Raw genomic sequence first — 144,179 nt, 5'->3', positions numbered from 1 at the left:
ATGTTGATACCGCAGGTCTCATGGAATTATATATGTTGGATAATTTGTGCGTGTATGGGGTTGGGGAGGTGCAGCTAGTTCAACATTATCTAGATGTAAGGATGGAGGGAGTGGGAGTCAAGAAAAGGCCATGCTAAAATTGTGATGAATGATTTAAAGATTGTAAATCTATTATTTTGTTTGTTTCCACGTTAATAAAACTGTGGCCGAGATTTATTCCACTTTATGTTCTGCGACTATTATTTTGGTAGTATTTTGAGTGAGTGTCCAGTCCAGTCCACTGTTATGTGTAATTGACTTGATGTACCTCTCGAGATGTGTTTTTTTTTTTGCTTCTTTTTTTGTTAAATTATTACTTAAGAGTAATGTTAGGAAATTATTTTTTCACAGAGAGGGTGGTGGATACCTGGAATGCCCTCCCAAGGAAGATGGTAGAGAGAAAAACTGTGATGGAATTCAAAAAAGCATGGAATATACACAGAAGATCACTGATTAGAATATGAATGGGCAAACTTTCATGGTCTGAATCCCGCAAAGGATACGCTGGAGCAAGCTTCAATGGCAACTCCTGTAGCTGGAACTTAAGGAAAGTACCAAATAGACTTCTAAGGTCTATGGCTCAGAAATAACAAAGGAAAAAATACATTTTAATTTAATTGTGAGATTTTTAAAACATGTGATTACAGAACAGGCTGGATGGACCATTCAGATCTTTATCTGCAGTCATTTACTATATTACTACGTATAAATATAAAGCAGCACTAACCAGAGTCACACCCAGATTTTCAGCCACTGAAAATTCCTGCATTGTTAAATCAGCTTTTATTTTAATTGATTGATTCACAAAGGATACATTCTTTTAAGGCGTTTTTTGACCCACTTACATGAAAACATTCTTTTAAACTCTCTTATTATTTCTATGAGGTAAACTGGATTATTGTAACTCTTTACAATGGTTTACCTGGGTATCAATGGTATAGATTAAAGATAGGTCAAAATGTCACGATTAAGCTATTTACAGGGAAAGAAAAAAATGATGATAAACCTTACACTGTATAATAGAAATCAACAGAAAAGGTGAGGTAACACTAATGCAAAAACATTTTTTAAGAAAATAATTTTATGAAATTTTTTTACATTACATTACATTGGTGTCTTCTATCCCGCCAATACCTTTCAGTTCTTGGCAGTTTACGACAAGAGTTGGCCTGGGCATTTCCAGGGAGAATACATGGTTAATAGATGTGCATTGGGATCTGTGGAGGGTCGATCAGGTTTAGTTAGATCATTTATTGAATAGAAAAGTTTTAAGTTCTTTCCTGAATGTTTTGTAGTTGGGCATCATAGTCAGCAGATTGGAGAGGTGGCGGACTAGTTTTGCAGCTCTAGTGGCTAATAGTCCATCATATATGTTTTTTTGCTTTGTATACCTTTGATTGGGGGGGGGGGGGGGTTAAAGTGTGCATGAGTTCTCCTTAGTCTGGATGTGTTTTTCCTGATTAGTCGGTTGCTCAGATAGCTTGGCCCGTTTCCATTTAGGGCTTTGAATAGGGTGCAGTAGAATTTGTAATGTATGCGTGCTTGTACTGGGAGCCAGTGTGAATCTCGGAAAGCGGTGATAATGTGGTCATATTTTTTCAGCGAGTAAATCGGTCTAAGAGCTGTATTTTGGACTGTTTGTAATTGTTTTAGCATGTTGGTTGGGCATGACAGGTATAGGATGTTACAGTAGTCCAAAAGTCCTAGGATTAGCACTTGTACCAAGAGTTTGAATTGTTCATTGTTGAAGTATTTTCAGATTTGCCTTAGGTTGCGCATGGTTGCAAATGTCTTCTGGATCATTTTGTTGATTTGAAGTTGCATGGTGCAGCCTTTGTCTATCATTATTCCCAGCAGTTTTAGATTGAGTTACATGGGGTATGTGATGGAGTCTATTTCTAGGTTTGTTATGGTTGGGTTTTTATTTTTTTTTCTAGAAGAAAGAAATTGGGTTTGTCTTGATTCTGCTTTAATTTGTGGTCTCTCATCAATTTTGACATTGTTTCTAGTGCAGTGTGTAGTTTATTCATTGTGTTGGGGTTAGTTTGGTCGAAAGGCAGGAGGATTGTGATGTCATCTGCATAGCTGTATTTTTAACTATTCATATATTCATTGCTGACTAAACATGTCCTTAAAGGAGAAAAAAGACCTCAGATTCCTTTCCAACTTTCTCAAAATTGACTATAAAAGCCTATTGAGTGGGAAATCTTCAATCATCGGTCAACAAATCTTATGATATTAATTTTCAAAAAGAGAATAATGTGACTTTTTAAAAAATAATTTTTATTAAATATTTTCAAAAAGTTCAAACATATACAGCAAAATATTATTTAAGCAAACTAAAAATTCAACACAATACAAAGTCATAATATCCCCATATCAAGTTTCAAGTTTCAAGTTTATTAGATTTTAATATACCGACCATCAAACAAATATCTGGCCGGTTTACATTAAAAATAAAAAAATTAAAGAAAAAGAAATTGAAATAATAAATATTTAGAAGTGCATATAGTGAACATTAAAGACATTAACAAGACAAACTTGACAGTGAGGATAAAAGGGAATGGGAGGGTAAAGTTACAATGTAGAGAGAAAAGGGGAATTTGGAATAAAACATATTGGGTGGGGAAGGTTCTTTAAGAAAAAAATAGGGTTAAAAAAAAAAAAAGGTAGAAAGTAATGTGAATGAAATAAGAGAGGGGAGTAGGATCTAATCAGAAGAGAATGCGTTGCAAAATAAAAAAGTCTTCAGGCTTTTCTTAAATTTATCTAGATGTTGTTTATCTCGAAGAGGTTCTGGTAGAGAATTCCACAAAGTTGGGGCAGATACAGCAAAATTTATTTTTCGTGTATAATAGAACTCTTTTATGGAGGGAATTAATAGGAGTTTTTGATTTGTTGATCTCAAAGTTCGAGGAGAACATTGAGGAATGAGGAGTTTATGAAGGTATGATGGCTGATGAGAAGATTTTATTTTGAAGGTCAAGAGGATGATTTCGCAATCCCCCCATCCCCTCCCTTCTAAGCCTGCATAAAACAATACTATAAAAATATCAAGACTTATTAATTAAAACACGACTGCATGCAATAGTGGTTAGAGTATCTAAAAATGGATGCCAAAGGGTTAGCAACACTCGTTCCTGTTGAGTATCCCAATAAAATAACAACATGCTTTCCATAAGGAAAAGATGAAGTATACATGAACGCCAATGGCTATAAGTAGGACATAAAGATCCTATCCAAAGGGAAAGGATAACTTTCATTCCAGATAGCACCACTTTTTTCAAAAAAACTCTTAAGACCACCGGGGATAGGATGTAGAATGTCAAATAGCCAAAATAAGCTATAACTATTACAGTGCCATATAGTACTCCACATACAGCCAACTTTGCAAAAAAATGACAGTCCAAAGGCACTAGACAGTACTAGAGGACATGTCCAAAACATATGGGACAATGTAGCTTTAGAGTGACCACATTTAGGATAAGACCCTTCAGAGACGAGTGTTGCAAGATAAGCATGCCAAGGCGCTATATATAATCTACATATAAATTTACTCCATTTCAAAATAAGAAATATCTGGAAATATACCATGCAACAATTTCAAAAAACAATGTATTTGAGATCCCTGCAACTTAATCTTTAACTCCACACTCCAAGCCTGAGTCACCTGTGCATAGTCCAAAGAAGGATAAAATTTTAAGAGTATGTCGGGAATTATCTTAATTATCAGTTCAATAGAAATAGGAACTTCTTCCTTATTTCAGCTCCTTATTTGAGTTCTGAGTGGTGACGCTGAGGGCCTAATAATTGACTGAACAGGTTGCTAGCTGAAATAAGGAAGAAGTTCCTATTTCTATTGAACTGGGAATTATCTTAATGGCACAATCAATTGAGCATTCAGTCAATATACTTTCGACAAGAATTCATAAACAGGAAGCATTAACGTCAAGGTAGGCAAGGAAATAATATAATGTTTGAGTTTTAAATAAGAAAAAATATCCAAATTTAGCCAACCAGAAGTAGTACGCAATTGAGAATAACTCAGGAGAGTATCCAAAACAGTGAGAAATTGATAAAGATAATAAATATTACGCCTTCTGGCCTGAAATCCAACAGATGTCATTCCTGGCAAAAAAGATCTATTACCACAGGTAATAGAGGTATAATTCTATAATCCAGATGTAACTGAACATGTGACTTACCTTAAAGGGTCCTGATTCCAGCGGGACCAGTTTCACATCAAGCTTCCTCAGGGGATCAGAAAATATAACTCACTATTCTAAAAAGCCATCCATCCATTCAATGCATTATCCAAATTACAGGCATGGAGGGGCATAATAAAAAAAAAAAAACGTCTAAGTCACTTTTTGGCCTAAGGCGCTAGGGGGTTCATAATTTAAAAAAAAAAAAAAATCTAAAAAGTGTCCTAAATGGCTACTTGGACGATCAAAAAGCCTGATCGTCCAAGTACCCATAATCAAAGCTGGTTTTAGATGTATCTAAAACCAGCTTAGGCCTTTTCCCTGCCACTAAACGCACAGAGACAAAAGAGGCGTGTTTAGAGGAGGGGAAAGGGTGGGCAGTGTGCGGAGGTGGGCCGACCTATACCTAGGCGTGCAGCAGGTATAACCAAAACCTTAGGCAGGTTGCCTAGTTGGCACTTATACGTTTTTGATTTAGACAAAGTCAAAACAGGTCTAAGTGCCGAAAAAGGGGCCGCTGAGTAGATGGTGGCTGCTGCGATCAGCTCAGCGGCCCAAGCAACCTGCCTACCCCCTACAGCAATGAACGCGGCAGGAGAGATGCCTCATCTCCCCTACCGCGATGCTATCACTCCTCTATCCGAACTGCCGCGACCTGTGGCAGGAGAGATGTCCTATCTCTCCTGCTGTGGGTCACGGCAGTTCGAGTAGAGGAGTGATGGCATCGCGGTAGTGGAGATGAGGCATCTCTCCTGCCGCGATACATCACACCCCACACACAACATCGGGGCAAGAGGGAGCCCAAGCCCTCTTGCCCTGCAGCACCCGCGGCACTCCCCAATTACGTTCGGGGCAAGAGGGAGCCCAAGCCCTCTTGCCCCGCAGCACCTGCGGCACCTCCCGATTACGTTCCGGGCAAGAGGGAGCCCAAGCCCTCTTGCCCCGCCGACTCCCCGACAGCATCGGGGCAAGAGGGAGCCCAAGCACTCTTACCCCGCGGCACCCGTGGCACCCCCTGATTACAATCAGGCCAGGAGGGAACCCTAACCCCATACCCAATCGGGCAGAAGGGAGCCCAACCCCTCCTGCCCTCGACACAACCCCCCCAACGACCGCCCCTCGAACCCCTGATCGTCCCCCCCCCCACTGATCCACGACTCCCCGCCGACCCCACGATCTCTCCACCCCCAATCCCACCCCCATACCTGTAGAATGTTGGCCGGACAGACAGGTGCCAAACCCGCCCATCTGGCAGGCCAGCCGGCTGCAGAATGGGGCCAGATTGGCCCAGGCATCTGAAACCCCGCCCACAGTTGGGGCCTAAGGCACCTGGGCCAACCAGAATAGGCCCGGGAGTCATAGGCCCCTCCTGTGGGCGGGGCCTTAAGCACATGGGTCGGGTTCTATTCTGGTTGGCCCAGGCCCCTTAGGCCCCACCTGTGGGCGGGGTTTCAGATGCCTGGGCCAATCCGGCCCCATTCTGCAGCCGGCTGGCCTGCTGGATGGGCAGGTTTGGTCACCTGCGCTTCCATCCTCCTCAGCTTCTCACCCAGGGCTCCAAAGTCTTCAGATATGTTCTCCGTGGTTTTCTTGGCAGTGTCGTTCATTCCGACATGGATGAGAAGCAAGGGGAAGTGGTCATGGGGCTTGATAAGTCTGTCTAGGCAGGCAGTTACATCGCGGATCCTGGCTCCTGGCAGACAGCAAACCTCTCTTGGTCCCTCGGTGCCCCTCAGCAGGGAATCCCCAATGACTACCACACTGCGCTTCTTAGGGGGCTACAGTCCAATTAGATGCACCAATTGGACTGTAGCCATTCTATTGTAAGCAAGATCCTAGTTTTGCTGCTCTCAGACTCTCCAACACTTGAAGAAAACCCCCCATTTTTTGTCTTCATTATTTTTGTTAATTTTTATAGAACATGGTAATCTCTTTCAGGCATGCTTGAACTCATTTTCATTTGTAATTTGATTTATAATTGTAAAAACTTGGACAGAAATTCTTCCATGAACTGCATCAGATCAGTGTCCTCACACATATTATGGCAGATTTGGTTGCCTGCATCTTCCATGGTTTCCTGCAGCTTTTATGTCATCTTGTTTGTTTTTTTATCATAAGTCTGCTGCATCCTCAAGGGCACCCATTCATTGTTCCAGTACTTCTAAATAAGTTTCAAAAGCAGATAACTTCATATTCAGTTGTGATACCTCAGCTTTGGTCTCTTTTAATATTAGTAGTAATTTAGTAATTTGTTGGAACTGTTTTATGAGACTTATTAGGACTTACTAGGAGCTGGCAGGTTTTATTTTGCTGTCTTAGCTCACAAACTGCCTTTGTTTTAGTAGATTTGTAGAAGATTTGTTATGGTGGCAAAAAAAAAAGAAAAGAATAAAAAAAGTCTCATGGCTATAAAATAAATATTTGTGGAATGCTGTGGGAATTTCTCCCAAATGCAATTTTCATTTTTTGAGCTCTAAAGCCCCCAAACAATACCTTTCCTGATAGTACGGAATGAAAACATATTTCAGCTGATATTCAGTCTATATGAGTCACCATTTTTGAGAGTGCTGACTGATGAATTAGACCTGGACATTCAATGCCAATATTGATCCTAGTATCAACACTGAATATCTGGGTGTTTGATGGCACCTAGGAGTTATTTGAGCATGGCTGATTAGTTAGGGTCACCATATGGCTCCAGGATACGGACAGATTGAGACATCAAGTTTTACTTCCACTGAAAGCAATGGTAGTAAAATCTGGATGTCTCAATCCATCCTTTTATCTGGAGCCATATGGTAACCCTATATTTAGTGCCATACCCAGAGAGCTGAGCATAGTTAGGTCTTCATTGTACCTGGTTCATCTTGCCCAGTTAATTACCTAGGCACTAACATTGAACATCTGGAGTAGTGACCCAGTGGTCAGAACTGCTGCCTCAGCACACTGAGTATGATCCAAGCACTGTTCAATGTGATTCTGGGCAAGTCTCTTAACCCTCCATTGTCCCAGGTACCTTAACTTGATTTTAAACCCTCTGGAGAGGATAGGGAAAATACTTAGAGAGGCATAATCAAAAAAAACATCTAAGTCCCCTTTTGGCCTAAGGCCTTAAACATTGAAAGTAGAAGCAGGGAAAATGTCCATTATCAAAAAAAAAAGATCAAAAAGAGGGTTTTTTTTTATAATGGCCTGCCTCTACGTTCAGCTGTTTAAACGCCCAGACCTAAAAAAAGCCTAAGTCCCAAACGCCCAAAACTAGGGCTTTTAGGCGAAGGAGGCGCCAGTCCTTCACCTAAAAGCTGGATTCTGTAACCGGTGTCTGTCAAAAACAACACCACTTTACAAAATCCACACCCCCCTGCAACAATCTGGGCAGGAGGGAGCCCAAGCCCTCTTGCCCTGGTGAGCCGCGACCCTCACCCCCCCCCCCCACTGACATTGGGCCAGGAGGGAGCCCAAGCCCTCCTGTCCCCGCCGACAATGATCAGGGCAAGAGGGAGCCCAAACCGTCCTGCACCGCTGACAACGATCGGGCCAGGAGAGAGCCCAAGCCCTCCTGGCCCTGTCGACAATGATCAGGACAAGAGGGAGCCCAAGCCTTCTTGCCCTGGTAAGCTGCGACCCCCCCCCTCCCCCGCCGACATCGAGCCAGGAGGGAGCCCAAGCCCTCCTGGTCATGCGACCCCCCCCTACAAGATCGGGCCAGAAGGGAGCCCAAGCCCTCCTGGCCACATAACACCCCCCTACAAGATCGGGCAGGAGGGAGCCCAATCCCTTCTGCCCAGGCAACCACCTTATCCCCCACTATGATCCGGGCAGGAGGGATCCCAGGCCCTCCTGCCCCGATGCAACCCCCCCGACCACCCCCCAAAACCCCGATTGGCCCGCTGAAAACCTCCCCTACCCGCCAACCCGTGAGACCCCCCCCACTGACCCCACGACTCCACCCCTCACTCCGACCCCCGTATCTGAAAAACATTGGCCGGATAGACAGGTGTCAAGCCCGTCTGTCCGGCAGGCCAGCCATCCCTTGAATGGCTGGCCTTAGGGCCTGATTGGTCCAGGCACTCAAACCCCGCCCACAGGTGGGGCCTGAGGCACCTGGGCCAACCGGAATAGGCCCAGTAGCCTTAGGCCCCTCCTCTCAGTTCAGCAGGTGAGGGGAGGCTTTTGGCGGGCCGATCGGGGGCTCGGGGGCAGTCGTGGGGGGGTTGTGTTGGGGCAGGAGGGCCTGGGATCCCTCCTGCCCAGATCTTAGTGGGGGTGGGGGATAGGGTGGTCACCTGGGCAGAAGGGCTTGGGCTCCACCCTGCCTGATCTAGTGAGGGGGTCGTGTGGCCAGGAGGGCTTGGGCTCCCTCCTTGCCTGATCGTAATCGGCGGGACCAGGAGGGCTTGAGTTCCCTCCTGGCCTGATCTTGTAGAGGTGGGAGTCGCATGGCCAGGAGGGCTTGGGCTCCCACCTGGCCCGATGTCAGCGGGGGGGGGGGGGTGTCGTGACTCACCAGGGCAAGAGGTCTTGGGTTCTCTCTTGCCCCAATCATTGTCGGCAGGGCTAGGAAGGCTTGGGCTCTCCCCTGGCTCGATTGGATCAAGGGGAGGGGTGGATCTCAGCAGGAGAGATGGGTAGGATGCCGGGCTGCTGAGCTGATCGCGCCAGCCGCCATCAAATCAGCGGCCCCTTTTTCGGCAGTTATACCTGTTTTGACTTGGTCTAAGTCAAAACGTATAAGTGCCAACTAGACAACCTGCCTAAACTTTTGGTTATACCTGCTGTACGCCTATGTCTAGGTCGGCCCACCTCCCGCCGTTTCCCCTCCTCTAAAAATGCCTCTTTTCGCTCTATGCTTTTAGAAGCAGGGGAAAGGCCTAAGCTGGTTTTAGATATGTCTAAAACCAGCTTTGATTATGGGTACTTGGATGATTAGGCTTTTTGATTGTCCAAGTACCCATTTAGGCCACTTTTTAGACATTTTTTAAATTATTATTATGAGCCCCTTAGAATATGTGATTTTAAAAATTGATGTGCACTGCCTTTGGTGAATCACTTCATAAATGTCTACTTTGATTTCATTGCTGGATCCCCAGGCACTACCGTATTTTCGCGGATATAACGCGCACCATTGTAAAACGCGCACAGGGGTATAGCGCGCAGAAATCACGATGATATGTACAAAAACTTTTCTATACCGCGCTCAGGCATATAACGCGCATGCTGCCCGACTCTCCTCTGGCCACCCCGACTCTCCTTTCGCTCTCCCCGACTCTCCTCTGGCCACCCCGACTCTCCTTTCGCCCTCCCCGACTCTCATCTGGTTGCCCCGACTCACCCTGACTTTCGGTGCACTGCCCCGACTCTCCTCTGGTTGCCCCGACTCACCGTTCACCCGCCCTGACTTTCGGTGCACTGCCCCGCCTCTCCGTGCCTGTCCCCCTTGAAGTCCTGTCCCCCCTTGAAGGTCTGCCTGTCCCCCCTTGAAGGTCTGCCTGTCCCCCCTTGAAGTCCTGTCCCCCTTGAAGGTCTGCCTGTCCCCCTTGAAGATCTGCCTGTCCCCCCTTGAAGTCCTGTCCCCATCCTGAAAGCCTGATGCCCCCCCTCGACGTCCGATTCTTCTCCCCCCTCGGCAGGACCACTCGCATCCCCACCCCGAAGGACCGCCGACTCCCCGACAATATTGGGCCAGGAGGGAGCCCAAACCCTCCTGGCCACGGCGACCCCCTAACCCCACCCCGCACTACATTACGGGCAGGAGGGATCCCAGGCCCTCCTGCCCTCGACGCAAACCCCCTCCCCCCAACGACCGCCCCCCCCAAGAACCTCCGCCCGTCCCCCAGCCGACCCGCAACCCCCCTGGCCGACCCCCACGACACCCCCACCCGCCTTCCCCGTACTTTGTGTAGTTGGGCCAGAAGGGAGCCCAAACCCTCCTGGCCACGGCGACCCCCTAACCCCACCCCGCACTACATTACGGGCAGGAGGGATCCCAGGCCCTCCTGCCCTCGACGCAAACCCCCCTCCCTCCAACGACCCCCCAGCCGACCCGCGACCCCCCTGGCCGACCCCCCCCGACCCCCCCACCCCCCTTCCCCGTACCTTTGGAAGTTGGCCGGACAGACGGGAGCCAAACCCGCCTGTCCGGCAGGCAGCCAACGAAGGAATGAGGCCGGATTGGCCCATCTGTCCTAAAGCTCCGCCTACTGGTGGGGCCTAAGGCGCGTGGGCCAATCAGAATAGGCCCTGGAGCCTTAGGTCCCACCTGGGGGCGCGGCCTGAGACACATGGTCGGGTTTGGCCCATGTGCCTCAGGCCGCGCCCCCAGGTGGGACCTAAGGCTCCAGGGCCTATTCTGATTGGCCCACGCGCCTTAGGCCCCACCAGTAGGCGGAGCTTTAGGACGGATGGGCCAATCCGGCCTCATTCCTTCGTTGGCTGCCTGCCGGACAGGCGGGTTTGGCTCCCGTCTGTCCGGCCAACTTCCAAAGGTACGGGGAAGGGGGGTGGGGGGGTCGGGGGGGTCGGCCAGGGGGGTCGCGGGTCGGCTGGGGGGGCGGTCGGAGGTTCTTGGGGGGGGGCGGTCGTTGGAGGGAGGGGGGTTTGCGTCGAGGGCAGGAGGGCCTGGGATCCCTCCTGCCCGTAATGTAGTGTGGGGTGGGGTTGGGGGGTCGCCGTGGCCAGGAGGGTTTGGGCTCCCTTCTGGCCCAACTACACAAAGTACGGGGAAGGGGGGTGGGGGTGTCGTGGGGGTCGGCCAGGGGGGTCGCGGGTCGGCTGGGGGACGGGCGGAGGTTCTTGGGGGGGCGGTCGTTGGGGGGAGGGGGTTTGCGTCGAGGGCAGGAGGGCCTGGGATCCCTCCTGCCCGTAATGTAGTGCGGGGTGGGGTTAGGGGGTCGCCGTGGCCAGGAGGGTTTGGGCTCCCTCCTGGCCCGATATTGTTGGGGAGTCGGCGGTCCTTCGGGGTGAGGGTGCGAGTGGTCCTGCCGGGGGGGGGATGTATCGGACGTCGGGGAGTCGGCCGGGCAAGAGGGCTTGGGCTCCCTCTTGCTCCGATCGTGGATGCGGGTGCGGGTGGGAGCGCGTGCGAGTGGTCGTTCGGGGTGGGGGTGCGAGCGGTCCTGCTGGGGGGGTGAATCGGGCGTCGGGCGGGGTGGGAACTATGTTTAAAAACTTTTGTATACCGCGCTCAGGCATATAACGCGCGAGGGGTATGCGCGGTACGTAAAATCACGTATAACGCGCGCGTTATATCCGCGAAAATACGGTAATCATATATCAGGGCTGTGGTCTGCGCTAATATTCAGTGGCACTATCCAGTTAAGTGCCACTCAGTATCAAAAGTTGAGCCAGTCACATCTGCAAGGTCAAGTAGGTTTGAATATATTGTTCTCATTGTTTTTCATTTATTATAATTGCTTGAGTATAATGCAGTAAAAAATAGCATTGGATTTGGACTGGTGAAAAGGTAAGAGCCATTGATAATGGTCCTTTGTCGCATCTATTCAAATTGTATTAATAATTAAATTTTGAATATTCTACTGATATTAAGAAAGTATCAGGAAATATCAAGCATATTTTAGTATTTATTCCTTTTTCACCTTAGTATTTCAGTAAAAATGAAACTGTATCTAAGTGGTTTGACAGTTTTCTAGCAAAAATATATTTGCCCCTAGAGACAAAAAAAAGTAGTCATACCCAAATTCTAGAAAGATTGTCATGTTGCCAAAAACAAATAAGCACTACCATGCAGGGTTGAAAGTATGCCTCTGTCCTTTGCCATATATTGCATTATCAGCTGCATTGCAGTATGCAAAGTTACCAAGTTACCCATTCCAGAAGAGAGACTTCTTGGCTGGTCCTGATATAAACTTACATCTCAAAGTAGTGTAGTATTTGTAGTCCATGATTCTACTCATTGAAATCACTGTTGCAGGTCCTATAATGCACTTGGATGAGGTTGGAAGAAATCCAGAACTAGACAAAAAGTCTCCCTCCTGGAATGGATAGCTTGGGAGCTCTGCAATATGCATGAGATTCACTATTCCTTTTTAGTGATTCAAAGTTGCTTTGCTTACATCAGCAACATTTGAAGTAAGACAGAAGCACTTGGTCCATGCTTGCAATATGATTTCAATGAGCAGTATGAACAAAAACACAAAAATGCTTCAGTCAGCTCCCTGCCTTATTTAAATGTCCTAACACTTGCATAGCAAAGGCATAATGATGAAAAAAAAATCCCAAACAACATGAATTATGGAAACCACTTACAGTAAAATATAAAATGTCAATGGCTTAGCAAAGTAGAAAGCATAATGAGCTGAATTTTAGCAACGCAAACATTTATCCAACTCACCATTCCCCTTCCCCCTTTTCCCCACAGAAAATAACATAAATGGAAATAGGTAAATTTTTATTACTCAGATTATCCACAAGTCAACACCTGCATCATTTTCATGGCTCAACATATCAAAACACTATTCCACCCATCAGCAAAGGACAAGAGTATAGCCAATGCAAAATGGAGTCACCTATCCTGCAGAAACATTTCACTTCTGAGTCACTGCTGTAGGATTTCACATAGGAAAAGATCTTCCTTTTAAAATAATACTTGTAGTAGAAACCGGGAAGTATGCCCAGATTTACGGGAATGGGAAAAGTAAAACTATAGGATGCAAACCTTACCTCTAGCTTTTCAGAATTGTGCAGGGATTTTGCTTGTCATCCAGAATGTAGTTAATTAGTCATGTTGCCTGTTTCTGTGCAGACATCCAACACCTGATGCAGAACTATCAGACAGCTTATCTATCCATACTATTATGGGGACTTGGTGAACTGTACATTGTGGATCCTCCTGCATGCCAGCTCTGTTGATTTATTTTATTGATTGATTTATTTTATTATTTATATACCACTTATATCCTATGGGGCTCATAATCAAAATAAACAAACGTCTAAAAAGTGGCCTAAATTGGTACTTGGACGATCAAAAAGCCTGATCATCCAAGTACCAATAATCAAAGCCCTCCTGCCCGGCAACACCCCGAACCCCCAACAGCATTGGGGCAAGAGGGAGCCCAAGCCCTCTTGCCCCGCCAGCCGCGATCGTCCCAGCCAGCATCGGGGCAAGAGGGAGTGCAAGCCCTCTTGTCCCGGTGATCCCCAACCCCCCTCCTCCCACGCCAATTATAATGGGGCCAGGAGACCAAGCCCTCCTGGCCACGACCTCTTTTGCATAATATATAAAAAAGGAATTCTTCTTTTTTAAATATTCTGTAAAATGCATTGCCAGCCCATAGTTTTAACCCGCCCCCCATGCTGATGCTTCCCACAATGATTCCCTCACCGATGCCCCCCGCACTGATGCCAGCCCCTCCCCCGCGCCAATGCCCCGCTGAAGAACAAAAGGCAGGAGGGATGCCAACTCTCTCCTGCCATCTCAAACCCGTCCTTGCCAGGCCGGGCCCAGCCCACCTCCCTCCCTGTAGCCAGTGGCGTACCTAGGGGGGGGCGGGGGGGCGGGCCGCCCCGGGTACCAGCCCTAAGGGGGTGTTCACGGCCTTGCCGTTCAGTCCCCCGCCACCCCCGAAGGACCGCTCGCCCCACTGACCTTCCTGCACCACCTGTGAAGCAGCCCGCAGCAGGATCGCGAAGTCAGCGTCAGCATCCCTGCGCTGCTTCCTGCGCCGCGATCCCGCCCCTCCTCTGACGTCAGAGGAGGGGCGGGACCGTGGCGCAGGAAGCAGCGCAGGGATCGCTGACGCTGACTTCGCGATCCTGCTGCGGCTGTTCATAGGTGGTGCGGGGAGGCCAGGGGGGCGAGCGGTCCTTCGGGGTGGGTCGGGGCATCAGGCCTTCAGGGTGGGGCGGGCGGGCAGGCAAGCAGGCTTTCAAGGGGGAGGGGGTGACAGGCAGGCAGGCAGGCCTTCAAGGGGGGACAGGCCTTCGGGGGGGGGGTGCAGACCTTCAAGGGGTGCAGGCCTTCAAGGGGGGCAGGCAGGCCTTCAGGGGGGTGCAGGCCTTCGGGGGGGGTGTAGGCCTTTGGGGGGGTGCAGACCTTCAAGGGGGTGCAGGCCTTCAAGGGGAGGAACAGGCCTTCAAGGGGGGAAAGGCAGGCAGGCCTTCAAGGGGGGGACAGGCCTACAAGTGGGGGGGACAGGCCTACAAGGGGGGGGGACAGGCCTACAAGGGGGGGACAGGCCTTCAAGGGGGGGTGCAGGCCTTCAAGGGGGGTGCAGGCCTTCAAGGGGGAGACAGGCCTTCAAGGGGGGAAAGGCAGGCAGGCAGGCCTTAAAGGGGGGACAGGCCTACAAGGGGGGGGGACAGGCCTTCAAGGGGGGGACAGGCCTTCGGGGGGGTGCAGACCTTCAAGGGAGTGCAGGCCTTCGGGGGGGGGGGGGTGCAGTCCTTCAAGGGGGTGCAGGCCTTCAAGGGGGGGAAAGGCAGGCAGGCAGGCCTTCAAGGGGGGGACAGGCCTACAAGGGGGGGAGAAGCTACAAGGGGGTGGTACAAGCCTTCAAGTGGGGGACAGGCCTTCGGGGGAGGGTGCAGACCTTCAAGGGAGTGCAGGCCTTCGAGGGGGGTGGTGCAGGCCTTCAAGGGGGTTCAGGCCTTCAAGGGGGGACAGGCCTTCAAGGGGGGAAAGGCAGGCAGGCAGGCCTTCAAGGGGGGACAGGCCTACAAGGGGGGGAGAAGCTACAAGGGGGTGGTACAAGCCTTCAAGTGGGGGACAGGCCTTCGGGGGAGGGTGCAGACCTTCAAGGGAGTGCAGGCCTTCGAGGGGGGTGGTGCAGGCCTTCAAGGGGGTGCAGGCCTTCAAGGGGGGACAGGCCTTCAAGGGGGGAAAGGCAGGCAGGCAGGCCTTCAAGGGGGGACAGGCCTACAAGGGGGGGGGAGAAGCTATAAGGGGGTGGGACAGGCCTTCAAGTGGGGGACAGGCCTTCGGGGGGGTGCAGGCCTTCGGGGGGTGCAGACCTTCAAGGGGGGGACAGGCAGGCAGGCCTTCAAGGGGGGGACAGGCCTACAAGGGGAAGGGACAGGCCTTCAAGGGGGGTGCAGGCCTTCAAGGTGGGACAGGCAGACCTTTAAGGGGGGACAGGCCTTTGGGGGGGGGACCATGATTTAGAAGTACACGGAGGGAAGGGGGTGTTCAAAGAGACATGCATATGCCAAACTTTGGGGGGGGGAAGAAATAATGGGTCTGAAAATAGAGGAGAGGGAGAGAGATGATGGACCATGGGATTTAGGGAGGGAAGGAACAGAAAGGGAGAGAAATTGGACACAAGGGATGGTGTGGAGGAGGGATAGAGATACTGGATAGGAGGGTAATTAGGAAAAGAAACGGAGAGATGGTGGATTCTGGGATGGTGGGGAAGGAGGGAGAGATGCCGGATGAAAGGGTATTTAAGAAAAGGTGGATCTGTGGAGGGTGATGAAAAAAAGGAAAGATACCAGACTTCCTGGGAAGGGAAGGGAAATGGAAAGGGAGGACAGAGTTGGCAGATGGATGGTTAGCATGCAGAAAGAAGGAGACCCTGGCAAGCAAGTTATCAGAAGAAAAACCAGAGCCTTGGACCAACAAGATTTGAAATATAACCAGACAACAAAAGGTAGAAAAATTAATTTTATTTTCTGTTTTGTGATTATAACATGTCAGATTTGAAATGTGTATCCTGCCAGAGCTGGTGTTGGACTGCAAACGTGAGCTAGGATTTAACAGAAAGAGGAAAAGTCCTTTTTGTTTCTTTATTTTATTTACACCACAGCGCCAGTGTGGTTAGGAGAAGCCAAAGGGGGTGAAAAAGCTATAAAACCCACCAGGAGTTTTGAAAAAAATCACCCAACTGGGCAGGAAAATCGAATTGAAAAACCAATTCAATAGGGCTGAATCGAATCAAAATTTTTTTTTCCTGTATCTGGCAGCATTAGTTTGCGCTACTGTCTTAGACTTTAGGACCTGGGATTGGGGAGAGATGGCATCCTCAGTACTTTATAATGCAAGTGAAACGAGGATTTGGTCAGACTTTTGAAGGGTCTGCAGAAAAAAAATATTGTATAGGCCGGGGACATGAGACAGCAGGAAATGGGAACTTTTCTTCCTTCTATTTTTGTGAATGGAAAGGCTGAGGATGTCAGAGAGGTCAGTTAAAATATGTGCTTTATAAGAAAATATAATAATGTGTTTTATAAAGTTTATAGCATAGCTGGCCTACCCAGTGAGGTGTTCCTAGTGGTGATGGTGGCAGCGTGTCAATGTGTTGAGAGGAAGAGGTGGTCTGGGAAATTCTGCTGAGCAAACTCCGGGCCCATTTCCACCCCCCAGTTAGTCCACTCCACTCAACTGATTCACACACTGAGTGGGTCTTTGGGTGTTGTTTTGGGATCTCTTCCAGTGGTTTATCTCCTTCTGGTCCAAGGAAGGAAACTTTGTTATCCTTAGCATTGACCTACAGAATATGTTTGTAACAGCGCTGCTTGTGTGGCATTAAGCTATGTAGTGATCGAAAGAAAAAAACAGACCTTTGCACATTTTTGCACTATATGGTGGGTGTATGAGGAGATTCACATTTCCTGCACAGCTAAGTCCATGTGAAGTTACCTTGTGCTGTATTTGACATCTAGCAAGGTCTCTGTTTGAAAGGAAAGATCTAAACTTAAAAATGAAGTGGCCAGAAGTTATGGTAAAAGCAGATAGTGTAGCTGGTTTTAAGAAAGATTTGGACAAATTCCTGGAGGAAAAGTCCATAATCTGTTATTAAGACATGGGGGAAGTGTCTGCTTGCCCTGGATCGGTAGCATGGAATGTTGCTACTCTTTGGGTTTTGACCAGGTATTAGTGTCCTGGATTGGCTACCATGAGAATGGGCTACTGGGCATGATGGACCATTGGTCTGACCCAGTTAGGCTATTCTTATGTTATGTTCTCATCTGTAGGGGCCTTTGTTTTCACTTCTTATTTTAATGTATTTTTTTTCTGGGAACTTATCAGTGTTTTTTATAATGGGAACAAAAATGGAAGAGAATTAATGTGTGTGGAATGGGGGGTAACTAATTTCTTCAGCTAAATAATTCAATCCACTTCAAACAGACATAGGAGAACTTGTGCACCATTCACACACCCTCCAACCAAAAACGTCAAAAGAAAAAAACTGTTCGACAACCTCCTAGCCATTCGAGCTGCAACACTCGACCCCCAACTCTACAACCAATTGATATCAACCACAGACTGCAAAACCTTCAAAAAGAAATAAAAACCCTTCTATTCAAAAAACACATAAAACCGAACTAACACAATCAGAACTGTCCCAAGCATCACCTGCAACTACTCCATATGTACTTCTAATGTCATGACAATTTAGACATAATTTATGTTATGTTATGTTTGGAATAATGGTTACATATATGAGGTTCAATAAAAGAAAATTTTCACTGCCTGTTTCTATTCTGACCATTTATTCCATTTCATGGTTATTGCAAAAAAAAAAAAAAAAATTTTTTTTACATGGGAGGGGGGGGTGTCAAAAAATGATGGGCCCCGGGTGCCACATACCCTAGGTACGCCACTGCCTGTAGCTTAAGCTAGGCTCACCCACTCCCCTCCCTGTACCTTTAAAATAGTTGGGAGCAGGGGGGAGTGCTCAATCCCTCCTGCTCCTCCAGCCTCCTGCGCAGCAATGACGGCCTCAGGCCATGTCCTGATGCATCATCTGATGCATGGGGAGGGACCTAATGCCCTGATTGGCTGAGGCACCTTGGGTTCCTCATCCAATCAGGGACTTCCTTAGAGAGGAGTCTAAGGAAGTCTCTGATTGGCCAAAAACAATGGAGGAGCTCGAGGCGCCTCAGCCAATCAGGGCCTTAGACCCCTCCCCGTGCACAGATAACGCATTGGGGCGTGGCCTAAGGCCATCATTGCTGCACAGGAGGCTGAAGGAGCAGGAAGGATTGAGCACCCCTCCTGCTCCCAACAATTTTAAAGGTACGGGGAGGGGATGGGCCCAGCTCGGCCAGCCGGCTAGCCTAGCTTAAGCTACATGGAAGGAGGTGGGCCTGGCCCAGCCAGGACGGGTTTAAGATGGCAGGAGGGAGTTGGCATCACTCCTGCCTTTTGTTCTTCGGAGGGACATCGAAGGGGGGGGGCATCGGTGTGGGGGGCATTTTTTAGTGGTTTGGGGAGGGAGGAGGCACTTTAGGGGGGGCCCAATTAAAATTTAAAAAGCCGGCAGAAGCCCTGACAGCAGTGACAGGCTACTTCTCCTGTCACTACTGTCAGGGTCTGTGCATGCTCAAGGATCACTCTCTAGCATTCCGTGCCATAGGTGTGTGTGTGTGGGGGGGGGGGGGGGGGGGGGTCAACGATCATCCCCATTTGCATGCAGGCCTTTTATGAATTCTTCGGCCTGCATGCAATTGGAACAAATCGGACACGGAATCGGGGGTTAGTGAATCTAGCCCTAAATATATGAATTTTACATGTTTTTAAAGGATGCATGTATTACACATGATATTAACACAGGCACAATAATAGTATTAGACAAAGCCTTGAATAGCTACCACCACCCACAGAGTTTTTTTATGTTCCTGTAAATGAGGTTGTAAATTGTACACATCACGCCCAAAGCTAGTTTTATGAGTGACTGCACTAAAACTTGTAGAGAATGTAATTGAATCCTTAGAAATTAAATTCCCTATTCACTAAGGGCATCTTTTACTGCAGTTTGGTAAAAAGTGCCCTTAGCAAATCCTTACATGGGGTCATTCTTGTGCGCTAAGGCCATTTTTACTTCCTATTTTTTTTGAATTAATGGTCTTACACTAATTTTTCCATTAACACGTGTCCATTAGCACATGATTCCTTATTGCTACATAATTTGTAACTAGTAAGCCTTGCACGGTAATCATTTAGCATGCAAAAATGTAACTGTGCTAATCAATTAGTGCAGAACATACCTACTTTCTACTTCCTACTTCCAACCCCACCCTTATCACTAAATAATAAAAATTATTTTTTAGCACATGAGAAACACGCAACAATTACAAAATTACTGTGGAATGTCTAAGTGAGCCCTGTAATAAGGACTTTTTTTTCTGTGATAACACTATTAGGGGCATTTCCAAAACTCTAAGACATCCAAAAAAGAGCTTAAATTGTCACTTGGATGTCCTAATCACCAGAATGTCCAAATGCTGATTTTGAAAAACATCTTTCTAGATGTCTTGCAATCTGTTCTACCCACTGTGTGTCCAAGAGTAAAGGGGGCGTGCTCTGGGTTTTGCGGGCTTAGACTTAGACCTCTTATGGTGAAAATTAATCAAACCTTTCCCAGGATGTCCTGCATAGAACTTATACACTCTGATATAGACTTGTTTTATAAGCATCTTAAGTGCCAAAAAAGTTCCCAAACTGTCAAGATGTCCACTGGAGGGATTAAGTAATGACCCCCACACACCCCTAGTGGTCACTGACCAACCAACCCCATAAAATCTGAATAAAACAGTACATACCTGTCTTTAGAACAACAGCATCTGCTATGAGAAAGCCTACTAGAGCAGGACACAGATGTCTTAAGTAGCCTTGTGAGTGGGCTAGTGAGCTATAGAAAGGAAGAATAAGGCCCTTAAGCCACTCTAACCACTACATTTATGAGGAAAGTGTGAGGCCACCAAAATCCTATTATATTGACATATAGGTGCCACCTGTAGCCATAAGGACTTTTGGCATGGTAGACAGGTGGGTATAGTAAGAACATCAAGAAACAACAACAAAGGTGACCAATTGGTGCTCAGTCTCTTTTTATTGTAATTTACTCGACATGATCGTGCTTCGGCCCAAGGGGGCCTGCCTCAGGAGTCTTCTGGTTAAATCATGATAGATAAAATGTACAAATTCACACCTTAAGATCATCATATACTATCACAACCAAGTCCTGCACCTCTTTTGTACACATAAGTTCTTCACCCCATAAACTGTATAAGTCCCTCAGTTTTGCAGTCCAAATGCATTGCCTTGCATATCTTAGTATTCAGTCTTACCTGCCAAATTTCAGACTATTCCTCAAGCTTCACTAGGTCTTTACTCGTGTCATCAACACCATCAAGAGTGTTTATTTCAGATTTAGGTATCATCTGCAAAGAGGCAAATCTTATCTGATAGCCCTTCAGCAACATCTCTTACAAAAATATTAAAAAGAACAGGCCCAAGAACCGAACCTTGAGGCACACCACTGGTAACATCCCTTTCCTCAGAGTGATCTCCATCGACGTATGTATTTATGGAGTGTGGTGTGGCTGAAAGGCAGGGCCAGCTCAAAATGTTATGGTGCTGAGTCAGTTTTGATGGTAATGCCACTGCCCCCAAAGCTTAAGCTTTCTCCCCTTCCCTTTCTAGCCCCTAGTCCAGCATTGCTCTCTCGCCTCTCTCCCTCCCTCCTCCTACTAGGAATAGCATGCACAATAAGCTGCTCTTGGCAGTTCCTGGGACTTCCCTCTGCTGCATCTCTTCAACAGAAAATTGCAGGTGGAATGCAGCAGAGGAAAGACCCAGGGCTGGCTTAAAGCAGTCTGCTATGCATGTTGCTGATACCAGCAAGCAAGATAATGTTGTGCCATGGGGGAAGGAGGAGGGAGGGAGAAGGAGAGGGCACATCCACTTTTGATAATATGATATATGAGTACTGATTCCCCCCCCTCCCTCCCTGTCCCCCCTCCCCCCTCCTCCCCCCCTCCAGGACTTTAACATGTCTCTGGGAACATCTTCTCACATTTAATCTACAAGTATGCACAACACAAAAAGTCCATCGTGTACTTTTAGAGACAATTTTCAGTCAAGTTCTTTTTACCTGAGTAATAGCTATTTATCCAGGTAAATGGCTTTGGAATTTTTCCTCTGTATTTCTATTTGTAAATTGATTTTTCATTCACTTTCAAAATTAAAGTCTATGTTAACTTTTTTGCCTAAGGATTGTAGGCAAAGAAAATCCTTCCAAATCACTCTTGCTATTGCTGTACATTAATGACATATTCAAGCTAGATCTAAAAAAAAAAAAAAAAAATCCCTTAGAAATACAAGACACTTATAAATTGCCATTACACACAATCATGCAGTTTAACTCAATTTAGCAAGTAAGTCAATGTTTTGCCAAGCCATCAAGCAAGTTCCTTATTAAAATCCCAGAGGCACCATGGTATCTGAGGTGGAAAAAAAGGTTAAACTGCATATCAAGTACTGAAGAGAGCTGAGAAAATGTGGAGCCCAATTAAACCTTCAGCATTGCTCTGTCTCATAAACACTTGCTACTCTATTCCCTCTGGAACATATTTCGAAACAGCTAAAGTGGGAACCCAGCAAGAACCTTTTCAAGAGAGCGCTGTTATTGAGCCTCAGGTCCAGCCCGGCCCTTCTGGGTGAGAGGCTTTCTACTCCCTCTCTATTAATCATCATCTGGCCTTCTAACACCTGGGACTGATTCCAACTCCCACTGTTGCTATATTGACAATATTCCCTGTTGATTTCCTCATTTTCTCAGCCCAGGCTAAAATGACCTCTTTAAAATTCTTTATAAACGTCAGTAATTGCCGCATCAAACTTCAATTCATTACTTTCCCAGGCCTCATGTATTTTGATGATATGAAAGTTGACCGCATTTACATGCAAATTGAAGTTTTATATTAATAAGGGCCAGTAAAAGGAGATTGCATGGTAATACTCCATTATGACTTTTAAATACATTTGCCCATGTCTCAACTTGGCATTAGCATGGTCAGACCATGAGGAAATCATGTTGGTCTGATTGCAATTTTGTTTTCCAATTGAAAGTACAATTTCATCAGGTTTCCCTGTCATTTCTAATAATGACTTAAGTTTGCCTGCTAAATTGAAGTATTTCTCCAGCCCCCGGATGAGCTGGAGAACAGGTGAGGAGACAGCTGCCCCTATATGAAGTGTTACATTATGAACTGTGGCTATATCCAACCTCATAAGGTTTATTTGATGAAAAGAATAAAATGACTAAAGATCAAGTGCAGCCGAGATTGATTATCTTAAACATATTAACTTTTAAAGTCAAACTTTGAAACCACAACATTTCATTTACCAACCTAGTATTTAGTACAATGATCAATGAGCACTTAACCTTCTAGACCATGAGGTCATTTTATATTCGTCTGTGTATTAGTTGAGGGACTGGTGCTGTGGGTGGAAGTAGATGAGAGAAAGACATACAAATAGACATGTTTTAGACACAATAGTTGTTATGAAAATCTTTTTAAAATCTCTTTATTTTGTAACTATTATAAGAAAAAAATCAAATACTTCATTAGGATAGATAGAAAATGTCTATCCTTTATAGAGGTGCATAATTAGTCTTTCATGGAAAGAATAGGAAACAACTCTACTTGAAAATTCCTCCTCCTCCTCATTGCTGTAATAATGTACTAACTATAGATTTCATTACAGTTCTTGTTTTTTGTTTCTCATAATGTTGACAACATTTCAAGATACAGTTTGTGCTTTCTATTTACACCCTAATTTCTCTGGCCTAGAATCTCAAAAATTCACATTAAAAACCAACGGGCCGCTGTCACAGCCGTTATAATAGCGATTTACAAAAAAGCGAGTCATTCTTCAAAAAACACTTATGCAAATGAGGTTGCTGGGGTAGTAGCGAAGATTCACTAAATTTGCATGTGCTCATTGCTGGTGATAGCGATGGGCACATGTGCAGAATAAACGCAAAAAAAACCCCTCAATAACAAATAGATCCCCGAAGTGAAGCAACCTTCCACCTGACAGCAGGAGAGATGCCCACTCTTTCCTACCACCAAGCAACACCCTTCAACATCCCCTTGGCAGCAGGAGAAATGCCCACTTTCTCCCGCCGCTACACAACCCCCTCCCCCAACATCCCCTCTGCAGCGGCACGACAGGGGGGGTTCGAGGAAGGAACAGAAGGGTGGAGATGAGGGCAAGGGAGGGACGCCACCACCCCAGGCACCCCTTACCCTTGCTACACCACTAGGTAGGTGCATATCCTGAAAACCTGATGGACCGTAGAGTCTCTAGAACTGGACTGGAAAGCTCTAATCTAGAACTAAATTTAATAAATAATGGGGTCACTTTTGGAAAGAATTAATGTGTTTACTGGTGGCACTTCAGTAAGTATTCAAAGGCAATAGAGGTCACCTAAAGGTAGGTGCCTAAATTTGTGCACTACGGTCAAATTTTAATACCAACAGAAGTTCACATTTGCATGTGTAACAGTAGCCAAAAGCACTATCACTAGCCAAATGGCAACCATAAATGCTCACACGTAAATATAGCAGTTATGTACATAACTGACAGTGTTCTGGTAGCTTAGCAGTCACTGCCCCGCCCCCCACACCCCACTTACAATTATGCACTATAGAATATGGGCATTGATACTATAGAATAGCGCCTAAGCACAGTTATGGGTATAACCACAAATTAGTGCCAATGAATAGTTCAGTGTCTCTCAAACTTTCTCGAGCCAGGGCACACTAAAGATAGTGGCCACGGCTCGAGGCACTCGGAAGTGTGCAGACGTCGCCATCATGATTTCGCGCACATGTGTGACATTGTCACGTCGACATGCACACATGTGCTGAGTCCCTCCAGATAAGCCCTGAGATGCCAGTAGGGGGTGCCAGCAGGGAAGGGGGCCGAACAGAAGAAGAGGCACTGGTGCCGGCTGATTGCCTACAGTAGTGATTCAGGTTTCAAGTTTATTTATAGCTTGATATACCGATCATCACAAGTATCTGGTCAGTTTACAATAATAGAAATCAAAAAAAATATTTAAAATTGCTTTAAAAAATGGAAATAAAAATAGGGGGATTGAGGCCAAGACAAGGACGTAATTACGATGGGTAGGAGACGAGAGGAAAGAGGGGGAGAGGAAGATTTTAATTACATTGTGTAAATAAAAATAAAGGAAGGAGTCTCAACTACTTCAAGCTAAGTACCCCCTAAATCTAAGAAATATCAACTGAGTACCCCCAACCACAGACCTCCCAAGCTCCACCCTAGACCCACCCAAGCTGTTCCCCAGATCACGCCTCCTTTACTAATTGTAATGCAATTTTTTCCATTCATTTTGTATATTCACACAATATACACAGTAGATATAAATTCTCAAAACTGACACATTTTAACCACTAGATTGAAAATAAAATCATTTTCCCTACCTTTGTTGTCTATTGACTTTATTTTTCTGTGCTTTTAACCATAGGCATTGGAACGTTTTTTTGTTTGAGGGGGGCCTGAAAGCTCTGACCCAGACCCCACCCCCATAATAGTACTAATTGTAATACTATTTTTAAAATTCATTTTCATATATATATATACAATATAATCTTATTAACAACAAATAATGGTTAACCAATACACAAAGCACACTGTATGCTTCTCAACATTCATTCCTATCACTTGCAGAACACAAGCAATAACCCCTATGCAAACACAGGACCACAAACTAAAAGTAGTAATATATAAAAATGAAACCCTAAGATGCAAGACTCTGCATATAATGCAATACCACAGAAACGGTGATACAAGTCCCCAAATACTGTGCAAAATATGAAGACAGTAGATGTAAATTTGAAAAAACGGATGCATAACAATCAGCACTTAACAAATGAACAAATAGAAATAAAACAAATATGAGAAATAAGAAAATACCATTTTATTGGATTAATCCATTTTTCAATTAGCTTTCAGAGGCCAAATATTTCTTCAGGACAGTACAATATACTGCTGTTATGCAGTGGCGTACCTAGCATATATGGCACCCGAGACCCATCATTTTTGACACCCCCCCATCTGTATGAAAACATGATTTTTAGTAACAATCCACATGTCATACAAGAATGTACCTAGGAAAAGGCAGCATCTTACATACTGCAGTAAGCAGTATGTCAATAAACCCATTGTAAAACTAAACAAGCCAGACTAGTACAAATCAATCCTACACAGTCAATCCTAACACACAGAACACAGAAAACACCTTCGCCTAGTATGTAATCACAAACTAATCCCTCCCCCTTTTACAAAACTGTAGTGTGGTTTTTAGCCATGGTGGTAACAGCTCAGATGCCAACGCTAAAAAGCGCTCTACAGTTTTGTAAATGGGGAGATAGAATAAAAATACGTAAACAAAGATTAAACTTAAGCACCAAGAAGCTGGACTCTGCATACAATGCAACACCACAGAAACAGTAATGCATCTCCCCTAAAGCAAAAAAATATAAATAAATAGAATTTTTTTCTACCTTGTCTTCTCTGGTTTCTGCTTTCCTCATCTTCTTGTCACTCTCTTTCTTTAATCCACTGTCTACCCTCTCTCTGCCCCTTCTATATGGCATCTTCTCTCCTTCTAGTCACCTTCCAGAAACTTTATGCCTCCCCTTCCATCTCTCCCACACCCCCATGGTCTGGCATTTCACTCTCTCCTCTCCCTTCCCCCCACTTCCATCAGCATCTGCCCCCTTTTTCACCCTTCAACACGCTTCCATATCACCCTGACCCTCTTTCTCTCCCTCCACACCCTTCCTTACCACCCTGACCCCCTCTCTCCCTTCACCACGCTTCCATACCACCCTGACCCCCTTTCTCACCCTTCACCATGCTTCCATACCACCCTGACCCCCTTTCTCACCCTCCACACCCTTCCTTACCACCCTTCCTTACCACCCTGACCCCCATTTTCTACCTTTACCACCCTTCCATACCACCCTGACCAGTGTTCCCTCTAAGCGGGCGGGTGTTGTGAGCAAACTTTTTTCACCGTGAGCCAAAAATATCGGGCGCCAGCAAGTTATGAGCCAACTCGCCCGATTCTCCTCTCGCCGCCCTGCCATCTGCCGTACGCCTCTTCCGATCGTGCGCTGTGACGAGAAACGTGTGCGCTGCGATGTAATATTTTGTGCGCCAGCGCACGCCAGCGCAGCTTAGCGGGAACACTGGTTCAAATGGTTTTATTTATTTCCCCAAATTTATTTTTGTTATATGCATTGAAAATATTTGATATTGCGTTTAAATCAAAATCTCAATAAACTTGAAACGAGTGCCCGTGAGATTGTGGGAGGGTTAAATACTCAAAACTTAGAAGTTTTTGCTACGCCAGCTTTCTGGTATCTTTACATACAGTGGCGTACCTAGCATATGTAACATCCGGGGCCCATCATTTTTTGGCACCCCCCCCCCCATCTGTAAGAAAAACATGATTTTTAGTAACAAACCACACGTCACACATGAGTACCTAGGAAAAGGCAGCATCTTACATATTGCAGTGAGCAGTACATCAATACACCCATTGTAAAACTAAACAAGCCAGACCAGCACAGATCAATCCTACACCGTCAATCCTAACAGAAAACCATGTCTTTCGAACACACAGAACACAGAAAACACCTTCGCCTAGTAAGGAATATGTAATCACAAACTAACCCCTCCCTCTTTTACAAAACTGTAGTGTGGATTTTAGCTACGGAGGTAACAGCTCTGATGCTCATAAAATTCTGAGCATCAGAGCTGCTACCGCTAAAAACGCTTCACAGTTTTGTAAAAGGGGGGATAAAATAAAAATACATAGACAAAGGTTAAATTGAACCAGCAAGAAGCTGGACTCTGCATACAATGCTTCACAGAAACAGTGACACATGTCTCCTAAAGCAATAAATAAATAGAAATTTTTTTTCTACCTTTGTCTTCTGTGGTTTCTCCTTTCCTCATCTTCTTGTAACTCTCTTCCTTCCATTCACTGTCTGCCGTCTCTCTTCCCCTATATGGCATCTTCTCTCCTTCTATGCCCCTTCCAGAAACTGTATGCCTCCCCCTTCCATCTCTCCTTTCACCCCATTGGTCTGGCATCTCTCTCCTCGCCTTCCCTCTCCCACACCTCTCCTCATAGTCTGGTATCTCCCCTTCCCTGATTCTCTGGCATCTCTCTCCTTTCCTTTTCTTCCATCTTTCGTTCCCCCTCCATGCTCTCACATCTCCCCCTTCCTTTTCCCTTAGACTGGCATACCTTCCTCCTATGCTCCAAGCCCTGGCATCTCCTTTAATTCCCTCCCTCATCTTCCTTCTCCCTCCAGCTGGGTACCGCAACACTCTTCCCTGCAGCTCTGCACTTCCCCACAATTGCCATGCTTCGGTTCCTCTTCTTCCTTCCTTCCTCCCCCCCCTCCCCCCGCGGGACCCTGCGGCACCATCAACTCTTACTCCCTCTAATGTCGGCCCTGCAGCTCCAGACTTCCTCGCACCTTCTCCCCTCCCCCTTTGGATCGCTATTATTTTAAATGTTATAGCCGCGGAGCTGTATCCATCAGTGGAGATGTCTAACCTCGGCCTGCCCCGGAACTCTTACTGCAGCAGCCGCCCGTCTAGGCAGGAACAGGAAGTCACTGTTGCAGTAAGAGTTCCGGGGCAGGCCGAGGTTAGACATCTCCACTGATGGATACAGCTCCGCGGCTATAACATTTAAAATAATAGCGATCCAAAGGGGGAGGGGAGAAGGTGCGAGGAAGTCTGGAGCTGCAGGGCCGACATTAGAGGGAGTAAGAGTTGATGGTGCCGCAGGGTCCCGCGGGGGGGGGGGAGGAAGGAAGGAAGAAGAGGAACCGAAGCATGGCAATTGTGGGGAAGTGCAATCCCCCCAATGCGTCCCCTTACCTTACCTCCCCTTACCTTTGCGACGCGTGTGTGCGCTGTGAAGAGAAACTTTGCGCTGCGATGTAATATTTTGTGCGCGCGCGCAGGCCAACGCACCTTAGCGGGAACACTGACCCTGACCCCCTTTTTCTCCTTCTACCACCCTGCTATGCACCTTTCTCTCTCCATCGAAATCAGCAAGGTCCTGCGATGACTACTTCTGTTGCCTCTGCTCCGGAAGAGGTAAGTGACGTCGGAGGGGGGCTGGGCCGGCAGATGCAGGGAGTTGCGGCAAGGTCCTACGATGACTACGGCTGCATTCCACCCCCCTCCGATGTCACTTACCTCTTCTGGAGCAGAGGCAGCAGAAGTAGTCATCACGGGACCTTTGTGCATTTCAGTGCAGCTGCCGTATTTATTCCAGAGCAGAGTCGGCAGCCGCGCTGAGGTGCCGTCTTCAGTAGTGCGGGAGCTTCTGGACTCGGCTGGCTATGTACCCCCTTGGATTGTGCACCTGGGGCGGACGCCCCCCCCCCCACCCCCTTTGTACACCACTGCTGTTATGGTATCCTGTCCTGACCTGAAGAAAGGGGCTTAGTCCAAAAAAAGATTGCCTTATTTCCATTTCCTATTTATAAACTTTTATCAATACAGTTACAATACTACTTGATTCTACATAAAGCCAGAAAAAATTTCTTTCTAACTTTTGTCGTTTCTGCTTTAATCATCTTCTCTTTCTATACAGCGTTTGTCCTCTCTTCCATGCAACATCTGCCCTCTCTCTTTGCTCCTTCCATCCAGCCTCTGCCCTCTCTCTCTCTACCCCTTCCATTCAGTGTCCACCCTCTCTCTCTTCCATATGGCATCTTCCATTGTTCTATGTCCCTTCAATAAACTGTATATCCTGTGCCCCTTCTCTCCTTTGTACATGATTCATTTCAAGTTCACCCCATTTTTCTGTCTCCACCCCCTCCCCTATGCTGTGGCATCTCTCTTCTCCTTTCCTTCCTTCCTTCCTTTCTTCCTTCTTTCCTTCCCACCCCATGCCCTGGCATATATTTCCTCTCCTATCTCTCCCTCTCCCTCCATGCACTGGTACCTTTCTCCTTCCTTTCTCACTGATCTGACATTTGTCTCCTTAGTTTCCCTTCTTCCCCCATGCCCTGGCATCTCCCTCTTCTCCTTCCAGCTCCCCCTCTATTATCTGGCATCTCCTCTCCTTCTTTTCATTCCCTCCCTTCTTCCTTCCCCCTGGTCTGGCATCTCTCCCTCCCCCTCCATGGTCTGGTATCTACTTTCATTCTTTCCTTTCCCTCCCTCCTTCCCATGGATTTGGCATCTCTCTTTCCTCTCCTCTCCCTTCCCTGGTCTTCCTTCTCCTTCTCCTTCTCCCCAATTGGGTGCAGAAGTAGCAGCATTTCTCTCCTCCCACCCAATCTTCCTTCTCCCTCTTTCTCCCCAATTGAGTGCAGCAGCAGCATTTCTCTTCTCTTCCCCCATGGTCTTCCTTATCCCTCTTTCTCCCCAGTTGGGTGCAGTTGCAGCAGCACTTCTCTTCTCTCCCCCCCCCCCCACCCACCCCAGTCTTCCTTCTCCCTTTTTCTCCCCAATTGGGTAAAGGAGCAACAGCAGCAGCAGCATTTCTCTTCTCCTTCCCTGGTCTTCATTCTCTCTCTTTCTCCTAAATTGGGTGCAGCAGCAGCATTTCTTCTCCCCCTTCCCTTCCCTGCCTCACACAGCCGTTAGCAGTGCAGCATTCACAATTTGCTGCTGCTGCTTGCTTCGGGCCTTCCTCGCTGCCCGGTCCCGCCTACTTTCTGTTTCCACGAAAGCAGTGAGGAAGGCCTGAAGAAAGCAGGAGCAGCGAGTTGTAAGCTTCCCTCCCTCGCTGCCCTATCTCCCGCCATAGCCTACAAGCAACTTCACCCATGCTCCGGGGCTCTAAAACTGTGCTTGCCGGCTTCTCGACCCTTCTCCTCCGAAACCGGAAGTTACGGCATGAGGGGGGAGGGAGGAGAAGCAAAGCTGGCAAGCACAGTGTTAGAGCCCCAGAGCATGGGTGAAGTTGTTTGCATGTCTTTCTGGCCTAACTTTATCTGAGTATTCAGAAAGCACTCTGAGTAATGCCACTTTCTGGATAACTAAGAGCTCCACCCTAACCCTGCTCATGTTGAAGAGATTTATAAGGATACTCAGCAGTGATATCCAGGTAATGCCACTGAATATCCACAACCAACACTGGCTAAGGCACTTATCTGGTAAAAAGGGGGGGGGGAGGAGTGTAGCTGTGGGTTCAAACCCACACTCATCCTTGTGATCCTAGGCACGTCACTTAATTCCCCCATTGTCCCAGGTACATTAGATAGATTTTGAACCTAGTGGGACAGAAAGGGAAAAATGCTTGAGTACCTGTACCTGTACATCGTTCTGAGCTCCCTTGGGAGAATGGTATAAAAAACTGAATAAATATGCAGTTAAATGATTTTGAATATTTGAACCTTTCTGTATAGTGCCAATATTTGCCTACATTGAAGGCAATTCTGTAGCAGTATTCCTATATTCTGGTATCCTGAGATCATAAGAACATAAGAATAGCCTTACTGGGTCAGACCAATGGTCCATCAAGCCCACTAGCCCTTTCTTATGGTGGCCAATCCAGGTCCCTAGTACCTGGCCAAAACCCAAGGTGTAGCAATATTCCATGTTACCAATACAGGGCAAGCAGTGGCTTCCCCCTTGTCTTTCTCAATAACAGACTATGGACTTTTCCTCCAGGAACTTGTCCAAACCTTTCTTAAAACAAGCTATGCTATCTGCTCTTACCAAATCCTCTGGCAACACGTTCCAGAGCTTAACTATTCTCTGAGCAAAAAAAAATTTTCCTCCTGTTGGTTATAAAATATTTCCATGTAACTTTATTGAGTGTTCCCTAGTCTTTGTAATTTTTGATGGAGCGAAAAATCGATCCACTTGTACCCCTTCTACTCCACTCAGGATTTTGTAGACTTCAATCATATCTCCCCTCAGCCTTCTCTTTTCCAAGCTGAAGAGCCCTAACCATTTTAGTCTTTCCTCATACGAGAGGAGTTCCATCTCCTTTTCTTCTTTGAACCTTTTCTTGCGCCACTATATCTGTCTTGAGATAAGGAGACCAGAATTGAACGCAATACTCCAAATGAGGTCTCACCAAGGAGCAATACAGGGGCATTATGACATTTTTAGTTTTGTTAACCATCCCTTTTGTAATAATTCCCAGCATCCTGTTTGCTTTTTAGGCCGCCACCGCACATTGGGCAGAAGGTTTCATTGTATTGTCTACAATGATACCCATATGCTTTTCTTGAGCGCTAACCCCCAAGGTGGACCCAGTGATCCAGATTATTCTTCCCAATGTGCATTACTTTGTCCACATTCAATTTCATCTTCCACTTGGATGCCCAGTCTTCCAATTTCCTAAGGTCCGCCTGCAATTTTTCACAATCCGCATGCGTTTTAACAACTTTGAACAGTTTAGTGTCATCTGCAAATTTAATCACTTCACTCGTCGTTCCAATTTCCAGATTATTTATAATTAAGTTAAATAGCACCGGTCCCAATACAGACCCCTGTGGCACTCCACTGTTTACTCTCCTCCTTTAAGAAAAATGACCATTTAACCCTACCCTCTGTGGTGCCTATTCTATAAATGACACCTAAAACATAGGAGCCAAGAAACGCAGTGCATAGCGCATGTCAACCTTAAGTTAAGTACTGTTTATAGAATCACATCTAAAGTGGACTTAGGCACCAGTAGGCAGCCGAACTTTAGGCACCCCCTATTTATGCCAGGGTTTTCTTGGCCTAAGTATTGGTGCCTAAGTCTACTTTAAGCGATTACATGCAAAACATGCCCATGATCTTCTCACAATCTAATCTAATTTAATATTTTATTTTATATCCTTATCATCCCTGAAAAATGGAACTAGACATGATTTACAAAAATTAGATTAAAAGAGAAAAAAAAAATAACAAAAATGTTAATAAACAACAAAATAATATTCTACCAAGTTAGGTGCCTACCAACCAATTAATTTTAATTTAATCCAATTATGAGGTACTAATTGCTCATTTTTGACACTAATTAAGCTTTATTCATTTATTTAAAAATTTATATACCGCATACAATATGATAGAGACTTTTAAAATAGAGACTTTTAAAATACTAAAAGGATTTGACAAAATAGAGCAAGAAACATCGTTATTCACATTGTCAAATGTGACTCGGACAAGAGGTCATGGACTGAAACTAAGGGGCACCAGGCCCAGGACAAATGTTAGGAAGTTCTGTTTCGCACAACGAGTGGTGGACGCTTGGAACGCTCTCCCTGAGGAGGTCGTGATGGAGACCAGCATTCTGGGATTCAAGAGCAAGTTGGATGCACACCTTCTTGCAAATCACATTGGGGGATACGAGTAAACAAGGTTTCTCAGCAGGGAACACTTGGCTTGGCCTCCGCGGGTGCGGGTCGCCGGACTGGATGGACCTAGAGTCTGATCCGGCGAAGCCATTTCTTATGTTCTTATGTTTACATATCATATACATAAAATCTTATTTCCTTGTGACTCCACATATAACATAGACATAACTAGACATCATTAATATCCCCCCAATATAAAATATCAATATACCAACTCAAAACAAATTTCAACAATTAAGAAAGCAAAAATGCATTAGATCAAATGATCTATTTCAAGGTAGGTGACAAAACCGATCCACATATACAGGTAAAACATCAAATTCCAACAGTTCAAGAATGCAAACAAGCTTTAAATCATACATTACTGTCAGCGTATTCTGAAGAAAATATTTTCAGGTGGAATAAGTATTAGCGTTGAAAGGCATTAGCAAATAATTGTGTTTTCAGCATTTTCTTAAAATTTATCCTCCAAACAATTAAGTTAGACACCTAATTCAGCTAGGTACACCGATCAATGCGCTTAACTTTAGGTGTCTTTTATAGAATTTGGGCCTTATTTTCCTTGATAGAAGTCACTGCAGCGACGACCCTCTGAGCATGCCACAGGTAACATGGCAAATGCCCGGAGGGATTCCAGCCCTTGCTCTGCCCCATCTCACAGCTCTCCACAGCAACCTGTAATGTCACATCTGATGTCAGCGGGAGTTGTTTGACTCTCATTGGAGGGGGCAGAAGAGGGGGCAGAGCAAGCACCTATGCCAGCAAATTCAAAATCTGAGCACTGGGGAGCATTGGCCTTTTCTCCATGTCTCCAGTGGACAGATCACACCCTCCCGCCCACCCCTTCAATTTCTCTTATGTGCCCTAACAACACGTAAGTGGGCAGCATGTCCCCAAAAACAAACCAAAAGGCTTAGCAACAGACAGGAATTTTATGTCAATAAGAATCTTGCCAACAAGTTGTACTCTATTACTGCTGATGTTGTCACAATGACAGATGTATCCAAGCTCGGATAATTCCTGTCAAATAACTGAGATTGGACACATGGGGTGAGAGCATACTATACCTATGGGCAAGACATTGTCCGCCTCGCTGGCTTGCTTGGCAGGTGAACTGACGAACTGTGGGCAGGTCTGGAAAGGACTGATGCAGTGACCTTGCTGGAAAAAAGGATGCCATGTCACGGAAGAGTCTGAGGAGCATGCTTCCTTGCTGGGGTTCAAGGCGGGGACCAAGTCCTAGAAAGGGCTTAAGGCTCGGGTGCTTCCTAGGGTGTTATTCATGCTTATCCTCAATAAAGTTGTGGCCTTTTTGTTCCCAGAAATTTCTCTGTGATTTTATTTCTAATGCTTTCTGCTGGGCGTATGAGGGGGTGCATCCTGCCTATGTTATTATGGGATAACTGAGACTATACGTGCGGTTAGACACAAGCCATATGATTGGTGAAAATGCTGATGCTTAAATGATGTAGATATGCTTGTAACTTATAAGTTACAACAATGTGAGTCCTACCCACTCTCCACCCAGTCTCTGCCCATTTGTACACCTAGCTGTAAAATATGATCTACATAAGATATGTGTGTATCATGTGGATTTTTGGCGCAGAGGGAATGGTCCAATTTACTTTAATCTCTGATTATGGTATAACGCAGTGGCCCGTGGAACAATGGTGGCCCTCCAAGACCTCTATGGTAGTCCATGAAACCTGTGCAGGATATCTTTTTGTTTTCAGGACTGCAGTCCTGCACTCTTTGAGCTATGGGCAGCATGAATGAAGTAAACATGTTGCCTTCAGCGATCCTGGAAGCTTTCCCTCTGCTACAACTTCCTACCATGGAGACAGGAAGCTGTAGCAGAGGGAAAGCTTTCGGAGCTGCCAAAAGCAGTGTGTTTATTTCATTCATGCTGCCCATGGCCTGAGGAGTGCAGGACTGAAGCGCTGGAAACACAAAGTGCTAGATCCTGACCCGGGGGGGGGGGGGGGGGTGGCGGGTGGCGTGGAGGAGGAAGGGGAAGGGGAAGGAGATATCAGACCTCTGTGGGATGAAAGATGGGGAGAAAAGTGGAAGGGCAGAGGGAGGAAATGGTGCACATGAGTGAAAAGGAGGGATGACATGAAAAAGTAGACAGATTGAGAAGAAAGCAGAAAAATGGAAGAAAGTTGAATATTAAAAGTTAATACCAAAGATGGGTGTAGGGGCATAGAGTGAAAGAGAGTAAAACAGCAAATAGTAAAACAGCAAATGGATAAGAAGGCCCTGGAAACACAGTTAAAAGCACAGACAGAAGGAAGTATAGCAAGACCTTGGGAAAAGATAATTAGAAAAATAAAATAATCAGACAACAAAAGGTAGGAAAAATGATTTTATTTTTAGTTCAGTGATTGAAATGTGTCAGTTTTGAGAATTGCTCATATCAGCAACTGCATTATTTGGTACAAATAAACATAGCCTGCATCTTGTACATTTTGATCTGCAGTTTTTCTTGTTTTTTTGCTCTTGCCTACTTTACTGCAGACTTTGTTGGATCTGTTTGTTGTGTGTTGTCAGTTTTGAGCATTTACATCTGTTGTCTATATTTTGAATTGTTCAGGAAGAAATGTTTTTTTTTTTTGTTTTTCTGGTAGTGTATTGCATGCAGAGGCAGGTAACAAGGGTTTCAGTTGTGTATATTTTGACTTCTAGTTTGTGGTCCTGTACTTGTTTAAGGTTCATTATATGACCAAGGCCAGGTGTTCTGGTAGGAATGAATGTTGGCATCATGGCCCCATGAAGAAAGATATTTATCTGCTCTCCTTAAGCCCTTCTGGATCCAAAATGGCCCTTGCATAAAAATTAGAGAAGATCACTGCTCTGGCCAGACACGGGAACAATGTTCCCTCTCAGGAAGAATAGTGTAGAACAAAGCTGTCTGTCTGATATTTGGGTTGAAGAAAAATGATCATATTAGTCCTTACTACCGAATGTTGCACTGGCTGCTGGTAGAAGCATGAGTAATATTTAAGTTTTCCTGTATTTGTTTTAAGCTAGTTTGGGGATTGGCCCCCTGCCTACCTTCTATCTCATTTCATGCTATACAGCCCTATGAGTATAAACCAGGAAATGCAATTTATTTGCATATCCAAAGATCATTGGTTGTAGATACAGGTCTTTTTTGGATAGGATGCTTGCATTTCAAGCAAGTAAACAACAGTCCTGGCTGGGTAATTATATTAGTGGAGTCATGTTGTCTTATGGTGCATTTCGAAAAGAAATTAAGACTGTACTATTTGATAAATTCATTTCCTAATTGAACTTTTATTCATAACAATAACCTTACACTGTCTATACTTTAGGAAACATGTTGTACTTTTATTAGTAGTATTTTGTATTTCGCTGATTGTCCAGCTCTCTTCTGTGTAAACCGCCTAGAAAACATTTGATTGTGGCGGTATAGAAGAATAAAGTTATGTTATGCTATGTTATAGCCAGGAAAAGGGTGCCAGCTGTTCCAAAATTTCATTTTCAGCTATGTGCTGCCATTTTGTGAATGTCTATGTGCCTGTGACAACATGGTGCACAGTATGTACAATTATACCATATACAGTATGTACAATTATACTATATGCCCAGGCCCCCTTACCGACACCTGCGGGAGCCAACGAGACCTTCCGAGGAGAGGTTAGCGTTGGAGCTCTGCTCCGCCCCTCTCCCTGACCAGCGGGGGACCCTTCTTTAAATCTGCAGCACTAATGGTGCGCAGCCACCGTCAAAGGCGCATGCGCCTTAGTGCGCGCCTTTGTGAAGTGTCTGCAGGGAAGCGACCAGATCACCAACGACCACAATACCATCGGCTGGGTGTGAACTTTGGAGTGATTCCTGCAACAAAGTGGTGAGTGTACAAGCCCGCTCCCCCCTCACCTCGAGACAGGAAAACATTTAAGAACCTGCCCAAACAGTGTACAACCGTTCAGCACATCAGCCAAGGCCACTGCCTAGAGTCAGAAAACACTGTCCGAGTAAACTTATCTCAGATCCTGCAACCAACTCCCCGACACAAATAAATCCCTCAGGAAAGAGTAAACACAGCCATAAATCCCTTAGGAAAGAATAAACACAGCCATAGAACTAGCAAGGTCTAGAGGTAAGGAACCTCCTATGCCTCGCAATCGCCTCTTGCTTCCACCTCACAAAACTCCAGTGCACCATAGCCACTGCTCAGATCAAGAAAAAACCAGAGATAAAGAACCTCCATCTACTCAAATACAATGGCAAACCGCACATTCAAATACATACTTGTCCTCCTGCTGTTCTCCCTATTCATATCCAACTGGAAAACAGCAGGATTCCACATATACCCTATCCCAATTTTGACAACAACCTACAAACAAGCCCAACCATCTAGGAAACTCCACACCCCTAGAACTCTGATATCCTGCCCACTGGCCAGCCATGAAAGCATTCCCACTAAAAGATCTCCACTAAAGCCCAAGACAACTACTCAAAAACATCAGACACCTCCAAGAATCTTCCTCTACCCAAACTGTACCCCCAACTTCCACACAAAATTCACTTCAATAGCATGTGCATACATGAACATAAGATCAATCAGCCCAAAGTCAGAACTAATCAAGGATTGGCTAGTCGAAGAACAATTAGGCTGCCTCTTCTTAGCCGAGGAAGGCCGTGAAGCAGCCTGTTCAGAGTGCTGTCACCACTGCTGCTTTAGGAGGCCTCAGAGCGGGGTTATGTCAGGTCTCACTGGGGTGGGGGTTACTGAATCAACGAGTCCAATTTTTTTGGCAAACTGGGCAGGGATGGAGTCAGGGAGCATCAGGGACATTCGGGATTGATCTTAACTAGGACTATAAGCTGTTATTATTATTATTATTTTTGGGGTAGGGCTTATATTAGGAGCATCTTTAAAAATCATGCTAGGGCTTATTTTCAGAATAGGTCTTTTTTTTTTTTTTTTTGGGGGGGGGGAAACAGGGTATATCTATTATATAAAATATGAGACTTCTGTTACATAATTTAGAAAAAAAACCGGCCACCCTTAAGTGGTTCCATTAGCAAGTAGACAGCTCTGTCTACTTGACCTATATAAAATTACTTTCAGTTTAGATATTTAAAACAAATCACTATTGCCAGATTTTCCAAGTTTTTAATTTGAAAGCAGAAGTAATAGTGGTAGATGGGAATTTGGAGCTTGTTTTCCTAAAGAAAAATATATCTGAATATTTTCCAATATGATTGATAAAAAAAAACTATTTGAGTATTCAGCAGTCTGCAAAGACTGGATAATTAATGTTAAGCTCAATTTTATTCTTTCCTTAAACTCTAGAGAGAAATGTAGAAAGCTTAATTGCAAACTGTGAAAAGATGCAATAATTCACCACAAATCATTCCTACTAAACCCAAACTGGATAATTTACATAGCACTCTATGATCTTCAAACAGTTTGCAGTGTGCAATTATTCATGCCACAACATGTGGCCACAAAGTCCAAGCTCCCTGTTTGTTCTAGGCCTGAAGCAGAGACGTTTGAAAACTGCAAGAGACTACCAAAGACTCAGAGATCATTGCTAATGTGACACCCCAGGCCTAATCTTCTTAAAGGACAGGGATGAAATAAGTATCCATTACAAAATCAGTTTTTATCCTGCCCCCTTCTGAGCTCTGCCACTCTGATAGCCAACACAGAGACAATTGCATGATTCTGCACTTAATCAGGTATTAGGAGCTAATGCAATAGGAGAAGAGGCTAATCTCCATATTTACTCCATCTGTATTTGTGGACATGACTTGCTTGCCTCTTGCAGATCAAAGGGAGCTGGCAAAAATCAGATTAGGATTTAAGAAAAGGGAGGGAGGTCTAAAGAGTAGCTAGGACAAAATTCCCTGTTCCATATGCGTTTAAGCCTTGTGATCAAATACCATAGAAGCTCATTGTACTACAAGCCTTTTTTTTTTAAGAGAAACTAGCATAGCAACTAAATTTTCAAAACTACATTCTGAAATCACACACCAAATATATTATAAAGCTAGTTATTTCAATTTTGAAATGCCACTGATTTCTTTTATAGTAGTGGCTTCTTTGAATTAACCATATTTATTATTATTATTATTTTTTGGGGGGGGTGGGTAGCTCAAAGTGATTCAAAGTGATTTACAGGTACTGTACACTAGGTACTTCCCTATCCTTGGAGGGTTTACAATCTTAGGAACCCTTTTATTAAAGGGAACCAGGTCTTAAACATGTTAAAGTGATTTATGGTATTTTACCTGTTTGTGCACATCAACCAATACATCACTGAATTATATATATTTATTTATTTATTATTTGGTGAGGGGGAGGGTCTCATTGGCAATGAATGGGCATTCTTACATTATCCAGCTAGCGTGTTGCAGTTAGTGCTTGAATTAACATAGCAGCATCTAGTGCTCATCCATTAAGGGCCTCTTTTACCAAGATGTGGTAACGAGTTCTGGTGTGACAAATGTCATGTAGATCATAAGAACCAAATAGACTTCATTGCATTTGATGCGAGGGGATCACTACCATGCTATAGCGCGTGCGAGTTGTAAAAGGAGGAGACAGTAACGGCTAATGCGCGCGGCATTTTAGTACACGCTATTCCGCACGTTAAAGCCCTAACACGCCTTCGTAAAAGGAGCCCTAAATGCTGCTACAGTACTTTTTCTTTGTGACTTCACTCCAGATATTAGCTCAGATTTGTTCCTAGACCAATTGCTCCAAGAAGCAGTCGTTTACTACATCTAGGAATTTTACCTTTTCAGTGCTTCCTAATGTAACATTTATCCAGTTAATATTGGGAAAAATCACATTTTAGAATAATCTTCTTGTTTGGTGCTCAAGAGACTGAACACCAAGATGATATCCATCACCACTTCTATCAGTTAGAGAAATGCTGGCTTTTCACTTTGACAACTGTTATACCTGAAGGCTTTAATGGAAAGCTTTCTTTTGATTTCTTGAAATATGGAGAATCTGGGTCATGTATTTTTTACATCATTTATAGGTGCCATTTTTTCTTTGAAATTAGATGTCTTTATTGAGCCCATGGCCATTTTTGAAACCTGCATGTATAGTAGAAGCTAGAACTGTATCCATTGACACATCTGTGCTAAAAAGGGAACCTCTTTCAGGATTTGAAAACTTTTGCTGACTGGATTGGCTTGATGTTGGAAATGGTTTTTTGGGATAATCCTGAGCAGCATGTTTGTTTACATTTGATTCTAATACAGAGTATGGTTCTTTACTTTATTGCCTAGGTCAATTTGTTTTAAAATGGGTAAAACATTTTTGTAAGTTTTTTTGTTGTTTTTTTTTTGGGGGGGGTATATATGGACTTTAAGTGGAGTTTTTTCTTGGCCTATGATTGAAAGTGAGTCTACGTTATATAGTTTTTGCTAAAGTTGCAGACTTCAAGTCGATAATGATGTAACAGAATTTGTCACCATCCCATCCCTGTGGATAACAGAGGGAAACTATCCACATGTTATTCTTTAAGAAGAGAGGGAAGAATCAGAGTACGAATGGGCACAACCACTGACCCTCAAGCCTTGCATTAAAGAATGCTGGTGTCAAGGGACTGAGGTTGAGATAGACACTAAAGAATGACACAGGATGGTTTCCCACAATTGTCTGCGGGGACGGGGATGGTGACAAATTTTGTCACTGTGTCATTCTCTAGTTCCTATTTTACTGAGGTCTTTTTCTCCACTTTATTAAAAAATTTTGTCAGTTTATTCTTTCCCACTTTGACAGTTATGAGATATTTTGTTTGATCTTCAGTGATTGTGTATCCTATTCTCTCTTTTTATTATATAAATCTATTTTCTTGAAAGTAACCAATATGGCACAAAATTGGAAACACGGGCTAGGCTTTTCTAAAGATCAGTGTAATAAGATTATGACAGCTCCTACTTTGATGTCTGTTGATGACTTGGAAGTAACTGATTTGAGGTAAAGCACTGACCAATTATAAAGTTCTGACTCATCTTGAATTACAGTGCATCTATGATAGAATATTGTGAGCAAGAAATTATACATTGAGGCTTGCATGTGAAATTGGCACCCAAGATATTTGTGGATGATTCTATCTTTGTGAAACAGTGCGATATGATTTTAAATTATTGCTCCCTTGATTTGAAGCTACTTATTAGGTGATTATAGAATAGTATAGAGGTGGAAAAAGTCCACTGTGAGGAACTGCTGAATGTACATAAGAATGAAGCCATTTTTGATAAATGGTATCAAAAATTTAAACCAAAGTTGTATACATTTTTAAAACATTTCAGGGTGTCTAAGAATAAATTCCAGTGGGATGAGTAAGATGATAAGGAGGGCTCATATATCTCTGGATTTGAAAAGATTAGGAGGGTTGGCCAGTATCTAAGAATGTGAAGCTCCCTTTATAATTGAGTAGCTCAAGTGGTGGAGAGGAATCATGCAAAGATGGGATGTATGATCCCATAGATGGGGAAACCAATTTCAGGAAGAAAAGCTGTTAATCAAGGGGCAGATTGACCAGAGGAGGACCACAGAGACTGGTCATCAGATTGCAAAGGTACAATCAGCAGTGGTAAATTTGTCATCTAGACCGCTGACTTTTTTGGAGGTACAAAAGTTGGTTAAAAGCTTATCATTTGTTCCCTCAAATAGGCTTGATCTGTTTCAATTTAGATTGGAATTAGAAAAAAAATAATAATTGAAAGTTTATTTTGATAATGCAGCTATTTTGGGAGTAGACCAGTCAATAGTTAAGGAATCCTCTCCCCTGTAAATATGGATCCAGTTTTCTATACTAAGAAATCATTAATTCTGAAAGAAGTGGAATGTTTTGAATTCCACTTGAGATGGAGACCTAATAATTTGGAAAGATTTACATCGCGTACATTGAAGTGTATTGCCAACTTGCTGATATGAGTGCATCATTTATTGGATAATGATCCTTATTATGATGTAGCTAGATTAATAGCAGATATAACAAAGAGGGGCAAACAACTTGGCTTCTTAACCAAAATGGAATATCATATCAGTTTTTGGTTTATATTTTTTTAAGTCCCTAAAACTCATCCGATTTTGTTGTTGGAAGGTTTCCTTTAAGTGTAGACTTGCAAATATGTGGACATCAAGGATAACATTGTTTTTACAGCTATTAGGGGGTTTAAAACTATGTCTTCCTAAAACTTTGAGCTCCTTTTATGAAGCGGAATAGCTGCTAAAATGCCGTGCGTGCTAGTTGCTACCACCTCTTGAGCAGGCAGTAGTTTTTCGGCTAGTGTGTGCTAAACCGGTGCATGCGCTAAAAACGCTAGCGTACCTTCGTAAAAGGAGCCCTTTATTTAGTGACTTTGGACGTGACATCATTATACTGTATAGTACACTAACATACCTCACCAAGAAACTTTGGAGGTGATTCAAACAGCACTGGAAGCTACTTTTCAACCTCACTTAGTTCCATCAAATTTTATCATGACCAGTTGATTATTTTATGAACTCTGTCTGATTTTGCAAAGTTGTTCTTGCTACAATAATTGCAAATTAGAACATTGATTTTAACTGATTTTGATGATTATTTCACTCATGGTGAGTTGTGTCGAAATATAATTGCCTTGTATTTCTTTATGAATTATTTAAGATATGTTGTATTGTGCAATATTTCTGCTTTGTAAGTGTTTTTAAATTGTTTGTATTTTGTACATCACTTAATATTTTTTGTCAATAGCAATATATTAAAGAGAATAAATCCATTCCAAAAGATAAACACACAAAATAAGCCAATGGGATGTGGTAGTGGCTAGCATTCTTAGTACACTGGCCACATAGACATCCCAGGTACACAGCACACCATAGCTCCCTTATATTGTATGGTGAGTCCTCTAAAACCCACTGAACTCAACTGCACACCACACCAATAGCCCTTATGCCTGCAGATGACATCTATATGTGGGTATAATGGGATTAGGATAGGATTTTGAAGGCCCACAAATTCCACTATAAGTGTAGTAGTTAGAGTGGAGTATAGACCTGAGACCCCATCTGTATGGTTAACTACACTGCCCACTGTTTATTTAAAAAAATTATATACCGTTTAAAACTGTCATATAGACAGTCATATAAACTGTCATATAGACAGGCATGCACTATTTCATTCACATCTTTATGTGAATGAAATAGACCTCTGGTCTGACCCGGCAGAGGCACTGCTTATGTTCTTATGTTCTTATGTTTAGGGGGACAGTGACTACTAGGGGAGTATGCGCAATTCACTCTAATATCTACTCAATCATCTGGTCATTTTGGGCACTTATTCATTGTCCAAATTGTGCCCTGGACGTATTCTTAAATGTTCGATTATGACAGAAAAATGTCCAAATCCTAGACCTGCCCTAGTCCCACCCTCACTATACTTCAAACACACCACCTTGAGATTTAGATGAAGAGCAATTGAATTAGATTTCAAAAATATTGAATTGGAAGAGTTTGGTGAGAAGAATGCCCATCCATTATGTCACATTTTGGCCTTTTTAAAAAAAATGAAAATGAATTAAGAGTGGAATTAGAAAAGGTAAAAAAGAGAATGTGGTGACTTCCCTATGAAGAAAGGCTAAAGCAGCTAGGGTTCTTCAGCCTGGAGAAAACATGGCTCAGGAGAGATGTGATAGAGGTCTATAAAGTACACAGTGGATGTGAATCGCTTATTTATTTTTTCCAAAACTACAAGGACTAGGGGGCATGCAATGAAACTGCTAAGCAGCATATTTTAAACAAATCAGAGTAAATATTTCTTCACTCAACTTATTTACTGTATTATTCTCTGGAATTCGTTGTCAGAGAATGTGGTGAAAGCAGTTAGCTTAGCAGGGCTTTAAAAAGGTTTTGATAATTTCCTAAAACAAACTCCATAAGCCATTATTAAGATGGACTTGGGAAATCCACTACTTATTTCTAAGATAAGCAGCATAAAATCTATTTTACTCGTTTAGATCTTGCCAGATACTTGTAGTCTGGATTGGTCACAGTTGGAAACAGGATACTGGGCTTGATGGACCTTTGATCTGTTCCAGTATGACAGCTCTTATGTTTTAATGCCAGTTAAGTTTCTACCTCTGCCAGAAAGTACAAGTTCAAAACTATGATGAAAACTATGGAAACTAGTTAATAAATAAATGCTGGGTTTTACAAAGCTGTAGTAGAAGTTTCTACCACAGGCTTGCAAGGTAAATATGTTGGAGCATTTACCTCACTAGCTCGCGGTAGAAACCTCCGGTTCATATCGGGGGGTGGGGGTTTGTTGGGGCAGGAGGGGTTGGGCTCCCTCCTGCCTGGATTGGTTGGGGATGGAGGGGTTCATCGGGGAAGGAGGGGTTGGGCTCCTTCTTGCCCGGTTTGCATCAGGGGGTGGGGATTCATCGGGGCAGGAGGGATTGGGTTCCCTCCTGTCCTGTTCACATTAGGGGTGTGTAGGTTCATTGGAACATGAGGAGTTGGGCTCCCTACTGCCTGGTTCACATTGGTGGGGGGTGGGGGTTTGTCGGGGCAGGAGGGGATGGGCTCCCTCCTGCCCGGATCGTATCGGGGGGTAGGGGGTCGCTGGGGCAGGATGGGTTGGGCTCCCTCCTGGTCGGATTGGTTTGGAGGGAAGGGGGGTGGATCACAGCAGGATAGATTGGCTATCCCGGGGAGGGGGGATTTTATTATTGAAGAAAATGATTTTATGAAATATAAAATGAAGGGAGGGATAAAGTTCAATTGTAAAATCTCAAGTGAATTATCTGTTACAATGTTAATATCAATATCGATTTACTTGATGTAAGTTATAAAATGAATAAAGAATTGGGAAAAAAAAGTATTGAGTTCAATTCTAGTCAACATATCTGAAAAAAAAGATATAGCGGCACTAGAAAAGGTTAAAAGAAGAGCGGCCAAGATGATAAAGAGGATGGAACTCGTCTCATATGAGGAAAGATAAAAGAGGTTAGGGCTCTTCAGCTTAGAAAAGAGACAGCTAAGGGGAGATATGACTGAAGTCTACAAAATCCTGAGTGGTGTAGAATGGGTACAAGCAAATCAATTTTTTACTCCATCAAAAATGACAAAGATTAGGGAAACACTGTGAAGTTACAAGGAATTACTTTTAAAACCAATAGTAGGAAATCTTATTTACTCAGAATGGTTAAACTCTGGAACGTGTTAATGGGTTAAAAAATGGTTTGTTCAGGTTCCTGAAGAAAAAGTCTATAATCTGATGTTAAGACAGACATGGGGGAAGCCAATGCTTGCCCTGGGATTGGCAACAAGGAATGTTGCTACTATTTTGGGTTTTGCCAGGTACTTGTGACCTGGATTGGCCACTTTGGAAACAGGATACTGGTCTAGATGGACCATTGTTCGGATTCAGTGGACGCCACTTTAACAATTTCAAAAAGGTGAGTTATTCTTAAAAAACTGGACATGCAAATGAGGTTAGTAGAGAGAGGTGGAGTCACTAAATTTGCATTTGCCAATCACTGCTGATAGTGATTGGCACATGGCAGAATAAACATGCAAAAGAAACAATCGAAGATTGGTAGGAGGGATTCATGCCCACTCCCTCCCACTGCTGATATCAAGCAACCCCCCCAGAAGTGGGAGAGATGCCCACTCCCTCCTGCCTCCAAGCAATCCCTAAACACCCCCCTTCCATACCTCAGATGACCCCCCACCCCTTTACCTTGTTTACGAAGGCCGGCCAGAGGGATGCCTTACCCCCGTCCAGTCATCAGGCCTGCATCTTCAAAATGGCAGACTTTCCCCTCCCTGGTGCATCCTAGGATGTACTGGGGAGGGGCTAAGGCTCTGATTGGCCCAGGAGACTTAGCAATATATTATGGAGGTAATAATAATAAAAAAAAAAGTCTAAAAAGTGTCCTAAGTGGCTACTTGGACGATCAAAAAGCCTGATTGTCCAAGTACCCATAACCAAAGCTGGTTTTTAGACGTATCTAAAACCAACTTAGGCCTTTCCCCTGCCTCTAGACGCACAGAGAGAAAAGAGGCGTGTTTAGAGGAGGGGAAAGGGCGGGCGGTGGGCGGGAGGGGGCCGACCTACACCTAGGCGTACACCAGGTATAACCAAAACCTTAAGCAGGTTGCCTAGTCGGCACTTATACGTTTTTGAATTAGACCAAGTCAAAACGCGTCTAAGTGCCGAAAACGCAACCTGCCTATCCCTCCATCGCAAGCATCGCGGCAGGAGAGATGCCTCATCTCCCCTACCGCGATGCCATCACTCCTCTACCTGAACTGCCGCGACCCACGGCAGGAGAGATGCCCTATCTCTCCTGCCGCGGGTCGTGGCAGTTTCGGTAGAGGAGTGATGGCATCGCGGTAGGGGAGATGAGGCATCTCTCCTGCCGCGATCCATCAGCCCCCACACACACACAACCACGGCACCCCCGACGATATCGGGGCAAGAGGGAGCCCAAGCCCTCTTGCCCCGCCGATTAACATCGACCATTTGGGCACCCTCCTGCCTGGATGGTTGTGGGGGGGGGGGGGTAGGATTCTGTAACCGGTGTTGTTTTTGACAGACACCGGTTACAGAATCCAGCTTTTAGGCGAAGGACTGGCTCCTCCTTCACCTAAAAGCCCTTCTGTTGGATGTTTGGGGCTTAGGCGTTTTTTTGTTTCATTATGGCTGAAAAGTGTAGACGTCGTGTGGGTGTACTTTTAGAAGTAGTGGTGATTGGGCGTTTAGGCAGAGGAAGGCCATAATCAAAACAAGGATGTTTGGTTTGGTTATGGACACTTTCCCTGCTTCTGCTTTGAACGTTTAAGGACTTAGGCCAAAAGGGGACTTAGACGCTTTTTTTGATTATGCCCCTCCACGCTTTTTACTGGAAGGACATAGGGCAATAGGAGGGGAATGTGCCAGTACTTGATGCCATAGACTTAAAAATATATTTTATTAAAATTGCTTCTCTTTAGCAGCTCTGGAATATAGAGACCTGAATCTCAAATTGAAAGGGAAATAGAGAATAACACCATCTTCCTTTATTCACAAAAATAATTAGTTTCCTTGTTACATCTTAGGGGAGACAGTGGTGTTTGACTAAGTGGGCTCATTATGATTCATCATTCTAAAGAAATAGAATGGCAGCAGCAGGAAGAGGTTACAGAATCTATATGTGTTTCTTGATTTGGATTCCCTCTTAGCTGAGCTACTAAGTCCTGGCTTTTCATTCCCACTTCCAGCACAGCTCTACTACATGTTGGCTTTTGGGGTTTGTAAACTGTGTGGCTTTGTAGGGTATGATGAATGAGGCACACTACTATAGTAGTGTGCCACCCCTATATCCTCCCATATCAAGTGGCTATGGAAAGAAGGGAATGGGGGTATAATTAAAGTGACCATACGTGCCGTTTTAAACGGGACAGTCCCTTTTCAGACCTCCTGTCCCGTTGTCCCCACAGACAGCTTCGGGATGCTGAAATGTCCTGTTTTCAGGGACAGCATCCCAAAGCTGTGCTCGGGGACAATGGGACAGGCGATCACTTCCTGTCCCTCCCTGCCGTAAAAAAAAGAAAAGCCTCCCCATCTTTCCCCCGTCTGTTGCTCTTACCGCCCAGCTACTAAACCCGACAGGAAGTCTTCTTTCTGACGTCAATTCTGACGTCGGAGAGGACGTTCTGGGCCAGCCAATCGCTGCCTGGATGACCCAGAACGTCCTCTCTGACGTCAGAATTGACGTCGGAAAGAAGACTTCTTGTCGGATTTAGAGGGGCAGGGCAGTAAGAGCAGCAGACGGGGAAAGAAGGGGAGGCTTTTTTTTTGTGGCAGGGAGGGAAGGAGATAGGTAGGCAGGCAAGGAGGCTGGCTTTGGCCAGGGAGGGAGGGAGGGAGAGAGGTAGACAGGCAGGCAGGCTGGCTTGGGGGGTGGGACAAAGTGTGGAAGGCAGTGAGAGGGACATAGGAAGGAGGCACTGGGGGCACTAAAGACATGGGAAGGAGGCACTGGGGGCACTAAAGACATGGGAAGGGGCACTAAGGACTTGGGGAAGAGGCACTGGGGGCACTAAAGACAGGAAGGGGCACTAAGGACACAGGACGGAGGCACTGGGGGGACTAATGACACAGGATGGAGGCACTGGGGGCACTAAGGACACAGGAAGGAGGCACTAGGGCACTTAGGACACAGGACAGAGGTACTGGGGGCACAAAGGACATGAGAAGGAGGCTCTGGGGGCACTAAAGACATGAGAAGGAGGCTCTGGGGGCACTAAGGACATGGGAAGGAAGAAGGGAAGGAATAGAAAGGGACAATTGTTGGGCCTGAGTGCAGAAAGAAAGAAACAAAAGAAAGGATACACAGACAGAAGAAAACGCAAACAGAGACTCATGAAATCACAAGATAACAAAGGTAGGAAAAATGATTTTATTTTTAATTTAGTGATCAAAACTTGTCAGTTTTGAGAATTTATATCTGCTGTCTATATTTTGCACTATATTTGTCTATTTTTCTTTAGTTACTGAGGTGACATTGCATATTTGAAAGTCATTTGCCTTGACATCTTTGAAAACCCCCCCAAATATAAATGATAATTAACATTTTCTCTGCGTATAGTGTGCTTTGTAGTTTTTTAAAATTTTATGGTTACCATTATGAATTAATAAGATATGTGTACATGAAAAATGAATAGAAGAAATTGGGGCCGGGATTGGGGGTGGGGCTAGGGTGGGGTTGGGGTGGGGCTAGGGTGAGATTGGGGCAGGGCTAAGGTGGGATTGGGGGCGGGACTGACAATTAATAGATATCCCCTTTTGATGAAAAAAATAAATGGTCACGTTAGGTATAATGGTGCTGGGCAGATAATGGAGAAGAAAGAAATGGATATTTAGTAAAAGGAGAGAGTAAGAGAAATGTTGTACTGGAGTCACCATTAATAAAAGAGGGGGGCATTGACCAAAGCTGTTGCCACTAAATGAGGTACTAATTTCCATTTTTTCAGAAGGCACTAGAGACAGTGCTAAATCAGCTCCCTAAGTTAAGCACTTACTCTGTAACTGCTAGAGGTTTAGCAGGTGGGCTGGCACACAGTGGGTTGATATGAACTTTTGGGTTCACTAATTTCCTGCTCAGCATGTGATCTTTGACATTTTCAGTCTGAGGGCAAGAAAAACATGCAGATGTGGCCTGAGGGGCTGTGAAGCAACTGATTGCAGAGCTTTCAGGGTTAATGCATGCAGATTATGGAGCAGATCTGAAAGTGGAACTGCTATTGGATTTCAGTCTGTGAGTTGTAGAAATGAATAGTATCTGGGGCTCTGGGAAGGGGGAGCAGAAATATGATCCTTGCCAAGAAGGGTGGGGATATAAATTTTGAAATGTGCAATGAATCTGCTTAAGAGGTATGAGGGATGGGTTAACCTAGCCTTCAGGGGAGGGGCAGTGAGTAGAGTGAGAGGGAACCTAATTGGGGGGAGTATGTATGGTGCAATGCAGGTCAGATAGGAGTCACTAAAGAGCAGAGAAGTTGTATATGCTATGATCTCTTCATGTGATCTATATTACATTGGGCACACAGCGAGGGGCTTTAAAATGGGTGCCTGTTCGAGCACCAGAGTAATATCACTCGCGAGAAGCAGGTTGCGTGGAAAAGAACCATCAATTTAGTGACTTTAGGTGGCAGGTGCTTGAACATATCCCTGTAACCCAACGGAGAGGCAATATTAAACGTTTGTTTTATCAGCATGAGCAGCGTTGAATATTCTTCTGTGATACAATCTGGCCTAGGGGTTTAAACCAAAGGGTAGAATGGTGAGCGTTCTTCTAATCAGCTAGTTTTGAAATGACGTATTGGAGGAGCACACCGAAAATGACATCCCCAGAAACTGTGGAGCAAGGCTTATTTTAGAGTCCTGTGGCGTGTCTCAGAGCCGATGGTGCATGAGAGTAGTTGCTGGATTCATTTTTAAAAAACTCTCTATTGAAAATTTTCCCTGATGCAGCCATAATTGGGCAAAACAAAGGCCTTTTCCGGAAGCTTGAACATTTCAGCGTGTGAGGTCACTCTAGGAATGCGTTGTATTTTGTGAGAGCGGGGATCACCATGCAAAATGAGAACAACGCTGATGTGAAGGAGTTGCTGACACTTGAAGTTAAGTAAATATATTTTTCCATTTAAACCCTGTGCACAGTGGTGGGCTTAGGGCTCCTTTTATCAAGGCACGCTACGGGGGTTAGCACGTCGGACATTTCATCACGTGCTAACCCCCGTGGCAGCCTAAAATCCTAACGCCTCATCAATGGAGGCATTAGGTACTAGCGTGGCAGGCAGTTTAACACGCGGTGTTCCGTGCGTTAAACCGCTACCGCGCCTTTGTAAAAGGACCCCTTAGTCCCTATTAGAAACTTGCATTATTTTGTGGAGTTTTTTTACACCAATTATAAGAAGCGAGTGGCTTGAAATCACTGTTGATTGCCATCTCTGATATATAGCTTGATGCTTTTTTTTCTCCACGTTATTGATAAATGCTCCTTTCATGCGCTGGCTAGCAATACCTAAATTATTTATGATATTTAAACATCTCTGTTATATCTTCCCTCTCCTACCGTTCTTCCTAAATTAAGTACGTCTTGAATTTCTGGGATTCACTCCTTTCAGAGGTTGTTAAGGTTTATTATTATTATTGGCTACCTTCTATCAAGCCGCATTAGGGTTCATTATTGTTGGCCGCTGTGGTTGAAACTCTGACACTCAGAATTCCTATGAGTATCGGAGCTTTTACCACAGCAGCCAGAAATAAAAAATACCCTAACATGGCTTGATAAAAGGGGCCCCACTAGCAAGACATTGTATTGCTAAAAAACATGAATTTTTCTCACTAAAAGCTATCATTATAGAAGTGGTAAAACCTGATAGCAGAGGTGGTAATTTCCGTCGGATACTTGCCCAGCATGAACAGCGCTGGATTAACCGGCTGGATACATTGTATCCGCACGGTTTAAATAAACAAATTGAGTGGCAACATTTTTATTAAATCTAATTGTGCTATGCTCTACAATGTTTTCCAAATACAAGATCGGGTTAAAGAATAGAATGGATAGCTATGCTCCAATGAAAGTTGAGATTGAGACTGACGTCAGTACGCTGCCAAGTTTTTTAAACTGAGGCTGTCGCCATTTTGTGGTTATACTAAGACTGCTGCTAAACGAGATAGAATAGTAAGTAAAATTTCATGAAGATATAAGTTCTAAATATAAGTATTGTAATCTAACAATCTGTTGTTCTATTTACAGCGGCTTGTTTCGTTTATATTTGGCCCTGATGCAGTGGGTTTGAACTGCTACCCACGAAACGTTGGCCACGTTGGCTTTCTTTGAAATACAAGCGCTGATAAAAAAGCTAAGTGACCTCTGAATAGCACTCATTATACATTTTGCTATATATCATTGAAAAAAAGATAAAGTTTCGACATGGTAGTCTTTCTATAGCTGAAATAGTGCAAATATACGTAAAAATGAGAGTGTGTTAAGACATTAGACATATATGAAAAACTTTTTAGTGTGAGATTATAAAAAAAAGAAAATTTACATAAAAAATAAATTAGAGATTAAATTATTAGAAGTTGTCTAAATAACTAAATTTGAATAAATTGGATATTTTATAATAAATATACGGGAGTATGGCCAATGATTGGAGAAAAAGGAGCGAAAACAAACTACGCTGAATACTCCAGTCATTGACTACGACTACGTGTAGGCTCCGTTACTGAGGCCGACTCCTGTATAAATAGGATAGTATTTGCATGTGAATATAAGTGGGAAGTGAGTGTTTTATATGATTTTGATAAAAGGGGGCCATTATAAAGAACCATTGAATTCCAGACATTGAAAAGGTGTTTTAAATTAGACCCTCCCCTTCATATTTACTTATTCATGAAATATTGGCAGACAGATAAGAGAAAACCTACTTAGTAGCATGTAATATAAAACATTAAGCTCAATGACCATTGTGACTGGATGTGTCTTTAATGGCAAACATATAATTCCAACCAGGTTTCTTATGTTGCTGGTAAGAGCTCAGGAATTTTCAACACTGAAAAAGACATGGTATCTATATTTCAAAAAGGTTGAAAAAATTATTTAATTTTTCTTAACACACTGGTCCTACTTTGTAACATATGAGATCTGTTTAGCTGCCTTTTTTGTTGTTTATATTGTATTTTAGGGGATTTTAGCAGTGTCACTCACCTCATTAGAGTGGATTAAGCCATAATGCTGAGAAGGATGAAAGGTGAAAAGCAAAGAGCAAAGGATTGGCAAGCACAGAGAGTTGCATGTGTCATTTGAGTGCTAACACCATTATTGACTGGAGGCCCATGTGGTTCACACTTTTCAATTACTGGCTCTTGGAAAGGTAGTCCTTAATTGCACGGGCTGATGTCTGGGCACCAAATGTCAGGGGAACATCCCTAACCTTTGTCACTGCTTCTTGATGTTTGACTCAAGAATTTTCAAAGACAAAGGGCCACAGCCTGCAGCCTCAAGAAGAAAGCAAAAATATGCCATTTGAAAAAATCTTTCTTTTGGCTGCTTGTCTGTCTATAGCCAAAAATCTTAATAAACTGTAACAAATTGTGCCTGCATATATTTATTAAGGATATAATATACAATTACATGGTAACATGCTATTGATATTAGTAAAAATACACTACTATCTCATTGAAAAGGTTCTTAACCAAAATCACATAACACAACTGTCTCTATATCAGTGTTCTACAACCTTTTTACACCTATTAACTGGCAGAAATAAAATAATTATTTTGTGGACCAGCAAACTACTAATACTAAAATAAAAAACCCTGTCTCCGACCCGTCCCTGCGAGCTCAGTCCCTGCAATCCATCTGATCCCATCCGCACAAGCCTCAAATAGTTATGATTTTATATTGAACGTATTTTATTAAAGTATAAAAAGAAACAATATTCTGTACAATTGTCATTTTATAAATACAAATAATACAGAGCAAGGATCAACAAAACCCCTGTCTCCCCTCCCCTTCACATATATCCCCTCTACTATCAAAAAAACTGAATAAGCCAAATTATTACAGAATGCTACATAGAATTATCATGCTAACAAAATACCGCAGTCACACATGACAGGAATAGTGTTAGGGGAGTGCAACTAGAGCAACTGGCCCCTGGTCAGAGAGAGCCCTAAGCCAGCTAGAAGCTAAAGAAGCACTACCTGGGTTTTGCAGTCCCCAGCTCTAGCAGGATACATATTTTAAATCTGATATATTCTAGTCACAAAATAGAAATAAAATTATTTTTTTCTACCTTTTGTTGTTTCTGGTTTCTGTTTTCATCTTCTTTTCACTCTCTTCCTTCCAGCGTCTGCCCTCTCTGTCTCTTCAATCCAGCTTTTGCCCCTTTCATTCACTGTCTGCCCTCTCCTCTTTCCATATGGTATCTGCCTTCTTTCTATGCTCCTATCCCCTTTCCATCCAGCCTGCACCCCCTCACTCCTTATTACATGATTCATTCCAGCTTCACTGCTCTTTTTATTTTTATTTTTCCTACAGCAGATCTAGCATCTTTCCCCCTCTCTCCTTATTTCTCTGCAGACCCCCTTCCCAGCATCAATCTCTCTCTACTTTCTCATTCTCTCCCCTTTCCCTCATCTGATCTCTCCATTCCACCCTGACATCTTCCCCTCCTCTAATCTCCTGCTGTTTCCTTCCTTATTTTCTCCTCCCCTATCTAGCAGCATCTCTCCTTCTCCCTCCAGGTCCAGTAGCAGCTCTCTCTTTATTTTCCCTTGTCCAGCAGCTTCCCAGCTTCCAACAGTGGCTTCCTCCCCTTCCCTCTGCTCCCCTCTCGGTAGCTCTTAGTACTTGCCTGCTGCAGCGCAGTGATTCACTTAGGCAGCTTTGGGCCCTTTGATGGATCGCACTGCCTCTGAGGAAAGAGGAAGTTGCATAATCAGAGGCGAGCCACATAAGAACATAAGAACATAAGAAGCGCCATCTCCGGATCAGACCTTTGGTCCATCAAGTCCGGCGATCCGCACACGCGGAGGCCCTGCCAGGTATACACCTGGCTTATTTTATAGCCAACCATATCTTTATATGCCTGTCTCAAGGAGATATGCATCTAGTTTGCTTTTGAAGCCTAGGACTGTCGATTCCGCAATAATCTCCCCTGGGAGAGTATTCCAGATGTCAACCACTCTCTGTGTGAAGCAGAACTTCCTGATATTAGTCCTGAACTTGTCCCCCCTTAGCTTCATTCCATGTCCTCTTGTCCGTGTCAAATTGGACAATGTAAATAATCTTCTCTGCTCTATTTTGTCGATTCCTTTCAGTATTTTGAAGGTCTCGATCATATCCCCACGCAGTCTCCTTTTCTCAAGGGAGAACAATCCCAGTGTTTTAAGTCGATCTTCATATTCCAGTTTCTCCATACCCTTCACTAGTTTAGTTGCTCGTCTCTGCACCCTCTCCAGCAGTTTTATATCTTTCTTTAGGTAGGGAGACCAATGTTGGATGCAGTATTCCAAGTGGGGTCTGACCATTGCCACAACTCAGCAAAAGCCCCAAGGCTGCCTAAGTGAATCGCTGCGCTGCTGCAGGCAAGAACTGAATTTGGCTCCCCTGATCGTGCTGATCTGCAGAAATTTCCTGCCGTGATGCTTCATATTAGCTATGCTGTATTTGCTCATTGCTGATGTAGAGTTAAACATGTATGTATAAGTATTGTTTTCTTTTTCTGTATTGTTGCCTATAATTCCAATAAAAAGACGAACTAAAAAAAAAAAATTATGGGGGACAAGACATATTTTTTTTAAACTCACCCATGTAATTGAGGGAGAAAAAGAAGAAAGATCAATCACTAGCAAACAATTTTTCACCCAGCCTATTCCAGCTTGCCTGGGTCTCGTGGACTACTGCAATATCCTTTATCTACCATGCCCCACAAACATGATCAAAAAACTTCAAACTGTTCAGAACACAGCCCTTAGACTAATTTACTCACTCGGAAAATTTGACCACATCACCAATGCCTACCTAGACTCACACTGGCTACCGATTCGAGCCAGAATTCAATTCAAACTATACTGTCTACTCTTCAAAGTAATTAACGGTACTGCACCCACCTACCTAAATGACCGCCTAAACCGTAACCTTCCAACCAGAACAAGAAGAACACTGACATCATTCACATACCCACCACTCAAGGGTACTCACCGCAAAAAGCTTTATGATAGCCTCCTGGCAACACATGCTGCAAAACTCGAACCTTCCATCACCAGATTGTTAACCACAACATCAGACCTCAAGACATTCCGTAAAGAAATCAAAACACTGCTGTTCAAAAAGCATATACAATCTACCTAACCTCCCTCACCCCATCCCCCAAGAAACCAAAACACTGCCGTCCAAAACATCTTCCGATGTTATTAAGTCTTTACTATCATTCTGTTATTAAGTCTCTATCCTCAAACTGTATTCTCTATTGTCATGTATCATCCTGGAAATGTCCAGTTCTCTTCTTATGTAATCCGCTTTGAACCGCAAGGTACAAGCGGAATAAAAATCACTAATGTAAAGTTTATTTTATAGCTTGAAAGAGAAGTGTTAGATATTGTAAAACTGAAACTATTTTAGTTCATGGATGTGCAAAATTTCAGAAAATTTTAAATAGAGACTGAAGCTCTTTACTTTTTGTTAGAAACAGACAGATCAAAATTGAAACCTGATGCTCATCACATTTTTTAAACATCAATCATGGTGTTGTGGTTCTGCTTGAATATTGACTGGGACCTGCATAAGTGGATCTGTTTGTCTGTTTTTTCAAACCCTCCCCATGAGTAAGGAGGGTTCAGGAGCAGGGCTGATCTCTGTAGGAGAGGAGATAGTTCCGGAGAGGGGGATAATCTTTATGGGAGTGTTTGGGAGTGGAGTTGGACTATTTGGAGGGCAGAGGGAAGGGAGCACATTTTTGACCACTATAGTTTATTAAATTTGATATATTGCATAAACTAAAATAGTTCAAAGTAGTTTACAATAAAATAATAACCATATTGCAATTGATAAACAATCCATTAAGATAGGATAGAACAAAAAAGACATATACAAAACAGCAGACAATAAACCTCGGATTACAATCATATCTACCTCAAAGGCACCTTCAGGAAAGCCCCCAACTCACCCAGCTACGTAAGTTGAACTTTCTGAATGCTTACAAAATAGGTATTTCAGCACAGATTTAAATTTCTGCAGGGAATCCTATATCCTAACAAAATTAGACAAGGCATTCCACATAGTAGGGACAAGCCAAAAGAAAACACTCTGGCAGGTAGACATCTACCAGGCATGACCACCAAGAGGCAATGAAAATTTCAGTTCTAGCTAGGATCTTAGAGATCTGGCCAGAATGTGAAAAATAAGCAGCACTGGCAACTGTGTGAAATGCCTTATTATTATTTTTTTAATATATTCAATTTTCTATACCATTCTCCCAGGGGAGCTCAGAACGGTTTACATGAATTTATTCAGGTACTTGAGAATTTTTTCCCTATCTGTCCCAGCAGGCTCACAATCTATCTTATGTACCGACACCAAAAATAAATTTGAACCTATAATAGATAGGGAGTCAAAGGAAATGCATAAGGAGAGGTGTATCTTGATCATATCTTCAGCTACCTCTTACCAACCAAATAGTCATGTTTTGTCAAGTCTATAACAGTGTTTCTCAACACATGGTATGCGTACCCTTGGGGGTACGCTGGCCGCTTGTTGGGTATACACGGCCAGGCCATTTCCACTGCCGGGGGATCTCTCCCTGCCCGTTCCCTGCTGAAGCCGCTGTCAGGGATCCCTCCCTGCCTCTCTGCGAGATAGCACCGAGTAGGTGAGTGGGAATCAGATCAGAGGAGCATATAGTGGGTTTGGAGAATGAGAGAAAATGTGTGGTTTCCTCCTCAGTGATCTCAGAGAACGAGGAGAAGGTAGCAGATGTTGAGGAGAGTTTAGTAGAAGGGGCAGATGGAAGGAGTGGAGGAGTAAGCAGCCTAGTTGAGAGCTCAAGGTGAATCTTCTGAATCTTATTGTAGAAGAACTTTGCCATTGGAGAGAAATTGAAGGGGGGATAGGCGGTGAGGTTGCTTTGAGTAGGGAGTTTAGTGTGGTAAAGAGACGGCAAGGATTGGAGTGAAGAGAAGTGGTTAAGTGGATATAGTATTCTTGTTTGGCCAGCAAGAAGGCAGACTGGAATGATGTCAGCATGAATTTGAAGTATTTGAAGTGTATGAAATCAGTGGGCACATGGGATTTAAGCCAGAGACGTTCAGCTTAATGGGCACATGAGTGCAGGTAGCGGATGTGGAGGGTGAGCCAGGGCTGGGGTCTGGCATGCCTAACAGGACATGAGATTGGAGGAGCAATGGTATCTAGAGCACAGGAGAGAATAGTATTGTATGAGAGGACGGCTTCAATGATAGTATTTTGTGATATAGTAGTTGAGGAGAGGGATGAGATAGCAGTGGAGTGCTCTGGGGTCAATAGCCTGAAAGTTCCTGAATGTGTTGGTGGTGATTGGATCTAGGGGGTAGGATGATGAATAGTGAATATTTACAGGTGATGGTCAGAGAGGAGAAGGGTGACATTGCAGAATTTGGTGATAGAACAGTTGGAGGATAGAATTAGGTCTAGGAAATGTCCTTTCTGGTGTGTAGGAGTGGTGGAGCACAGCAGGAGGTTGTATGAGGATGTTAGAGCAAGGAACTTAGAGGCGAAGGAGTCATAGGGGTCATCGACATGGATATTAAAGTCACCAAGGATGATAAAAGGGGATGAGAGCTCGAGGAAGGAGGAGAGCTAGGAGTCAAAGTCTGTGAGGAAGGAAGAGTTGGACGTATCGGTGGTTCGGTAGATGACTGCTACTTGGAGTGGTAGAGAAGCAAAACAATGGATGGAATGGACTTCAGAGGAGGAAGAACATTAAGATAGTGGTGGGAGAAAGGGTTGAAAACTGCAAGAGGGTGAGAGAATTAGCCCCATGCCTCCTCCTTGACCAACCAGGTGAGGTGTATGGGAGAAAAGGTAGCCTCCATGACATAGGGCATCAGCTGAGGTACAGTCATCAGGGAAGATCCAAGTCTCTGTTAGTGCGAGCAAGTGGAGAGATCGAGAGATGAAGAGGTCATGTATGGAGGCAAGCTTATTGGGAACGGAGCAGGTATTCCATAAGGCACAAGAAGTCAGGGAGGAGAGGAATAGAAATAAGGTTGATGATGTTGCAGGTTGGCCTGTAGGAGTAAGGTGAACCATAAGAGTAGGGTTGGGAGTTAGTTGGGGGGGACCAGGATTGGGGTTGATGTCTCCAGTGGAAAACAAGAGAAGGAAGAAGAAGCTATGGGTGAGGGGGCACCTGCTGCTTTGACGTGGGTGACGTGCACAGAAGAAGAGAGGGGATGACTGAATGAGAAGGAGAAAGTATAGGATCTTTAAATCTTTAGTTTCTAACCCCTTATACCCCCTCAAACTCTAACAGCCTTTATTGAATTAGAACCACTGCTCACTGCTGAACTAGCGCTAAATCACCTAACCTCTCATAAAGGTTAAGACTATAAAGGTTGGTTTACTATAAACTATAGTAATAAAAATAGTGGAGGCAGATAACTAGGAAGCTGAATGATGAAGTGGTTACAGATTTTCTGTTTAACCTTGATAGGATTACACCTGTTTAAGGCAGTTGTAGTCGACAGGTCATATAGCAACAACTCATAAACCTACTCCCCTCTACTCACCACCTTAGCCAGCAGTTTCCCTTCTAACTGTACTACTACTATTAATTATTTCTATAGCGCTATCAGACGCACCTGGCATCCTGTTTGTCTTGATTATTTAGATTGTAAGCTCATTTCAGCAGGGACTGTCTCCTTTGTGACTCTGTACAGAGCTGCGTACATCTGCTATTACTCCAGAAATAATTAATAGTAGTACAACACAGCTTTTAACAAGAATAAAATATAGAACAGAGTACATTGACTCAAAGGTCGATATTGTGCCAGATATAATCAGGAATACACATCTAACCTTGATAATAATAAGCTAGAAATACTGGGCATCTTTCTGGACTCCTACCTAAACTTTGAAACCCAAATAGATTCCTTGGTAAAAAGAAAAACAAGCAATTAGACCTGTCTTAAGTCAGATTAGCTTTAGGAAAATTGTTCAAGCAGCTCTACTCCTTTACTTAGATTACTGCAACTCTCTGTACTCTGGTATCTCTGAGAAAGGAAATAGAAAGGGAATGGGACTTTTATACCACTTTTTTGTGGTTACATGTTCAAAGTGGTTTATATATATATACATGTACTTATTGTGTAAGAATACAAAAGACTGCAACAACTCCATAATATGTCAGCCAGATTAATCTTTTGGTTAAATCACTATGAGAGGGCAAGCCCACTATTGAGAGAGCTACACTGGTTCCCAATAAAGAAAAGAACTCAGTTTAAGATTGCTTGTATGGTCCATGAGGCCATGTATGGAGAAAACTCACAGGGACTAATATCTGACATTAAAGTAATCTGTTCATTCAACAACTTCAAAACAATACAAAGCTTTAATCTGACTTTACCTGCTCCCCATCAAGTTCATCAGAAAATACTGTTCGAGACCACCTTCGAATTTCAGGGCCCCCCAAACCTGGAACAACCTGCCATTGCATTTACAACAGACTTCATCCTAAAGCCATTTCATGAAAATGTTAAAAAACATATCTTTTCTCTCTGTCATTCATGATCACCATCCAATTGTAAATCCAGAATCTTACTATACAGTGAGGAGCAAAAGTTTGTGAACGCCACTATTCTGTGCAAATTTTAGTGCAAGAAACACTCAGAGGTACAAACAAACAATCCAAGAAACATTTTTTAATGAAGTACACGCACAAAAATGTTGACTAGTCCAAAATTAATACAAATAAGCAAAGTTTGTGACTGTTAAAGCCTTTTTTCAGTATTTTGAGTGTTGTCCTTTATTATCGAGTACAGCTTGGATTCGGGCAGGCATCGAATGACATAGCTGCTGGCAGTATTCCAGTGTGATCTGAGTTTTCCACACCTGTTTTATTTTGTTCTCCAGATCTTCTAGTGATGTTGGATTCATGTCAACCACAGCTCTCTTCATTATCACCCATGCATTCTCGATTGGATTGAGATCGGGAGAGTTTCCAGGCCATGGAGCCAATAAATGATATCCAGATGATGCTATCCATGCTTTAACTGCTTTAGTTAAATGGCATGGTGTTCCATCATGCTGAAAATGATTGGAACCATGTATGGACATGAATACTGGTAACTTGTTTTTATAAACCTGCAGGTAAACTGGTCCCATCATGGTTGTGTTTCTAGGCATCATCCAGATTCCAGCTTGTCCATGTGCCAAAATTGCACCCCAAGCCATCACTTTTTCACACTGCTTTACTGTAAGCACCATATATTTTGCAATGTACCTTTGTTTTGCAGGTCTCCAAACCCTCCCAGTGTAATTCTTAAATTGAGTGAAGGTGGCTTCATCACTAAACATCACTTTCTCTCAATCTGCAGACTTCCAGATTCTGTATTTAATGCACAACTGAAGAAGATTGGCAATGCTCTTGGCAGACAAAGAAGGTTTTTTTGCTGGATGACATGACTTCAGACCACCATCAAACAATCTGCGACAAATTGTCCATCTGCTCAGGTTCTGAAGGTGAGATGGTAAGTGAGAACGGAGTCGGGTGGCATTAAAAAGAGGAGATAACTTTGCAGTCATTACAATTTTACGATTATGCCAGCTGGTTGATGCACGAGGACAACCACTCCGTTGTCTGGAACGAAAGGATCCAATATCTTTCACACGTTCAAACATAGCATGCACTACTCCAAGTGAAATTTTCAATGATGATGCAATTCTGCAATATGAGAGACCTTCATTTCATAAAGCAGTAACCTGTGCCCGGGTTTCAGGACTGAGTTCTGCTCCATTTTTGGCATATTTCTGCAAAAAAAAAAAAACTAACTAAAATATAATAAATTTTAAAAGAAAACACATTTGTATCCAAAAACATCAGAAATCTCAATTAATATTGGCTGGAAATACAATTACTGTGCGTTTGGTTACAGTTCATAGTTATTTAATAAGTAATTATTAGAAATAAAAATTAATAGAGAAATTATTAGTAAATACCACAAAATATTATTAGTTATGTATATAAGCAACACAGGCAAACTCCACAGTTTCTTCAGTAGGCGCTCATGGGGTACCTTGTCGAAGGCTTTTTGGAAATCCAGATATACGATGTCTATGGGGTCACCTTGGTCCAATTGTTTGCTTATCCCCTCAAAGAAATGCAGTAGATTCATTTGGCATGATCGTCCTTTACAGAAACCATGCTGGCTTGTTCTCATCAGATTATTTTTTTCTATATGCTCATTGATAACTTCCCTGATCAGTGATTCGACCATCTTCCCCGGAACTGAGGTCAAGCTCACCGGTCTATAGTTCCTCGGGACGTCTCTCGAACCTTTTATGAAGATCGGTGTAACATTCGCTATCCTCCAGTCCTTCGGGATTACCCCTGTTCTCAAGGATAGGTTGCAAATATGCCACAGTAACTCCGCCATTTCATCTCTGAGCTCTTTCAGTATTCTCGGGTGAATCCCGTCTGGGCCCGGAGATTTGTCAGTTTTTAATCTATCTGCCTGAGAACGTCTTCGAGGCTTACTTCCATGCATGATAATTTTCCCTCTTGATCCCCCTTGAAGATTTTTTCTGGTTCCGGCACGTTGGATATGTCTTCTTTCGTAAAGACCGATGAGAAGAACTTGTTTAGTCTATCAGCCACCTCTTTTTCCTCTTTTACCACTCCCTTCCTGTCTCCCTCATCCAGAGGTCCCACCTCCTCCCTCGCTGGCTGCTTCCCTTTCACATATCGGAAAAATGGTTTAAAGTCTCTTGCTTCCTTGGCTAGTCTCTCCTCGTATTCTTTCTTGGCTTTCTGACCACTCGGTGACATTCTTTCTGATGCTTCCTGTGCTCTTTCCAATTTCCTTCAGTTTTGTCCTTTTTCCACTTCCGAAATGATTTTTTCTTGTCTCCTATCACTTTCTTTACTTCATTGATTATTCATGCCGGGTCTTTAGTCTGATTCTTTTTACATCGTTACATTTCTCCACATTGAAGCTCATCTGCCATCTTTTTGCCCACTCACTCAGTTTGTTCAGGTCACTCTGCAGTTCTTTGCATTCCTCAATAGTTCTGACTCTGCTGGAGAATTTTGTGTCATCCGCGAACTTGATAACTTTGCACTTCATCCCCGTTGTCCTTTTTCCACTTCCAAAATGATTTTTTCTTGTCTCCTATCACTTTCTTTACTTCATTAATTATTCATGCCGGGTCTTTAGTCTGATTCTTTTTACATCCTTACATTTCTCCACATTGAAGCTAAATCTGGGTATATACAGGTTTTGCGCCTTGTTTACCGTGTCCTTGAATAGGGACCAAGCTTGCTCCACAGTCTGAGCTTCCTTGGAGCTGTTTCTGAGCTTCTTCCTCACCATTTGTCTCATGGCATTATAGTTCCCTTTCTTGAAGTTAAACATTGTTGCCTTGGTTCTCTTTCCCTTTGGTAATCCTACTTCCACTTGGAACAGAATCATGTTGTGGTCACTGTTTCCTAATGGTCCCATTACTTCCACTCCTTTTGCAGGTCCTTTCAGCCCGTTGAGGATCAGATCCAGAATTGCTGACCCTCTCGCTGGTGCCCTGACAAGTTGTTCCATGAAGCAGTCCTGAACGGCTTCCAGGAACTCCATTTCCTTTGTACATTTTGAATTTCCAAGACACCAGTTATCCCGGGATAGTTGAAATCTCCCATAACTATGGTGAGAGCGTTCTTGCATTCCCTCTTTAGCTCGGCTACCATTTCTGTGTCCCATGCTTCAGTTTGCCCAGGTGGACGGTAGAACAGTCCCATCTTTATCTTGGATCCGTTTCTTCCCGGTATTTTAACCCACAATGACTCCAGTTGGTCATTTGCCGCTGCTGTGCCCACACTGGTCAAGTGAATGGTGCCCCTTATGTATAATGCTATTCCTCCTCCTTTCTGATAAGTCCTGTCTTTTTGGTAGAATTTGTACCCTGGCAGTACTATGTCCCATTTGTTTTCCTTGTTCCACCATGTTTCCGTGATCCCTATGATATCTAGGCTCTCACTATTTGCCATGACTTCTAATTCCCCCATTTTGTTCTTTAGGCTCCTCGCATTAGTGTACATGCAGTTCAAGTCCTGGCATTTTCCCTTCCTCGCTATTTTCCCTTGCGCTTCATTCCTCTTTCCGTCCCCTTCCTGACCTCCCTTATAGGTCATGGTGAGCCCCCCCAACCACCTCCAAAATCCCCTAGACCCACTTATCTACCACCCTAATAGCCCTTATGGCTGCAGGAGCCACTTATATGCCAGTAAAAAAGGGTTTTGGGGGTGTATAGGGGGAGTTCACATGTTTAAGTATCAATGAAGTGATTACAGGGGTTTATGGGCATGGGTCCTCCTCTCTATGAGTCCCTAACCCACCCTCAAGATGGCTTAAGCCGCCTCTGTGCTGGACGACTAGGCTTTCCTATGCCAGGCTCTACGAGTAAGTCTAAACCGGCCCACGTCCCGCCCAGCTCCTGCCCTCGATACTCTTCCTGAACTGCCCAGTTTAGCTTTTGTCATTCAGCGGCACTATGAAGGCCTAGGTCATTTAGAAATATGTCCAAAACCCGTTTTTATTATCGGCACTTGGACATATTTTGACAATGTTCGTCCAAGTGCCGACAGGCCGGTTTTTGGACGTATTTCTCTTTCAATTATGAGCCCCTTAGTTTCCTTAGCACACTTGCTAGATCTATAACTTCTGACTGGGTGTTCACAAACTTTTGATCCCCACTGTAATTATGATGGAACTCCATCATATCTTATTGTAATCCACCATGAATCCTTGTAGAAATTTGCGAGATATAGTTAAGAAATTATATGGTATGATTATACCTGACAGTCCTTCAGCAATATTATTTACATAAATGTTAAAAAGAACAGGCCCAAGAACTGAACCTTGAAGCACACCACTGGTTACATTACTTTTCTCGGAGCAATTTCTATTTACCACTACCTTGTCACCTTCCACTCAATCCAGTTTGTCACTTTGGGGCCCATCCCAAGGCCACACAGTTTATTTATTAGATACCTGTGTGGAACACTGTCAAAAGCTTTGCTAAAATCTAAATACACAATATCTAGCGCACTCCCTCTATCCAATTCTCTGATCACTCAGTCAAAGAAATTGATCAGATTTCTCTAAGACCTACCTCTAGTAAATCCATGTTGCCTCAGGATTCATTGGATTCCAGAAACATCACTATTCTCTGTTTTAAAAGTGTTTTCATTAATTTATTTACCACAGAAGTCAGACTTACTGGCTTGTAGTTCCTTATTTCTTCCTTACTGTACTTCCACTTTTGTGGAGAAGGACCATATCCGCCCTTCTCCAGTCCTCTGGTACCACTCCCGATTCTAGAGAGGCATTAAAAATGTTATCCAGCAGAGATGCTAGAACTTTCCTTAGTTATTTCAATACCCTCTGATGGGACATGGTTATACCAGGATACAACTTACTCCATCGTGACAGGGATAGCAAATCAGGAGGAGGAATAGCTCTATACATAAGGGAAGACATTAAGGTTACTAAAATCACAGACATCAAATATAAAGGGGAATCCCTTTGGGTGAACCTTGCCAGGGGCATTAATAAATGCCTGTATCTTGGTGTTGTATATAGGCCACCAAGGCAAGGGGATGATGTGGACAACGGACTAATCGAAGACATTGAGAATATCACACTGCATGGGGACACAGTGCTGGTGGGAGACTTCAATATGCCCGATGTGGACTGGGACAAACTTACCGCTACAAACAGTGGCAGCAAGAGGCTACTAGACTCCATGAATGGAGCAAGCCTCAAGCAGTTGGTACTAGAACCCACCAAGGATCGGGCAATCCTGGACCTGTTACTCACCAACGGAGACAGCGTCACAGAAATAGTGGTGAGAGAAACCTTGGGTTCCAGCGACCAGCTGAAGAAAGGAGCCACTAGATCAAATACATCAACTAAGGTCCTTAACTTTAAAAGAACCGATTTTCAAAGCATGGGAGACTATGTTCACAAAAAACTCCAAGAGCAATACACATCAGACAGTGTTGAGGTACTATGGTCGACCCTGAAATCAACCCTACATGAAGCAACCAACATATATGTAAAAACCGTGAGCAAGCGGCGCAGAATAATTAAACCACAGTGGTTCTCCGAGGAGATTTCAGAACTAGTAAAGCAAAAGAAAAAAGCTTTCGTGACCTACAAACTGTCACAACTACCGGAAGCAAAAGAAACCTATATGTTGAAAGCTAGGAAAGTTAAAACATCAGTCAGGGAGGCCAAACTCCGGATGAAAGTACGTCAGCGACAGGAAGAAGAACACAAGCGGCATCGGACGCATAAAAAAACCCGACGGTAACTTTGCAGACTCGGATGCAGACAAAGCAGAACTGCTAAATAACTACTTCTGCTCAGTATTCACTTGTGAAGCACCGGGATCTGGACCTCAGCTACAGACAATGGGGAGCTTGAAGGATCCATTCCAGGACTTTGAATTTACCTTGGGCAGTGTCTACCAAGAACTGACAAAATTAAAGATCAATAAAGCTTTGGGTCCGGATAATTTACACCCCAGAGTGCTTCAAGAATTGAGGGATGTCCTGGCGGAGCCGTTAGCCGAGATTTTCAATTTATCCCTTAGCAAGGGAAGAGTTCCCTTGGACTTGAAATCGCCAACCATATTCCTCTTCACAAAAAGGGATGCAGGTCAGAGGCTGAGAATTACAGACCAGGAAGTCTCACTTCAATAGTGTGTAAACTAATGGAGACAATGATCAAAAACAGATTAGACACGTTTCTGGATGAGGAAAAATTAAGGGACCCCCACCAACATGGTTTTACAAAAGGAAGGTCTTGTCAATCCAACTTGATAAGCTTCTTTGACTAGATAACAAAAAAGCTGGATGAGGGAGAGTCCCTTGACATCGTGTCCTTGGACTTTAGCAAAGCTTTTGATAGTGTTCCGCACCGCAGGTTATTGAACAAGATGAAAGCGATGGGACTAGGAGGAACGTTGACTGCATGGGTAGAAGACTGGCTTAGCGATAGACTTCAAAGGGTGATGGTAAACGGTACTCTCTCAAAATCGTCAAAAGTGAGCAGTGGAGTGCCGCAGGTCTCGGACTTGGGCCCAATATCTTTGTAAGGGATGTGACTCAAGAACATCAAGGCAAAATTGCGTTATTTGCCGACGATGCTAAACTATGCAACATTGTGGGCAGGGCAACTGAATCTTACAGTGCAACCATGCAAAACACTATGGAACAAGACCTACTTTTGCTAGAACAATGGTCCAGTACTTGGCAACTAAACTTTAATACAAATAAATGTAAGGTGATGCATCTTGGCAGTGGGAATCCTTGCACTACATACAATACACTCTAAATGGAGAATATTTAACAAAAACTGAAGTAGAAAGGGACTTGGGAGTAATCATTCGTGAAGACATGAAGGCTGCAAATCAGGTGGAGAAAGCCTCAACAAAGGCTAGACAAATGCTTGGCTGCATCAGAAGAAGCTTTATCAGCCGAAAACCCAAAGTTATATTGCCATTATACAGATCCATGGTGAGACCGCATCTGGAGTACTGTGTCCAGTTTTGGAGGCCACATTACCAAAAGGATGTGAAGAGATTTGAGTCAGTTCAGAGAATGGCCACAAGGATGGTCTCAGGACTTAAAGATCTTTTGTATGAAGAGCGTCTGAGCAGTCTGCTCGAGGAGCGCAGAGAAAGGGGAGACATGATAGAAACATAACGGGCCACATCGAGGAGAAGGAGGAAATCTTCACTCTTACGGGTCCCACGGTAACAAGAGGACATCCGCTAAAACTTAGGGGGGGGAGATTTCATGGGGACATCAGGAAATACTTTTTTACCGAAAGGGTGATTGATATATGGAATGGTCTTCCACGTCAGGTAGTCGAGGCTAGTAGCATGCTCGACTTCAAGAGATGATGGGACAAACAATGTGGGGTCGCTACAGAGGTATAATAGAGGATAGTTTCTTGAGGGTGGAAGGGATCATGACTGGGCAGACTTGTTGGGCCGTCGTCCCTTTTCTGCCATCATATTCTATGTTTCTATCCAGCCCCCTCATTTTAGTTTAGTTTAGCTACCTCCTCATGAACACAATCCTCTGAAAATTGATCAGGGTCTACCACTCCTCCATCCCTATTTGCATTTGTCTTCTGTGGTCCTGCTCCCAGAACTTCAGCTGTGAACACATAACAGAAATATTTATAAAGCATTTCAGTCTTATCTTTATCAGCTTCTACACATCTCTCCCCTTCACCATTGAGTCTCACAATGTGACCTTTGCACTTCTTCCTATCAATAATATATCTTAAAAGTGCCTTGTCCCCCCCATTTTATTATAGGCTATTTTTTCTTCCATTTGCATCTTTGATTTCCTGACTACTCGACCAGCCTAGCTTAACTTTTCCAGATATTTTTGCCTTTCTGTGATCTTATGTAGTTAATGAAAGCTAACCTCTTTCCTTACCTTCTCAGTTACTACATTTGAGAAACAATGTGTCCTTCTTTTCCACTTTTACTTACTTTCCTTACAAAATGGTTTGTTGCCCTTACAATAGCTCCTTTCAGTTTTGCCTACTGCTTTCCTATTTCTTCCAGATCTTCCCATCAAGACAACAATTCCTTGATATAATCTTCCATATAAACAAAGTTAATTTTTTAAAAGTCTAGAACCTTTACTTTTAAATAAGCCCTCTCTGCACCTGTCTTAATATTAAACCACAGTGATTGCTGGATCCCAGATGATCACCCACAGTAACATCAGAAACACTTCCCCATTTGTAAGTACTATGTTCAGTATGGCTCCATATCATGTGGGTTCCATTACCAACCTTACTTCTACAAGACCCCACAATAGGGATACCCCAATTAACATCTGGCTTGTTAAAATCCCCTTATTAGTAATATTTCCCTTTTTACAGCTACATTCTGAATGTCTAATATTAAATCTCTGTCTACTTCTTCTGTATGTGAAGAAGGCCTGTATATCATTCAAAAAATGGAAAAAGGACAAAACAGAGGAGAAACAAAAGGAACACAAAAAACACCAAAAGGAGTGTCATCGAGTGGTAAGGAAAGCAAAAAAAGAATATGAAGAGAGACTGGCAGGGGAAGCAACAAACTTCAAATCATTATTCAGATACGTTAAGGGGAAGCAACCAGCAAGGGAGGAAGTGGGACCCTTGGATGATGGGGACAGAAAGGGAGTGGTAAAAGAGAAAAAGGAGATAGCTGACAGGCTAAATAAGTTCTTCACGTCAGTTTTCACGAGGGAGGACACAACCAACATTCCGGAGCCCGAGGAGATCGTAAAAGGAGAGCAGGATGAAAATCTGGTCCAGCTAGAGGTGAGCAAGGTGGATGTCCTCAGGCAGATAGACAGGCTAAAGAGCGACAAATCACCAGGTCCGGATGGCATTCACCCAAGGGTACTCAAGTAACTAAGAAACGAAATAGCTGAGCCACTTCGACAAATATGAAACCTATCCCTAAAAACTGGAGAGATTCCGGAAGACTGGAAAATAGCAAATGTCACGCCCATCTTCAAGAAAGGCTCAAGGGGAGACCCAGGAAACTACAGGCCGGTGAGCTTGACCTCGGTCCCGGGAAAGATGATGGAAGCACTGATTAAAGACAGCATCTGGGAACACATCGACAACTATGGGCAGCTAAAGTCGAGCCAGCATGGCTTCTGCAAGGGCAGGTCATGCCTCACGAACTTATTATACTTCTTTGAGGGGGTAACCAGCCAGGTGGATAAAGGGGAATCCATAGATATCATTTACCTTGACTTCCAAAAAGCCTTCGACAAGGTGCCACACGAAAGACTACTAAGGAAGCTATGGAACCATGGGGTGCAAGGGGAGGTCCACCGATGGATCAAAAACTGGCTGGCGGACAGGAAACAGAGGGTTGGAGTAAAGGGACATTACTCAGACTGGCAATGGGTCACGAGCGGAGTTCCACAGGGGTCGGTGCTGGGACCGCTCCTATTCAATATATTCATTAACGACCTGGAGGCAGGAACAAAATGCGAGGTTATTAAATTTGCGGATGACACCAAACTATATCGCAAGGTCAATAACATGGAGGACTGCGAAGATCTCCAAAAAGATCTGACAACACTGGAAAAATGGGCCAAAAAGTGGCAAATGAGTTTCAACATAGGGAAATGCAAGGTCATGCATTTAGGGAAAAAAAACCCTATGTTCACTTACAAAATGGGGGGATCAGCGCTAGGGGTGAGCGACCTTGAAAGAGACCTGGGAGTGATGGTAGACACAACATTGAAGGCGTCGGCGCAGTGTGCTATGGCCTCAAGGAAAGCAAACAGAATGTTGGGTATCATTAAGAAGGGTATCACGACCAGGACAAAGGAAGTCATCCTGCCACTGTATCGTGCTATGGTGCGCCCGCACCTGGAGTACTGTGTTCAGTTCTGGTCGCCGTACCTCAAGAAGGACATGGAGGTACTTGAGAGGATCCAGAGAAGAGCAACTAAGCTAATAAAGGGCATGGAGGACCTCTCATATACTGACAGACTGAAAAAGCTAGGGCTTTTCTCCCTGAAAAAGCGGAGACTTAGAGGAGACATGATAGAAACCTTCAAGATCATGAAGGGCATAGAAAAAAATAGACAGGGACAGATTTTTCAAATTAAGGGGATCAATAAGTACAAGGGGGCACTCAGAGAAATTGAAAGGGGAGAGGTTTAGAACAAACGCCAGGAAGTTCTTTTTCACACAGAGGGTGGTGGATACATGGAACTTGCTACCAGAGGATGTGATAAACAGGAGCACGCTACAGGGGTTCAAAGAAGCTTTGGATAGGTACTTGGAAGACAAAGGGATTGAGGGGTACAGATAAGAGTAAAGGTAGATTATAGGGATGGGATTAGAGGTAGGTTACAAAATTAATCAGGGACCACTGTTCAGGCACTAGGCCTGATGGGCCGCCGCGGGAGCGGACCGCTGAGCAAGATGGACCTCTGGTCTGACTCAGCGGGGGCAATTTCTTATGTTCTTATGTTCTTATATCACACCAATATAAGTACATTTTCCATTCCCTCTTTCCAGATTGACCTACAGTGCCTCTTCCTTTCCCTACAATTGTGTGACTTTAATATGATCTTTAACATATAACACCACTCACTCTCCTTTTCTTCCTAAACAGATTATAGCCTGGTGTAACTATATCCTAGTCATGGTTTTTCAATGAACCATGTCTCTGTGATCACCACTAAATCCAACTCATCTTCTTCCATCACAACCTCTAGATCCAGAATATTGTTTCCCATACTTTGAACATAAGTATATAGTGCTTTTAGGACATAGCCCCCTTTTCCCATTTGTGTAGAGATATTTAATGGTTCACTTACCTGACGGCTTATACTCACTTGGGGGCTTTGATCACCCTGCCCCAATGATTCTAGTTTAAAGCTCTCTTCAGTAGGTTAGCCAGTGTGTTAACTGAAGACACTTCTTCATTTCCTTGATAGATGCACATCATCCCTGCTCAACAGCCCTTGAAAAATCATCCCATAGTCCAGGAAGTTGAAACGCACAGCCATGCATTCATCTCCAGGATGTGAGCTCCTCTGCCCTAGCCTTTACTCATGACAGGGAGGATTAACAAGAATACCACCTGTGCACCTGACTGCTTCACCTTCTCTACCAGAGCCACAACAGTCACTTTATATATATTTATAGGGGTAGCAAGATCCATCGGGGTCCTCCAACGGAGCATGGGAGCACTGCTCTGCCCTTCCCCGAACCAGCAGGGGATCCTGCTAAAAGGACACAGTGCCCACACCAATACCAGCACTCCATCGGGGCCCTTCAACGGAGTGTGGGAGCACTGCTCCACCCCTCCCCAAACCAGCAGGGGATCCTGCTATAAGGACACAGTGCCCGCACCGATACCAGCACTCCATCGGGACCCTCCAACGGAGCATGGGAGCACTGCTCCACCCCTCCCCAAACCAGCAGGGGATCCTGATAAAAGGACACAGCGCCAACGGAGCACTGCCGTTCAGCGCGCCTTAGTGAGCGCCTTTGTGAAACGCCCTTGTGAAACGACGGATTTGCAGCACCCACAAGATTATAACTGCACCTAGACCTCCTGATCTCCCGGCAGTTCCTGTCGCTCACTGCTGGACTTGTCTTCACCTCGATCCTGCTGCATGCAACTCCGGCTCTGAACCCTACAGAACCTCTGCAAGGCAGGTAACTCCGGCCCGGCCACTGCATAATTGTATATTTAGTACAAAGAGCCTCACAAATCTACAAGGCAGGCAATTTGCTGTATGGCCATCGCATAAGTGTATAATTGTACAACTGACTCTGGCAAAGAGCCTCAAGTAACCCCTTTACGGCAGATAACTTGCTGTCTGAGTATTGTACAATTGTATAACCTGTATATTCTGTACAGTCTAGCTTGTAGTTTATAACTCACAGGTAACTTACTAGCTGGCTATTGTACAATTGTATATTCCGTTTATTTCCCCAATATTTCCCCATCCACCATAGCCTGAGCATACTACTTCTCGCCTTATACTTAATCGGTTTAAGAAGTAAGGCATCCGCCCTGCCTTACCTACTCCCATTCCCCACCTGCTACTCGTCAGTACGTAGCTTCAAGCCCAAACCCCCAATAGCTCAATACAAGATTCCCCATGATTACCCAGATTCTAGCCCTTCAGCAATCCCAGTCCTTACAACATGCTGCAGACCTTCCAGACCGTACTTCAAAAAAGACTGAGTACTAAAAAACTTAGCTTCCTCCCATCCCTCCCCCAAAGTCCCATTATGTCATTCTATCCTCAGAGGATCCTACCTAAATATAAGATCTATGAGGAACAAATCCCAACTAATTTATGACTGGCTAACTGACAACAATCCTGACTTCGTCCTACTAACAGAGACTTGGCTACTCTCGGATGATGACATTATCATCCAAGAATGCCTCCCCCCTAATTTCAAAATCCTATCCTTAGCAAGAGAAAGAGGCAGGGGTGGAGGACTGGCGGTAATCTTTAAAGACAACTTAAACGGCTCCATTCTAAGCTCTAATTCCTCCGTTAACTTGGAAATCTTATCTCTAAAGCTACATTCAGAACTTCTAGCTGACTCCCTAACAATCACTCTAGCCTATATCCCTTCCCCAAAAATGGACCTCAGCTAAAGAAGAATTCTTCGAATTCCTGTTAACCAATTCGCTAACAGGTCCTTATAACCTCTTATGAGGAGATATAAACTTACACCTAGAGCAATCAGATCATCCAGAGACTACAGAATTCTGGTCCTTTCTAGCTTCACTAGGCTTTCCTAACTCACCCCCAGTAACAACTCACAAGAAAGGCCACCAACTGGACATGGTAACGCTGTCCTCAATAAACTCGATAAATCCCACTATTCGTTGGAAATCAGAAACCTGGTCTGATTCACTATGGTCAGAGCATAAAATATGTAACTTCGAATTTGAATGGCAATGGAAAACAACCTAGGCCACAATGAAAGTTAAGAACAGATCCACCTAATTTCACACCAGCAGAGGCAAGATTAACCCCATAGAATTCTGGTCTCACTACGATATTATTCACAACCAAGACGAAGATATTAATCAATTCATGAGTTCCTGGATCCATACCAGCACCCGCATTCTAAACGAAATGGCCCCACTGAAAAAAAGAAGGATAAGACCTAGAAACCTAACAGGCTGGTTTGACCTAGAGCTCCTAGAGATAGAGAGTTAAGAAGGTTAGAAAGGAAATGGGCAAAATCAGGAACTCCAGAGACTAGAGACACCTGGCGCCAAACGCTAAAAAGCTATAAAAACTTAACCAAAGAAAAGAAAAAAAACCTTCTATGCCCACAAAATAGGTAATATTTTCATAAACAGCAGCAAGCTGTTTAAACTAGTCAATGACCTGTACGATACTCAATCCTGCACGAATCCGGTAGAAGAATCCACAGTTACAGTAGACAACCTAGCCGATTTTTTCAACTCAAAAATAAAAAAATTAAGAAACGCTTTATCAAGCCCGCAAGACTCCCACTGGAACTACGCCATCTCCCATGACCTAGATGCCTCTAAAACCAACATGAGTTGGTCCAACATCAAGGAGAATGACTGGCAAACATTCAATAAGTTCTACAACAAGTACGGCAAATCATATTGCAGATTGGACCCCTGTCCCCCAAATGTGATGAAAGCGGCCCCTATCAATTTTAAAGCCAAACTACTAGACCGGGTCAACCTACAACTATCCATTAGCAAGTTTCCAGTAGACTTGGGTCAAATTGTAATAACTCCTATTAAAAAGAAAACCAAAGAAACATCCAATAACATATCCAATTTTAGACCTGTTGCAAACATCCTTCCTGCTGCTAAATTAATGGAAGGGCTGGTAAATGCTGAACTAAATACCTATCTAGACAAATTCAACTTACTGCAGAATAACCAATCCGGTTTCAGACCCGGCTTCAGCACCAAAACCATTATGGCCTCACTCCTAAACCACCTACATTCCCTTCTCAGTCAAGGCACCAGTGCCATGATTCTGCAACTGGAACTAAGTTGCGCCTTTGACCTAGTAGATCACACCATCTTAATGAACTGTATAGAATCCCTAGGCATCACAGGAAATGCTTACAACTGGTTCCAGGGATTCCTCGAGTACAGATCCTATCAGGTATTCAAAGAAGACAAACTTTCCTTCAGCTGGGATAACAACTTCGAGTTACCCCAGCGCTCCCTGCTGTCTCCAACCCTATTCAACATCTAACTTATCACATTGGGTCACCTGCTACAAAGCCTAAGCTCAATTTTCACATTTACACTGACGACATTACAGTAGTGCTACCACTAACCTGTCTGTCGTCAGACTTCATTAATTTCTTAACCAACACCCTAAATCAAATAGTGCTTTGGATGACGGCCTTCAAACTAAAACTTAACACAGAAAAAACAAAATTTTTCTTGGCATCCCCCAACAAAAAGATAAAAGACAACACGATTCACATGAATGACCGAGAATACGAAATTGACCAAACCATAAAAATACTAAGAGTTATCCTTGACAAACACCTAACCCTGGAAAAGCATACAGATCTAATGTTCAAAAAAAGTACATCAGTCCTATGGAAGCTCCGCACCATTAAAAAATTATTCGATGAATCGTCCTTTCGATTACTAGTTCAATCATCCATCTTGAGTACACTAGATTACTGTAACATTATATATCTAGGAGCTTATAAAAAGACACTTAACAAGCTGAACATTGCGGTCCGGTTTAAAAAAAATGGGAACATGTCACCCCATACTTCCAGATACTCCACTGGTTGCCGGTGGAATCTAGAATACTCTTCAAGTTCACCTGCATTAGCTACAAAGCTGTCTTTGGGATGCTACCATCTTACCTCGCCTCTCAATTCATCCTCAACAGCTCTAATAAGAGCTCTCACAGAATAAATCTCTTTAACTACCCATCCCTGAAATCATGCCATTACAAAAAGTTCCTTGACAGAATGTTATCATTCCAGGCAGCCAAACTGAACACATGGCTCGTAAAACCCATACTCGATGCCACTTCATACGCCGACTTCAGAAAATCTCTGAAGACCCGTCTGTTTAATAAATTCTAATCCCATTTCATGCCCAATCCCCCTCAGCTATCCTCTTCCCAATCCCCAAATCTCTAGACCTTAGACTAACTCATGTTTTTTCCCATTTTGTAATGATGTTCCAACCCAAATTGTTTTCCCCTTGTATCTTAATCTTTGACTATATACATCTTTTAGATTCAAACCAACTTGGTTCTCTTCCATTTGTAATTGTATCCCAGTTCGACTTGTTTTTTCCTTACATCTCATTCTCTGACTGTATGTATCTTGTTGTAAACCGCTTTGAACTTATGGTATAGCGGTATATAAGAAATAAAATTATTATTATTATTATCATCAGTGCCAACATGGATGAGCAGCACTGGATAATAAACATTAGGCTTAATGAGTCTCTGCAAGCTCTCTGTAACATCTTGGATTTTGGCATCCAGCAGGCAGCATACCTCCTAGGACCATGTTTGATCTGCAGATGGATGCCTCTGTCTGTACCCTTCATAAGGGAACCACAAACCACCATAAAAGAGACCCTTAGACTTTCATATTGCATGGACATCCAAATCCCAATTCTACAAAGGCAGGATATGAATGTATAACATTTCAATTTGTCCATATGTCAAGGTAGTGTGATCTGGGCATGTTTTGGGTGGGATTACAGAAGGAGAACGGACATCCAAGCCTGAAAAAGGAGATCTTATTCAGGTCTCGTATTTGTCACATCTAGGTTACAGAAAGGTGTTCTGATTGAGCAGTTATCCATGGGAGGGATCAAGGTATAAAGAGAAACAAAAGAGGCAACCTTGGTGCTCAATCTTTTTATTCATTCAAGACCTGACACATATGTGTTTTGGTCATATGGCCTGCCTCAGGGGTCTTATAGTGAAACAATCTAAATGTAAATAAATGAATGGTGGTTTGAAAGGATGACCTTTAAAAGCTAATCAGCTGTGCTTGAGAGCAATGCCGTATCTCTACTAAACAGTCTACCATTAAAGTTATTCCATCTAGCCCACATCATGAGAGGAAGGTATTCACCACAGCAAATAAAATAATAACATACTTACCCCACCCTTTTACAAGCCACACTATCAATTGCCACATGGCAAAAGCCCCAAAGCTCTTTAAATCACTATTGGCTTCGGGGCAGTTACCGTAGTGGCCCAATAACACTAATTTCTTAAATTCTCCTAAAAAACAAGCCAGTCATTTCTCATGAAGTCTCAGAAATTCTTCCAATTATAGTGGATCCCAAAAACAAAATCATTATTTTGAAAACTCAGCAAACATTAACAAGGAAATTTCAAAAAGTATGTAGCACCCAAGGACACAGCTCTAGATTTCATTGCCATAAAGGCTTTACAATGTGTTGTGTTGGTCTAGCTACATATGGAAACATTAGCACTTTAGCTCCACAAATAACTGCCTCTTTTTTTCTTAAAATATATTTTCTTGATTAATGATTTATCACGCTCATTCAAACATTCAAAAGGGTAGATTGGATCTGTATCAAATCCTTAGAGTCTTCAAGAAATACAATAAGTTTAAATTCAGTTGATACTAACTGATCTACACCTTGCTCAGTTGAAAGCTTTTTCTTACCAGTTACATAATAACAGTTAGAAACAGGTAAAATATCTGCTTTCTTTAAGCCTAAGACCTCCTTAAGATATTTCTTCAATAAGATTTCAGACAACAAGAAGTGAGTAATAAGAAAATTAACTAAACGGAGGTTCCTGGATCTTGCAACACTCACCATCATCTCAATCTTTAAATGGAAACTATAAGAATCTTTAATAGCAGAAGTGGAAACAGATTGCAATGCAGAAACTTTAGTTTCCTCAGTTGACAATCGTTTATCAAGTATCTGTAAATATGAGTCCACATTACCCAATTCTTTAAGAACTGTGCTAAGAAGCATGCCTTTGGCTTGTGCCAGTGCGTTGGGGGGGGGGGGAGTGATTCTCCCAAGCTTCCCTACTTGCTCTGCACCCCAACACTCTCCTAGGATCACAGCCAGAGTGGCCTGGATATCAGTGGGCCGCTCCAGTGAAGATGAAGAGAATGCCAGTTCAAACCTGGTGCCAAAATGACACCATGTTGCTAGAGTATCAGGAAGTAGAGCAATTCTCCTATGCTGCCCGACTTACTCTGCTCCTCAACGTTCTCCTAGGATCACGGTCAGAGCAGCCTGGATGTCCAGCTTCTCTCTTTCCCTAGATACTTACCTTCATCTCCACACCCCACACCTAATACCACACACATAGTTTTTTACTTTCTCCCCTCTGTGACCTTCCTCCTCATTATTTCACTGACTTGATCTTATTCCTTGAACTGATAGGCCACCTCGGGTTAACATCCTTCTACCCCTCCTATAAATTACCTCAGCATCAAATTAATAAGGTGTTTCTCGGGTAACCTAGATAGAAGGGAAACACCATAATTCAGCAAATACCGTATTTTTCACACTATAAGACGCACCTGACCATAAGACGCAATCTATATTTAGAGGAGGAAAACAAGAAAAAAACATTCTGGACCAAATTGTGTCAGCCAGATAGGATGCAGTGTAGTTGGACCGGGGTCAGCCCAAGCAATGACTTACTGCTGCTGGAAAAATAGAGAAGTCTGAAGGACAAGGGCAGGGTGAACCTAAGGGAGAATAAGGAGTACTGAACTCAAAGAAGTGGGGGATCTGAGAAAGATGTGCTGAACTCTTGCGGGGTGGGGGAGCTGATAGAAATGCTAGTTAACAGGTGAGGGACCCAGGAGGAGATATCAGACTATGGAGAGCTTTTGTAATTTAAAGTGGAGCCTGACAGAGAAGAATGCTAGCAGAAAGCAAAGGCTTTCTTTGCAAAGTGATCACCTTCCAGGCTGGAGATCAGCAGGGCAGACCCCAACGCTCCTCACAGCACAGAGCATCCCCAACTGGTCACTGTAGGAAGGTGGCAGCCACCATTCTCAGGCCACAGCAGGATCCAGGCTCTTGGCGCTCTGACACCACTCCCCAGCCATGAGCTTCTCCTACACCACAACAGAGCCTTGGCCCACGAGGGAAGTCAGCATGATGCCACTGCGTGCATGCCCCATCCTGATATCACTCCCCAACCATGGGCTTCTCCCAGCACCACAACGGAGCCTCGGCCCATGAGGGAGGTCAGCGTGCTGCTACTGTGCACACGCTCTGCCAAAAAGATAGACTCGTTGGGGGGGGGGTTAATTACATTCGTTCCATAAGACGCACAGACATTTCCACCCACTTTTGGGGGAAAAAAAAGTGTGTCTTATTGAGCGAAAAATATGGTAAGTTAAAAAGAAGTGCAATTACAGATGTTAGCACAAGTCAGGAAGACAGGATCTTTACATTCTATCTACTTCATTCTTTTTAGGAATTCCTAAGGTATAGATGGGAGGGGAGAGTCTGGGGAGGGGTGTGGGATGATGTCAGCCCAAGAGTGCTAATGAGCATGGGGAAAAAGAGACCAGAATCCCTTTTCAGGGAAACTTTGCTCCCTGGCAATACATTGATCCATTGCCAGTAATGGTAACACATCTATGTTATATTGGTTTGTAATGCCACATTTATCACATTTTTTATGTCACTTATTAAATCCAGTAAGAATTTTAAGGCTAATGACTGATTTTATCATAGTTTCAAGGTGCTTCTTAACAAAGGAAAATTATACAGTTTCAAATACAGAAGTATAAAATTGAGGAGTGTGTAGACCAGATAGAAAGCTTTGGATATACATCCAGTTTCTTTCTTCAGTTTTATTTCCTTGAAAACTTGCACCCGAGGTTATGAAAAAGAAGCAAAACTAATATAGATGTGAGTGTTTTGAGATGTACACATGTCCAAAACCAGAAAATAAAAGAGTCTTTGGAAAATTTCCTTTGTTCCAACTTCAGATTAAACAATTCACTGTTCTTCAACGTTGCTATATGCTCCTTACAGGGCTATGTCCAACAGCTATGCAGTATGCACTTATTGCTTTCTGGCAATTGCCCCAGTGGGAGACTAAAGTATATATAACTAGATTCTATTGTTATAACTAGAATGTTTTGACAAAATTGAATACACTACATATAGTAGCTCAGTTATATTGCCTAACATAATTAATCAGAGGTATTTTGGATATGTATAAAGCTCAATCAATGATACCATTTTTAAAATCTATACTCTTCAAAGTATTTTTCTATTTAATATAAACAAGTTACTTCTTTATGGGATTAATTTTATAATAAGGTAATTAGACAGAAAAAGCACATGAAAACATATGTATGTTTTGCCTATTTTATACAAGGAACATATGCATTAGCCCTCTCTTTCTATTAACATCACCTAAATGTAAGTGCTGTGCACATACATATAAATGGAAATAATGCAACCAGCTGCTATCCTATAAGCACATGCTAAAATGGCATGGAGGGGCATAATAAAAAAATACATCTAAGTCTGTTTTGGGCCTAAGTCGCTAGTCGTCCACAGTCGGACATGTCCAAAGTCCAATCTCAAAAAATACGTCCAAAATATATATATTTTTTTCGAGAATCGTCTACTTCTACGTCTAGCCGTTTGATTGTCCAAACCACTAAGTCATCTATCTTTATACCACATTCTCATTCAAAAAATTGTCCAAGTCCAAAATGCCTAGAAAAAGACCTTTTGGATGTGGGAGGGGTCAGCAAAGTTATGGACTGGCCACCCAGACATGGCAACAGAGTAGTGGGGCACCTTATAGGGCACTGCTGTGAACTTCTCAAAAAGGGTGCCACAAACATCTCACCACAACCTACTGTACCCACCAAAACATACTATACCCACCTGTCTACCACCCCAATAGCCCTTATGGCAGCACAGTAGGGTTTGGGAGGATTTTGGTGGTTGCACTTGTTCCACCATAAATGCAGTGGTTAGAGAGGTCCTCCAATCTATGGTTCACTAGCCCACCACCCAGACTACTTAAGTCACCTCTGTGCAGCCCTACTAGGCTTTCCTATGCCAGGTGCTGATGTTCTGGAGGAAAGTATGTATGATCTTATTCCGATTTTTATGGCAGTGTGGGGGGCAGTGATCACTGGGGGAGTGTGTGTGGGGGTCTGTACTTTGTGTCTGCAGTGGTTATTTGGTCACTTTGGATACCTTCTGGGCATTTACACCTGTTTTTAGATCGCCTAAGTCACTACACATAAGTTCCGTCTGGGCAGTCTTGTTAAACTTCGGTTATACTTGCAGTATGACTAAGCCTAGGTAAGCCCATATCTTGCCCAAATCCCACTCTCACCACTCCTCCTAAAATGCCCTTTCAGCTCTGGGTGTATAGCGGCACTGAAAATGCCTAAGCTATTTTTAGATACGTCTAAAACCTGTTTCAATTATCGGCACTTGGACGACATGTCTTTAATGTCGTTCAAGTGCTAATTTGGGTGAGATTTTAGACGTATTTCTGTATTGATTATGAGCCCTTTAACATATAACAGAAACATAGAAACATGATAGCAGATAAAGACCAAATGATCATCCAGTCTGCACATCCACTATCTCCTCCTCTCCCTAAGAGATCCCTTATGCCTGACCCACGTTTTCTTGAATTCAGGCACAGTCATTGTCTCCACCACCTCTTCTGGGAGATTGTTCCATGCATCTATCACCCTTTCTGTAAAAAATTATTTCAGTAGATTACTCCTGAGCCTATGACCTCTTAACTTCATCCTATGCCCTCTCATTCTGGAGTTTCTATGCAAATGAAATAGACTTATGTCATGCACATTTATGCCATGTAGGTATTTAAACATGTCTATCATATCTCCCCTCTCCCGCCTTTCCTCCAAAGTATACAAATTGAGATCTTTAAATCAGTCCCCATATGCCTTAAGATCAGTGGCGTACCAAGGGGAGGGAGGGGGTGGGCCACGGGTGCAGCATTAGGTGGGGTGCATAGCCAGCCAGGTCCGGAAAATTCCTGGGCTGCTACAGCGACGGCACTCAGTGGCATCGGCGCCCCCCGCAACAGCACTCAAGTTTGGCCTCCTTCTCCCGGCATTAACAGAACTTCAGATCGGCAACAGGTGCTCAGTCAAAAGCTTCCCCTGACTCAGCTTCCTGTTTCCGCCCAGGCAGTTCAGTCAAAGGGAAGCTTTTGACTGTTGCCGATCTGAAGTTCTATTGATGCCAGGGGTAGAAGGAGCCTGTTGCCGATCTTAAGTGTCATCGCGGGGGGGGGGAGGCCCTTGCCGATCTTGTTGCCAAAATCGGAAAGGTGAGGATTGGAGAAAGATGGGGCTGTGGTGGATGGAGATATTGAGAGAAGGGGACAGATGATGGAAGTGGGGAGAAGGGGCAGAGAGAAGAGGGCAGATGATGGAAGTGGGGGGAAAGAGAGAGAAGAGGCAGATGATGGAAGTGGGGAGAGAGAAGAGGGCAGATGATGGAAGTGGGGGGAAAGAGAGAGAAGGGGCAGATGATGGAAGTGGAGAGAAGGGGAGAGAGAAGAGGGCAGATTATGGAAGTGGGGAGAAGGGGCAGGTGATGGAAGTGTGGAGAGAGAAGAGGACAAATGATGGAAGTGGGGAGAAGGGAGAGCAAATGCTGAATGGAAGTGGAGAAAGAGAACACATACTGGATGGAAGGAGGAATAAAGAAAAAGGACATATGCTGAATGGGGAAGAAGATTAAAGTTAGTGAGATAGTGGAGGGGTGAAGGAAAGGGGTGGCATGCTGTGGGTAGACATAGTGAAAAGAAGGAATTTGAGGACTGCATAGTAATAATAATAATAATAACTTTATTCTTATATACCGCCAACAATCTTGCGACTTCTAGGCGGTTCATAATAAAGAGAAACTGTACATATAGCGAATTACAGAGTATAGCAGTGTACATCTGATAATGGGAACATTAATGATAATAACAACAGTTCGTATGCTGCAGGGCCTTGAAGTGCCATGCGGCTTACAAAGAATTAGAAAAATTCCATAAATTGAATGGGGTATTCATAGTTTGTGATTGGGGGTTAACAGTTTACAAATTCAGTTTTGGGAATGATATTGCGAAGGGGGCTATTGTCCTGGTTCATTACCTAGGTGTTTCGAGAACAGGTACGTTTTTAGGTGTTTTCTAAATTCTCCATAGTCATTTGTGTGGGTAATTAGTTTTTCTAAGTCTTTGCCCCATAAGGCTGCTTGATACGATAGAAGTTGTTGGTGGTATCTCTTATATTTGCATCCTCTAGCCAGTGGGGAGACGAACTTCAGGTGTGTACTTCTCTCATGTCTGTTGGATGGGAATGAGAAGAGGTCTGTTATGTATTTAGGGGCTAGACCATGTAATACCTTGAAGCAGAGACATCCCAGCTTGAACTTCGTGCGTGCCTCCATTGGCAGCCAGTGCAGGAGTTGGTAGGAAGGGGTTATGTGATCAGACTTCTTCAGCCCGAAGATCAGCCTGACTGCTGCGTTTTGTATCAGTTGCAGTCTTTGCATTTGCTTCTGGGAGATTGTCAGATAGGTAATGTTACAATAATCAAGGTGGCTTAGTATAAGGGATTGTACTAGAATTCTGAATGCTGGAGCGTGGAAGTATGCTCTAATGGACCTAAGTTTCCAGAGAGTGAAAAATCCTTTTTTGATTAGGGAGTCCACATGGTCTTTCATGGTTAGCCCTTGGTCTAGTATTACCCCGGGAATCTTCATCGTTGGTTGAATGGGGTAATTAAGATTGTTAATGAGTAATGATTTTGTCGAATTGTGTGCATGTGGCGAGGCTATAAAGAATTTAGTTTTATCTGCATTGAGCTTCAGTTTGAATTCTGTGGTCCATTGTTCCATCAGGTTTAGTGCTTCTGTTGCTATGGGGGTGATTTCGGAGGGTGACGCATTAAACGGGATAATGATTGTGAAGTCATCTGCGTAACTGAATACTTTTATACCTTGCTTGGTCAGTTGCGTACCTAGTGAAGATATATAGACGTTGAAGAGTAGTGGGGATAGTGGGGACCCCTGTGGAACGCCTGATGGGTTTCTCCATGTTTTAGAGAGGTTGTGGTTGAAGCGCACTTGATAGGTGCGGGTCGTAAGGAATCCTCGGAACCAGTTAAGCACCTCACCTCCAATGCCGATTGCGTCTAAACATTGTAGCAGTTTTTTGTGATCCACCAAGTCGAAGGCTGAGCTCATGTCGAATTGCATGATTAAGGCATTATAGCCCTTGCTGAATAAGTTGCGTATGTATTCTAGGGTCGCTGCAATTACCGTCTCAGTGCTGAACAGAGGTCTGAAGCCAGACTGGGTTTCATGTAGCAGCGAGAACTGGTCAAGGTAGTCCATTAATTGGGTGTGTACTAAACCTTCCATTAATTTTGCGAAAAATGGGATGGATGCTACCGGTCTATAGTTAGCTGCTGATGTTAGGGATTGTTTACGATTTTTTGGGATAGGGGTGATTATTATGTGGCCGTTTTTCGATAGGAATTTTCCGTTTTTGAAGTTATTGGACATATGACTCCATAGTGTTAGTTTAAAGTCTAATGGGGCTGCTTTCATAATGTTGGGGGGACAAGGATCCAGGATACAGCTTGATTTGGTATATTTGTTGTAAAGCTTTGTGAAGTTATTCCATTCTATTTCCTGAAAGGAGTTCCAAAACATGTCCACTGGTATTTTATTTTCATGTATGTTGGCTATTTGATGTTCATCTGTGTTGTTTGTTGGGCAGTTGTTCCTTAGGTTCACAATTTTTGAGTCGAAGTGTTGTGCTAGTTCGTCTGCTGATGGAAGTTTTATGTCGTGCATGGATTGACTGTGGCGTGTGGTGTCGAATAAATTTTTAACCAGGTTGAACAATTCATGAGTGTTGACTCCTTTTGAACTCGTGTTGTATGTATGTATTTTGGATGAGTAGAATTTTTTTCTTTTTTCTTTTATTAGTTGTTTGTAGTCTTTTATATTTGATCTCCAATTGTTCCTGTCAGATATTTCTCCTGTTTTGTTCCAGATCCTTTCTAGTCGTCGAATTGATTGTTTCATTTTTAATAGTTCAGAATCAAACCAGTTGTTATATTTATTTGAGCGGTTTATTCTGTTTTGTTTGGGAGCTATTTTGTCTAAGATGGATGTGCTTGTTTTCGTCCACTGTTCCCAGAACTCATCTTCTTCGTTTATCTCCTCTCGCGATTCGTAATGAGCCCAGTATTCTTCTGGGTTGATGTGACCCCTTCACTGTTCCCTCTAAGCTGAGCAGGAGTCCTCCACCCACAGTCTCACCAATAGAGGGTGCTGTTTTACTGTCACATTTTTCAATTGTGAGGGACAGGCAAGTTCTGCAGGACTCCAGGGAACATACCTGTCCTTAGCGACTGAAAATATTCCACCCCCTAGTGGTAGCAATGCAGCTGGAGGACACCTGCTCAGCTTAGAGGGAACACTGCGAGGTGTTCTTTTTTTATCTTTGGGTGAGTTTTTTCTTTTGGTTGGTTCCAGATTAAGCTAAAGTAGTAGGTGAAATGATCAGACCAGATGTCGTGGTTCCAGATTCCGTCGGATATGGAAATAGTGGGATTTAGGATTTCTTTTGAGGACATAGCTACCAGATCTAGCTGGTGGCCTTTTTCATGGGTTTGAGTGGGTGAAGGGAGGGTGAAGTTAAGTGAGGATAGGAAGTTTTTGAAATCTTTTGTGTCGGGATTGTCCTCGTTCTCTAAATATAGGTTTACGTCTCCTGCTATAATATAGTAAGACGGAGTGATTGAATTGTGTAGAATGAATTCATAGAAGTCCTCTCTGGCCTTTGACCAGCATTTTGGCGGAACATAAAATAGAATACAGGAGAGGTACTCTTCTAGATCCTTATTACTAATTTTGCATGCTAGTGTTTCTAATTGGTTGGTTATCTTGGAATCTACTAATTCAAGTACAAGTTCTTCCTTGAGGATGACTGCTAGTCCTCCCCCTCTTCTGTCTTCACGGTTTAACATGTGAATTTTGTAGTTATCAGGTATTAGGTCATTTAGTATTGGATCCTCTTCAGACAGTAGCCATGTTTCCGTTAGAAAGAGGCAGGCTAGCTTCTTGCTGATGATCCAATCTTTGATTAAGAAAGCTTTGTTCCTCACTGATCTGGTATTGAGGTAGGCGCAGGGAATAGAGGTAGTTGTGATGGGTATGGTGGGTGTAGTGATTTTGATGGGTTTTATTTCCCTTGACCTTTTTTTGAGGGTACGGTGAGGTCTACTGTTACTTGTGATTATTTCAATGTGATTTACTCTTTCTTCCTGTTGGTTAATTAGGAGCCTAGTGGGTGTGTCAGGGTCGTGTACGGGATGAAGCTTTGGATAAAGTGATATAACGTTTCTAACGTTATTACTTAATAAATAAATCAATAGGATTAGTAAGAGCTTCATGTTTGCTGGTTTTCTGGTTTTTGTAATTCCTTCCAGTATTGATTGTTATGTTGGTTTTCTGTTGTTACCAATAATACTTTTGTAAGACTGTGGGGGGGTTCGAGTTGGGGTAGTAGTCAGCGATATGTTCTCCTGTGCCGGGAGGGGGAGGAGCGGGGGTCCCACGCTCCTTACCTTGTGCTGAGGGAGCTGGCAGAGAGGTAGGTTTGAAGTGGTTGTTTCTGACTTGGAGGTCAGCAGGTGTTCCGGTGGAGTGGTCTTTGGGGCGCAGGTTTTCCACGCGGGTGCTCCACGAAGGCGCTGGTGTTGGTGCGGGCGCTGGGCCCTTTTGTAAATGTAGTGTCCTCCGGCTGGATCGGGGGGGGTGGGAGCGGGGCTCCCACACCGGTCCCGATCTGGCTGGCCTCTGCTGGTGCGGGCGCTGGGCCTTTTTGTAAATGTAGTGTCCTCCGGCTGCATCGGGGGGGCGGAGCAGGGCTCCCACGCCGGTCCCGATCTGGCTGGCTTCTGCTGGTGCGGGCGCTGGGCCCTTTTGTAAATGTGGTGTCCTCCGGCTGGATTGGGGGGGGCAGAGCAGGGCTCCCACGCCGGTCCCGATCTGGCTGGCCTCTGCTGGTGCGGGAGCTGGGCCCTTTTGTAAATGTAGTGTCCTCCTGCTGGATCGGGGGGGGGGGCGGAGCAGGGCTCCCACGCCGGTCCCGATCTGGCTGGCTTTTGCTGGTGCGGGCGCTGGGCCCTTTTGTAAATGTGGTGTCCTCCGGCTGGATCGGGGGGGGCGGAGCAGGGCTCCCACGCCGGTCCCGATCTGGCTGGCTTTTGCTGGTGCGGGCGCTGGGCCCTTTTGTAAATGTGGTGTCCTCCAGCTGGATCGGGGGGGGGGCGGAGCAGGGCTCCCACGCCGGTCCCGATCTGGCTGGCCTCTGCTGGTGCGGGCGCTGGGCCCTTTTGTAAATGTAGTGTCCTCTGGCTGGATCGGGGGGGGCGGAGCAGAGCTCCCACGCCGGTCCCGATCTGGCTGGCTTTTGCTGGTGCGGGCGCTGGGCCCTTTTGTAAATGTGGTGTCCTCTGGCTGGATCGGAGGGGGGGGCAGAGCAGGGCTCCCACGCCGGTCCCGATCTGGCTGGCCTCTGCTGGTGCGGGCGCTGGGCCCTTTTGTAAATGTAGTGTCCTCCGGCTGGATCGGGGGGGGGGCGGAACAGGGCTCCCACGCTGGTCCCGATCTGGCTGGCTTTTGCTGGTGCGGGCGCTGGGCCCTTTTGTAAATGTGGTGTCCTCCGGCTGGATCGGGGGGGTGGAGCAGGGCTCCCACGCCGGTCCCGATCTGGCTGGCTTTTGCTGGTGCGGGCACTGGGCCCTTTTGTAAATGTGGTATCCTCCGGCTGGATTGGGGGGGGGGGGCGGAGCAGGGCTCCCACGCCGGTCCCGATCTGGCTGGCCTCTGCTGGTGTGGGCGCTGGGCCCTTTTGTAAATGTAGTGTCCTCTGGCTGGATCGGGGGGGGCGGAGCAGAGCTCCCACCCCGGTCCCGATCTGGCTGGCTTTTGCTGGTGCGAGCGCTGGGCCCTTTTGTAAATGTGGTGTCCTCTGGCTGGATCGGGGGGGGCAGAGCAGGGCTCCCACGCCGGTCCCGATCTGGCTGGCCTCTGCTGGTGCGGGCGCTGGGCCCTTTTGTAAATGTAGTGTCCTCCGGCTGGATCGGGGGGGGCGGAGCAGGGCTCCCACGACGGTCTCGATCTGGCTGGCTTTTGCTGGTGCGGGCGCTGGGCCCTTTTGTAAATGTGGTGTCCTCCGGCTGGATCGGGGGGGGGGCGGAGCAGGGCTCCCACGCCGGTCCCGATCTGGCTGGCTTTTGCTGGTGCGGGCGCTGGGCCCTTTTGTAAATGTGGTGTCCTCCGGCTGGATCGGGGGGGGGGGGGGCGGAGCAGGGCTCCCACGCCGGTCCCGATCTGGCTGGCCTCTGCTGGTGCGGGCGCTGGGCCCTTTTGTAAATGTAGTGTCCTCTGGCTGGATCGGGGGGGGCGGAGCAGAGCTCCCACGCCGGTCCCGATCTGGCTGGCTTTTGCTGGTGCGGGCGCTGGGCCCTTTTGTAAATGTGGTGTCCTCTGGCTGGATCGGGGGGGGCAGAGCAGGGCTCCCACGCCGGTCCCGATCTGGCTGGCCTCTGCTGGTGCGGGCGCTGGGCCCTTTTGTAAATGTAGTGTCCTCCGGCTGGATCGGGGGGGGCGGAGCAGGGCTCCCACGCTGGTCCCGATTTGGCTGGCTTTTGCTGGTGCGGGCGCTGGGCCCTTTTGTAAATGTGGTGTCCTCCGGCTGGATCGGGGGGGGGGGGGCGGAGCAGGGCTCCCACGCCGGTCCCGATCTGGCTGGCTTTTGCTGGTGCGGGCGCTGGGCCCTTTTGTAAATGTGGTGTCCTCCGGCTGGATCGGGGGGGGGCGGAGCAGGGCTCCCACGCCGGTCCCGATCTGGCTGGCCTCTGCTGGTGCGGGCGCTGGGCCCTTTTGTAAATGTAATGTCCTCCGGCTGGATCGGGGGGGGCGGAGCAGGGCTCCCACGCCGGTCCCAATCTGGCTGGCTTTTGCTGGTGCGGGCGCTGGGCCCTTTTGTAAATGTGGTGTCCTCCGGCTGGATCGGGGGGGGGGGGGCGGAGCAGAGCTCCCACGCCGGTCCCGATCTGGCTAGCTTTTGCTGGTGCGGGTGCTGGGCCCTTTTGTAAATGTGGTGTCCTCCGGCTGGATCGGGGGGGGGGCGGAGCAGGGCTCCCACGCCGGTCCCGATCTGGCTGGCCTCTGCTGGTGCGGGCGCTGGGCCCTTTTGTAAATGTAGTGTCCTCCGGCTGGATCGGGGGGGGGGGCGGAGCAGGGCTCCCACGCCGGTCCCGATCTGGCTGGCCTCTGCTGGTGCGGGCAAATTTAATTTAGACGGACACAGAAAATAAAGAATGAAGACCAGAAACGGAAACGGAAGAGAGGAGAGATGCCAGAGAACGGGGAAGGAGACAGAGATATCAGATCTGAGTGGAGGAAATGAGAAGAGAGAGATGCTAAAAACCACAGGGGGAGGGAAAGAGAGATGAAAGGAGAAAGATGCCAGACCATGAGAAAAAGAGTGAAAAGAAGATAAAAGCAGAAACCAGAGACAACAAAAGGTAGAAAAAATTTTTATTTCTGTTTTGTCATTAGAATATATCAGATGTATCCTGCTAGAGACAGAACTGGGGATTGCAAAGCCCAGGCAGTGCTTCTTTAGCTTCCAGCTGGCTTAGGGCTCTCTCGGCCAGGGGGGCAGTTGCCCTAGTTGCACTCCCCTAAAACTATTCCTGTCATGTGTGACTGCAGTATTCTTTTAGCATGATATTTCTGTGTAGCATTCTATAATAATTTGGCTTGTTCAGTTTTCTTGATAGTAGAGGGGATATATGTGAAGGGGAGGAGAGACAGGGGTTTTGTTGGTCATTGCTCTGTATATTTATATTTATAAAATGACAATTGTACAGAATATTGTTTCTTTTTATACTTTAATAAAATATGTTCAATATAAAATCATAACTGAGACTTATGCGGATGGGATCAGATGGTTTGCGGGGACTGAGCTTGCGGAGATGGGGTGGAAATGTGTTTTTTAAATTTCAGTCTTAGTAGTTTGCCGGTCCACAAAATAATTCTTTTATTTCTGCCGGTCCACGGGTGTAAAAAGTTTGAAAAACACTGCTCTAGAGCAGAGTCGGCAGCTGCGCTGAGGTACAGGAAGGTCCCCCGATGACTCGTCTGCCGGCTTTGCTCTGGAAGAAGTAAGTTATGTCGGAGGGGGTGGACCTGGCAGATGCAGTCATCATGGGTCCTTGCCGCAATTCCCTGCTTCTGCCAGGTCAACCCCCTCCGACGTAATTTACTTCTTCCAGAGCAAAACCTGGAATCATCGCGGGACCTTCCAGCATGCGGCTGCTGACTCTGCTCCAGAGCTAGTATGTCAGAGTGGGGTGGACCGGCAGCCGGCAGCTACAGTCATTGCGATAAAGGAGCAGGACTGCTGGAATGAAAGAGTGGTGCAGGGAGAGAAAGGGTGCAGGGTGGAATGGAAAGGGGTGCTGATGGAATTGATGTACAGGGAAAGGGGAGAGAGACATAAGGGGGAAGGATACTGGATGGAATTGGATTGGAGGGAAAGAAAGGGGGCAGATGCTGATTGAAGAGGGGTGGATGGAGAGAGAAAGGGAAGAAATTGGATGGTAGTGTGGCGGGTAGAGGTGAAGCCTATGCTGGATGAAAGTGCAGATGGGAGAGATAAGAGAGCAAATGCAGGAAGGAAATGGGAGGAGAGAAAGAGGGGAGCAGATGATGGAAGTGGACAGAGAGAGGAGAAGACTAGATGGAAGGGGTAGAGAAAGAGTGCATAAATAAAAGGAGGGGATAAATAAAAGGAGGGCACATGATGGGGGAAAAGGATTGAGTTAGGGAAATACTGGAGGGTTGAGGGAAAGATGTGGCGAGCTGTAGGTAGACAGTAAAAAAGGAAATTGATGAGAGGGTAATAAGAGCGTAATCTAAATGGATGCAGAAAATAAATTTAAAAGGAAAACGAGGGAAGAAAGGGTTTGCAGAAGAGAGGTGTGGGAGAGGGAAGGAGAGGAGAGAGATGCCAGACCAATGGGGGTGAAAGGAGAGATGGAAGGGGGAGGCATACGGTTTCTGGAAGGGGCATAGAAGGAGAGAAGATGCCATATAGGGGCAGTGGATGGAAGGAAGAGAGTAACAGGAAGATAAGGAAAGCAGAAACCAGAGAAGACAAAGGTAGAAAAAAATTTTCCATTTATTTATTGCTTTAGGAGACATGTGTCACTGTTTCTGTGATGTTGCATTGTATGCAGAGTCCAGTTTCTTGCTGGTTCAATTTAACCTTTGCCGCCCCTTTTACAAAACTGTGGAGCATTTTTTTAGCGCCAGCCGTGGTGGTAGCAGCTCTGATGCTCAGAGTTCTATGAGTGTCAGAACTGTTACCACCGTGGCTAAAATCCACACAGTTTTGTAAAAGGGGGAGGGGTTAGTTTGTGATGACATATTCAATACTAGGTGAAGGTGTTTTCTGTGTTCTGTGTGTTCGAAAGACATGGTTTTCTGTTAGGATTGACGGTGTAGGATTGATCTGTACTAGTCTGGCTTGTTTAGTTTTACAATGGGTATATTGATGTTGTACTGCTCACTGCATATGTAAGATGCTGCCTTTTCCTAGGTACTCATTGTGATGTGTGGCTTGTTACTAAAAATCATGTTTTTCGTACAGATAGTGGGGGGTGCCACTGACTATTTTAATAGTCTGGACTGATTCCATACTGTTTATATCTTTTTGAAGGTGCAGTCTCCAGAATTGTACTCAATATTCTAAATGAGGTCTCACCAGGGCATAAATATTTATTTTCCTACTGGCCATACCTCTCCCTATGCACCCTAACATCCTTCTAATTTCACCGTCACCTTTTCAATCTGTTTGGCCACCTTAACATACTATCACACCCAGGTTCCGCTCTTCTTTCATGCACAATAGTTTTTCAACCTCTAAACTGTACCATTCTCTCGGGTTTTTGCAGCCCAAATGCATGACCTTGCTTTTCTTAGCATTAAATCTTAGCTGCCACATTTCAGACCATTCTTCAAGCTTCACTCAGTCCTTCCTCATGTTATTCATACCATCAGGGGTATTGATTGTATTACAGATTTTGGTATCATCTGCAAATTGTAATTGTAAGGCTTAGTGTACACGCACCCTTTCATATTTGTGGGTTTAAGATTCACAAATTCAGTTATTTGCAAGTCTCTAAACCACCCCCACCTCCCTCCCTCTTCCCGGACCTCTCCACATCTTACTTTTAAAGCTTGGTAGTCTAACGGTGAAGTGGGACAGGAACAATCTTCCTATGCTCCTGCCCTGTGTAGAGCTGCAATCAAAAATGACTGCAGTGAGTTCTCACAGTCTCACAAGACTGCAGCGGGAACTCAAGGCAGTCATTTTCAATCATTATCATTATTAATCAGACTCCTGATGCAGGCTGTTGGAATGAAACACGTACATGTCAAGTCTAATTTGATACAATAAAGTATCAGAGTACTTCAGGTTGCCTTCACTGTTGTTTTTGATAGTCTACCTTTGAGAAGGTAGTTTCTCCTGTTTCATTGTGTGGCTCAAATTTGAGTGCCATTCACTAAATCTATTCCTCTATGTCTTTCTGAAATAGCCTCCCCAAAAACACCTTTGAGGGAATTCTGTGCACTATGCAATGCAGAATTTGCATAGGGAGCAGGAAGCAAATGAGAGAGATGCAACAGTATGGTGGTTCTCCTAAAACCATTTTCTCTCTTCCTTCCCTGCATAGAAATCACCAGTCAAAAATTGTGGGCCCAAATGCTGATTTGAACCATGCAGGTCTTTATATAGCTCCATGGTTCAAATCAACATTTGAAAGCTGGGAAAGTAATAGAAGAAGATACAGCCCAATGTGCAGCTATTCAACTCCTCCTTCTGTGATATAAGCGGAGAGACTGGAGCAAGTATGAGAGTTGGACATCCAGAGCTAGCTAGGGGAGAGTGAGGGTATATGGACAATACTCGGACTGGAAAAGCGTCACCAGTGGAGTGCTGCAGGGTTCAGTGATTGGACCCGTGCTCTTCAACATATTTATAAATGATCTGAAACTTGGTACGACGAGTGCGGTGATTAAATTTGTGGACGATACAAAGTTATTCAGAGTAGTGAAGACATGGGAGGATTGCAAAGATCTGCAACGTGACATAAACATGATCAGGAAATGGTCCGCGACATGGCAAATGAGGTTCAACGTGGATAAATGTAAGGTGATGTATGTCGGTAACAAAAATCTTATACACGAATACAGGATGTCCAGTACGGTACTTGGAGAGACACCCCAGGAAAGAGACTGGGGAGTACTGGTCAACAAGTCGATGAAGTCGTTCGCGCAATGTGCGGCGGCAGCTAAAAGGGCAAACAGAATGCTAGGAATGATAAAGAAGGAGATCATGAACAGATCGGAGAAGGTTATCATGCCGCTGTACCGGGCCATGGTACACCCTCACCTGGAGTACTGCGTACAGCACTGGTCACCGTACATGAAGAAGGACACAGTATTACTCAAAAGGGTCCAGAGAAGAGCGACTAAAATGGTTAAGGGGCTAGAGGAGTTGCCTGCTGAACTGGATTGTACACAGATAGGGCTGGTCTCAGTTAGGGCACTGGTCTCTGACCTAGGGGCTGTTGCAGGAGCAGACTGCTGGGCATGATGGACCACTGGTCTGACCCAGCAGCAGCAATTCTTATGTTCTTACTGCAGTGAGGGAGACAACACAAGCTTGGAAATATATACTTTTTATACAATCCCACTTTATTCCGGGACCAGTGGGTTATTTCTGTCTACTGGCAAGGATCTGTAGGAAGCCTCAAAACTTCCGAGGCTTTTACCCCCTCCCCCTCATACTTCATCACTGAGCATGCTCCTCTGCTCACTAGTTCTTTTCCTACAGGCCAGGTTGTAGGAGCTTAATTTTTCTGCTCATGTTTAATTTCATGGTATTTCAGTATTTTTCATTTGAGGGTCCGGTGATTCTGGTGGTACCAGATTGGCCAAGGCGGCCGTGGTATGATGACTTGGTTCATCTCCAGCGGGATCTTTGGCTCCCTTGTCATTCTCACCTTCTCACACAGGGTCTAATTGTGATGCAGGATCAAGACCACTTTTTTGAACAGTGGATCCCTAAAGTTCTCTACCTTACTTTTGATCTCCCCTTCGAGCTTGAACAGGTGCATCAGGTACCTGCCACAGCATTGCAGAGTGCAGAGAAGTCACATGCAGTTATTCTCATAGTGCTTCGCTTTCAACAAGTTGAGCAAATATTGGCGAAAATGCGTATCCAGCATAGCATTAGTTGTCAAGGACAAAAAATATTTATTTCTGCTGACTACACCAAAGAAACAGTGATGAAGTGATCACAGTTTTTGGCCCTGTGTCCTCATCTGAAGGCCCTGGAAGCGAGATATGATCTTTTAGTGCCAGCCCATATGAAAATAATATTCCAAAACAAGACCACTACATACATTTCGCCATCAGATCTTCAGGCGTTCATATCTGACCAAGAAGTTCTTCTTCATATGGACACTGCTAAAGATAGTAGCTGAGATGGCTGGCAGCTTCAGGAGACAGTATTCTCCTGACATAATACTTTGTGGTGGTCTTTTATGATGCCTATTTTCTCCCATATACTAGTTTTTTCTGATGTTATGTAAGCATTTGGTTCAATGTTCCTGCCAAATGGGTTTATATAAGCAGCATATTTAATTTTGTTATGATGTCAGTATAATTTGTTTTCCAATTCCAGGTCATGTTTTCTGGTGGTGGTGGGGTGAGTGTGTGTTTATGTGGTGGGGGGGGGGGAGGGTGTATTGATTTTCCTTATCCAGGCTCTTTACCTCTCATATTTCAGTATGTGTGGGGTTTTCCAGTTGGTGACTGGGACTAGGGAGTACTGTATGTATGGTGTGTGTTTATGTGTGTGTGTGTGTGTGTGTGTGTGTGGAGGGGTGTCTGTTTAGGTGTGGGGGTATGATTGTGTTTATGAGCGATATGTGAGTGAATCTGTATGGATATGTATATATAGGATGTGGAGGGTTTCCTCATTTCAATGCAGTTGGTTATCACTGAGATATTCTATGGGTCTAACAATTCCCATCAGTAAATCAAATGAGTGTCATGGGGGATCATAAATTTATATCTAGGAATGTTAAAGGTATAACACATACCATAAAACGTAAGAAGTTACTTTTACATTTTAAGCAATTACATGTTTCCATTATGTTCTTACAAGAGACACACCTTAATAATACGGAATCGTCGAAACATAAAAGGGAATGGGTGAAAGATTGTTTTTTTCTCTCCTGTTATGGGCCATGGGGGAGGGGGGGAGTTGTTATTCTCTTATCCAAACACCTCTCCTACTCCATAGAGAAATCCTGCAATGATGATGCTGGTAGATGGATTCTTCTTACTTTAGTAATCCCGTCCAACAGATATACCTTACTTAATGTGTATGGTCCAAATCAGGATGACCCTTCTTTTTATCAATCATTACTTCACACCATCACACAACATCTATCCGATTACTAAATAGTAGGTGGGGATTTTTATATGGTGATGGATGCTCATCTAGATATGCTTCCAACACACTCCTGGACATGCCCCTTTTCAGATACGCACTATAAAAAGTTAGGTGGCGAACTTTAGCGAATAGCATGCAGCCATATGCATGCAAATCCTAAATGGGGCCAAATAACTGCAATAATTTATTTTTATCACCCAATTATTGCAAGTTAAGTTTATTATTATAATTTCAAGTTTATTAGGATTTTATATACCACCTTTCAAGGTTATCTAAGCGGTTTTTACAATCAGGTACTCAAGCATTTTTCCCTATCTGTCCCGGTGGGCTCACAATCTATCTAACATACCTGGAGCTATGGAGGATTAAGTGACTTGCCCAGGGTCACAAGGAGTAGTGCGGGGTTTGAACCCACAACCCCAGGGTGCTGAGGCTTTAGATCTAACCACTGCACCACACACTCCTTCATTACTCAATGAAGTTGCATGCACAAATTGGGCATGTGCCCAAATTTGTGTGTGTAATTTTAGGCACCATATATAAAATCCAGGGGTCTGTATATAATTGCCAATTCCTCTTCATTCCACTAATTCTTCACTTCCAGTACACTTACGGTATGTATGTATTCAACAACAAGGGTCCTTTTTACAAAACAAGAACATAAGAATAGCCTTACTGAGTTAGACCAATAGTCCATCAGGCCCAGTAGCCCGTCTTCATGGTAGCCAATTCTGGTCCCTAGTACCTGGCCAAAACCAAAGGAGTAGCAACATTTCATGCTACCAATTCAAGGCAAGCAGTGGCTTCCCCCATGTCTTTCTCAATAACAGACTATGGATTTTTGCTCCAGTAAATTGTCCAAACCTTTCTTAAACCAGCTACGCTATCCCTCTTATCACAACCTCTGGCAACATATTACAGAGCTTAACTATTCTCTGAGTTAATTTTTTTTTTCTCCTATTGGTTTTAAAAGTATTTATTTATTTAACAATTTATATACCGCATAAAACTATGTGGTTAACACATTGCTTCCATACATATTATCCTGCTCGCCCTTTAGTCGCACACATATGACACAAATAGACAAAGTCAAAAATAGGAAAGGTGAGGATGATTGTACAAACAAAATTTTCAGGGCTGAGAAGTCAAAGCAAAATATATATAACACAGAAAGAAGACTTCTCAGAAGAGAGGTCACAAACTTATTTTTAGAAAAAGATTCAATTACTGTGAAGGACACTTAGGCATACACTCAGAATATGTGTAGTCCGACCAAGAGCCAAAGCTCCTATAGCCGAACCCACCATCCCATCACTATGTATGGCTATTAAGTATTGAAAATAAGGTGTTCTTCTGAAATATCTGACTGAATTTTTCAATGGCAGGAAGGATAAAGAAATTCTAATTAACAAATTTAAAGAAATCCTACCTAACAAATTTAAGTTAAGTAGGATTTCTTTATCCTTCCTGCCATTGAAAAATTCAGTCAGATATTTCAGAAGAACACCTTATTTTCAACACTTAATAGCCATGTGATGGGACGGTGGGTTCGGCTATAGGAGCTTTGGCTCTTGGTCGGACTACACATATTCTGAGTGTATGCCTAAGTGTCCTTCACAGTAATTGAATCTTTTTCTAAAAATAAGTTTGTGACCTCTCTTCTGAGAAGTCTTCTTTCTGTGTTACAAACAATAGACAGACACAAATATTTCCCTGTTACTTCATCCAGTGTTCCCTAGTCTTTGTAATTTTTGATGGAGTGAAAAATCGATCCACTTGTACCCATTCTACTTCACTCAGGGTTTTGTAGGCTTCAATCATATCTCCCCTCAGCCATCTCTTATCCAAGCTGAGAGTCCTAACCTTTTTAGTCTTTCCTCATACGAGAGGAGTTTCATCCCGTTTATAATCTTGGTCACTCTTCTTTGAACCTTTCCTAGTGCCGCTATATCTTTCTTGAAATAAGGATACCAGACTTGAACACAATACTCTAGATGAGGTTGCACCTAGGAGCGATACAGGGGCATTATAAAATTCTTAGTCTTGTTAATCATAGAAACATAGCAACATGATGGCAGATAAAGACCTAAATGGTCCATCCAGTCTGCCCATAAGTTATACCCATTAAAAAATACATGATTAGATTAACATGTCTCTTCTTTGATATTTCTGGACCATAGACTGTAAATTCTGGTATTGTCCTAGGTTCCAAATGCTGAAGTTGCCGTCCAAGCTCACTCCAGCCTATCCAACGATCCTGTTGGTTACAGGATATCTATGGTAAAGGCTGGCCAATAACATCCTCATGTTCCATATTAGTGAAGTTCACATTGATGCCCACCCCAATTCATCCTACCTACACCAAATCACCATATAAGGAACACAGAAATCCTTTATTTTTATCCCACACTTTTTTAAATTCCATCATTGTTTTCCTCTCCACCTCTTCCCTTGGGAGGGCATTTCAGGCATCTATCATCCTCTCCATGAAGAAAAATTTGCGAACATTGCTCCTAAGTCTTCCTTCCTCCAACCTCAAATTATGCCCTCTAGTTTTACCATTTTTTCTTCTCTGGAAAAGATTTGGTTCCATATTAATGCTTTCAAGTACTTAAAAATCTGCATCATATCGCCCCTGTCCCTCTTCTCCTCCAGAGCAGTGGCGTACCTAGGGTATGTGGCACCCGGGGCCCATCATTTTTTGACACCCCCCCCCCCCCCCCCCATGTAAAAAAAATTTTTTTTTTTTTTTTTTTTTTTGCAATAACCATGAAATGGAATAAATGGTCAGAATAGAAACAGGCAGTGAAAATTTTCTTTTATTGAACCTCATATATGTAACCATTATTCCAAACATAACATAACGCCTGTCCCTTCCCCTTGTAGGCCTGTCCCCCCCTTGAAGGCCTGCACCCCCCCTTGAAGGCCTGTCCCCCCCCCCTTGTAGGCCTATCCCCCCCTTGAAGGCCTGCCTGCCTTTCCCCCCTTGAAGGCCTGCACCCCCTTGAAGGTCTGCACCCCCCCAAAGGCCTACACCCCCCCCCCGAAGGCCTGTCCCCCCTTGAAGGCCTGCCTGTCACCCCCTCCCCCTTGAAAGCCTGCTTGCCCGCCCGCCCGCCCCAACTTCCTGACCCCCAAACGCATTTTGCAGGGGCGACCTGCTTCCGCCCTCCGCCCCCTACCGCCGGGGCTCGCCGCTTCTACTTGCCTCGGTCTTGGTGATGCGATGCCTGGCCAGTTTCACTACGGCGAAGTTGCCCTTTCCCAGGGTGCGCTCGATGTCGTAGAAGCCCACCCGCACGGGCCCCCGTTGCAAGTGCCTCTGACCATCCGTCATGACCATGGCTGAGAGTCGGAGTGGGGCGGGGGAGGGGAGGAGGGACGGGGAACGGAACGGCAGCGGCAAAACGCGGGCAGAGGAGAGCTCGAGGACAGTGGGAGCCGGGTTGCACCGTAACTCCGCGCGCCACTCCGAGCCCGCCAGCCCCAGCCTCCGACGTCTGACGTCAGAGGAGGGGCGGGATCGTGGCGCAGGAAGCAGCGCAGGGATGCTGACGCTGACTTCGCGATCCTGCTGCGGCTGTTCATAGGTGGTGCGGGGAGGCCAGGGGGGCGAGCGGTCCTTCGGGGGTGGCGGGGGACTGAACGGCAAGGCCGGGAACACCCCCTTAGGGCTGGTACCCGGGGCGGCCCGCCCCCCCTAGGTACGCCACTGCTCCAGAGTATACATATTTAGGTCTTCCAGTCGCTTCTCATACTTCTTTTTGTTCAAACTCCATACCATATTTGTTGCCTTCCTCTGGACCACTTCAAGTCTTTTAAACTAAGCTAAACCTTAGGCTTATATACCACATCTTATTTATAACAATAGAGCTCAGCACGGTTTATAAAAAATTAGAAAAGAGAACAAGTATAATATGAATTTGGAATAGTATGGAGAGGAACGGAATTTACAACTTTGAAAATAGTCAAGTTTTGAGATTTTTTGAAATAGAAAGAGTCCAGATCGTGCAGTTGAACAGAAAAATTATTCCACAACTCAGTATTTGTGAAAAGTAGAGATTTCCCTAATTTGCCAATTTAGATAACGCCTTTCTAATTATTTTTAAATCTTTATTAATTTTCTGTTCGAAAACAGTGCATTAAAATATACATACAGCACTTACAATCGATCAAAGAAATACTACAAAACATTTCCCCCCACCCTAATTCAACAACAAAAACAAAGTGCATTACTACAAACATACAATGAAAATCATAAACAGCACTTTCCTCTGGTCATAAGAACATAAAAAATGCCTGCACCGGATTAGACCTGGGGTCCATCTAGTCCGGCGATCCGCACACGTGGAGGCTCAGCCAGGCACACACTGGCGAATACACTAGTCACTCGTATCCCTCAATGTCTTCTGCATGAAGATGTGCGTCCAATTTTCCCTTAAATCCTAGATTGGTGGTTTCATCCACCAGCTCTTTCAGGAGAGAGTTCCAGGCGTTCACCACTCGCTGTGTGAAGCAGAACTTTTTGACGTTTGTCCTGGCCATGTCCCCTCTCAGCTTTAGGCCATGACCTCTGGTCCGAGACTGGGTTACATTTGCCAATGTGAATAACGCTGTTTCTTGCTCACCATCCTTTCCCCCTGCTGGTGAGTGAGCTTGCTCCATTATGTCGATAATGGAGCTTGCTCCATTATGTCCTTTTAGCAATTTAAAAGTCTCTATCAGATCCCCTCTCAGTCTTCTCTTCTCAAGAGTGAATAGTCCCAGTTTTCTGAGGCGATCTTTGTAGCTCAAGTTCTCCATACCTTTTACTAGCTTCGTCACTCGCCTCTGCACCCTCTCCAGTAGTGTTATATCCTTCTTCAGGTATGGAGACCAGTGTTGGACACAGTATTCCAGGTGTGGTCTGACCATTGCTCTATAAAGCGGCATTATGACCTCCCTTGATATACTCGTGATTCCTTTCTTTATCATGCCTAACATCCTGTTAGCTTTGCCGCCGCTGCGCATTGAGCCGATGGCTTCAGGGTTCTATCTATCAGTACTCCCAGGTCTTTTTCTTGTTCGCTCTTCCCCAATGTTATACCTAACAGTTTGTACCCATGCTCCTTGTTTTTAGTGCCCAGGTGCATCACTTTGCATTTTTCTACATTAAAACTCATCTGCCAATTTTCTGCCCATCTCTCAAGTTGCTGCAAATCTCTCTGGAGTTCTTCGCTGTCTTTTTGTGACCTGATTGCTCGGCATAGTTTTGTGTCATCTGCAAGCTTGATGATAGCACTGGTCGTTTCTTCTTCCAGGTCATTTACGAAGATATTGAATAAGATAAGAACTGAGCCCTGAGGCACACCACTAGTTACTTCCTTCCAGTCTGAGTATTTCCCATTTATGCCCACTCCCTGTCTTCTGTTTTCTAGCCATTTTCCTATCCATCTTAGTATATCCCCTTCTCTTCCATGACTTTGTAGTTTTTTGAGAAGTCTCGCATGAGGTACTTTGTTGAACGCTTTCTGGTCAATTAATACAACAAAATATAATACCACCCCCCCCTCCCGGGATGTGCAAATCAAATAGGAAATACGGGGATAATCCAGCTAATCAATGTTAACAAAATTTGTCAATGGACTCCACGTTAATTTAAATATCTTATTACATGAAATTTCTGTATTCATTTTTTCATATCCTCTATAATAAAACCCTAAGGGGCTCATAATAATAATAAAAAAAATCTAAAAAGTGGCCTAAATGGGTACTTGGACGATCAAAAAGCCTGATCGTCCAAGTACCCATAATCAAAGCTGGTTTTAGACGTATCTAAAACCAGCTTAGGCCTTTCCCCTGCCTCTAAACACATAGAGCGAAAAGAGGCATTTTTAGAGGAGGGGAGAGGGTGGGAGGTGTGCCGACCTACACCTAGGCATACAGCAGGTATAACCAAAAGTTTAGGCAGGTTGTCTAGGCGGCATTTACACGTTTTGACTTAGACCAAGTCAAAAAAAGGAACACTGGGCTGATAGCTGCAGCTTAGCGGCCCCAGCAACCTGCCTACCCCCTACTGCAACTATCGCTGCAGGAGAGATGGCTCATCTCTCCTGCCACAATGGTGATCGCCCACCCCTCTCTGAACCACGGTACTTTGGGGTGAGTATCGTGGCAGGGCATCTCCCCTGCCAGCGATCCTCACCCTGAAGTTCCGCGGTTCAGAGGGGGGTAGGCGATCACCATTGCGGCAGGAGAGATGAGCCATCTGCCCTGTGGGCAGGGTTTCAGGCACCTGGGCCAATCAGGCTCTAAAGCCAGCCATTCATGGGATGGCTGGCCTGCCAGATGGACGGGCTTGGCACCTGTCCATCTGGACATCATTTAAAGATACGGGGAGAGAGATTTGGGGGGTCGAGGGGTTGGCGGGGGTCTCACAGGTCGCAGGGGGGGCCGATCAGGGGTTAGGGGGGCCAATCATTGAAGGGGGTACATTGAGGGCAGGAGGGCCTGGGATCCCTCCTACTTGTATCTTAGTGGGGTGGGAGGTAGGGGGTTCACCTTGCCAGGAGGGCTTAGGTCCCTCCTGCCCAATCATAATCAGCGGGGGGGGGGGTTATCGCCTGGGCAGGAGGGCTGGGTTCCTTCCTTCTCGATTGTAATCAGTGGGTGGGGGTGCCGCCGGGCAGGAGGGCTTGGGCTTCCTCCTTCCTCCTCATAATCAGTGGGGGAAGGGGGGTTCGGGATCACCAGAGCAAGAGAGCTAGGGCTCCCTTTTGCCCCAATCATAGTCGGGGGTTCAGGATCGCCGGGGCAAGAGGGCTTAGGCTACCTTTTGCCCCAATCGTAATCGGCGGGGCCAGGAGGGCTTGGGCTCTCTCCTGGCCCAATGTTGTTGGCAGGGGTCGTGAGTCTCAGATGTTTTGGGCTCCCTCCTGCCCCGATCGTTGTAGGGGGGATTCTGTAACCGGTGTTGTTTTTGACAGATACCGGTTACAGAATTCAGCTTTTAGGCGAAGGACTGTCTCCTCCTTCGCCTAAACAGCTAAACGTTCGCCTAAACAGCTGAACGTAGAGGCAAGCCATTATTTTAAAAAACCTCCTTTTGGACTTTTTTCTTGATAATGGACATTTTCCCTGCTTCTACTTTCAATGTTTAAGACCTTAGGCCAAAAGGGGACTTAGACTTTTTTTTTTATTATGCCCCTCCACGTGCGCAAGCGCACTTAGAACAGTGTGTTCCTTGACATTATGATGTGTCCCTCCATGCCGAATTCCATTTTCGAACAAGGAGGCAGGGAACACGCCGGCGACTCCCCCCTCCCGCCCTTACTCACCCAGACAACAAACCGCTGCTGAAGCTGCTGCTTCTCCTCTTCAAAGCAGCCTGCTGAGAATCGCCGTCCAGCTGTAGTGAACTCGCAGGCCGCTGTCCACCTTGGTAGCATGTTCCCTCTGATGCGATCCCGTGCGTTAGAGGGAATATGCTACCGAGGTGGAGAGCGGCCTGCAAGTTCACTACAGCGAGCCGGCGATCCTCAGCAGGCTGCTTTGAAGAGGAGCAGCAGCAGCGGTTCGTGCTGGTGGGCCAGAAGAGGGAGCAATACAGGCAGGCAGGGGGCCAGTGCGAGAGGAAATGCGAGCTGCTTTGGGGGGAGGGGTGTGCTGGGGCCAGAAAGCAATCATGTTTTGCTCTGGGAGGGGGGAACAGAGGGGGCCATGGAGCAGGCAGGCATGGCACATCAGGGGGCCAGGGGAAGAGGGAAAGGGGGCTGATTTGGGGAGAGGGATGTTCTGAGGGGCAGACAGCAATCATGCTTTGCTCTGGGAAAGGAAGACAGACAGACAGCATCCAATGAGAGAAAGACAAAGAAAAAAGATAGACAGAAACACACACATATATTCTAGCAACTGTTAATTTAACGGGCTTAAAGACTAGTTTATAGCATAAACATAAAAAATTCCACCAAAAGGAGAAATCTAGGGTTCCTTTTACTAAGCTCCCCCCCCCCTCCCCCCCGCCGCTTCTTACCCTCATCTGGGAACTCTAGAAGATCGGACTCCTCGTCTGCTGGGCCTTGAGCATCTGAGCATGCTCAAGGCCTGCGAGTTCACGTTCACGTTCAGAACGTGAACTCGCAGGCCTTGAGCATGCTCAGGGGGGGTGCCAGATTGCGGGGGGGGTGCTCGTAAATCGAGCCACACTCAGTTTCCGAGGCACCGATTTTGCAAATGTTTTGCTCGTCTTGCAAAACACTCGCAAACCGGTGCACTCGTAAACCGAGGTACCACTGTATATATATATATATATATATTTTTTTTTTTTTTTTTTTTTAAGGCTAACCTTACCTTCTAACTCTTCAGCAATGTTGCTCACAAACATATTGAACAGAATTGGTCCCAATACCAATCCTTGAGGCACTTAATTTCTCACCTTTCCCTCCTCCAAGCAAATTCCATTTATCACTACCCTCTGGTGTCTGCCCGTCAACCAGTTTCTAATCCAGTTTACCTCTTTGGGCCCTAACTTCAGCCAATGGAGTTTGTTTAAGAGCTTCCTATTAGGAACCGTGTCAAAGGCTTTGCTGAAATCTAAATAAATTACATTTAGCGCACATCCTTGATCCAGTTCTTTGGTCACCTAGTCAAAGAATTCAATCAAATTTGTTTGGCATGATTTAACATTAGTAAACCCATGTTCCCTCGGATCTTGTAATCTATTAGATTCTAAGAATTACACTATCCTTTTCTTCAGCAACGTTTCCATTATTTTTGCAATAACTGAAGTGAGGCTTACCAGCCTGTAGTTTCCTGCTTCATCTCTGCAACCACTTTTGTGAAAAGGGACAACATCCGCTCTTCTCCAGTTCCGTGGAACCTCTAACGTCGCTAAAGATTTATTGAACAAATCTTTAAGAGGACCTACCAGAACCTCCCATCCAGTCACATAGCTTTGTCCACCATCAATTTTTCAAGTTGTTCATAAACACTTTCTTCTGTGCATGATGCAGTATCCATTCCATTCTCAGGTGTAGCTTTGCTGACCAATTGTGGTCCTTCTCCAAGTTTTCTTCTGTGAACACTGAACAGAAGCATTTGTTCAGCACATTTGCTTTTTCCTCATCACTCTCCACATAGCGGTTCGTACCTTCTTTCAGTCTCGTAATTCCATTTTTTTCTTCCTCCTTTCACTAATATACCTAAAAAAAATTTTGTCTCCCATTCTTATATTTATACCCATTTGCTCTTCTGCTTGTACATTCCCCAGACATATTTCTCTCTTCACTTCTTTCAGTTTCATCTACTATTCCTTTCTGTACTCCTCTTCTTGAGTTTTTTTTATATTTCACGAACACCAATTATTTTGTCTTTATTTTTTCCGCCACTAGTTTGGAGAACCATATCAGTTTCCTATTTCTCTTGTTTTTTATTTATTTTCTTCACATAAAGATCAATAGCTCTATTTATTTCACCTTTCAACTAGGAGCACTGTTTTTCCGCTTCCCTTATGTCTTCTTATCCAATCAGCTCTTTTTTCAGGTACTCTCCCATGCTACTAAAATCTGCACATTTGAAATCCAGGACTTTGAGTTTTGTGTGGCCATCCTCCTCTTTGGCTGTTATATTGAACCAACTGTATGATGATCACTACTTTCCAGGTGGGCCCCCACTCAGACATTAGAGACACTTTCACCATTTGTTAGCACCAGATCCAGTATCTCTTTTTCCCTCGGTTCTGTCACCATTTGTCTGAACAGAGCCCCTTGTAAGGCATACATGATCCCTCTACTTCTTTTCAATTCCGCAGACGGAACTTTCCAGTCTGCATCTGGCAGGTTGAAATCACCTAGCAACAGCACTTCTTTCTTTTCCAACTTTTGTATATTCATAATCAGACATTTGTCAATTTGCTGCGATTGAGTCAGAGGTCTATGGACAACACCCAAAACAATCCATTTCATATCTTCCTTTCCCCAGGCCCCCTGCATTTCAGTCACTTGGATATCTATCTTTACATAGAAAGATACTCCTCCACCTTTTCAAGCATTTCTGTCCTTCCTAAAAAGATTATAGCCTGGTATGTTGGTGTCCCATCCATGGAAATCAGTGAACCATGTCTCTGTGATAGCAATGATATCCAAGCCCACCTCTAAAATCAGGGCTTGTAGAGCCTGATTTTTGTTGCTTAGACTGTGAGTGTTTGTGGTCATTGCTTTCCAGCTATTATTCCGCAGCAATCTCATATATTGTATAGTTTTTAATTTCAGCTCATTTCCTGTTGCATCACTAGGAAGTTAATCTAATGTTGGTACAAAAATGCTAGTGGTACAAAAATGCCTTTTTACATTGTGGAAATTAAGAACCATCTAATATAATAAAGAGCTAGCCGTGCATGCACACTCCTATTTGCGTGTTCCGTGCATGTAGGTCTGTGACCGAAGGAGTGCGCATGCGTGAGTCCCCAGCCTTGACCACGGCTTGAGGCGTATGCGCCAGTTAGCTGCATCGGGTGACAGGAGCGGCTCTGGCAGCGGATGGTGGGAGGAGGGCTCATGGTCCTGCTGCCGCTGCCGCTCCTGTTTACAGCGGCCTGCACGTCGCCGACTCCCCCCCTCCCGCAACAACCGCTACCGCTCCTGTTCTTCCCCTCCCTCCAGTCACCTCTGCCATTCCTATTTAAAACGGCCTGCTGAGGTTCGCGGCCGGCTGTAGCAAACCTCGCAGGCCGCTCTCCACATGGTAGCACGTTCCCTCTGATGATCGCGTCAGAGGGAACACGCTACTGAGGTGAACAGTGGCCTGCGAGATTCGCTACAGCCAGCTGCGAACCTCAGCAGGCCGTTTTAAATAGGAATGGCAGTGGTGACTGGAGGGAGGGGAAGAACGGGAGGGGAAGAGGAAAAAGAAGGGCCATGGAGCAGGCAGGAAAGGGGGCTGTTTTGGTGGGAGGGTTGTGCTGAGTGCAGATAGCAATCATGGGGGGGGGGACAGAAAGGGGCCATGGAGCAGGTAGGCATTGCAGAACAGGGGGAGAGGGAAAGGGGGCTGCTTTGGCAAGCAGGGGGGCCAGGGAGACAGAAAGAAAGACGGACAGACAGGGGACCAGGGAGAGACACAGACACAAAGAATGACAGACAGACAGCGTCCAAGGAGAGAGAGACAAATAAAAAAACCCAGACATACAGACATCTATTCTTGGCGGCGGGAGGAAGGCAGTACGGAGTGCTGCTGGGAGGAGGGCTTCGAGCTGCAGAAGACTGTCCCCAAAGCCCCTGCGGAGAGTTGGGCCAACCTCTCCTTCCTCACCGATGCCGAAGAAGCTGCAGGCCCCGCTCCCTGTCGCGCTCTGAACACTCACGATTGGCTGAAGGGTGTCATGCCAGTGCTGCAGGTACAGGGGGATGCTTTTGTTGCAGAGGTGTGCTGGGGGGTAGACAGCTTTGCTCGGGGGGGAGGGGGAAGACACAAGGGGGTCAGGGAGAGGGAAAGGGGTATGCTGGGGGCAGACAGCTTTGCTCTGGAGGGGGCGGGGGAATGACACAAGGACACAGACACAAAGAATGACACACAGGGGGACAGTGAGACAGACAGAAAGGAAGACATTCAGGCAGCGTCCAAGGAGAGACAGCCAGCGTCTAAGGAGAGAAAGCCAGTGTCCAAGGAGAGAAAAACAAATAAACATAGACAGACAGACAGCGGCCAAGGGGAGAGAGAGAAAGAAAGAAAGACAGACACACACATCTATTCTAGCACCCGTTAATGTAACGGGCTTAAAGACTAGTAAAAAATATTTTGATCCTTTATCGTTTAGATTATTGATGCAGGCATTACTGTATTTTCGCGGATATAACGCGCACCCGTGTAAAACGCGCACACGGGTATAGCGCGCAGAAACCACACTTGTATGTACGGAAACTTTTGTATACAGCGCTCATGGGTATACCGCGCATGCTGCCCGACTCTCCTCTGGCCACCCCGACTCTCCTTTCGCCCTCCCCGACTCTCCTCTGGTTGCCCCGACTCACCGTTCACCCGCCCTGACTTTCCTGTCCCCCCTTGAAGTCCTGTCCCCCCTTGAAGGTCTGCCTGTCCCCCTTGAAGGTCTGCCTGTCCCCCTTGAAGGTCTGCCTGTCCCCCTTGAAGTCCTGTCCCCCTTGAAGGTCTGTCCCCATCCTGAAAGCCTGATGCCCCCCCTCGACGTCCGATTCTTCTCCCCCCTCGGCAGGACCACTCGCACTCCCACCCCGAAGGACCGCCGACTCCCCGACAATATCGGGCCAGGAGGGAGCCCAAATCCTCCTGGCCACGGCGACCCCCTAACCCCACCCGCACTACATTACTGGCAGGAGGGATCCCAGGCCCTCCTGCCCTCGACACAAACCCCCCTCCCCCCCAACGACCGCCCCCCCCCCAAGAACCTCCGACCGTCCCCCCAGCCGACCCGCGATCCCCCTGGCGACCCCCACGACCCCCCCACCCCCCTTCCCCGTACCTTTGGTAGTTGGCCAGACAGACGGGAGCCAAACCCACCTGTCCGGCAGGCAGCCAACGAAGGAATGAGGCCGGATTGGCCCATCCATCCTAAAGCTCCGCCTACTGGTGGGGCCTAAGGCGCGTGGGCCAATCAGAATAGGCCTGGAGCCTTAGGTCCCACCTGGGGGCGTGGCCTGAGGCACATGGTCGGGTTGGGCCCATGTGCCTCAGGCCGCGCCCCCAGGTGGGACCTAAGGCTCCAGGGCCTATTCTGATTGGCCCACGTGCCTTAGGCCCCACCAGTAGGCGGAGCTTTAGGATGGATGGGCCAATCCGGCCTCATTCCTTCGTTGGCTGCCTGCCGGACAGGCGGGTTTGGCTCCCGTCTGTCCGGCCAACTACCAAAGGTACGGGGAAGGGGGGTGGGGGGGTCGTGGGGGACGCTAGGGGGATCGCGGGTCGGCTGGGGGGGCGGTCGGAGGTTCTTGGGGGGGGCGGTCGTTGGGGGGAGGGGGGTTTGCGTCGAGGGCAGGAGGGCCTAGGATCCCTCCTGCCCGTAATGTAGTGCGAGGTGGGGGTAGGGGGTCGCCGTGGCCAGGAGGGTTTGGGCTCCCTCCTGGCCCGATATTGTCGGGGAGTCGGCGGTCCTTCGGGGTGGGGGTGCGAGCGGTGGGGGTGCGAGCGTCCTTCCGGATGATGAATCGGGCGTCGGGCGGGGTGTGAAATATGTAAAAAAAAATTTGTATACCGCGCTCAGGCATATAACGCGCGAAGGGTATGCGCGGTATGTAAAAACGCGTATAACGCGCGCTTTATATCCGCGAAAATACGGTAGTTTTATCTATTTTAGACTACTGTAACATCATCTATTTAGGAGCGCCCCAAAAAATTCTAAGAAAAATAAGGATAATTCAGAAAACAGCTGTTCAATTGATTTTTGGTTTAAACAGAACAACCATATTAGTCCTTATTATCCTTTACTTCACTGACTGTCTTTGGAGCCAAGAGTATTATTCAAATTTTCCTGTATCTGCTTTAAGCTGATATCAGGATTGTCTCCAGCTTACCTTTTTCCTCATTTTGTGTTACATAGACCATCAAGAGAAACTAGAAACTTCTACTTATTTGCTTATCCAAAAATTAATGGGTGTAGATATAAGACCTTCTTAGATAGGACCCTAGCATTTCAAGCTGGTAGGCAACAATCTTGGTTAGGTAAATGTATTCAACAAACTATGTTATCCTATTGCAGTTTTCGGAAATTAATTAAGAACACTTTGTTTGATAAGTTTATTACTTAATGAGAGTTTTATTATTGAAATTGTATTTTACAAATATTCGTATTTTTTACTGTATTATTGTATTTCACTGATTGTCCAGCTCTTTTTATTATTATTATTAAACCGCCTAGAACTTTTGGTTATGGCGGTATAAAAGAATAAAGCTATTGTTAATATTATTATCTTTATCATTATCAAATCTTGTCTTTTGCTGGGGGTGGCCACCAGAAGTAATCTCCATAAATATGCCACCCTCACCTTCTAGTTTAAATGCCTAGAAGCATATTGTCTGAATTTCTCAGCTAGGATTCTTTTTCCTGCAATGGTAAGGTGCAACCCATCATTATAATAAAGGGCTCCTTTTACAAAGGTGTGTTAGGGCCTTAACACGTGGAATTGCGTGTGCTAAAATGCCACACGCGCTAGCCATTACCGCCTCCTCTTCCAGGGTAAACCATGCCTACGGCACTAGTATACATCTCTATGGATAGTAACTGGCTGCTGTTTGTAGGCACTTGCAAGTGTCTACATTAAAAAAAAAAAAAAAAATATATATATATATATATATATATATATATTTATTTATTTATTTTAATTGGTTTTAAACACAATCAATTACCGTGCTGTTTATCACCAATTAAAATATTAAGTTAGGCAGCAGTAGGGCACCTACCGCTACCTAACTTTTGGCACGGTTTTGAGAATTCGGGCCATATTGTTTTTCAAAAGGCAACACAGGGACTTAATACAACTAAATTCTCTGCAAAATGGATCCTATTGATTTTTGGACGGCCATTGACAATTGACAATATATAAGATAATACAATTCAAAATCATAGCATTAGCAATATTTTAATTGAGTAACTCAACTAACAGTTAAGCCAAAACATATTATGATCTTCCGTGCTTATTTTATGCTGAGAGATAATTTTATAACACTTCTTTAAAAATTTCCAAAAAATACTATGTGCATTTATATGAAATAGGTGCATAGAGCAATTCCCTATACTGCATAAATGTTTTCACACAAAATCACATGTGTTCCGAGGCTGGTGCAGATAAGTATACATATAATTTCACACATCTACTTGATAAACTATATACTGTACATGTATTACAACTTTTTCCCTTGCTTTACCCAAACTATGCCTCTGGGAATGTTTGTCACGTGAAAGTAGGTGCTGTGCATATATATGCCTACTTTTTATATGTGTATACTTCCATTCAAAAGATCCTGTGCTATGTTTTTATTATAAACCACATATTTAAAAAATCTCTTTGGAATTATGTATTATCATGAATATAATCTCCCCAATTCTCAGAGTTATTTATCTGGTCAGCAATGGCTGCTGATTGCTTATACCAGCTATCCACAGATATTCAGCAAGGTTATCTCTGCTAAATATTTGCAGTTAGGTGGGGAATTCAAAAATTGGCATCGGATCAGTGGCTGCTTAACAAGTGGTCACCGATAGCATGTCAATCACAAATCAGCGCCAGTTATAGAATTCTGCTTTTTTTTTTTTTTTATATCAGCACCTCAAATGGTCAGCATTTTAGAAGCCTACATTTAAGGCGCTGTTTAAGGATGCCTAAGGCTATTTCTGGTGTAAGCCATGCCCATGTCAGCCTTAGGTGTCCTTACACACTCCTAAACACTTCTGTGAGTGAGACACCAGTGTCGTAAGGCACCATTTGGCACCTTCATTTTTTTAGAAAACATGCTTCCAGATTGATTGATTAGCCGGCATTAGGGCACCCTATCACATGCTAACTTTCAGCATGTCTTTGAGAATTTCACCCTTAGTGCATAGCAGCTAACTGGCTATATTGTGTGATCATTTTCAGCAGAGGCCCTTCCTACCTGCATGTGGTGACTGGAGATGGCTGAGGGGAGATTGTTGCTGGAGGTGGGACCAGTGGAGGCATGGTTGATCGCTGCTGGTGGTTGCCTAGGATGGGGTGGCGTCTGCTTTCTCATTGGGGAGGAACTGGTGGTGTCTCCGGATCCATGGAGTGAGATCGTGCCATGGACTCCTCCTCCCAGTTGTCCGATGAAGGCAGAGTGCTGTATTCTTCGGGAGCTGCTCATGAGCATCCGCCGCCCACCAAGAGCAGTGCGGCCCGGCACTGGATTGTTCTATCTCTGTGCATCTTCTGTCTGGAAGCAATGAGTTAGGGCTGCAGCAGCTGGAAAGCCCGAGTGATATCTGTCCCGTCTGGACTTTTGCCATTGGGATTATTTAAAATATGCTGAGGCAACAGAGCTGCTTCAGAAAATTGGACTTCTGCCAGACTTATTTGATTTTGTTTTCCTTTTTATATATTCCTTTAATTCATTAAGATATCATTTACATAGATGGTGCTCCTATCTGTAAAGTTGGGAGTTTCTAGGAAATATTCTACATGCTTCTCTCCTCTCCACTTCTTCCTGCCCTCCATAGTCCTCCCTACCCTCTTCTAATCTCTTCCTCTGTAATGTTGCCTAGAGCTTGTATAGGTATGTGTGATGCACAAATGGAATAAATAAATAAAAATAAAGCCATTTAACACTGAATCTAATGGTTACATGGATGGATCATGCCACCAAGTCAGCCACTCATGGCAACACACACAGTGAGGAATCCACCTTGTGATGTTTCATGGCAGAGTACAGGAGTGGTTTGCCATTGCTTTCTTCCACACAGTGTGTAGTTCCACTATGTTGCTGCTGCCAAACATAGGGCTCCCTCAGCCTAAAACACCTGGTATTCCCAAGTGGTCTCCCATCCCGGTACTAGCCAAGCTCAACCCTGCATAGCTTCCGCTAGTAAGAGCAGGCCTACTCAAGGAGGCCAGGTTGTAGGTGATGGTTAAATAGGACCACATAAATAACAATCCTATCTTCCACTGCTAGAAACATAAATGGTTGGTGCTGAATATTGATCGTCTGAATGGCGGCCAAAAATGAAACTAGATATTCAGGGCCTGATTCTCCAAAGTGCGTCCCAATTTTAGGCAGCTGTAGGCGTCCTACAGCTGTCTAATCAGCCAATCGGGATGCACGTTTAAAAAAAAAATGCTCCCCAGGCAGGCCGCCTATATTGAAGGCACCTCCAGGAGCCTAGGGAGACCCGCACGACGCCTAAGCTCGCCTAAGGGCCTTAGGCGAACCTAGGCGGCCCTACGCGTCTCCCTAGTAGAGGAAGAGAAGCTTAAAATGTAGGCCAGCAAAATGCTGTTCTACATTGTAAGTAGACGCGGCCGCTATACTTATGGCAGCAAGGGATTTCCCTGCTGCAATAAGTATAGTGGCCGCAGTCGCGGCCGCCTGTCCCATCGCCGACAGGAGGATGCCCAGTCCTCCTGCCGGAACCCCCCTGGAACCCCCTCCCCCCCAAACTGGTAATCGTGGGCAGGAGGATGCCCAATCCTCCTGCCGGAAAGCCCGACGACCCCCTCCCACCCCCAAAACTAACCTCCCTCCCCCAACTAACCTTTACATGTTGGTCGGCTGGACGGGTCTTGCTGCCGTCCAGCCGACGGGCCCGCCTCTTGGAAATGAGATGGACCTGCCCCTTCCCGGCCCATCCCCGCTAAATCTAAGGCTTGATTGGCCCAGGCTCTAGAAGCCTGGACCAATCAGGCCTTAGGCATAGCGGGTCCGCCCATCCCCACTAATCCTAAGACATGATTGAAACGTTCAAGATAATGAAGGACATAGACTTAGTAGATAAAGACAGGTTGTTCACCCTCTCCAAGGTAGGGAGAACGAGAGGGCACTCTCTAAAGTTAAAAGGGGATAGATTCCGTACAATCGTAAGGAAATTCTTTTTCACCCAGAGTGGTGGAAAACTGGAATGCTCTTCCGGAGGCTGTCGTAGGGGAAAACACCCTTCAGGGATTTAAGACAAAGTTAGACAAGTTCCTGCTAGACCAGAACCTACACAGGTAATGCTAGACTCAGTTAGGGCTCAGGTCCTTGACCTAGGGGCCACCATGGGAGCAGATGCTGGGCACGATGGGCCACTGGTCTGACCCAGCAGTGGCAATTCTTATGTTCTTATGTAACACTTTAAACAAGAACACCAGAATAATAAAGTTCTATAGAATTACATCAGTCAAACCAAGTTATTATAATAGATGCTTTAATGACAAGAGTTCCATTCAATAGCATCATTTAAACCCCATGGCTGTATAGCATTTAATTCAAAAATCCAAAACTGTTCATGTGAAGTTAATTAAGCCACCTTGTCTCTCTCCCAGTTCTCATTAACAGAATATATGATGAACAATTAAAACTGTTGAAATTGATGTCCCAACTCAAGACAATGAAGGTATTATACCTGCCTTGGCTTTTCAGTTCTGTAAGACAAATCTGAACAGCATGTGTAGTTTGACTGACATAAATTTGCAAAACATAAGTTGCAAAATTCATAGCACAAGTAGTTGATACCTGCAGGCAATATCATTTCATATTGATAGGATTAATCTACAGAGTACAGGTAAAAGTGGTGGCACAAAGGGTATGTCAACAGAGTTTAAGTAACCAAAAATAGGGTGAAATACTTTCAAAATGGGAATGTACACTATGCCTAAGTCATCTTTGTACTAGACAGAATGTGAGAGTCTCATATTAATGCAACAATCTTGAAAAGGATGCATTCTTGAAATTAACCATTATTTAATCTTTTCCAATCATGTGTCCCGGATGACGGGACATTCCAAAAATGTCGTTTGCCATCGTGTATAAACAGTCTGTATGGACTAATAAAGAGCCAGGAACACAAAATATTTGAATTTACAGACTTATGACTTATTTACATTACTAGTCTTTAAGCCCGTTACATTAACGGGTGCTAGAACATATGTGTGTGTGTCTGTCTTTTTTTCTCTCTCTCTCCTTAGCCGCTTTCTTTCTTTCTGCCTTTCTTTTTCCTTGGCTGTCCATCACCACCCCTTGCCTGCTCCCCCTGTCCATTTTCCCTTCCTTTTACCTCCACTGTGTCCACCACCACCCCTTCACTGCTCTCCTTATGCAGCAGCAGCCCTTCTCCCTTTGTTTTACCTCTTTCCTTCTCCCTCTGTCCAACATTAGTCCTCCGTTCCTTTTTCTTCACCTCCCCTGTCCATCAGCATCTCTTTCCTTCTCCCCCTGTCCAGCAGTAGGCATCCCTTCCTTTTTTATCCTCCCTCCTCCTTCTTATCCCTATGATACTCTTACCTTGCTCTGCCCCTGATCAAAGGTTCCCGACAGCTGCCCAGTTGCACCCATTGGAAAAGTTCCCACTGCCGCATCTCGCACCCCTCCTGACGCGGCTCCCGCTGTCCTTTCTGTCTGTCTCTGTCCCTGGCCTCCTTTGCCTGTCTGTCTTTCTGTGTATCTCCCTGACTCTGTGTCTTTCTTCTTTCCTTTATGTCTCCCTTCCTCCCTCTGTCTGTCTGTCCAAAGCAGCATTCCATCCCCCTCCATTTCCCTCCCCCCACAACAGTTCCCTGTGCACCTGCCCCTGTGTCTTTCTTATTTTCTTTGTGTTTCCCTTCCTCTCTCTGTCTGTCCAAAGCAGCATTCCATCCCCCTCCATTTCCCTCCCCCCACACCAGTTCCCTGAGCACCTGCCCCTGTGTATTTCTTATTTTCTTTGTGTTTCCCTTCCTCTCTCTGTCTGTCTGTCCGTCCAAAGCAGCATTCCCTTCCCCTCCATTTCCCTCCCCCCCCCACCAGTTCCCTGTGCAGCAGCATTAGCGTTTCCTCTACCCCCCCCTTCCCTTCCCGCGGGCCGGACTACAAAGGTGATGATTCCAGCAGCGCTTGCATCAGTCTCCACACGCTGCTTCGGGCCCTTCTACTGCCCTGATTTACTCTGGCACGTCCCTGATGACATCATCAGAGACGCGGCAGAGCAAATCAGGGCAGTAGAAGGGCCCGAAGCAGCGTGTGGAGACTGATGAACACGCTGCTGGAATCGCCATTCGGGCCCGCGGGAAAAGAAGGGGGTGGGCGGCAAAGGAGAAACGGAGATCGGCGGCGGCGGCGGCAGGAGAAACGGAGAACGTCGTCTGGCTGCGGTCCGGCTTGTGGAGGCGATAGGCTGGTGACGTATTAGCGCGCATGCGCACTCCTTAGGCCACAGACCTACAGCGCACGGAACACGCAAATAGGAATGCACATGCGCGAGTTAGCCTTTTATTATATAGGATGTTTATAATAGCCATAAATGATAACGGTGAATAATACAAAACTTAATTACGATTGGAACCAGCGTAACGTAAAATTTATTATGATAGGAAAAGGTTAAAGTGAAACAGAATACAGAAATACAGTACTCCCCCAAAATTCACGGGGGTTCCATTCCAGGAGCCCCCACAAATTTAAAATAAAACGTAAATAACCTTTCTGTTATGGCAGAGAATGTGGTTATGCTGTATTATATGTAAACTTAATACATAGAACAAGGCTTCAAATGTAGGTCAAAGAAAAAGAGAGAATGTATTTATTGTCTCTGTATGCTGTACAGTGCTCCCCCACGAATTCGCGGTCAGCGGTTCGCGGTCCCAGTCATTCGCGGTATTTTGTGACCACGAATGACTGGGCAGGGGAGACAGGAGAGGGCAGCTGAAGAAGCAGTTCCTGATTGGTAGGGCCTGACTTTAGTACAGGAAGAGGTGGTCAGAGCATACAGCAAATGATTTCCTTCACTTGCTGGCACTCCAGCTGCCCTCTCCTGCCTCCCCTGCCCAGTCATTCGTGGTCACAAAATACCGCGAATGACTGGGACCGCGAACCGCTGACCGCAAATTCGTGGGGGAGCACTGTACAGCATACAGAGACAATAAATACATTCTCTCTTTTTCTTTGACCTACATTTGAAGCCTTGTTCTATGTATTAAGTTTACATATAATACAGCATAACCACATTCTCTGCCATAACAGAAAGGTGTAGAATAGAGATTCTGGGGGACATAAAAGAGGCAGATCTACAATGCAAGCAAAGCAGCATAAGGGTAGAACCAACATGCACAATATGGTGTAAAACAGTAATTCAAACAAACCATATGCCTGATGTGGCCATGTTTCACCCAAAGACTGCATCAGAGGCGGTAAAATCTCTCTCTAGATTTAAACAGTCATAAAATGTGGAAACTTCCTGTTTGACTGCTGATATTGCTTTGCTAATCCAGAGGTAAATTGTTGTTATGCTTTTGTTATGCTCTCTGGAAAAACTACATTGTATTATTGGCATTTTTGACTGTTAAAATCTAGAGAAGTTTTATGTCTCTGATTTTACTTCTCTGTTAATGCTCAATTAAAACATTTAACTTAGGCACCATTTGGGTACCTACTGGTTCTTTCCAAATAGTGCCATTTTGAGAATCTGGACCAAATTGCACATATCCATTTCAGGCATTTGATAGCATTTTTGAAAATACTACCATGAGGCTTCTGTTACTCAGAATTCTAAATTAAATATCCAGAATCTCCATCTGCCTAAAGGATGCATTAGAGGCAATAAAACCAGAAAAGTAAAATTTGTTGGTGCTGGACAAAATGGTAGAGACCATTATAGAGAACAAACTATAAGCATGAATCAATGAGACAAAGCCAACATAGATTTAGTCATGGGAAATCTTGCCTCACCAATCTACTAATTTCTTTCAAGGGGTGAATACAAATGTGGATAAAGATGAATCAGATGGCATTGTGTATCTGAATTTTTGAGAAGGTATTTGACAAAGTTCTTCATGAATTACTCTTGAGAAAATTAGAAAGTCATGTGGATTAAGATAGAAAACAGAGAGCAGAGTTAAATGGTCAGTTTGTTTTTTTTTAATTGGTAAATGGTAAATAGTGGGTTCCCCATGGGTCTGTGTTGGGACTGCAGTATTTTTAACACATTTATAAATGATCTAGAGATGGGAATAACCAGTGAAGAAATTAAATTTGCTGATAATACACAGTTATTCAAAGTTGTGTATATACAAAAGGATTGCAAAAAATTGCAAGAGGACCTTTTGAGACTGGTCAGCCAAATGGCAAAATATGCCATCTGTTACTTGAATACTCATCGTCAATTTTGCATCCAGTACCTCACCCACTAACAAAATTTCCTTCTTCACTATAATTAAATGATTATTTACACTTAAACTCTCAGGCCAAAGATGTTCATTCACATTTCCTACAATCATAAATTCTGTTTTTGCAACATTCAACACAAAGTCGTTCTTAATCATCTATGTACTATCTTGCTCATATACAGTACTAAAGACATTCAGCTCAGAAATCAATCTTTCTCCCCACTCTTTTATTAGAAGATAGAACTGAACATATTCAAAGGGGCCAAAAAATATTAAACAATGTTTCTGACAATGATGATCCTTGAGGCATCCCCTTTTTAACAAAAAAATCAGTTGAAATCACTTCTCTATTTCACAAACACATCCTTCTCTCAACTAAATAAGAACTAAACCAATCCAACAGAGAGCCTGCACCCCCCCCCCCAATTTCCTCAATTTAACTAGCAGCAGAGTTGAATCCAATGAATCAAAGACAGATTAAATATCCAAAGAAACCAGACCAAAACATTTTCCTTGGTCAATACCTATCTGTAATTCATCTACCATAGATATCTATGGGCTTTCCTGAACCCAAATTAATTCTTATCCAGACAATCATTTGTTTGTACAAAGTCTTCCAATTGTGGCAAAACTACCTTTACAAATACCCTTGATAAGAATGGTAATACAGATATCAGTCTAAAATTACACATCTACTCAAATTCCGAACTTTCTTTTTCCAATACTGGTTTAACAGGTGCTATTTTAAATTATTCAGGAAAACCCCCAGATTGTAAAGATTTGTTAACCATTAAAGTTAACATGGGGGAAATTTTGTCAGCTTACTTGACTCAAAATTCCTTAAGAACAATGATCAACACTAGCTTTAGTCACTGTTAAAGTCTGTACTATATGTGATATATCTTTTACAGAAACATCCACAAAATCTTTCCATTTCACATCATATGTCTCACAATCATCTACCTCATTACTCTCTTTATCTCCCTGTGTTCAATCACACAGAGTTTAGGATTTTACATCAAAATATTCTGCATATTTACTTGCTTCAGGATCTTTGACTAACTCCAGTGCCAACTCTTCCAGTTAGCCTTTGAAGTATAGAATACAACTCTCTTGGACAATTAATTTTCTCTTGAAAATATTTATGTTTCTCATCCACACATAATCTTAAATATTCATGCAAATACAATTCATAACTATCATAATCATCCTTGTCTTTCATCTTTCTACATCTTATTTCCAATCACCTTACTTCCCGTCTCACCTGAAGCACAGGCATTGTATGCCAGTTTACACTCTAAGACCCTTCCTGTCTCCATACTTTTCTCTCTGGTGCTATTACATATAGCATAGACCATAATGAACTCTATTTTCTATCTTTCAACCAGTTCTTAATCCATAATAGGACATTACCTCCTATCCCATGACTTTCTAATTTCCACAGAAGTCTTTTATGAGAAACTCTGTCAAATGTCTTTTGAAAATCCAAATACAAAATATTAACCATCTCACCTTTTTTTTGTGTAAATCTTTATTGATTTTTAAACTTTGATAGTGCAATACAAATGGTAATTCATACAAAATACATAACACACACTATTAACTATACAATTATTACATTAAACAATCATTTTCTCTCCTTCTTATCTTAATTATTAAAACAATAATACACATGATATGATTTCAATATTATAATGAAATAATTTAACTCGCCAAATACGTTTTCCCCTCCCCCCTCCCTGGATGTGCAAGGACTCTAATGGAAAAAGAAAGAAAGAAACAGCACCCTAATTATAATGCAATAAAATTAGTTAATGGACTTCATACATCATTAAAGGACTTATTAGTCCATAAACGTTCCGCCATCATCCTTTCATGCTTATATGTGGTACACACAGTTACCCACCAAAAAGTAAAATTAATCTTATGGTTTTTCCAATTATGAGTAATCAGTTGATTTTTGGCTTCTTATTTAAAAATTCAGAAATCAATTTGTACTACTGGGCGGCCTGATGCCCTACTAGATCTGTCTGGTAGCAGAGGATCTGCAAGCTGAAATAAGTTTTAATGTTTTTCCATTCAGGGAACCCACTCTGAATAGCCTGCAACCCAGTGGCGTACCTAGGGGGGGGCGGGGGGGGGCGGGCCGCCCCGGGTACCAGCCCTAAGGGGGTGTTCCCGGCCTTGCCGTTCAGTCCCCCGCCACCCCCGAAGGACCGCTCGCCCCACTGACCTTCCTGCACCACCTGTGAAGCAGCCCGCAGCAGGATCGCGAAGTCAGCGTCAGCATCCCTGCGCTGCTTCCTGCGCCGCGATCCCGCCCCTCCTCTGACGTCAGAGGAGGGGCGGGACCGTGGCGCAGGAAGCAGCGCAGGGATCGCTGACGCTGACTTCGCGATCCTGCTGCGGCTGTTCATAGGTGGTGCGGGGAGGCCAGGGGGGCGAGCGGTCCTTCGGGGTGGGTCGGGGCATCAGGCCTTCAGGGTGGGGCGGGCGGGCAGGCAAGCAGGCTTTCAAGGGGGAGGGGGGTGACAGGCAGGCAGGCAGGCCTTCAAGGGGGGCAGGCCTTCGGGGGGGGGTGCAGACCTTCAAGGGGTGCAGGCCTTCAAGGGGGGCAGGCAGGCCTTCAGGGGGGTGCAGGCCTTCGGGGGGGGTGTAGGCCTTTGGGGGGTGCAGACCTTCAAGGGGGTGCAGGCCTTCAAGGGGGGGACAGACCTACAAGGGGGGGGGACAGGCCTACAAGGGGGGGGACAGGCCTACAAGGGGGGGGACAGGCCTTCAAGGGGGGGTGCAGGCCTTCAAGGGGGGTGCAGGCCTTCAAGGGGGAGACAGGCCTTCAAGGGGGGGAAAGGCAGGCAGGCAGGCCTTAAAGGGGGTGACAGGCCTACAAGGGGGGGACAGGCCTACAAGGGGGTGGGACAGGCCTTCAAGGGGGGGACAGGCCTTCGGGGGGGGGCAGACCTTCAAGGGAGTGCAGGCCTTCGGGGGGGGGGTGCAGTCCTTCAAGGGGGCGCAGGCCTTCAAGGGGGGGAAAGGCAGGCAGGCAGGCCTTCAAGGGGGGGACAGGCCTACAAGGGGGGGAGAAGCTACAAGGGGGTTGTACAAGCCTTCAAGTGGGGGACAGGCCTTCGGGGGGGGTGCAGACCTTCAAGGGAGTGCAGGCCTTCGAGGGGGGGTGGTGCAGGCCTTCAAGGGGGTGCAGGCCTTCAAGGGGGGACAGGCCTTCAAGGGGGGAAAGGCAGGCAGGCAGGCCTTCAAGGGGGGACAGGCCTACAAGGGGGGGGGAGAAGCTACAAGGGGGTGGGACAGGCCTTCAAGTGGGGGACAGGCTTTCGGGGGGGTGCAGGCCTTCGGGGGTGCAGACCTTCAAGGGGGGGACAGGCAGGCAGGCCTTCAAGGGGGGGACAGGCCTACAAGGGGAAGGGACAGGCCTTCAAGGGGGGTGCAGGCCTTCAAGGTGGGACAGGCAGACCTTTAAGGGGGGACAGGCCTTTGGGGGGGGACCATGATTTAGAAGTACACGGAGGGAAGGGGGTGTTCAAAGAGACATGCATATGCCAAACTTTGGGGGGGGGAAGAAATAATGGGTCTGAAAATAGAGGAGAGGGAGAGAGATGATGGACCATGGGATTTAGGGAGGGAAGGAACAGAAAGGGAGAGAAATTGGACACAAGGGATGGTGTGGAGGAGGGATAGAGATACTGGATAGGAGGGTAATTAGGAAAAGAAAGGGAGAGATGGTGGACTCTGGGATGGTGGGGAAGGAGGGAGAGATGCCGGATGAAAGGGTATTTAAGAAAAGGTGGATCTGTGGAGGGAGATGAAAAAAAGGAAAGATACCAGACTTCCTGGGAAGGGAAGGGAAATGGAAAGGGAGGACAGAGTTGGCAGATGGATGGTTAGCATGCAGAAAGAAGGAGACCCTGGCAAGCAAGTTATCAGAAGAAAACCAGAGCCTTGGACCAACAAGATTTGAAATATAACCAGACAACAAAAGGTAGAAAAATTAATTTTATTTTCTGTTTTGTGATTATAACATGTCAGATTTGAAATGTGTATCCTGCCAGAGCTGGTGTTGGACTGCAAACGTGAGCTAGGATTTAACAGAAAGAGGAAAAGTCCTTTTTGTTTCTTTATTTTATTTACACCACAGCGCCAGTGTGGTTAGGAGAAGCCAAAGGGGGTGAAAAAGCTATAAAACCCACCAGGAGTTTTGAAAAAAATCACCCAACTGGGCAGGAAAATCGAATTGAAAAACCAATTCAATAGGGCTGAATCGAATCAAAATTTTTTTTTCCTGTATCTGGCAGCATTAGTTTGTGCTACTGTCTTAGACTTTAGGACCTGGGATTGGGGAGAGATGGCATCCTCAGTACTTTATAATGCAAGTGAAACGAGGATTTGGTCAGACTTTTGAAGGGTCTGCAGAAAAAAAATATTGTATAGGCCGGGGACATGAGACAGCAGGAAATGGGAACTTTTCTTCCTTCTATTTTTGTGAATGGAAAGGCTGAGGATGTCAGAGAGGTCAGTTAAAATATGTGCTTTATAAGAAAATATAATAATGTGTTTTATAAAGTTTATAGCATAGCTGGCCTACCCAGTGAGGTGTTCCTAGTGGTGATGGTGGCAGCGTGTCAATGTGTTGAGAGGAAGAGGTGGTCTGGGAAATTCTGCTGAGCAAACTCCGGGCCCATTTCCACCCCCCAGTTAGTCCACTCCACTCAACTGATTCACACACTGAGTGGGTCTTTGGGTGTTGTTTTGGGATCTCTTCCAGTGGTTTATCTCCTTCTGGTCCAAGGAAGGAAACTTTGTTATCCTTAGCATTGACCTACAGAATATGTTTGTAACAGCGCTGCTTGTGTGGCATTAGGCTATGTAGTGATCGAAAGAAAAAAACAGACCTTTGCACATTTTTGCACTATATGGTGGGTGTATGAGGAGATTCACATTTCCTGCACAGCTAAGTCCATGTGAAGTTACCTTGTGCTGTATTTGACATCTAGCAAGGTCTCTGTTTGAAAGGAAAGATCTAAACTTAAAAATGAAGTGGCCAGAAGTTATGGTAAAAGCAGATAGTGTAGCTGGTTTTAAGAAAGATTTGGACAAATTCCTGGAGGAAAAGTCCATAATCTGTTATTAAGACATGGGGGAAGTGTCTGCTTGCCCTGGATCGGTAGCATGGAATGTTGCTACTCTTTGGGTTTTGACCAGGTATTAGTGTCCTGGATTGGCTACCATGAGAATGGGCTACTGGGCATGATGGACCATTGGTCTGACCCAGTTAGGCTATTCTTATGTTATGTTCTCATCTGTAGGGGCCTTTGTTTTCACTTCTTATTTTAATGTATTTTTTTTCTGGGAACTTATCAGTGTTTTTTATAATGGGAACAAAAATGGAAGAGAATTAATGTGTGTGGAATGGGGGGTAACTAATTTCTTCAGCTAAATAATTCAATCCACTTCAAACAGACATAGGAGAACTTGTGCACCATTCACACACCCTCCAACCAAAAACGTCAAAAGAAAAAAACTGTTCGACAACCTCCTAGCCATTCGAGCTGCAATACTCGACCTCCAACTCTACAACCAATTGATATCAACCACAGACTGCAAAACCTTCAAAAAGAAATAAAAACCCTTCTATTCAAAAAACACATAAAACCGAACTAACACAATCAGAACTGTCCCAAGCATCACCTGCAACTACTCCATATGTACTTCTAATGTCATGACAATTTAGACATAATTTATGTTATGTTATGTTTGGAATAATGGTTACATATATGAGGTTCAATAAAAGAAAATTTTCACTGCCTGTTTCTATTCTGACCATTTATTCCATTTCATGGTTATTGCAAAAAAAAAAAAAAATTTTTTACATGGGGGGGGGGTGTCAAAAAATGATGGGCCCCGGGTGCCACATACCCTAGGTACGCCACTGCTGCAACCACCTATATTGTTGAGACTTTATAATGCCAAATGATTGTTGCAGCTGTGAAAAATCAAGCAGTTTTCCATTAGACATAACATCATCTAATGTCCGAATACCTGCCTGCATCCAATTCTTCCATGCGATCCCAGCACCGCCTATTTGAATCTTGGAGTTTAACCATAAGGACTGCAAAGTAGATTTCATTATAGGAACATCTATAAGTTTGTCAATAAATTTAATTGTTTCCCATGTATCCAATAAAATTATGCTGTCCTTAGCGAGATAGTCGCACAGGGGACATAATTTTCCATTCAAAATATAACCAATCTGGCTGATGTTCCATGAGCTCAGGGAGGATCCAATACATACCTTGACACATTATATAGGCTTGATGATACCTATAAAAATTGGGAAAATTTACCCCACCCTCCGCAATTGGTTTTTGAAAAAATACTAAAGGAATTCTTGCATTTTTCCCAAGCCAAATAAATTTTGTCAGAATACTATTTAGCTTTTTGTAAAAGGACCCTTGAAAATAATCTGGCAACATAACCATTTGGTAGCAAACTACAGGCAAAATCATCATTTTGACCGTTTGAACTCTCCCCCATCAAGACAAATGTAAAGGGTTCCATTGCTCACACATTTCCGTGACCTTTAACAATAAGGATTTTTCATTTACTTTTATCGTTTCTTCCAATGTACTTTTTATCCAAATCCCTAAATATTTTATACCATCTTCCTTCCAGATAAAAGGAAACGCATCAAATAATCCTTTTGCACAATGTACATTTAATAGAAAAACCTCTGATTTACTCCAATTTATTTTGTAACCAGAGAATTTTCCAAATCTATCTATCAAATCCAGTAAATGTGGAATGGTCGACTCAGGATTCCTCAAATGAATCAAAATATCATCTGCATATTGTGGGACAAGGATCCTGGCTAGGCCAAGTGGCTCTGCTGAATCCTAGTCCTGGAGTTAAAATAAAGGTAGTGGAACACAGATTCTTTAATGTCTCCCAGAAATTGCACACTAAAATGCCCGGGTTGTTCAAACAAAACACTTTTAATGGAACATCAAAAGTTTTAAACAAAAATGTCAGAATTTGGCACGAGTGAAAACAAAACTTCCAAAAATTCTCTTTACTTCTTTTACCAAACAAATAAGTCCTACTCCTAGCACCAGCCGTGCTTCCAGAGTCAGTCCAAACTAATAACAGCAAAATCCTCAGTTTAGCTTTCTGGCCACATTCAGAGTATAACAAAACAACAACAAAAAAGGAACAATAGTGAATAGTTGTTGTTTTGTTATACTCACTTTGGAACAATATTTAGTTTACTCATTTACCCAGTTGTTGATATTGCACATTCAGGGTATGACAGAATAGTCCCTGCATCAAGTACCGTATTTTCACATAGATAACGCGCACCCGTGTAAAACGCGCACACGGGTATAGCGCGCGGAAAACACAAATTTATGTACATAAATTTTTATATACCGCGCACACCCGTATACCGCGCATGCTGCCCGACTCTCCCGTCGCTGCCCGACTCTCCTTTCGCCCGCCCCGACTCTCCTCTGGCCACCCCGACTCTCCTTTCGCCCGCTCCGACTCTCCTCTTCCTCTTGAAGTCCTGTCCCCACCCTGAAAACCTGATGCCCCCCCCCGACGTCCAATTCACCCCAACGCAGGACCGCTCACACCCCCACCCCGAAGGACCGCTCGCACGCACTTCCACCCGCACCCGCACCCCCACCCTGAAGGACCGCTCGCACCCCCACAGCCTCCCGACCCCCCCCATCATGTAGAAGCTCCTACCGGTGTCCTGCTGCTTTCTCTTGGTGGTCCCGGCCCTTCCGTGAGCCCTGCGCCTGCGCTGCTTCCTCTTCTAGCGGTCGCCCTTTTTCTAACGTCAAGCACTCTTGCCCCGCCGACTCCCCGACTCCCCGACACGATCGGGGCAAGAGGGAGCTCAAGCCCTCTTGCCCCAGCCAACCGCGGCACACCCGACACGATCGGGGCAAGAGGGAGCTCAAGCCCTCTTGCCCCCCCCGACACGATCGGGCAAAAGGGAGCCCAAGCCCTCTTACCCCACTGACTCCCCAAGGTTCCGCCCCCAGGAGGGACCTAAGGCTCCCGGGCCTATTCTTATTGGCCCAGGCGCCTTAGGCCCCACCAGTAGGCGGAGCTTTGGGACGGATGGGCCAATCCGGCCTCATTCCGTCGTTGGCTGCCTGCCGGACAAGCGGGTTTGGCTCCCGTCTGTCCGGCCAACTACACAAAGGTAAGGGGAAGGGGGGTGGGGGTGTCGTGGGGGTCGGCCGGGGGGGTCGCGGGTCGGCTGGGGGGGGCGGTCGGAGGTTCTTGGGGGGGCGGTCGTTGGGGGGAGGGGGTTTGCATTGAGGGCAAGAGGGCCTGGGATCCCTCCTGCCCGTAATGTAGTGCGGGGTGGGGGTAGGGGGTCGCCGTGGCCAGGAGGGTTTGGGCTCCCTCCTGGCCCGATATTGTCGGGGAGTTGGGGAGTCGGCGGGGCAAGAGGGCTTGGGCTCCCTTTTGCCCCGATCGTGTCGGGGGAGGGCAAGAGGGCTTGAGCTCCCTCTTGCCCCGATCATGTCGGGGGTGCCGTGGTTGGCTGGGGCAAGAGGGCGGGAGTGCGTGCGAGCGGTCCTTCGGGGTGGGGGTGCGGGTGCGTGCGAGCAGTCCTTCGGGGTGGGGGTGCGAGCGGTCCTGCGGGGGGAAGGTGAATCGGACGTCGGTAGGGGGACTATGTAAAAAAAATTTTGTACAACGCGCTCACGCGAATACCGCGCAAGGTTATGCACGGTTTATAAAAACATGTATAACGCGCGCGTTATATGCGTGAAAATACGGTAATAGCTTTTGAGTATAAGGCTCTTGGGTACTGGCTCTAATTGTGTCCCTGTTAGGTTGAACAAAAAATAATCCCCAACAGTTTGAGAGGAGAGAAGCCTGTTCTCCACAGGTGTTACCACTCTCCCAACAGACAGGCTTTTGTGTAACTTCTGCAGCTTCCAGCACAAGTCAGAGCAGTGCACAAACTGCTCTCCAAACATAGATTCAAAAAAACCTCTTCAAACGAAAAAGAAAACCCTGGGCTTATCAGCCTACTCACATTCCATGGAGTGCTCTTCCCCTTGGGGTAAAACATAGTACTCTAGCCATTCCATGTCATAAACCTCGGGCTGGGCTTCAGGTTCCTCCATTTCCCAATCCTTAGGAGAACCTTCTTGTGCTGGTCATTGGTTAGCTGCCAGAGCTGGCTTCCTCCTCAGCTTGACTTCAGCTTCCAGTCCCAGCTGTCTCTTCCCACTCTCTGACAAGGAAAGCTCAGAAAAAAGGAGCCTCGGCAACAGGCCACGCCCCCCTAGCAGGGTTAGCAAAATTCTTAAAGGGCCCTGTCCTTTCAGTCACTGCCTGAGCTCTGGGAACTTTTAAAGGGGCAGGCTCATTCCTAAAACTGTGCACAGGATTTTTACTATACACAGGATGTTTCCTAAACCTGGTCACAGGATCTTTAGTGGGGCTTACAGGGACTTTCTCCTTGGATTTAGTAGGACTAGCCAGATCCCTGTCACATTCTCCCACCCTCAAAATCTTACCCCAGATAAAAGATGAGCTGTTTGAAGACAATTCCGACAGACGCGACAAGGTATCTACATTAGTGTGAAGCTACTCCGGCCTATGGATCACCTGGAATTTGTATCCCTGAAGAGCTAGATACCACCGTGTAAGCCTTGTATTATTATTTCTCATAGAGTCTAACCATCACAAGGCAGCATGGTCCGTGACCAGGGTAAAAGCTCACCCACTGAGATAATGGTTCAAACTGGTCACTGCCCACTTCACTGCTAAGCACTCCAATTCGACAGTGGCATAGTTATGTTCATTAATGTGTAATTTCCTGCTAAGGTACAGCACTGGATGTTGAATGCCCCCTCTTTCCTGCGACAGTATGGCTCCTAAACCAGACCCCGAAGCATCTGTTTGAAGTACAAAAGGCTAGTGAAAATCAATGCCTGCCAGAATGGGTTCCTGACACAAATTATCTTTGAGGCTTTCCCAGGCCCTCTTTCCTTCTGAGTCCCATTGTAACCTATCAAGGTTGTTTTTACGTAGCATGTTGGTCAAGGGGGTGGCCCTAGCAGCAAAATTAGGGATGAAGCGTTGATAGTACCCTACAAGACCTAGGAACCCCCTTAGCTGCCTTTTGGATTCAGGAATAGGAAAGTCCCGTATGCATTGCACTTTGTCCACCAGAGGGCGTACCTGGCCATTCCCCACCACGTAACCCAAATATTTTACTTCTTTCTGCCCAAGAGCACATTTCTTCGGATTCACTGTGAAGCCTTCCCTTCGCAGTGCTTCCAAGACCTCCCGTAAGTGCCTCATATGTTCTTCCCAGGAATTGGAAAAAATGACCACATCATCCATGTAGGCTGCTGCATGCTCCTGTTGGCCACGTAAAACCTCATTCATTGCGCATTGACATGAAGCCGCCACCCCATGAAGACCAAAGGGCATGCGCCTAAATTGGTATAAGCCTTGTGGCTTCTGGAAGGCTGTCTTAGGTCGGGCTTCACAGGTCAGGGGAATTTGCCAGTATCCCTTTGTAAGATCCAAAGTGGACAAGTATTGAGCCGTTCCGAGTTGGTCCAACAGGTCATCTACCCATGGCATGGGAAAGGCATCAAAGGCTGACACCTCATTCACTTTACGAAAGTCTATGCAAAATCGCAGGTTCCCAAAGAGCCTGTAAAGTAGCTTGTTCCCATCTCAAGGCCAATTGTGACTCCAAGTCTTTAATATTTTGTTCCAAATCAGTAAATTAATTTTTAAGTTGTTTCTAATATGTACCGAATAGGAGATTATTTGCCCCCTCATGGTTAGCTTTTAAAGCATCCCACAAGTTTTCTAATGAGATTTCCTCAGAGGTATTAATTTGAAAATATTCATTCATTTTTAATTGGAATTCTTCAAGAAAATTTGAATCTGCAATCAGTGCATTATTAAATCTCCATATAGGTCTACTGGAATATTGATCAGAAAACTTAAATTCAATCCAAATGCCACCATGATCAGACAAAATAATTGGATCTATGGCGGTCTTTGTTACCTGCTGTACCAATTTATCTGATATGAAAACATTATCAATTCGTGAAAAAGATTTATGAACATGAGAGTAAAAATAAAACTCTCGATCATTAAAATGGAGAATCCACCAAATATCTTTAAGTGCACAAGATGTTACCAAATTATCTAACCCTAATAATTTTATTATTCTACTTGGTTTTTTGTCCAATAATGGATCCATCACAGCGTTAAAGTCCCCTGCCATAACTACATTAGAAGCAGCCAGTGGTAGTATCAACTGTTGAAAAGCCTTGAAAAATTCAGCCTGATTTGAGTTAGGGGCATAGATATTAAGAAGTGCCAAAGTATTATCCCCTAAGCTCATGTCTACATGGACCCATCTACCTAAGGGATCAGCAGAATTCAATTTAAATGTGGCTAAGCATTTACTATTGACTAAAATAGCCACTCCAGCCTTCTTACCTACAGCAGGGGCAAACAAGCATTTACTAACCCAGCCCCCTTCCAGATTTTTTGATTCCATGGCATTTAAGTGTGTCTCTTGAATATAATATATATTGGCGTCCTGTTTATTTAAAAAGTTAAGTGGTTTTTTTTCCTCTTAATTGGATGGTTAAGACCGTTAACGTTTAGTGAAAATATTTATAAGGACATTCTAAATGATTCTCAATAACATTCAAAGTAAATCCTTTCCTACAATAAAACACACTAATAAATAATTCCCTATACACATCCAGGACCCCACCCAACCCACACACACCCCTCCTCTTCCCCTAAAATAAATCATGTAAGCTTGGATACAGATTGAATAGGCACACAAAATCACATTCCTCCCCAACCCTCAATTCATTTTAAACACTACATCCCACTTCTCATTTCATATTAATTAATCAAATTATAAGTACAGCCTATATTACCCCAATTTATATGTTATATTCAATATTATCTATATATCCATAAACCTTTCTTAAAAGAAGTTAAAAACCCTGTTTCATCATCCACCCTCAACACCCCTATACTATAAAGGATATCTATTCCCTCTACAGATTAATTATAGAACAGAAATAATCAATCATTAAACTTTCCTTAATATTTCCACAACCCAAATTACATTGAACTTATTTATATTTAGATAAAATCATTACTAAACCTTAAATCAGTTCCCAAATTGATTAATAATATTGAGCAGTATTAATAAATTATTGTTAATAACACATCCTATCTACAATCATGTAGATTGAAACCTAACAAATATAAATTTCATTAAAATAAATTAATAGAAATTAAACTTTCTTGTTCCCAAATAAAATACAATACGATATATTAAGACCCCCCTCCTCATATACTGATCAGCTCTACTGACAGGAAGCGAGAGAGAGAAAAAAATATATATATAAAAATATATCTATATATTTCTCTACAAATGAAAACTCCATGACCCTTATTTAGTTTCACAAAATTCAATCTGGAAACTGTGGCTTTACCAAAAAATAAACTTCCCATATACCCATATAGCATTCCTTCATTACTAAATATTGTGAGACAGGCAGTTAATGCACAACCCAGCAAGCAGAATTAGTAAAAATTCTAAACCCCCCAATACTAGTTCTGAGTCCCAGCGCTAGTCTTAACATGTCTACAGTTCAATCTAGTATGATCTGCCAGTTCTTCTATATTATATTTTCTTTTATTTTCTACATTCTTGTGAAAGGTGCCACCAAGGCTCTGCCACTCGCTGTGTATGCCTCCTTCTATCAGGGGCCAGAAAGCACTTAATTGCTCCTACCAACTGCTGTTCACAGCTTTGCACTCAGAGCCTCGATGAGCTGCTTTTCATCCTGCTCCAGTTCAAATGACCTTAGCATGGGAGAAAAAAAAGGTGGTAGGGAACCCGGAAGTTTTTCCCTCCAATTAGAGTAGCAGCAGAGCAAAAAGGGAGGTTCTCTTTGAAGATATCAGCATTCTCACTGGTGGAATTTCGTCAGTTTCCTCAACAGTTGCCCAGGTAATGTCTGTTACGTAGATCCAACCGCTTCCACACTAAGAAAGATGGAGAAGCTTAAAATATTTCAAAATTTAAATGTCCCACTGCAAAATTTCCTCACCAGCCGATACAGCCCCTGGCAGATCCCACTCAGTCTCCATACACAAACCACCCCCAAGACATAGTCTAGTCCACAGCAGAGTCTCAATCTCCAATTAGCACACCAGAAAATTAAAAAGGGAGGATCTTTTTAGATGTAAATGCAGTCCTATTGATGGGTTTTCATTAGTTTCTCCAACTCTCCTTCAAGCTGCTCCTGGTAAGGTTTAAATCTCAGGATAAAACAAAGTTCATAATCAACAATAAAAGGATGAAAAACCATTTAAAATCTCACCCAAACATAGCTGAGAAAATAATATGACATCACTTACTTTAAAGGCAACTTATTCACTAACTATCACCCACTGTCTGATCACCCCAGTTAGGTTTCTATACGTTGTTTCTCTTGATCAATAAAATCCTCAAGTTTCTTTGGATCCCGAAATTGAATTGTATTATTATTTAATGTAACCTTCATAACTGTGGGGTAAAATAATCCATATCTTGCTCCTACCTCCCTGAGCCTTCCCCGCAGGTCCAAAAACTGTTTCCTGACAGTAGCAGTCTACCTGGCAAAATCTGGAAAGAAATGAAGTTTCTTATCCTTCCATATCACTGACTTTTTCTTCTTAGCTGCTTCAAAAATCTGCATTGCATGTTTAAATCGCAATACTTTGATTAATATTGGCCTTGGCCCCTTCCTATTGCTTTGGATCTTAAAAGGCACCCTGTGTGCCCTTTCAGTTTCAAACTGCTCTTCAAATTGTATGGATAAGACTTCAAGAATAAAAGAGGTAAGGTATGAAACAGGATTCCTTCCTTCCCATCCTTCCGATATCCCGATAATTCAGATATTGGCCCTTTTATTTCTGTTCTCCATATCTTCCAGCTGGACAGACATCTGAGCAATAATTTTTTGGTCCAATTTGCTCTGGGTAGCCACCTCTTCCACTGCTGTCATCCTCTGCTCCAGCTGATCCACCCGGGTGTTGCTCACTGCCATTTGCAGGGAGAGATTTGTCACTTCACCTTGAAGTCTATTTTTGAAGTTGTCTCCTTTAGCATTTCCTTAATGTTCTGGAGATCAGCTACTACTTGCTCAATTAGTTCATAAGAATCCTTTGGCAAAGGAGCCTTAGATGGTGTAAGAGGATCAGATTTAGGTCTTTTGGCATTTCCACTTGAAGTACCATCAGTATTTCCCTTGCTTTGTTTCCCAAAAGCCATATTCAGCTTTAGTTAGACAATATTTCAATAAAAAGGATGTAATTCAATCCTACAGAATGTTCATACGAGTGAGGCAAGGAGGAGCAGTGTGATCAAGCTGCCATCTCCCTCGTGGCCAAGCTTCCGGAAACCTCACCTTTATTAACATATTAATTCACCAAGTTTCCAAGTTTATTATAAGATTTGATTAATCGCCTATTCCAGGTTCTAGGCGATGTACATCATCAATTACAGATTTAGGGTAAAAATACATATTTATAACAACTTAAAACAAATCAAAACAGTCTGAAATACGTAACATGACTAAACATATACAATAGAACAATAAACATACGTGACAACAATAGGTAAGGTAATGGATAGAAATATAATTCAATATAAAAGAAACATTTAAGGATAAAAACAATAGGGAGAGGTACGGAAATTTGATATGGACTGAAAAAAGATTCAATATAAAATGTAAAAAAATCAATTAAAGAAATATAGTAGACTAGTCTTATAGCCCGTTACATTAACGGGTGCTAGAATATATGTGTATGTGTCTGTCTTTATTTCTTTCTCTCTCTCTCTCCTTAGCTGCTTTCTTTCTTTCTGTCTTTCTTTTTCCTCGGCTGTCCATCACTACCCCTTGCCTGCTCCCCCTGTCCATTCTCCCTTCCTTTTACCTTCACTGTGTCCACCACCACCCCTTCGCTGCTCTCCTTATGCAGCAGCAGCCCTTCTCCCTTTGTTTTACTTCCCCCCTGTCCAGCAGCACCTCTTTCCTTCTCCCCCTGTCCAACATTAGGCCTCCGTTCCTTTTTCTTCACCCCCCCCTGTCCATCAGCACCTCTTTCCTTCTCCCCCTGTCCAGCAGTAGGCGTCCCTTCCTTTTTCTCCCCCCTCCTTCTTATCCCTATGATACACTTACATTGCTCTACCCCTGATCAGAGGTTCCTGACAGCCACCCAGTTGCACCCATTGGAAAAGTTCCCTCTGCCGCATCCCGCACCCCTCCTGACACGACTCCCACTGTCTTTCTTTCTGTCTGTCTCCGTCCCTGGCCCCCTTTGTCTTTCTGTGTATCTCCCTGCCCCTGTGTCTTTCTTCTTTTCTTTCTCTCTCCCTTCCTCCCTCTGTCTGTCAGTCCAAAGCAGCATTCCCTCCCCCTCCATTTCCCTCCCCCCACACCAGTTCCCTGCAGCAGCAGCAGCATTAGCATTTCCTCTACCCCCCTTTCCCTTCCCGCGGTACAGACTACGAACCTGGCGATTCCAGTGTGTGCAACAGTCTTCACATGCTGCTTCGGGTCCTTCTACTGGCCTGATTTACTCTGGCACGTCATTGATGACATCATCAGAGACGCGGCAGAGCAAATCAGGGCAGTAGAAGGGCCCGAAGCAGCGTGTGAAGACTGCTGCACACGCTGCTTGAATCGCCAAGGTAGTCAGATCCGCGGGAAGGGAAGGGGGGGGGCGGCAAAGGACTCGGGTCCCGATCCGGGGCGGAAAGTTGCTGGGCTCCTCGGTGGGGGCGCTTAGCAGCCGCAATCCCTCTCCTCCGAGACACCCCCCCGCCCGGCCGCTGGCCCACTGGAGGAATGGAGATCGGCGGCTGGCTGCGGTCCCGGCTTGTAGAGGCATCGGCGGCTGGTGACGTAATTGCGCATGCGTACTCCTACCTAAGGTGCCCTACATCTCACGGAAAACGGACGCACGCAGATGGGAGTGCGCATGCGCGGCCTAGCATTTTATTATATTAGATTGGTGAGGCAAGATTTCCCTTGACTAAATCCATGTTGTCTTTCTTTCATTAATCCATGTACATGTATATATTATACACACCTAAATTACATCCCAATGTCTACCCAGTACTACAGATATGCATTCATACTACACGTGGGCACTGTTCCGTGTGTAATGTAATGGAAGAAAGTTCATCCTTTGTGAATCCAGCAGATCAAAAAAAGTTACAGATTATTGAGTGCTACTAACTGTGAGAGCTGTGGAATAGTATACATTATAAAATGTCCCTGTCAAAAACTGTATGTGGGCCAAACTTCCCGGAACTTTAAAACTCGTCTCATTGAACATAGATCTTGTTTGGTTAGAGAGCAAGTGGAAGCCTCGTTGGTGCAGCAATATTTGGATTTACATCATAACTTTCAAGAGTTGCGCTGCTGGGTTCAGGAGGTGTGACTCCTGTTCGAGAAGGAGACTTTAAACAACTATTGCTATGTAGAAAACAGCGTTTGATTTTTGTTTTACAAACCTGTGTACCCACTGGATTGAACAGCTGTATAGAATGGAGAGCATGTTTTTGATTTTGATTTTGTTTTTTGACTGATAATGTTTTTTTGCCAAGTTAACCTATTGGAAGTATCTTTGAAAGTAGGTGACATCATTGTGTATGTCACGTGATGACTGCTTGAAGCTTCAAGTCAGTGAACGCCGAGGGACCATTTTGCAATAGGAGGTGAAGCGGGTTTACTTACGCTGTGAGCTGGGCCAATTTTGTATTGTTTTTTGATAGTTTTGAGCTTATGTTTTATAATTTAAACAAGTTTTTTTTTCTTTTTGTCTTCAGCAATTCCCTGATGAAGCTTAGTTGTGAAACAGGGAACCCTGTTGGAAACTGTAGAGGCATATAGCCAGCGATGAGGAGTTTGTAGCCGCTGTGTGTTTGGCTCATGCTCCACTGTGCGGGTTTGGTCCTGCTTCTACATCCCAGTACCACTATGAAGATTATTGTGAATTCTACACTTATAAAGATAAGTATGATTTTTTTATATATAATATAACAGTTTATTAAAGTGTTTGAGATTTTTTCCATTTATCTTGGAGTTTTTGACCAATGATGTGTCTGCTTGTCTCAAAGCTGATATTTTGAGAGTAGCTTGTCTATATGGGTAGTGATTGCTTGGCACCCCTACTAGACACTGAGGTCTTTTCTCCACTTTTTGATGAATGCATATCTGTAGTACTGGGTAGACATTGGGATGTAATTTAGGTGTGTATATTTTTTGGACATCCTTTCTTGTTTGAGAGTTTCTTCATGTATATATTATGTTATTTTGTTCTTTATAATAGTCTCTAATTTTGTCCGACACCGACATCAAATTCATTGGTCTATAATTTCCTGGATTACCAATGGAACCCTTTAAAAAAAAATTGGTAACAAGTTGGCTACCCTCCAGTCTTCCAGTAGTATGCTGGTTTTAAAGAAAAATGACAAATTACTAACAATAACTCTGCAAGTTCATTTTTTAATTCTATCAGCATTCTGTGATATATGCCATCTGGTACAGGTGATTTGCTACTGTTCAGTTTGTCAAATTGACCCATTATGTCTTCCAATGTTATAGAGATTTGTTTGAGTTTCTCTAGTTCATCAGCATTAAATACCATTTTTGGCACCAATATCTCCCCCACATCTTTCTTGGTGAAAACCGAAGAAAATAATTCATTTAATCTCTCTGCTATAATCCCTGAGAGTTCCTTTTGCCCCTCAGTCATCTAGCAGTCCAAATGATCCTTTTTCCAGCTTCTTTCTAATATGTTTAGTATACATAACCTCCCTTCATCTCTATTCCCTTTCACATCTCATTTATTATTTTTAACCCTTCATTTACCCTAACCCCTAGAGGTGGTCAACTAAGCCAATGTTATCACCCAAAGATATGAATTGTGTAGGTTCCTTTATCCCTTCTAAGTGGCTTACAATTTATAATTAGATAGATATATAATATAAGGAGAAAGAGAAAAAGTTAGCAATCATATTAGAGGGAAGAAAAGAAGTGAGAGAACTGATCTTCAGTCCCTGAACTGCTCCAGGAACCGTAAAACCCCCAGAGATATTTATGCAGAAAAGGACTAGTAGGGTTGCAATAGGTAGAAGGCATCATGGAACAGGAAAATTTTAATTTGAGCCTTGAATCTATCAAATCATTTAGAATGTATGTTTTCCTACCAGGCTGCTAAAGTTTAGAATCATCTTCCTCTTCTAAGACCTTGACTCCTATATTGTTTTTCACAAGGCACTTAAGACATATTTTTTTAAATTTTTATTCAAGATAAATTTTGTATCAATTATTTTTATAATCTAGTTTGTACTTCCCCTTAATGTAGGATGCCCTCTTACTGTGATCCACATCAAATCTGAATGGATATAATGCAGAATAGAAGACTTTTGATTAGATTAGATTAGATTAGATTAGAATCAAATGTAATCTGCTGGAGCAAAAGTATCACAAGTTGGTTCTGAGTAAAGGATCTAAGTGTGTGAGTTGGGATCTAAGATATTTAATAGCTGAGAAAGATATTCTGGTGTAAATGGAATTTTATAATCTATGCACAAATGTGCAAATGCTGCACACACTTCACCCTGTGTACTCTCACGGTGAAATTATGTTTGTACTAGCCAGTATTTTAAAAGTGGTCATTTAGAGGTCCTTTTACTAAGGTGTGCTAGTGCGTCTTAGCGTGCGCTAAATGCTAAATGCATAGGATATAATGGACGCGTTAGCACACGTTAGCATTTTGCGTGTGCTAAGATGCACTAGCATGCCTTAGTAAAAGGACCCCTTAATTACATAAGTGGCCACATAAGTATAAATGATTACAATACCGGTATGTACTTATGTTCTTAGTTCTCTTTATAAAACTGCCTTCTAGATGTACTGAATTTTATTAACCAATCTCAAAACATTCTTGAAACAAGAAACAGAGTTGCTAGACTCAGAACACAAAACCCACAAGTCCTAAGTACAATATTCCAAGAATACCTGACACCATAGTACTCCATTAAGAGCCTTCTACATAGGATGAGGATCAAAAAAAACTTGACATCACTCATCTAAAAATAGTTTAAATGTAGAGTCTACTAATTGTTCAGCACTTCAAAATTATTTAATATAATGATTCAGACAATGCTATCTATAGTTTAGGCTTTATTAATTTAGCTATGCTTAATTGCATAAAATAGAAGGTACATTTTTCACATTGTATATGATCTAAATTGAAAGTTAATGTTTTAGGATAGGCAACCAAAAAAGAAAAAGCTAAACGCTGCTTGACAGTTTCATCAATAATTTGCAACCAAAGTCTTTTTCTTTTTTTAATAGTAGATTACAATATTGAAGATAGTAGATGGATTAGTTTCAGTGATGAATCTGTCCCTTAATTTTCCATTCAGTTATTGGTAGCAGCTGCATAGAGTTTGACTCTCCCCTTTTAACCATTAAATAGTAGTAAAACAATTTTTAGCCACAAGTCACCAGTGGGCTCAGGGGAGAAGAGCTAGCTTCTATGGCCCTGAAAATTGATATTGAACATGGAAGGAAAAATCTCACAAGCTGATAGCAATTAGCTAAAAAGGATTTGCAACTCCATGATTCATCTCACCAGGGGATCAAGGTCCTTCACAGACAGTGTTTCCCTAGTCCCTGCATACTGTTCTAAAGATGTACCTCTGTTTACCTCTCACACTGTGCTGTGACATTTATTTTTTAAAACCCATTTTCTCAGACATATAACACTAGCAGTTCTTTGATTCTCTCCTGACTGTCCAAAAGACACTGCTGGCCATTAGCTAGTATGAGCAAGAGGTGAGCCAAGTAATCGAATGAATAAATGATTAATTGAGAGAAAATAATGGAAAGGCCAAGAGAGAAAACAACATATTTAGATATCTATTTACTAAACCATCTTATAGTACCAGGGCACTTTAAGGATCAATTAACATACTCTAAACCTTGTAATGTGTGTTAATTGTACTCAATACATATTATTTCACCATAATGTGTGCAATTCTGACCCACCATTTAGTAAAACTAATGCATGCAAAACAACTTATTATGCAAAATGAATAACCTGGCTTGAGTTAAACTTTGCAAGTTGTTTTATTTTTGGAAAGTTAGCAATATCTCTCTAAGAACTAGTGAAGGCTGAAGTAATCTTTGGTTACTCTTGCTCTAGACGCTACAAGTTCAAAATAACTCCACTTGAGATCCTAGCTGTAGTCTCATGAAACTATTGTTAGGCTTGATCCCAAATAGTTTTACCATTAGACTACCATTAGGGACTAAGGTGGCATCATTTTGACTGGAAGGGCTGATGACTCATAAACCACTGCATAATTTGACTATTGGATTTCTTATAGCAGGATAGTCACTTGAGGGACTGAGGGTCTGCTATTTGGGTAAATCACAGCAAATAATACTGGGATATTTCTAGCACCTACTTGACAGCCATGGCTTCTTCTCAAACACTAAATAGTTCTTCTTAAGAGGAATAGATTTTTGACTGATAAAGGCCATGGGATATTCTGTGCCATCAATTTATTAGGCCAGGACCACACCAAGACTCACACTGGATACATCAGGCTAAACAATAAATAGTTAAAAGTTACTCAGAGTCTAATCTACCTTACTGACTTTGGAAAGTGGTATCCAGCTCATTTGACCAGTGAATCTTAAATTAGACCTTTTTCTGTAGAAAGCAAATCAATGATTCTACCTTCTCAGTGAAACTTGGAATGAATCATTGGTAATAGCCAACTAGTCTGAGGAATGTGCAAACTTGTTTCTTTTATTGAAGTATTGCCATAATTTTCTGAATTTTGGACTGCACTTGCCCATTCCCTATGGTATATTCCAGGCACTGGACTTTGTGCCATCCTAGAAAGCATTTAATTTCATTTTCTATCAATTCACTTTCCTGCAGACTTGGTAGGATTGCTTATACTTGGATAAAATGGGTCTTCCTGTATATACTATAGATTTTAATGTCCTCCAAGTATGCTGCCATATACCAATTTTCCCTCAAAATAAGACCTACCCCGAAAATTAGCATGATTTTTAAAGATGCTTCTAATATAAGCCCTACCCCCCAAATAAGCCCTAGTAAAGATTGACCCTGCAGACCCCCAAATGTCCTTGACACTCCCCAACTTCATCCCTAGTTAAAAAAAATAAAATCCAGGCTTCCACTATTTCTGGGCTCCCATCCCCTTGTACAGCAGAACCCCACTGACCCTCCCACTGTGAGACTGACATACCTCCGAGGTATCCAAAAACAGCGATAGTGGTGGCACTCTAAATGGGACACTTCACGGTCTTTCCCGCCAGGGCTTTCCACATCACTGATGACATTATCAGTGATGCAGCAGAGGGAAGGCCCCAGCGGGGTAGGCTGCGAAGTGATTCGTTCAGAGTGCTGCTGCCATCACTGTTTTTGGATGACTCAGAGGTATGTTAGTCTCATGGTGGGAGGGTTGGTAGGGTTCTGCTGCACAGAGCGATGGGAGGGAGAGATAGAAAGATGCTGCAGAAGGAAGGCCCATTCAAAGTGCTGCCAACACCGCTGTTTTTGGATGCCTCGGAGGTATGTCAGTCTCATGATTGGAGGGTTGTGTGGTTCTGACAGTAGCACTGAATATCATCTCTGAGCAACCCTAAAAATGTAGGCTTTGGTCAGAGGCAGACCAAGGGATGGTGAGAGGAGAGGAAAGATGCTGCACATGGTGGGGGGGGGGGGGGGAGAAAGGACGAGATGATTGTTGTACTTGAAAAAAATGATAGTCCCCAGAAAATAAGGCCTAATGCATTATTTTGGAGGTAAAATTAATATAAGACCCTGTCATTTTTAGTGAAACACAGTAATTGCCTTGGGATCTCAAGAGGTGGTCAATCAGTTTTTGAACATGGCAGAAGTCCCGTGAAGTCCAAAGGTCGCACTATAAATGGGAAGAAACCCTTAAGTATACAGAAGGTGATTTTCTCCTTAGAAACTGAGGTAAGGGGCACTTGCAAATATCCCTTTGTCAGCTCCAATATAGAAATGAACTGGGACTCTCCAAGTCTCTCAGTGGCATGCGATAAGGGCCTTCATGGGATTTACCCAACCCCCTGAAGACCTTGAGAACACTTTTCTGAATTTGATTGGTTGAGCAGGCAGCAGACAGAAGCTGCTCAACCAATCAAATTTAGATCAGTACTGTCAGGACCTTTAACGGATTGGGTTCATTCATATTTGCTTGGTTAGATCATTTCATGATACTGCATAATTGCACATACACCATATCATATTTTGTTCATGTCTCTCAACACCACAAATTTCTCAACACTTTATTCACTTTCACTCATCCACATTCACTCCATTTCATCTCACTTATTCCATTTCAAATAACATTCTAAAATACACTTATGTTAATTCCTAGGACCCCTGAGGAAGATGGTATAGTTGAAACATGGCCCATGTCGGGTCCGCCGTACATTGAAAGTTAATGTGGATTTTGGAGACTGTATATGCACTTATCTACTATAATAAAACGCTAAGCGCGCATGCGCACTCCTATCTGCGTATTCCGTGATCCGAATGTCCATGGCAGGCAGGAGTGCGCATGCGCACTTAGGGTTCTATTAGCTTGGGATGAAAAATGGCACCACACTCGTGGATCCCAAGGTAATGTTCTGGCTAAAGTTATTTTTTTTTTTTTTTTTTAAGTTCAAAGTGTTTTATTAATTTTTGGAAAACACAATACAAAGGAATAAAACAAACAGAAAAAATAATTGCAAAGTACATGGTCCAAGCACATAAAACATAATCGTTAAAGTTATGCTTCTAGTATGCAGTTATGCAAAATTTGTAGGAATAATACATGTTAGTTTAATAGTATGACATATAAGCATATCATCATTTCTCCAGAAATATATGTACGTAATAAAAAGAGAGTTAGTACAAATTTAAACAGTCGAACAGTAATGTTGTATGGGAGACCAAACAGATTTATATTTGCCAAGAGCATTCCTTTTTTCCGCTAACACTTGTTCATATTTACCATGGAGACATATAGTATTCCACCAAGCGTGGTATTCGACCTTATCTAGATTTTTCCAGCAAAACAATACATTTTGAATCGCAAGAGACAACATAATAGTCAGAAGGTGTCCTTTGTGTTTATCTATAGGCAAGGACAGTCCATGAGACATTAAAATCAGAATTCTGATTGTTAATGGTTCAGAGATATCTAAAATAGTACAAATAGTATCCCATACCTTGTTCCAATAAATAGCCAGGTGTTTACAATTGAACAACAAATGTTCCAAGGATCCATCAACACTATCACATGACCAACAATTAGATGAAGATGAGGGGTCTATTTTGTGGGATAAGGAGGGAGTCCAAACAGCACGGTGCATCAAAAAGAAAATGGACTGTAGTACTGAAGCAGATCTAATGGATTTATGTATGGTTAACCAGACGGAGCACCAATCAATGGCGTCCGAGGGTAAGTTCAACACATGCTGCCACTTTATTTCGGAGGACAGAGGTTCATTAACTGGTGTCGATTTGATCATCTTATACCAAAATGAGGCTTTGCTGGTGAATATTGTAGGTTTTTCTAAATAAGAACTTAGGCTCGGTTTCCCCGCCAGAGACATCAGATCCGGAATAGCAGCGCGTAAGCAATGATTGAGCTGTATCCAAGCATAGAGCTGTGTTTTAGGGAGACCCCAAGTATCTGACAGCTCTTGAAAGGACATCCATCCCTTGGAATTTGTCAAATCCCCAACTGTCTCAATGCCCCTCTGCCGCCACAGGGGCCAAAGAAAAGATTCAGATTGGATCAAAAACCTCTGATTGTTCCAAATCGGCAGGAGAGCAGATTGTTCCCATCTGTGGGACATGGTGGATTCAAGGACCTGAAGGGCAGATTTATATGACAGAAGAATGTAATCATCTTTATCCCGACGAGACAGAGTGTGGCCAGGCAGGAATTTCATTCGGAACACGCCATACAAGGAATTTTCCATGTCAATCCATCTTGGCTTAACCATATGACTGTTATCAATGTGGCCATGAGTCCATTGTCGGATAATAAAGGCACTGTGGTATTTATAAAAATCAGGGAAATTCACCCCACCTTCTTCCTTTGTCAATTTCAATTTTTTGAGAGCAATACGAGGCTGCTTCTTATTCCATATAAATTGTGTGAGAATAGAGTCCAAGGTGTTGTAGAAGGAGCGAGGCAAAAAGAACGGCAGCATGTTCAATACGTAATTGATTTTTGGAACAATCATCATGCGCACCGACTCTAATCTGCCCCACCATGATAGTTTTAGCGGAGACCAGACTGATGTTGTGTGTCGAGCAATCATTAGTAAGTATTCAATATTGAGTTGAGTAGTTTCTTCTAATGAGGGTCCAAAAAAGACACCTAGGTATTTCATTTTTGTGGCAGACCATTGAACTCCAAACTTTTCCACCTCAGGCTTAACTTCTGGGCAGTTGAGAGGCATGACCAGTGTCTTGCTCATATTCAATTTATATCCGGAGATGTCTGAGTATTGCCGGATCGAAGTTAATAGATGTGGGAACGAAGCAGGAGAAATGTAGAGGAGTATGTCGTCAGCATACGCCGAGATTTTAGTCTGAGTGTCTCTTAGCTTGAACCCTACAATGGATTTATTGTCACGGATCGAAATTAGTAGGGGTTCCAATACCAGATCAAACAGCAAAGGGGATAACGGGCATCCTTGACGAGTGCCACGGGAAGGGTGGAATGTGGATGACAACGTTCCATTTATATATGTTCTTGTAGATGGGAATGAGTAGAGTATTCTGATCTTCTTGATGAAATCTGCAGAGAATCCATACCAATCCAACACTTTAAATAAGAAACCCCATTCGACACGATCAAAGGCCTTCTCTGCATCTAGCCCCACCGCAATAAGGTCTTGGCGGCGGTCCTGAGATTGTGCAATGATGTGTGAAAAAGTTCTTGAGTTGTCCGTGGCGAGCCTCCCATTAATAAAACCACTTTGATCCGAACTGATTAGTTTGGCTATAACACCTTGCAGCCTATTTGAAAGAAGTTTAGCATAAATCTTTGCGTCTACGTTTATGAGAGATAAAGGCCTGTAATTTGAAATAGAGCGAGGATTTTTTTCTGGTTTTGGGAGGACTATGATATGGGCTTCAGTAAATGATCCATGTATTTGACCCGATTCAATGACGGAAAGAAGAAAACGTAGATAGTAAGGGTTAAGCACATCCTGAAATTCTTTATAGAACTCCACAGTAAGCCCATCCGGCCCGGGAGCCTTATTAGATGCCATGGAATTTATCACCTGTGAAAGCTCTGTTAGATTCAAGGGTTCATCCAATTTGATATTATCATCTTGCGTTAATGTAGGATGAGAGAGGTCATCCAGGAATTGTGAGTCAGGCTCATTGTCGACCAGTTCAGAAGTGTATAACGTTTCATAAAAAGATTTGAAAGCTTGAGAGATGTCATTGTTAGTAGTTAAAATGTCTCCATTATCTAATTCAATAGCAGCAATATTCTTTTTTTCCGATCTTTTTTTAAGATAAGAGGCCAGCAAGTGACCACACTTGTTGTTGTCGGCAAAGTATGAGGCAGACTGATGAAACACCGAGTTTGCGGCTTCTTTACTGAGCGTGGAGTTATAGAGAAAACGAGCCTTCGCCAGTCCAATGAGAGTTGTGACATCCGTAGGATTACTTTGATGTTTTGATTCCAATTCCTTGATGTCAGTTTCCAACTGCAGAGAGGTTTCCCTTTGGATCTTCTTTGCATTTGCTGCAAGTGAGATAATAACTCCCCTAATATACGCCTTGAAGGCGTCCCAGCAGGTAATCCAGGAAGTATGTTCCGGTGAGTTAAAGATGAAGTATTCCTCAATAGCCTTGCGTACATTTAGTTTGAATTGATTATCTTGAAGTAAAGAGGAGTTAAAACGCCATTGGCGGTGAAGTGGTTTGTTAGAGTTACATTTGATTTGGATTGAGATGGCACCATGATCTGAAACTGATATGGGTAAAATTTCTGCAGAGGTGATTGAGTCGCATAATGACTTGTTGATTAAAAAGAAATCAATCCGAGAGTAGGACATGTGAGGATTGGAATAGAATGTGTAATCCCTTGCAGAGCCATGAGTGGATCTCCATATGTCTACTAGGTGGAGGTCTGAGATCATATGTTGAAGGGCAAACCACGATTTGGTTTTTTTATATCTATATTGGGAATTTCTATCAATATCCGGGTTCAAAACCATGTTAAAGTCACCTCCCAGTATCAGATGAGAATCAGGATCCTGCAAAACTGATGAGGCAATTCCATGGAAGAAATCAGGATTGTCCATATTTGGACCATACAAGTTAAACAAAGTGAACCTCTGCCCACCATATGTGATGGTAACCTTGACCCATCTTCCCTGTAAATCGTGTGAGGAAGATATGACAGTAAGATCTTGCAAGTTACGGATCAAAATCATAACTCCCCCCTTTTTCTCTATCGCAGGCGATGAGAAAACAGGCATAGCCCACGCTAAGCGTACCTTGTCAGATGCCGCTTTATCCAGATGAGTCTCTTGTAGCATAATGACGTCCGGTTTTAGTTGGTCCAGGTATAGTAGTATTTTTTTCAGTTTGATTGAGTTGTTCAGCCCTTTGGCATTTAAGGAAATACATTTAAGAGACATGAGAAATGACTATATGATTAACAAAAAATTTGATTTTGACCTGTGTTAAAGAGACAACTAGATGATACATTATGAATGAACTGCTGCGCAACCTTGAAGAAAAAAATTTGTTAGCATACTTTATGACCAGCAACTGTGAAGGACCATAATAACTAAAACATGACCTAAAGTCACACAATATAATTCCCATGTGCACTGTGAGAGTGAAAACAGCAGCTAGAAAGGCAAAGCACCCATATAAAGATACAGTAAAAAATCATACATTGAAAGCATGAATGTCAAAGCTGAGTAAAACATTTTTATAACTAGTAAAAGACTCATACATGCAACTGAACTTTAGTGTATTAATACAGACAGCAAGATAACATCACACAGACATGTTTGATGAAGCAGCCGAGCAGCCATAACAGTCAAACCTGATGAATAGGAGTGGGAGACTGCAATTCAATGAATGCGGCCAGATCCTCAGGATTAGTATAATCTTTTGTTTGATTATGGAGAGTAACTCTCATCCTGGCCGGATACAGCATACCAAATTTAGCATTTAGCTGCTTCAGCTGGGGCCGGTATGAGAGCAGTTTTTTTCTGCGTGCTGCAGTGGATTTACTCAGATCTGGCAGAAATAATATGGTTTATAAACTATACTATAGTAAAGTCCCCCAATGGGAAAATAACAAATATAATATTACCCAAATATTCCCATATATAAAGAAAAGAGAAGAAGTGTGATATTAATCCTTTAACTCTATTTAAAATACACTCTATCTTATCTGGGAAGAGACCTCAGACACGGAGCCCACGCGCAGTCGTTATTCACAGACCGAAGAGTTCAGCGTGGTTATACGCTCCCTTGCTCCAATCATTGGTCTTCTTCCCTCCTGATCTCTTATACCTGTATGTGTTCTAAGAAGATATAATTATTTTTTTAATTTTTATTGTTTATCTATAGAAATGTCTTAATAAATAATTTCTAAAATATTCATTTTAATCTCTATATCGTGTCTACACTCATTCCCTTGAGACTCAAACTAGCACAAATTTAACATGTTTAATTTGTATTTATTATTCAGTATTCTGATAGAAAAAGTACTTAGCATTGATTTTTTGGCTTATTTTAGCAAAAGTACTTAGCTTTAGCAGTGCTCATGTATCAACCGATACCAACGTGGCCAGCGTTTCGTGGATTTGACTTTATATCCACTGCTTCAGGGCCGTTTCACACATGTACCAAGCTACTCTTTAACTTTGTTGGTGCGAGCAGCATCTCCAACCTGATGTCCACGCCAGACTCAGCTCTTCCTCTGATGTCACTTCCTGGGAAATTTGAGTGGGTGGGATTTGGAAAGGAGTTTACCCAAGCACAGGGCTGGAAAGCAACAAACCACCCACTCAAATTTCCCAGGAAGTGACATCAGAGGAAGAGCTGAGTCTGGCGTGGACATCAGGTTGGAGATGCTGCTCGCACCAACAAAGTTAAAGAGTAGCTTGGTACATGTGTGAAACGGCCCTGAAACAGTGGATATAAAGTCAAATCCACGAAACGCTGGCCACGTTGGTATCGGTTGATACATGAGCACTGCTAAAGCTAAGTACTTTTGCTAAAATAAGCCAAAAAATCAATGCTAAGTACTTTTTCTATCAGAATACTGAATAATAAATACAAATTAAACATGTTAAATTTGTGCTAGTTTGAGTCTCAAGGGAATGAGTGTAGACACGATATAGAGATTAAAAT

At 44.1% G+C, this 144,179-nt stretch overlaps 2 long non-coding RNA genes across 2 annotated transcripts; both read left to right on the top strand.

The window, feature by feature from the left end:
* Positions 1-49,752: 49,752 nt before the first annotated feature.
* LOC117353623 lies at positions 49,753-50,936 on the top strand. The gene is made up of 2 exons (XR_004537991.1): positions 49,753-50,576; positions 50,652-50,936. It is a non-coding gene; the product is annotated as an uncharacterized LOC117353623 (long non-coding RNA).
* A 3,923-nt stretch (positions 50,937-54,859) lies between these two features.
* Positions 54,860-109,798, top strand: LOC117353622. Its single transcript, XR_004537990.1, has 3 exons — positions 54,860-59,853; positions 59,975-60,127; positions 109,389-109,798. It is a non-coding gene; the product is annotated as an uncharacterized LOC117353622 (long non-coding RNA).
* The last annotated feature ends 34,381 nt before the right edge of the window (positions 109,799-144,179 follow it).

Source organism: Geotrypetes seraphini, chromosome 2 (assembly GCF_902459505.1).
Source record: "Geotrypetes seraphini chromosome 2, aGeoSer1.1, whole genome shotgun sequence".
Lineage (NCBI taxonomy): Eukaryota > Metazoa > Chordata > Amphibia > Gymnophiona > Dermophiidae > Geotrypetes > Geotrypetes seraphini.
This window is presented reverse-complemented; position numbering and strand designations above follow the sequence as displayed.